Genomic DNA, 123912 nt, shown 5'->3' with positions numbered 1-123912 from the left:
CTACCAGGGACAAGTTGTAGTGCTCAGGTCTCTGGCACAGGGTCTGGCCCTTCAGCTCAGAAGGGAAGTGGTGAGAAGAGCTGTGGTGATTGGGGATTCAATGGTTAGGGGAAGAGAAAGGAGGTTCTGTGATGAGTCTCCTCAATGGCATATTGCCTCCCAGGTGCCAGGAATGTCACAGATCGAGTGCACAGCATTCTCAAGTGGGAGGGTGAGCAGCCAGATGTCCTGGTCCATGTTAGTACTAATGACATAAATATGAAAAGGGAATATAGGGAGTTAGGAAGGAAGCTAAAAAGGACCTCAAGAGTAGTAATCGCAAGATTTCTGCCTATACCGCATGCCAGTGAGGGTAGGAATAGGAAGTTACGGCAGATAAATGAATGGTTGAAGACTTGGTGTAGGTGGTGGAAAGGTTGATACAATGTGTATGAGTTTGCAAGGAAGGACAGGCAGGAGAAACCATAAATGCAGTCAGTTGGAAGAGATTAAATGAGTTTATTACAATGCATTAAGTATTAGGAATATGAACTGAGAACATGGATCAATTCGTGGAATATGATGTTGTGGCCATTATAGACCACAAGGACAGGATTGGCTGATGCATGTTCTGGGGTTTAGATATATAAAAGTGAAAGGATTGGGTGGGACTAACATTGCTAATCAGGGATAGTATCACTGTTCCAGAAGGGGAGGACATTGTGGCAGATCATGTCTAGCAAGTCAGTGTCAATGGAAGTCACAATATAATTGAGATTTACAAGGAGAAACCAAAGTCAGATGTGCCAGTACTTCAAAGGGGTAAAGGGAATTACACTGGCGTGAGAGAAGAACTGGCCAAAGCAGATTGGAAGGGGGCATTATGGGGTGGGAGGGGGCTGTGGGGAAGACAGCAGAGAAGCAATGGATGAAGTTTCTGCAAGAAGTGAGGAAGGTGCAGGATAAATGCAGGCCAAAAAAGGAATATTCAAATAGAAAAATGTCACAACTGTGGCTGACAAGGGAAGACAAAGCCAAAATCAAACTGGCACGGTTGGACTACCTAGTGGTGACTGGGACCAGAGTTCGAATCCCGCACCGTCTGTAAGAAGTTTGTACATTGTCCCAGTGGCAGTGTGGGTTTTCCCTGGGGGCTTTAGTTTCCTCCCACCTTTCTAAACGTACCAGGGGTATGGGGTAATTGGGTGTAAATTGGGCAGCATGGACACGTTGGCCAAAATGTCCTGTTACTGTACTGTATGTCTAATTTTAAAAAAAATTACATTTATAAAAGGAAGAGCATACAAAGAAGCAAAATATAGTGGGAAGATAGAGGATTGGGTTTTTTTAAAAAAAATTTGCAGAAGGTAACTAAAAACTCATTCGGAGGAAGAAGATGAAGTACGAAAGTAGGCTAGCAAATAACAAAGAAGATAGAAAAAAAGTTCCTTCAAGTAAATTAAAAGAGGTGAGAGTAGATATAGGACCACTAGAAAGTGATGCAGAAGAAATAATAATGGGAGACAAGGAGATGGCAGAGGAACTAAATGAGTATTTTGCATCAGTCTTCACTCTGGAAGACATTAGCAATGTGCCAGATGTCAAGGGATAACAGGGAAGGGAAGTCGGTGCAGTTACTATTTCAAGGGAAAAGGTGCTAAGAAAGCTGAATGGTCTAAGGGTGGATAAGTCTCCTGGCCCAGATGGATTACACCCTTGGGTTCTTAAAGAAATCGTGGTAGAGATAGATAATACTTCAAAAAGCAATAGACTCTGGTATGGTCAGGAAGGACTGGAAAATTGCAAATGTCACCCTGCTATTCAAGAAGGGAGGGAGGCAGCAGAAAGGAAATTATAGACCGGTTATCTGCATCAGTGGTTGGAAAAATGTTGGAGTCAATTATCAAGGATGAGGTTACAGACTATTTGGAGGCTTGTGATAAGATGGGCCAAAGCCAGCACGGGTTCGTTAAGGAAAAACCTTGCTTGTCAAACCTATTGGAATTCTTAGAAGTGACAAACACCCTGAATAAGGGTGATGCAGTGGATGTTGTGTATTTGGATTTTCAGAAGGCCTTTTACAATGTGCTGCACATGAGGTTACTTAACAAGAGCCCATGGGACTGAATATTGTTTGTTCAGCCACATCTTGAGTATGTCATGCAGTTCTGGTCAGCACGTTATATGTATGGAAGGACGACTGCACTACAGAGAGTGGAGATAACATTTGTAAAAGATGTTGCCAGGAATGGAAACTTGTATCAATGGGGAAGACTGATGAGGCTAGGGACATAAACAGAGTAAATTTAATGAACTCTCTGTTCATCTTTTGTTCCCTCTCCTCCCAAAGTCAAAGAAGCCATATAGTAAAGGCACTTTGGTCCCACTCTTCCATACTAACCAAATTGGCATTCTGGGCTAGTTCTATTTATTTGCATTTGGCCCATTGCCTTCAAAGCCTTTCCTATAGAGATGCTCCTCTACTTACAATGACTTATGATTTTTTCCAATTACGATGGGTTTAATCGGAATGTAACCCCATCGTATGTAGAGGAGAACCTGTACATAATTTTTTCAAATGTCTTTTGACTGTCATTATTGTACATGCTTCTATAATTTCCTCGGGCAGCTCATTTCCAACATGGACTATGCTCCGAGTGAAAAAAATTGCCCATCAGCTCCCTGTGAACTCTCCCTTTAAACCCATGTGCTCTCTTGTAGTCCACTCTGGGAAAATGATTTAAACAACCTATTCCCTCAGCCTCCTGCACTCCAGGGAACAAAGACCCAGCCGATCCAGCTGTAACTCGAGCCCTCCACTCCCAGCAACATCCTGGTGAATCCCTTCAACTTCTTGACATCTTTCTAACAGCCGAGTCCAATCCAAGGCAGTTCAGCTTTCAGTGGGGCAGAAACCATGTTGCGAATTTCTACACAATACATTTTTCAGCACCAAAACCAATTATTTCAATGAGCTTTATGACCCTTAAAGATGCTTGTTACAAAGTCAGCATTTTGTATATATACAGTGCATTAGTTTATTCAGTAGTGGTTTGGTACAGATTTCTCAATGTGAGTACACCTGTCCTTTTAACGATCCAACACAGAGCAGATGAACCTGCAGCTCCAACTGTAAGGAACTAGGACAATGCCTCTCCAAAAGCAAATCCCCAAAATATACAGTAGTTAGGAATACTCAACAGGCCAGGCAGCATCTGCGAATGAGATCTTTTTCTACAGATGCCACCTGGCCTGCTGAGTGTTTCCAGAATCTTCGGTGTTTATTTCAGATTTCCAGCATCTGTAACTTTTAATTTTTTTTCACACAGCTGGGAAGGGAGTGAGAGTGGGGGAAAGGGAAGGGTAATGAAAGGCAATTTTTGCTCGTGAATTTTGCCCTCCCCAACACCCTCCCACTCACGCAAACCAAACTCCAGAGTTTTGGACTTGGCACCATCCCCGCCTCAACGATGCAGGCTTCCACCAAAGAGCAAATGAAGGCGGTTGTTCAAAAAGGAATCTGTCTGTCAGTAGGACGGATTCTACTCCAGCTCCCCCTATGAGCAGTGTCTGAACAAGTGGGAGCAAGTGTGACCAGGAGGTGGTCCCATGCATGTTGCAGACACTGACCCACCAGCACCCTAATGTTCAGCAACGAGGGATAACAGAGCTAGGACTCTAATGAATATTGTCTAGTGAATCACTAAATTCAGCCCTCCAGCAATCCTTCCAACTGCACCCAATCCCCCCACTGTTTTCTCCCATCAGAGAGCTTTTTTTTCTGCCCTCTGTCCCCTTCCGCCATCACCTCTCAGCTCCTTTCTCTCAACCACCAGCCTATGCTGCTCCCCCACCCTTCTTAGTCAGGCACTCCTGAGGAAGGGATCAGGCCAGAAACATTGACTGCCTATTGCTATCCATGGATGGTGCGTGACCTGCGGAGCTCCTCTGGCACTTTTGCTCATGCTCTCCAGTATCTGCACGCTCCTTGTTTAATTGCAACAAGGCGGTTTCCTCAATCAGTAGAACTCCAGGACCTCCATACCGTCTCATTTCCCAGCAAACACCCCCCCCCCCACACCCCCGCTCCCCTGCTTGTACATTTATATCAGGGTTTAAAATCCAGAGTATACTACTTGCCCCATTTCAGAAGGGCTGCAATAATAATCAATCACGAAACAAACCGTTCAGCGTGAGCCCACACCCAAGATCCCAGTTGCTAAACTACTGCAGTGGTTAGTGAAGAGCAGGAACAAAGTGAAGGCGGCCTCGTCTCTCCCCCGTGGAAAAACCACTGACTTGTTCTTTCATTGCCAGCGTGCGACATGCTCCTCTCCTGGAAACACAAGAGATTCCCTGGTTAGAGCCACTCTTCAATCATTCAGGAAGACAGGCAGACAGCAACCCTCCAGTCTCCAGTGGTGAGGCCGTGCAAGCTCCTGGATGGTGTGGGATATCTTACACTCTGCACAGCTCCAAGAAAAGGTGGTCCCACCTTTACTGCTCCAGTGCTTCCTCATTCAAAGCTGAATATAATCTGCTGGAGGAACTCAGCAGGTCAAACAGCATCAGAGGGAATAAAGAACAGTCCATGTTTTGAGTTGAAACCCTTTATCGAGGAAGTAAAACATGAAAGTCTGCAGACACCGTGGCCGAAGTAAAAACACGATACTGGAGAAACTCCATGCATAGCTCTGCTATATAAAGCACATTGTTTGACCTGCTGAGTTTCTCCAGCATCGTGTTTTTACCCTCTATCGAGACAGGTTTAATACAGTAAACAAGCCAGTGTGTCCACTCTTTTACTTCCTTGGAAACTGGAAGGGCAATTCTGTAAGACTCCAGATTCGCTGAATAGACCCTGATGAGCAGACTGACACTGAGCTTCATGCTGGTTGAGCCCATGTGGAATCTCAAGATCTAACATTATGGAGGGCTCCTTTGGTCATGGCACCTGAACACTCCCCATTACTGAGTTCCATTCTCAAGTGCCAAACTGTTCACCTTTCCCACATCAAGAGTGCACGATTCTGTTAGGAGCGAGTACTCACGGAATTGGCAGATGTATCGGTTACGGGTCTTGCAGCGTTGGTCGTTCCAATTAAAGGCGCTGGAGACTTGCACCTCAACACAATTTCCAAATCTGCCCAAACAAACAAGAGGGTTGATAACTTACACCCTGGTGGCTCACTGAAAACACTGTATACAGGAGCACATCTGAAAAGTGCTCAGTTGTTTTGTCCTATGGCACTAAATACATGGTATGGCACTGTAATCAATGTATACAAGCTCATTACACTGAGCACCACTTCGAGAACGAAGACATCATTACTTCTGTCCTGGAGCACTATTCGGTTGTATTCAAGCATGATAAAATAAAATGTCCATAAGACATAGGAGCAGCAGGTAGGCTATTCAGCCCATTGAGTCTGCCCTGCCATTCAATCATGAGGTGATCCATTCACCCACCCAGCTCCATTCCCTAGCCTTCTCCCCATAACCTTTGATACTCTGGCTAATCAAATTTGGATCTTAAATTTAAACATAAATCATGGCAACAAGCCCTTCTGGCCTATGAGCCCAACCTCCCCAAATACATCCAATTAGCCTACAACCCATGCCCCTCCCTGCATGATTTGAAGGATGGGAGGAAACCGGAGTGTCTGGAGAAAACCCACACAGACATGGAGAGAACGTACAAACTCCTTATAGACAGCTCTAGATTCGAATCCCATCACTGGCATTGTAATAACATTGCATTATCTGCTACACTATCTGTGCTGCCCAAACAAGAACCGATCAATCTCTGCCTTAGGTACACCCAATGACCACAACCGCCTGTGGCAACAAATTCCACAGATTCACCCCCTCTAGCTAAAGATATTTCTACCTATCTCCGTTTTTGTGGATGCCTTTCAATCTTGAAGTTGTGCCGTCCTGTCCTAGACTCTCACACCATGGGAAACACCTTTCCATATCTATTCTGTCCATGCCTTTCAATATTCAAAATATTTCAATGAGATTCCCCGCTCATTCTCCTAAATTCCAACAAGTACAGGCCAATACGGTAGTTATGGGGGACTTCAACATGAAAGTGGACTGGGAAAATCAGATGGGGGCAGGAACACAAGAGAGTGAGTTTATTGAATGTCTACGAGATACTTTCTTGGAGCAGCTAGTGGAGGAAGCTACCAGGGGGAAGTCGATTCTGGACTTGGTGCTGTGCAGTGACGCAGAGTTAATAAGTGACCTCGATGTAGGGGAGCCATTAGGGAATAGTGACCATGGTATAGTTACTTTTGAGCTGCAATTAGAAAGGGAAAAAGAAAGGAAGTCGGAAGCATCTGTACTGCAGTTAAATAAAGGGGATTATGCAGCTATGAGGGAGGAGCTAGCCAAAATAAAATGGAAAGATACACTAGCTGGGAGATCAACTGGGGAAAAATGGCAGGTATTTTTGGACATTTTTCACAGGATTCAGGACAAATTTATTCCAAAGTGGAGGAAAGGCTCTAGGACACACATGTCAAACTCTGGCCCACGGGCCAAATTTGGCCTGCGATATAATTATATTTGGCCCGCAAGATCATTTCAAAAATGTATTAGAGGTGGCCCGCCCTGCAGCGAGAGCCGATGCTGTTTTTTGGTAATGTCACCCCCACCATCCTCCCCCTTCATTGCACATCCTTCCCCATTGTAACACGAGAAATTGTAACACGAGAAGTCTGTCGATGTCATCAGCCGGCAAGCCAGTTGGAAGGCTCCCCGCACAACCAGTCACTTCTCCCACCTGTCGAGCAGTGCAGCAGATGGGCGAGCACCTGTGATTTCCTGTCGGCGCGACAGGCATGGCAGGCTGCGCACGGCCCCTGGGCAGCGCGAGCCCCGCGCGACTGGCACCGGACGGCCCTTCCACAGCGCGAGCGCACTTCTCCCGGTCGCCACGGCCTTCAGCGCTTGCACCCGCGCGGACCCCAGGGACGGCTGGTTCGGCGCTGCACGTGAAGAGAGAGATGGTGGCTGTCCGCAAAGGCTGATTGGCAGCACGCTGGGCCTGAGTGGGTGGGTAAGCAGGGGTGGGCTGAGGGTGTAGGTGAGGAGTAATGGGCAGGGGAAGTTATGGTGGTGCGAGGGGCAGTTAGAGGGAGGGATGAGTAGAAGGAGGGGTGGATAGGGAAGAGGTAAAAGGGGATGGGCAGGGCGAGTAGGGGAGGGGTGATTAGAGGGTGAGAGATGGGTAGAGGGAGGAACAGGTTGAGGGGAGAGGCAGTAGAGGGGCATGTATAGGATGGGGTGGGTAGAGGCAGAGCGAGTGGAGTGAGGGGTGAGTAGAGGTTGGGTAAAGGACTGGTCAGGTAGAGGGATGGTGGGTCGAGGGTGAATAGAGACCTAGAGCCTGAGGAGTGAGCAGGAAATGCTGAGTCCTGATGCAGGCCAAAATGGACACAGCCTGTGAATGCTGACTACATCTCCACAGGGACCAAATAGGTTTCCCTCAGGTCAAGCAAAGGGTGAACTTGAGCTACCTACTCCTGACCTGTAACATTATCCTCCTAAAGTTATATCCTAAAGTTTAACATTACATATGTTGAAAGAAGAGAAAACATGCAGATGTTGTTGAAAATTTTCAATAAGTATTTAGTTCAGCCCTCGACTTAGTCCAAGTTTTTAATTTTGGCCCTCCGTGAATTTGAGTTTGACACCCCTGCTCTAGGAGATGCAAATGGCAGCCGTGGCTAACTAATGAAATCAAGTGCAATATTAAATCCAAAGGGAGTAAGTATAAGATAGCGAAGCGGAGTGGGAAGTTAGAGGATTGGGAAACCTTCAAAGAGCATCAGAGGGTAACTAAGAAAATCATAAGAGAGGGGAAAATGAAGTACGAGAGGAAATTAGCAAATAATATAATGGAGGATAGCAAAAGCTTTTTTAAATATGTGAAGAGGAAGAAATTGGTTCAGTCCAAAATTGGTCCATTAAGAATGGAAAAAGGTGGAATTATTACCGGAAACAAGGAGATGGCTGAGGAATTTAACAAATACTTTGCAACTGTCTTCACCAAGGAGGATATAGGTTATGGTCAGTTAGGGGGTAGTGGTCATGCGGTATCAAGAGACTTGGGGAACTTTCCTGGGGAAGTAGGGGATCTAATGGATATCCGGATCCAGAAGCAAGAGGTTGTGAGTAAATTGTTGGGACTGAGGGCTGACAAATCCCCAGGGCCTGATGGGCTGCATCCCCGGGTGCTTAAAGAAGTTGCTATGGAAATTGTGGAGGCACTGGTCGACATTTTCCAAAGTTCCATAGATTCGGGGGAGGTCCCTGAGGATTGGAGAGTGGCTGATGTGGTGCCGATTTTTAAGAAGGGAGGGAGGGAGAAAACGGGAAATTATAGACCGGTCAGCCTGACGTCAGTGGTGGGGAAGATATTGGAATCTATCATAAAAGGAGTAATAGCAGAACACTTAGGCAGAAATAATAGTATAAGGGCTAGTCAGCATGGATTCCTTAAGGGTAAGTCATGCTTGACTAACCTTCTGGAATTTTTTAAGGATGTGACAAAGAGGGTGGACTTGGGAGAGCCAGTGGATGTGGTGTATTTGGACTTCCAGAAGGCCTTTGATAAGGTACCGCACGGGAGACTAGTGGGCAAGATCAGGGAGCATGGTATTGGAGGTAAGGTGCTGACATGGATAGGAAATTGGTTAAGAAATAGGAAACAAAGGGTTGGAGTAAGCGGGTCTTTTTCAGGATGTCAGGATGTGACGAGTGGAGTGCCGCAGGGATCGGTGTTGGGTCCTCAGTTGTTTGTAATTTATGTTAATGATTATGATGAGGGGATTATTAATAACATGAGCAAATTTGCAGATGACACTAAACTGGGTGGCGGTGTGGGGAATGAGGAGGATGTCAGGAAAATGCAGAGGGACTTGGACAGGTTGGGGGAGTGGGCTGCTGAATGGAAGATGACATTCAATGTGAGCAAATGTGAGGTTATCCATTTTGGGGGCAATAATAGGAAAGCTGAGTATTATTTAAATGGAGACAAGCTAGGGAGTGGGGAGGAGCAAATGGATCTGGGTGTACTTGTTCACCGGTCACTGAAGGCTAACATGCAGGTTCAGAAAGCTGTGAAGAAGGCAAATGGCATGTTGGCCTTCATAAAGAGGGGATTGGAGTATAGGAACAGAGACACCCTTCTGCAGTTGTACAGGGCCCTGGTGAGACCCCACCTGGAGTATTGCATCCAGTTCTGGTCTCCAATTTTGAGGAAGGACATACTAGCTATAGAGGGTGTGCAGCGCAGATTTACAAGGTTAGTTCCAGGGATGGCGGGGTTGACATATGCTGAAAGGCTAGAAAAACTGGACTTGTATCCGATGGAGTTTAGAAGGATGAGGGGGGACATCATTGAGGTATACAAAATTATCAAGGGGATAGACAGGGTGAAGTCGGATTACTTGTTCCCAATGATGGGGGAGACAAGGACTAGAGGGCATAGTTTAAGAATACAGGGTAGGCCCTTTAGGACGGAGATGAGAAAACATTTTTTTACCCAGAGAAGTGTGAATCTTTGGAATGCTCTGCCACAGAGGGTGGTAGGGGCAAATTCGCTGATTATGTTCAAAAGAGAGTTAGATAAGACTCTAGTGGACAAAGGAGTTAAGGGTTATGGGGATAAGGCTGGAAAGGGGTACTGATAGTAGTGATCAGCCATGATCTGTAAAATGGCGGTGCTGGCTCGACAGGCCGAAGGGCCTACTCCAGCTCCTATTGTCTATTGTCTAAGAGCCATCTAACGTTCCTCATATTTATCAATTCCCAGAATCAACCTATGGTAAAGAAAATGTCGCAAGGCCTAATCAACATAATCTGCGGTGTCAACTGTTGGAAAAACTGACCTATCACAATTCTGTATGTGGGCAGCATGAGATTGGAGTATGACGTCTGTGTGCGAATTGAAGGCGATTTATCCCCATCAAGGATCACTTTCTTTGTAGCCGGCAGCATCGGATTTAGATTTCACTGTCCAAGCTCTGATCAGACTTAGAATACGAAACATGGAACAGTACAGCACATTTTGGCCCTCAGTTACACCGACCTATGTCCCTCCCTCACGTCCATAATTGCCCTTTTTTCTTACATCCATGTGCCCATCTGAAAGTCTTCTCAATATCGCTAGTGTATCAGCCTCATCTCCTACCTCCCTCAGTTAATTCCAGGTACAGGCCACTCGTGTTGAAAAGAAATGATCACTGACAACTTCCATCAACTTTCCTCCACTCACCTTAAACAGATGTCCTTTGGTATTTGGTATTCTTGCCTCAATGTCCTGGGACAGGACTGTAAATGCTATGCAAGGAAGCAGAACTTTTGGGACAATAAGGGGAGGTAGCTGTAATTGTGGGGCAGGTATGTTTTGTAAATCCTGTACATGGGTCTCATGGTAAACACCACCAACCAGCCCCACATAAATACTCTAATACAGTGCTCAAGACTCCTGTTACCAATGCTTAGAGATAGTACTGTAAGAAATGTAGCCAAGGTCATTACTGAGAAAGCTTGTGCACAGTTCCATTACTGTAAATATTGTGCATACAAGCACCCACTTGCAGACTAAATACTTCATACAGAGTAGCCTGTTCCATCACTGTGCAGTAGAACAGTTCCATTACAGAAAATACTGGGCACTGAGGCTGTTCCATTACTACAAATACTATGCATGGATGTAGTTTCCTTTACAGTAAATATTGTGCATGAGGGTACAGTTTCTTTACTGCAAAAACTGTGCAGAGGTGATGTTCCATTTCTATAAGTACTGTGCAGGATGGCTGTTTACTGTAAATACTGCAGAAGCACCATCCAATTAATGTAACTAATACATACGGCAGTTTTTTTTCCCCAACTAGTGAATACTGTATTATTCCATCATTGTTAACACTTTGCTCTACTGGAAAGTTCATCCAGGGACACTGCAAATATTATGCATCCCATTACTGCAAATTCACTGCAAAACAGGGTGGCCAGTGATACTGAAAAGCACTTAAGACCTCAGATGTTAGCATCTTGAGCTGCTGGAGGATCTCAGCGAATCAGACAACATCCATGGGTAGAAATGGTCAGTCAATGTTTGGGTCAGAACCCTTTATTGAGACTAAAGGAGATGGAGGTGATACTGAGTTTAGCAAGTGGGGGAGGGGGAAGCTGGAGAGGGGCCAAAACACCTCTTCCTATTTCAGCCCTGATAAAGGGTCTCAACCTGCAACGCTTCTAACCAGGGATACCGCCTGATCCACTGAGTTCTTCCAGCATCTCATTGTTCACTGTTGATGATACTGTTTATACAATACATTGTACGACTGAAAATATAATCTCAATTATTAATTGAAATGTTCCTTTCTTGATAAAATTAGGGTTATTCCTACCCCAATCACTGCAAAATCCTGTCTATTCCACCTGACTGAAAGGTCCATGTCCAGCCAAAACTACTGCAATCTCCACTCTCACTAACACATTTATGCAGCATGCTTTGGCAAAAGCTATTTGTTCACACCATCAACCCAGCTCAGTCAAGAGAACAGAGAGCTATTGTGGGAGGCCATCTGCCTGACTCACCCTTGGTTATCCGGTTGTCCAAATGCAAAGCTATAAAAGGAAGGAGTCTCCCCGGTATCCCAGCGGAACGAGTCTTTTGATGTTTTATACGTTAATCCTGAAAGTAGCAAATAATTAATTATTTCCACAAATCAATCAGCACTTTTATCTTGCGACTCCTCTCCCTCAGCACTGACTGTACCTCTACCCACCTCTCTCAATCTCTCAGTGACTCCTCTCCCAACAGCATGTCACTACCCTCCTCTTCACCTGTGTTAATTCATCTCTCCTTAGCACAGAGACTCCTCACCCCCAACACTGTATCACTGCCTGTACCTTCATCTGTGTTAATTCACTTCCTTCTGGCACTCAGTGACCCCTCTCCCCCAGCACTGTCACTGACTGTACCTTCATCTGGGTTAATGCCACACCCTCCCTCTATCTCTCAGTGACCCCTCTCCCCCAGCACCATCACTGACTGTACCTTCATCTGAGTTAATGCAACACTCTCCCTCTATCACTCAGTGTCCCCTCTCCCCCAGGATGCAGCATAAACTGACTACATCTTTGTTGCTGTCAACCCAGCTGTGTATCATGACTGTAAAACAACAAGAGTTTACACAGCATATCTTGGAGATAAGTGGCCCATAGGTGATGACGTGCTTAACCCAGCAGCTCACCAATCCAGAAGTTTCCTGTTTCAAAGTCAGGGTTGGTAACCTCGTTGGTGTTCTCCAACTGGCCCAGGTAAAATGCAAGGATATCCTGCACTTTCTGGTTTTTAACTTGTGCCAAGATTCCACCTCGCTCCTGGACAGAAAGACGAGAATAGTAATCAGGAAAGATTTGCAAAAAAAATAGCCAGGGCAGGGATAACCTGGGTTTGGATTATAGCAGTGTGCCCTCTCCACTGTCCCATCAAACACTCCTGGGGCATGCATCCAGCTGGGGGGCAATTCTGGCTAGCCAGACCCCTGCTCACTTGTGATGTCTTGCTGGACTTGTGTCCCAAATCCATCCTTGGGAGTCAGTCCTGCACAACACAAGCTGTCTCTCAGAAATTCCACACCGCACAAATGGTGTTCCTTTATGGGCTGTTCCTGCACACTCTCCACTTCCTTTCCCTTGCATGCCACTTGGACAGGGATCTGTTTTTATCATAAGGCTAGGGCTTCATCGCTCTTGATGTTGGGGTCCTGGGTGGAGTGTTGTACATAGCAGTGCTGAGCTTCTGGTTTCATGCATGACCAGGCTACCCACTAATTCTGGAGAAGTGTGTGCTCCATGCTTATACGGAAGGTGGGAGATGGCCGCCACGCTCTGACTAAGAGAGCAAGCATCCATCCTGGACAAGGGTGGTCCGAGTTTTACTTTGAATTTGGTATATCTTCTGATAAAATGATGTACATATTGTAAATATGAAAGTAAACATTTTAATTTAAAAAAAGTTGGATATAATGTAAAGCTCTTTCTAGAGCAACGCACTCCCATGGCTTAGTCAGCACTGCTTACGAACAGAGTAAAGCTCCCATCAAACATTACACCATACTCCTGTTAGAGCCAACTTCCCCTTGAATCTCTCCTCGAGAATCATCACACAGCTAAATACAGAATAATCCTGAAACAAGGTTTTGTTTGATTTGTTTAGCTGTTACCTGACATTTATGCTTGGCTCTGTAATATGTGTCTGCTTCTGGAGACACCATGAAGCAATCGCCGTCGATCTGGATATCACAGGTGTGGAATGGGAATTCCAGCTTTTCTGGGAAAGGCAGACAAGAATATTAATCAGGAAAGATTTTTAAAAAATAGTCAATGGCAGGGACAGCAGGTGGTTTGGATCAGAGCAGGGTCCACACTGTCCCATCAAGCGTTCCTGGGAATCAGTACAGGGAACTGCAGGGAAAGCATAGGGCATGCGGAGGGAAAAGGAATGAATCCAGTCTGATGTTCTTTCAAAATACTGCACAAGCAGAGATCCCTTTTATGTGACCATCCCCTTAACTGGTGAAGTAATGAGTTTAGTGATCAGTGGTTCTCTCAAAGAGCCATCCCTAAACATAGAACTATAGAATGTTGCAGCACAGAAATAGGCCCTTCTGCCCATCTAGTCTGTGCTGAACTATGCTGCTTAGTCTCATTGAACTGCACCTGAACTATGGCCTTCCATAACTCTCCCATCTGTGCATCTGTCCACATTTTTCTTAAAAGTCAAAATTTATCTCACATTCACCACTACTCTCACCAATCTAACCTGGAGAGAGTGGCTGTTTCATTACTGTGTGCACTGAAAAGTCTCTAAGATATTGGCCCTCCAATTGCCGCAATATGTCTGCATCTTCCATCTTCTAGGTTCCAAGTCCTCCTCTCCCTCTCTCTTTCCAGAAAGCTCACTTTGCCCTTTACTGCCCAACTCTCCAGTTTTTTTACCTGGCTTTAGGGCAAACTTTGGCAACACTTTGGTGAAGTACATATGGATGCATGTCATTATTCCAAGGCTTTTATGATGTCAGCTTCATTGCAAAATCTTGATTCAATCACCTGCTGATCTGTTAGAAATTTAAACACTTTGAGCAGCGGATGCCCGCCCAGCACAGATGGCAAACACAGAGCCATTTAATGTTTCGCCACAGTCCTGCTTAATGTTCACAACAAAGCTGTAAGGTGGGTTACCACTGGATGGAGCCGGTGTTCTCTGCAAGCTTCTGGTGGCAGCAGTCCAATACAGCAATAAAACCCGATGATTGGAGAGCTGACAGGAACAGTTGAGACTGCAAGCACTGCATTTACTGGGATACGAATATACCCCGCTTCACAAAACTAGGGCGTTCCTTTGAAACCTTTCGTAAGCTGAAATAGCTTAAAGCAAAGACCCATTCACTACTATTGGAGGCTATTTTCTTAAAATCCAAAATCCTTTCAAAAAAAGCGAACACAGGTTTCTTTGTAAAAGCAAATTTTCGTAAATCAAGTATTCAAAAAACAGACTATACAAATCAGATGCCATAGGCGCTTGGTAGTTAGCGAGGAATTACTTAAAAAGGAAAAGGTTGAGAACTGCTGGCATATACCCACATAGAATACAGGAAAACATTTACTGAACATTTTATATAGTGTGCCTAAATTTACCCAAACAGCGGACACTGGAGCTTCCTTTTTTTGGAAGTGGATAAATTCCTGCTCCCAAAATTCCTTATTCTCAGCTCTCCAAAATGAATGATGGTCCCATCATACAGTATTGTTCTGAGTGCAATTTTTCTAACCATCAGTTCCCATCTGTTTCAGAATGTTTGTCAAGGGCACAATACAGTACTCAGTTCATAGGTCCATTGTCTCACCCACCATTCAACTTCAGCCTTTCAGCATGTCAAGCTCTTTGTATTCACTGAATGTCTTGAACAGATTTAAGGACGGACCACAGTGATGAGACCCACTGACTACCAGTTCAAATGGAGTGAAAGGCATTATCAATGTAGCTAGCGCACTTGCGAGGTTTATGAATAAACAGGTGGTTTTCTGCAGCGTCCCTGTCCTGGCAGCTTCCTGTTGACAAGACACTGAGAGTAAACTGATGTTGAAATCTGCAAAGTAATGGGACCCTTTTGAGAGTTACCCCTAACCTCTAAAGGAAACCACAAGCCGTAATCCCATCCCTTAAACCTCTAAATTTGGTCCATCCACTAACAACCCCTGAACACAAGCAGCTCCACTCCTAAATCTAATCTTAAACTATGACACACTTAATTATTAAGTGTCACCTTACCCTGATGCTCATCTTTAACCTTTAACTGTTAATGTTTGAATGTAAACTAATCCACCCTTTAGACCGGGGTGGCCAAACTTGCTTAATTCAAGAGCCACATATGATAAACTTCAGATGTCTGAGAATTGAAAGACATGAAAAATATGACATACACGTTTTTACTCTTACATGCATATTTTGTTTCAAAAATGTTATCTAAATATTAAATATGTGTACGTAATAATATTTATTCATGTACATAGTTTTTAAACTGCTAATTTCTATTAGCTTCAATGATCTAAAAGTACACAAATATATACAAAAAATTTTCAAAATCCTGACTGATTTTCTGTGGAAATCTCTGCCCAATGAAGCAGCTGAGGCTGCCTCATTAAATATATTTAAGATATGGTAAGATAGACTTTTGCATTGTAGAGGAACTAAAGGTTATGGGGAAAGGAGGAGCTAAATCCATGGCCAGATCAGCTGTGATCAAATTGAATGTGCGAGCCCAGGCTTGATGGGCTGGATGGACAACTCCTGCTCCTGTTTCTGATGTGTTCTCAGTAATGCTCCTGCCACTGGTTTCTGCAGATACCTGCACTTTTGCAGCATCCACTCCCAAGCGCATGATGCGGGAATTGACCCGATGCAAGTCTGCCTCCTGTGACAGGGCGAAACCAGAAGGTCCACAAGTCTGCTCCTCCCTGTCCCACCCTCCACCCTAGTCGCTGGTGGAATGGGGGAGCGGCGGCTGGTAGCACAGATTGGTCTATTCTCTGTGCTGTCTGGTGCTGACTCTCCAACCGGTGGGGCCAGGGCTTACCTGTGGCCACTGACAGGACCTTCCCTGCTGCTGCTATCACCTCCAGCCAACATATTTCTGCGAGCCGCACGTCACGTCAAAGAGCTGCATGCAGCTCGCAAGCCACGGTTTGGCCTCCCCTTCTTTAGACCTTTGTAATGCTCTGATATGCCCTATCAATGACTCTAAAGAGTGAGTGAGGAACGATAGGCTTTAATGCACATTAGATTTCGGCAGGTCCAATTCCAAGTGTTCGAATGAATGGAAGGGGGCAGGGATGTCGACTTTTATGGCCAGGCCACAGAGGGAAGGATTACATAGTGGACGAAGCAACCACTTGTGTACAGAGCAGCAGCAGTATATACACATATACATATCACTACTTGCTCCCAACTCTAAATCCTAAAATACTCCAAATCTAACCTCCATACATACTGCCACCCTGGGGTGGGTATTTGAGATGTGTCAAAGAGCAAGCCATCCATGAACACTTACTGACTGACAGGGGTCCGTCATTGTAAGTCACTCTGTGATAATGCCTCCCCCCTTCAGACAGTAGCTTAACATGAACAAGTCAACACTCACCTCCACAAAGCACACCACCATACCCCACGTCACAGATGCAAGAGCACTCCTCATCTCTGTACTTGCCGTGAATGCACTGCAGGCTGCACCTAACTGGGAGAAAGGACAAGCAACAAGGTAAGGATAAATCCGTACAGTTCGGCCAGCTCCCACTCACTTACGGAGCAGGTCTCTGACTATTGGCCAACTTCCAAAAAGCATTATCCTTCCCGTCCCATTGTATTATTTAGAATTTCAATCAATAGACTAAGCATTCCTGCTCACACACACGTGGTGAATAGTACTCTGAGGTGACTATAGTCATGCCAATATATCAATGTGCTAGAGAAACTCACAGGTCTTGCAACATCCATGGGAAGTCAAGGGTAAGCACCTCTTTTGGGACTGAGCCCTTTGTCAGGCATAAGCAACAACAGGAAGGTGCTTGAATAAAATGGTGGGTCAAGGTGAGGGGGGAGGAGGGAGGAAGCAGGGGAAGGAGCACAGGCTGACTTGAAAGCGGTCACAGGTGGACACAGATGGGAGGGCAGGAGAGGAGAGAAAGCTAGGAAGTGTTTGGGAGAAGGCAGCTCTCCGAATAGAGAGGGCATGCCCAAATCCGAGAGTACAGGCATAATGATTTCGCATTTTTGTCACCTTTTGAAATGCTGGCATCACTGGCAGAGCCATAGATATTGTCCATCCTGATTTGCTCCTAAGGTAATGGCGAACCGCAAAACTTCTGGCAAAGGCACTCACCTGTTAATGTTTTGGGAGGGAGTTTGAGAACCAGTGACAATGAAGGGAGAGCAATCCATGTCCAGGTCTGGATGATGAGCGATCTAGAGGGGAACGTGCAGATGGAGGTGGTCTATGCACCTACTGTCCTTGTTCTACTGATGCTCCACCGCCTAGCTGCAATATTAAACTGAGGCCTCACTGCTCTTTAGTGCTGGATGATGAAAGATCCCAAGGTTTTAATTTGCAGTTATCCCTGGGGTACAGCCATTAATTATACATCAGTCAGCACCATTAAAACAATTATCGGGTCATTCCTGTAAGCTGTTTGGAGGAACTCTTTGGTGTGTTTTCTAATCCTTAACAGCAAAATCAATTGCTCATATAATGTGTGTATTGATATTCTGAGGTCACGGAACAGTGAAACTAATCACATCCCTCTAGATATTACAAGAGGCCATTGAGTTAATCAAGTCCATTCTGGTGTCACACAGGAGACTGCAGATGCTAGAAATTGGAGCAACAAACAATCTGCTAGGGAACTCTTGTGGGTCAAGCAATATCAGTGGGAGATAAAGAATGGTCGATGCTTCGGGCCAGAACCCTTCAAGGCTGAGAGTGCAGAGGGGAGATGGCCATTTTCTGAGGACAGTGTGGGAGGGTCACTGACTGTGACCAACCACAAGCTCGCATTCAATGTCACCGAAATCAAGGAGCTGATTGTTGACTTCAGGAAGGGAAAAAACAGAGGTGTACGATCCAGTGATCGTTGGTGGATCAGAGCAAATTTAAATTCCTGGGAGTCACAACCTTGTAGGATCTTTCATGGATCCAACTCACTAATGGCATCGAGAAGAAAGCAGGTCAGCACCTCTACTTACTCAAGAGTTTTCGGAGGTTTGGCGTGACATCAAAATCCCTGGCAAATTTCTACAGATGTGTGATGGAAAATGTGCTGACTGGCTGCATCACAGTCTGCTATACCTCTAAGTGTAAAGCCCTGCAAAGGGTAGTAGGCACAGCTCTCAAAGGCAAAACCCTCCCCACCATCGAGAACATCCACAGGGAACGCTGCTGACGGAGGGCAGCAACAATCATCAAGGATCCACCCCACCCAGCAAATGTGTTCTCGCTGCTGCCATCAGGAAAGAGGTAGAGGTGCCACAAGACTCGCACCACCAGGTTCAGGAACAGCTGCTCTCCCTCCACCATCAGACTTAACAACAAACTCAATCAGGGACTCATTTAATTACTCTTACTTTCGCACCTTATTGATTTTTTTTATTGTAAAATTTGTTTACATTTCTTTATTTGTTTATATGTGTGTGTTGAGTAGTTTTTTTTGGTCCTCCAATAAGTGGTAATTCTGCCACACCTGCAGGAAAAGAATCTCAGGGTTGTAAGTGTTTAATGTATGTACTCTGAAATCTGTCGCTTCCCATCCCCCTCCCACCCTGTCCTCATCATACTAGTTGTCTCCCCTCTGTACTCTCAGTCCTGATGAAAGGTTCCTGTCCAAAACGTCCACCATTATGTAACTCCCACTGCTGTTGCTCAACCTGCCGAGTTCCTCCATCGGATTGTTTGTTGTTCCAAAACCCTGCTGGCACTCATCAATCACATCAGTCCTATACTCCCACATGTACCCCCACAATTTTCTCCCTCTCACAGGCACATTAATTTCCCTTTGATTCTTTTGTTACTTACCTCTAGTGGGTGTGATGTACATTCACAAATTAACCCATCAGTGCGTCCTTGGGTCATGAGCGGCAGGTGTCAGGAAAAGCACATGGGGAGAAGGTTCCAACAGCACGTAGGCAGCATTGGAGACCAGGGTCGAGCCCGGGTCTCTGGAACTCGGAGTCAGAGGCATCCATTGCTGAGCCACTGTGGTGGCACCTTTCTCTCCAAACCAGGGAGAAAATTAACAAGGTACTCCAGGTTCACAGAGAGTGAAAGGTTTCCTCTTCCTCAATTCCTGTACATACCTTGACAATACCTTCCAGTGTATCCTGGTAAACACTCACATCGACATGAGGTCACATTTAGTTGGCCTCTATTACCACAGCTCATCCTGCATGGGTTCTTTGGCACCTCTAGAAGAGAAGGATGAATTTATATAGCACGTATCTATGACATCCCGAAGTGTGTTCCAGTGTCAACTGAGTTCTTCTTAAGGGAAGTCAGTCTCTTAAGATGGGAACCATGACAGCCAATTCATACCCATTGCAATTCCAAAACCCCCCCCCCCCCAGCAATGTGTTAAAGACCATATCATCTGTTCTACTGTGTGAATTCCCCTACCTCTGAATTCCCTAAATAATGCTGCAGGACTTATTAGTTAGACATACAGCACAGTAACAACCCCTTCTGGTCCACGAGTCCATGCTGCCCAATTGCACCCAAATGACCGACAACCTCTGTATGTTTTGGAGGGTGGGAGAAAACTAGAGCAGCCAGAGAAAACCCACACAGACGCAGGGAGAAGATAAAAACTCTTTACAGACACGCCGGATTCAAATCCCAGCCGCTGGCACTGCAACTTCTAGCTTAGGAAAGGCAATGGGGCTACGATATCGCCTCACATCCCAAATGCTTCACCTCCAGTGGTGGGGTGCATCTCAGTGCCAAACTGCCCCACCAACACTACTTTCCCTTGTTTCTGTAGGTGAATGCTGATGCCAAATTATTACTTAAATTATCTGCATTCCTTCACAGCATTCACATTGTGATTCTTACCAGCTTTCAAAGGGGCCAAATTACTTAACACGCTGCTTTTATGGATATAATTCCTTAAAACAACCTTGATTTGAACACCCTTTGCAAATTCTCCTTCCTTCACTCCTTTTGTACATATTTACTATCTTCCATATCACTGTTTGTACCTCCAATAATAGTACATCAGGGCGACTGCAATTTATGCCTTTCCTTTTAGTTTATTGTTCACTTTTAGCCTTTTCATTGGGGCCATATGCCCTCTCACCCCTTCAATAAGAGATTAAATATTATTTTGAACAAAATCTACGTGTTTACTGTCATTTTGCTCATGAACAGATTTGCTTCATTCACCGTGAATCATGTCGTTCTCACGGCATCGAAGTCATTCTTACCCCAGCCTGGAATCCTGGCACATGTTTCACCTTTCTCCCTTTTAAACATCACATTGAATTCGATTAGATTATAATCAGTGTTATATATGTTCTCGTGCACTGTTGAGATATTAACTAAATCAGATTTATTACTCATTATCGAATTGGGTATGGCAAGCCTATTGCAAATTTTGGGTTATTCAGATACAAGAATAAGCAGCTTATCCTAACCCAAATCAATCCCCCTTTGAAATCACTCTGCCTTTGTTTGTCTAATACAGTATACCATTTTACAACCACTAATACCTGAACTCTCACTAAAGCCTAATTCAATCTCTATTTCTTAATTCCATTCTTACGATCCCCCTTGCCTGCATCCTACATGCTAAATCCCCTTGTTATTCAAGGGATTGAACCATAATTAAGGCCACTCTTATCTTTTACTTAGATCTTAAAAGCTGGTAGATTTATCATCTTGCAGACATGTCTCAAAAGTGGCTACCATGTCCGACCCAGCAAGATCAACACATGCCTATGATTCATTCATCTCCACATTCGATTCTATTTGCAATTCATCAGCAAATGAAGTAGCCCGTGGTTATGTGGTGGAAGACCTGGACTGCATTCAAGCATGAGCTGACAAGTGGCAAGTACCATTTATACCATAAAGTGCCAACAATAAGCATCTACAAATGGGAAGAGCCTAACCACCTATCCTTGACATTCAGTACTGTCATCAATGCCAAGATCCACATCATTAATATCCACTGACTCACTATTCAGTATAAACTCTATCAAACCAGCTCTATTAATACTATACTGACAAGGGCAGGTCAGAGGATGTGCATCTTCTAACTAGTGACTCACCTTCCAACATCTCATCCACTGACTACTAGGCACGTTAGGAAGGATGCTGGAATATTATCCACGACTCTCAAGAAGCTTGACACTATCTTGGATAAAGCAGCCGTGTGACGTGCACCTAGCCCAGAACCCCATGCATTCTATTCCCTCTACCGATGGTGTCGTTGCTGCAGGGTGCAGTGTTCAAAATGTAACCATTAACCCAGACTATCCAACAGCACCTCCCAAACCTAGCCTTAACCTCTGCCAAGCAGGACAAGAGCAGCAGGTGCATGGGAATACCACCATTGACACATTATCCTCCTAATCATACTTCCAAGCCAGGATGGCACTTATCACCAGACCTCAATCGCCACTGGATCTAAATCATGGAACTCTCTCCTCAACAATAATGTGGGAGTAGCTTCACACCAACTTCTCAAGGGCACTTATAATGGGAACTAAAAGCAGGCCTTGCCAACCATGCTGAGATTTATAACTAGTAAATTTGTTCCTTAAACCCTGTACATTTAATCTGTTCACTTCACATTCTGTATGCAATTATGTTAATTTCAACACTACCACAATGTTTTGACTACAAAGTGCATGGACATGGAAAACACGGTACTTCATGAATTGAGGATGGTGGGGTGGGGAGGAAGAAGGCTATAATAGATTGTGGGGGGTGGGCTAGAAAAATTAGATGATTCAACATTATGTTGGCCTTCACCAATACTGCGTTGCAGGTTTTTCAAAAAACCCTTTATGAAATATATTCCAAAGTGCTCCAAATAACAAACACCCTGGGAACATTTGTTGGAATGTTTACACGCTTCACACAGTTAAATTGAAAATAAATATCAGGAGGATAAAACCAGATTTAAAAATCAGAGCAATCCTGTCTGAAGTATTTGAGTAAGAAAAGATGAACACTTAAATCCTGGGGAGTTGCAAAAGACTTTAATTATGATGAAAGATTAAATCTTATTGTTTTGAATATTTTATTTTGATTTTCATAGACTCGCAAAATTCAAACAGAGAGTAAAATCTTTCAACATTCATACAATATACGAAGTCTGTGTTTATCCCTCCCATCTCCCCCCCACCCTTACCAGCGTGAAAAACAGTAAATTAAATTGTACAGATACTAATTCTGGTGGGGTCATAGACCCCTACAGAAACCTAGGGAAGAAAACCCAACCAGGATGGCTAAATAACAAAGGCTAAAAAAAACTAAAGTAAAAAAGCCCACCGCCTGCACCATGCCCCACTTTCTTGGTCACTTTAGTTTCCCTGCCAGGACGGATCGCTATCGTACTTCAAGGTTGCCACACCCCAACGAATGTGTCATGTTTGTTCCTTAGATTGGACGTGATTTTCGCCAGGGGAATGCAACTTTGCATTTCCACATTCCATCGTATGGTATTTAGTTGAGAGTCGGACTTCCATGAAACAACTATACACTTCCTAGCTACTGTCAGGGTGACCTTCATGAACAGAATTTGATCCTTGGTCAATCTAAAACTCACATCCCCAATATCTCCCAGAAGGTACAACTCCAGATCCTGTGGAAAATCCACTTTTGTTATTTGTTTCAGAATGGGCCCCAGAAGGGACTCATCTTTGTACACAGCCAGGTGGAGTGGAATCTCACCTATCTGCAATTCACTGTTACTGGTCAAAAAGGAATAAATATTTAGTTCTGACAGAGGGAATTGGACCTAAATCATTGTCTCTTTCAATGCTGCTTGACCTTAACTGTTTGGATGACTCTCTGTTCAAGGTTTAATCTTTGCCTGCACTGTACAGTTATCTTTCAAGTCTCCTCTAAAGAACAAGGTTTGCTACAAAGACACATTTGGGAGGGATTCACTGCATCAAACACTTTGGCACAATGACATCTGCAGGCTGTAATAACAGAACTCGTTACAGTGAAGTCTATAGATGATCAGACTGTTGACTGCATGATAGATAATAAGTACTCACCGCAGAGACCTCCATGATAATCCCAGGATTTGAAACAGCCTGACATGCGGGAAGTGCACAGGGAGCACGAAGGTCCTTCAATATAGGGAATGATTGTTTTCCCATTGATTTCCCAGTTTCCTCTGAAGCAGGAAGAATGACCATAAGAGCAAGCATGATGGTCTTGTAGACCATTACTCCAATCCCATCAATTTCGATCTAAAATGCAAACTGGGAACCATGTGGGTTACGGATCGTGCACTGAGGAAATAGCCTGCATCTGTTTACCACTGGTCCTATTTATCATTATCTGGCTGTCAAACATGAATTTATCCAAGCAAGCTTTCCCGAATTACTTAAGGCAACGTGAGCTAACATGCACTTGGCTTACTTCTGCGTCATGTCCGGACACACACTTGAATCACCAAGGCACTACATGCCACTGAACAAGTGCTAGGAAATAGAAATTAGTAATAGATGTATTAGAAAGTTAGAATGAACATACATGAGGGGGCAACTAGAAAAGCAGCTTAGGGTGGCCTCTGCAGTAAGGCAATGAGGGCTTTATTCCAATAGTTTGGGTTCAAAATACTGTACCACCCTATTACCAAAGATGAAAGGAGCAAATGCTCTGAAGGGACCCTGGCAGGTTAAGAGAGCAGGCAAGCTCATGTCAGATTAAATTGAATTGTACATTATCATCTGTGCTGAGCTATGATGAAAAACATGGCTTGGCATGGTACCCAGGCAGGTCATCCTCTTCATAGTATTACAGATGGTGCAAGAAAAGTGCAGGGGATCATGTTAAAGGGAAAAAGACAATTAAACAGTGCAAGGCATTAGTTTTTTAACCAATGAGAGGCCCAGTCAAGAGTCTGATAACAGCAGGGAAGAAATTGTCCTTGAATCTGGAGGTGTGTGTTCTCAAGCTTACTTCTCATATGGCCGATGGAGGATAGGGGTGGTGGTGGTAGTGTGGAGAAGAGAGTGAGACCTGGGTGGAATGTGTCTTTTAATATGGAATTCCATGTATTTCCACGAATAGGGATCCTATCCTGGTTGGTCACCGGTGGTGTTCCATACAGGTCAGTGTTGGAGCCACTGCTTTTCACATTGCACTGCGGAATAAATGGCTTTGTGGCTAAGTTTGCAGATGACACAAAGATAGATGGAGGGGCAGGTAGTGAGGAGGAAAGGGCGAGGCTGCAGAGAGACTTGGATAGATTTGGAGAAGGGGCAAAGAGGTGGCAAGTGAAATACAATGGCGGAAAGTGTACGGTCGTGCACTTTGATAAAAGGAATAAATGGACAGACCATTATTTGGATGGGGAGAAATTTAAAATTTAGAGGGAATTGGGAGTCCGCATGCTGGATACCCTAAAGGTTAACCTCCCGAGTGAGTCGAAGTTGAAGAAGCCAAATACAATGTTGGCATTCAGAGGAATAGGATGTAACAGCAGGGAAGTGATGTTGAGGCTTGATAAGGCACTAGTTTGGCCTCATTTTGAATTTGTGGTACCGTTTTAGAACATAGAACAATACAGCACAGTACAAGCCCTTTGGTTCTCGATATTGTGCCAACCCATATATACCTTCCTAAAAAAAAAGTACTAAATCCTCCATACCCTGTAACCCCTTATTTTTCTTTCATCCACGTGTCTAAGGGTCCTTTAAATGGCCCAATGTTTCAACTTCCATCACCATCCCCTGGCAAGGCATTCCAGATACCCACAACTCTGTGTAAAAATAAAATTTACCCCTAAACTTCCCTCCTTTAACTTTTTACACATCCTCTGGTGTTTGTTGATCCTTCTCTGGGAAACAGGTGCTGGCTGGCCACCCTATTTATGCCTCTCATAATCTTGTAGACCTCTTAAGCCTCCTTCAACCTTCTACGTTCCAAAGTGAAAATTCCCAGCTCTGCTAACCTTGCCTCATAAGACTTGTTCACCAATCCAGGCAAAATCCTGGTAGATCTCCTCAGTACCCTCTCCATACCTTCCACATCCTTCCTATAATGTGGTGACCAGAATGGAACACTGTAATGAGCCCAAATGACCCCAAAACCCAGCAGCAATAGACATTCACCAAGACAAGTGTTTTTTAAAACAAAAGTTGTTTTTAATCAACTTTAAACATGAAAATAGAATCTTAGTCTCTTATTTAACATTTACCAGTTCATCTTCCTCTTCTATTCTTTGATCCTCCTCTAAATCGCCATTTTGAAAGAGAGTTCCTCCTCCTTCTTGCTTTTTGTTGGTGAACCTGCACATCGTGCATGTGCACAACAGTGCGCATGCTCAGTCTCCTGCTTCCAAAGCATCTCTTGGCCCCAACGCCGAAGACGCTCCACCGTTCGTCTTAGAAATCAGGTTATCTGCATGAGGCGGGGGGGGTGGCGGGGAGTGTGGGGCAGGATGGGCTACAAACCACAGCTTCTTCTTGCATGTAGGCCTCCTCCATTAAAAAACTCTTCTCGCCGGGAGATCAAAATCGCCGGTGATTGCTGATTTTTCTTCAACATCTTTACCTTAAAGGCAAGTTCTTCCTTTTTCTTCCTATTTAGGTTCTTGTAGACGACTTCATTTTTCCTTTTATTTAATAATTTTCCGGGAGCTCCGGGAAGCCACCTCCTTCCTCCTCTACATCACGTGATGTCCCCAGGATTTATCAATCTTGATGTTTTTAAGAAGATCCAACACTTCTGCTTCCTTAATCTCCACGTTGTCTAGCACACAGGCCTGTTCAATTTCCACCTCACAATGATCAAGGTAGTTTCTCTTGTGAATACTGATGCAAAGTATTCATTTAAGACCTCCCAACCTCCTCCACCTCCAGGCACATGATGCCTTCCTCATCATTTAGCTACCCCACCTTCATCCTCAACGTCCTTCTGTTTTTCTCATATGAATAGAAGGCCTTGGGAGTTCTTCTTAATTCTACATGCCAAGGCCTTCTCATGCCCCCTTCGAGCTCTCCCAAGTCTTTTCTTAAGTTCCTTCCAGGATAGCATATACTTCTCATGAGCCCTTCCTGTTTCCTGGTGCCTATATCTAATGTCTGTTTCCTTCTTCCTTTTGACTTGTGTCTGACCCATTTCATCAACCACAGATCTCTTTTCCCACCATCTTTTCCTTGTCTCAGTGGGACAAACATATCTTGAACCCTGCTCAAGTGGTTCCTAAACTTCCTCCACATTACTTCTGTGCTTTCACCCTTGAACATCTTGTTTCCAATTTATTCTCGCTAGTTCCTGCCTCATCCCTTCATAATTTACCCTTCCCCAGTTAAACACTTTCCCAGTTTGACTGTTTATATCCTTTTCCATAGCTGTTTGAAGCTAAGGGAGTTGTGGTCACTCTCACCAAAATGCTCCTCCACCATGAGGTCCGCCACCTGTCCAGGTTTATTCCCCAGAACCAGATCCACTATAGCCTCTCCTCTCATAGGCTGGTCCGCATACCGTGTCAGGAATCCTTCTTAGACACTCCTGACAAATTCTGCCTTATCTATCCCTCTTGCAGTCAGGAGGTACCAGTGAATATTAGGGAAGTTGAAGTCTCCCATCACACAATCCTGCAATTTCTGCACCATTCCAAAATCTAACTACTTATCTGCTCCTCAGAGGTCCAAGGGCTATTTGGGGCCTATAGACCACTCCCAGCACATTGATGGCATCCTTCCTGTTCTGACCTCTACCCACACCGACTCAGTTGGCACTTCCTCTACAGCATCCTTCCTTTCTATAGCCATGATACTATCCCTAACCAGTAATGCTACCCCGTCCCCTCCCCCCTTTCTATTTCTCATTCTATTCTTTTTTAAAACTCCTAAACCCTGGTACCTGCATCAGCCAACCTTGCCCTTCCTCCAGCCAAGTTTCAGTAACGGCCACAACATCGTAGTTCCACATACTGTTCCATGGTCTAAGTTCATCCCTTTATTCATAATACTCCTAGGACTGAAATAGACACATTTCAAATCCTCTAACTGGCTCCATTTATGTTTTGTCCCCTGCCTGTTCTTCCTCACCAACTCAGAGCACGTAGCATCATGCTTTTGTCCTTCTACCCTAATCTCTGCCCTCACATTCTGATTCCCACCCCCCCGTCAAAGTAGTTTAAACCCTCCCCAGCAAACCTGCCCGCCAGGATGTTGGTCCCCCTCCAGTTCAGGTGCAGCCTGTCCCCAGAAGAGATCTCAATGATCCAGAAATCTGAACCCCTGCCCCCTGCACCAAATCGACTGCCACACATTCATCTGCCACAACTTCCTGTTCCTATCCTCACTGGCATGTGGCACAGTCAGCAATCCAGAGATTACCAGCCTTGAGGTCCTGCTTTTTAAACTTCTGTCCTAGCTCCCTATATTCCCTCTTCAAGACTTCATCCCTACTCCTATCTCTGTCATTGGTACCAACGTAGACCATAAAATCCAGCTGCTCCCCCTCCCCTTCCAGAATGCTATGAACTCAATCAGAGATGTCCCTGACCCTGGCAACTGGGAGACAACATACTATTCAGGAGTCTCAATATAATTCACAGAACCTACTGTCCACTTGTCTAACCAACGAGTCCCCAATCACCATTGCCCTCCTCTTCTCTCCTCCCCCCTTCCCTTCTGAGCCGATGGGGGGAGGGGGGGAAGCCTCTGTGCTGGAGATGTGACCACCTCAACTTTCAACTTCTCCCTGGTAGGTCATTTCCCCCCCGCCCCCCCCCCCCGCAATAGTACCTAAAACAGAATACTTGTTGAGGGAAATGGCCACAGGGGAGCTCTGCACTGTCTGGTTCTTCCCCTTCCCTCTCCTGACAGTCACCCAGTTACCTGTCTCCTGACCTCTAGGGGTGACTGCCTCCCTGAAACTCGTCTGTTACTACCTCTGCCTCCCTTAAGATCCACAGTTCATCCAACTCCAGTTCCAGGTCCCTAAATCAGTTTTTTAGGAGCTGCAGCTGGATGCACTTTTTGCAGGTGTAGTCATCAGGAACAAATGTGCTGCCCCTGACCTCCCACATCCTACAACTGGTCTGCCCTAACTGCTCCCGTTAATTACATTAATTAAAGAAACTTGGGCTCCTTATTTAAGAAAGGATGTGCTGGCATTGGAGAGGGTTCAGAGAAGATTCACAAGAATGATTCCTGGAATGAAGCGATTAACATACGAGAAACGTTTGACATCTCTTGGAATGTATTCCTTGAGGGGGAACCTCGTTGTACCATTTTCGGGAGAAAGGCCTGGACAGAGTAGATGTGGCAAAGTTGCTTCCCATGGTGGGGGAAGTCTAAGACAAGAGGCACAACTTCAGGATTGAAGAGTGGTCATTTAAAACAGATGCAGAGGAATTTCTTTCACCAAAGAGTGGTGAACCTCTAGAATTTGGGTGACTGTGGAGGCCAAGTCATTGGGTGTACTTAAGGCAGATATCTGAATAGTTAGGGTATCAAAGGTTATGGGGAGAAGACAGGGAGTGGGCTGAGTGGGAGAATGGATCAGCTAATGATGGGATGGCAGGGCAGATGATGGGCTGAATGGCCTACTTCCTTTATCTTATTAGAAATTGGGAAAATAATTAGATCATTCATTAACTGGACCTCCAACCTTCTAGAAGTGATCCAGAAATTTACAATGCTTTGCCAGACCCCAGTGCTAGAAAATAAAAATAATCTTGCTTGGTATGCGAAGGCTACTAGAAAAATAAGGCTATAACAAAAAATACGGAATTCTCTGAATAGTTTCATCTGTTGTAAATATATTACAACATATGGGAGAAAGCAGTTTTAATGACAACTGGGAATCAACCAACTAGAGCCTGAAGAATCCATCTATTTCCATGGAGGGACAACGTGAGGATAGGTGTATCATGACCAATGATGGGGAAGTGGAGGTGGGGGTACTGGAGGCAAGATGCCACATTTCAATCCTCCCATGTCCCACATGAATGTGCTGCTCCATGGTAAATATGTGCTTACCCTGGAGAATAGGCACAGACGACAATCACCGTCCGTTCTTCGTTATGAATGCAAGAGTGCTTCCCACATCCCACCTTGCTCGAAGTGGCCCAGACCAGCTGTGAAATAAACACCAGGAGTTAGGAGGGAGGGGTCACTCAACCTCATCACCCTCACCCGCTGAACACCAAGTGTGACGGAGATGGAGGCAGGGGTGCATGGCAAAGAGGCCAGGGGTTGGCATCAGGTAGAGAGGATGACAGGGAAAGATTAAACAGGATCGGACTTTATTCCTTGGAGTGAAGAAGAATGAGGAGAGGTTTATAAGATTATGAGAGGTATAGATAGAGTGGATGCGAGTAGGCTTTCCCACTAAGATTGGGGGAGATAAATATGAAGGGCCATAGTTTTAAGATGAAAAGTGCAGGGGGAACATTAGGGCAAACTTCTTCACTCAGAGTGGTGGGAGTGTGGAATGAGCTGCCATCTGATGTGGTGAATCCGGGTTCAATCTTGAGTTTTAAAAAAAGATTGGATAGATACATGATTGGAGAGGTCAGAAGGGTTATGGACTGGGAGCAGGTCAGTGGGTCTAGCAAAATAGTGGTTTGCAAAGACTAGAAGAGCTGAGTGGCCTGTTTTCTGTGCTGTAGCATTCTATGGTTCTAAGTAGCACGATGCAACAGCTAGCACATGACATCATCCAAGAGCAGAAACGGTTTGACAGTTTCGGTCAATGTAACAAGGAGCAGATTTCCAACATCCACCAACATTACCACAGTGTGTGGTAATGGTCCAACAGGCAAACTACCCAAAAGATTAAACTGCATAATTGAAATGTCACTTGTTTCTTGAGCTAATTGCAGGAGTAAATATTTATTTATCTATCCTTTCATTTATTATCTCTGTGTCTTGGCATGTCGAGGCAAGTTTTTATACGAGTGTAGTTGGCGTATCTGTATGGCTGCAACAAAAAATAATTTTGGCACATCTGTACGTTGGACTTCCGTGTAAGATTTAAAAAGTGTCTCATATCATTTCTTATCGGTCAGGGAAGCAGCACACTGACACATTCCAAGCTGCAGGAATACATTCCAAGGGACACAGTGAAGCTGGGTGCCACTGGACACACCAAAACACTCTCAAATGGGTCATGAATGCATTGTTTAAGGAGAGAATACAAGTGACATTGATGCATTGAAAGCAATTGATGGTAAAGTGTTCATGGAGAAAAATCCCAGCCTGTGTGCTCCTCTGTAAAAAATGTGTTTCTCGGCACCCACCTGTGTATAATGCTGACAAGAAGCATTGTACTTGCAATGCCCTGTGTGGTAGTGGTAATTCTGAGCCTCTCTGAACCACAGGTCGATGACATCCGAGACGGACACTCTCCCATCCACGATGATGTGATAATTCCAGCCGATCTCCTCCTCCTCCTCCTCCATCGCCTGAACCCGTTGGTCCTGCTGACTTCTCGGGCAACTGCTCGCCCTCATCTGTGCTAGTCGGGCGAGCTTCTCACTCCACTCCTGCAGGGGAATCCAGGAAAAGGTTAGAGGGTGGGATTACACAGGCAGAAAATCAGTGACTCCTGCCCCCATGTTATGGCTGATGTCTTTAGGATCAGCTGTGAAATGCAGACTCCCTTTTCCCTTTCACATGATCCCATAACACTATAACGGGAACAGCATGGGGTCTCTCGGATGACCAGGATCCCTCAATAATATCAGGAAAACAAAGTAAGTCATTGTCAAATTGGTTAAGGCTTGTTCATTACAATTACCGTTTATCAAAGTTTAAAGCCAGTCAAGGGAAGAACAGTAACTGTTTGTTGAAGATTAGCCATTACTTTCTATGTAACTCCACAATCATAGTTTATAAGTAGGGTGAGGAATACTCATGGTGTTACTCTGGAGGCAGGTTATGAAGAGTAAGGTTTAGTCCATGTAAATACAGTCAATGTTTCTTGAAGACAAGCACAACTACAGTCATAGAAAGTATCCTGTCAAGATGCATCATAGATTTGTACGGGAGTTTGCTCTGCCCAAACCCACAAGAAACACAGTTCAGGTTATCAGACAAACCACTCTCCCCTCCAGCGACACTGTCTATACTGTCTTTTGTCTCGGTAAAACTGCCAATGCTTTAAAGGACCCATCCCATGCACACATTCTTCTCTCCCCCAATGTTGGGCAGAAGGTCCATGAGATTGAAAACATAAAACCTTTGTATTCAAGGAGTTTCTTTACTTCTGTCATCAGACCCTTGAATCACTCAGCACTGATAAAAGACAATTCCTATGCATTGTTCTACTGTACCATTCTCTGTACACTGCACTTCGTCCTGTCACACTATACCTTGCACTTTTTGGACTAACTGTAATGCTACACCCTGGACCTTCACTTTATTAATGCACTACCTGCTGTATTAAGGAAGGGATGACTTGCCTGTATAGCATGCAAAACAAAGCTTTACACTGAATCAGTGCACTTGACAATAAACAGCTCAATTCAGTGATTACGGAGGGTAAGTCTTAATTCCTATGGAATCACTCTCACTGTTTGTTTTTGATAAGAATTTGTCAAATTAGTCCTGTTCTTAAGAGTGAGGCTTATTGATCACAAACTGCAGGAATGGTTACACTTTAGAACTCTTTTCTGTGAAGCTCTCTGGGATACCCAGACATCAAGTTCAAGTTTATTGTCACATGATGTTAAAAATGCAGTCAGCGATGTTCTTTGGCGAGCGACCAATAGACATCTCATAAAAGTAGAACAATAAACAGTACAAAAGTGGAGTTATGGAGAGACATCAGTTGGCACAGAGTAAAGATAACATAATTTCACCATCTTGATGCCATGATAATGGCATGAAACAGTCCTTGAATTTGGTGGTGCATGATCTCACACTTGTACGGGAGAGCCAGGGGAGGGGTGAAGTGAGTGTGGCCGGGGATGGGTTGCTTTTCCAAAGCGGGAGTTATAGGCGGATGGGTTGGGGGGAGGAGGAGAGAGGGAGATGTGTGGGATGGACAGAGCTCCGTTCACAGCCCTCTGCACATCCTGTGGTCTTGGGTAGAACAGTTCCCGTACCACATAGTTGATGACCCTGAAAGGATGCTTTCAAGTCAATTCATGTTTATTGTCATCTAAATGTACAAGTACAACCCGACGAAACAGTGTTCTCTGGTCTTGGGTGCAAGACATGCAGACGCACAACCAGACATAGCACACAAGCAGACAAATAATGCATATGCAGAACAAGTATTTTATCCATTCATATACATAAATTGATATTGTTTTGTACAAACGGTTAGATTCGGTACGTCACCGAAGACTCTAGTAAACTTCTACAGGAGTACAATGGAGATCATTCTGGATGGTTGCATCACTGCCTGGTATGGAGGCGCCAACTCTTAGGACAAGAATAAACTCCAGAGGGTTGTTAACTCGGCCTGCGACATCACAGGTACCAGACTTCACCCCATCGAGGACATCTACATGAGGTGGTGTCTTAAAAAAGGCAGCCTCTATCCTCAAGGACCCCCACCACCCAGGCCATGCCCTCTTCACTCTGCTACCATCGGAGAAAAAGGTACAGGAGCCTAATGATGAGCACTCAACAGCACAAGGACAGCTTCATCTCTGCTGCCATCAGATTCCTGATTCAATGAACCAAAGACGCTGCCTTACTTTTCATTCACTATAATTGTTATTATTATTTTCTTTTTAATAGTTAAAAAAGTAAGATGGTTTTAATATGAATGTTTGCACTATTGATGCTGCCACCAAACACCGAACTTCATGGCTTGTCCTTGACAATAAATTCTGGTTCCAATTCTGTGAGCAGTTCCTTTGGTTATTCAGCATTCTCAGTGGTGCACCCGTGGAACTTGTTAAGGGAATCAGGTAACATTACACATTTCCTCAGGCTTCTGAGGAACTGGAAACAGTGGAGCTCTTTCTAGGCTTCCGCATAGACGTGGGCGAACCAGGGCAAGTCACAAGATTGTGAAAATCTAATGATAAACAAATGTTCCTTCCATAATTTTCCTCCAAAGTTTCAAGATTCCTTTTATTGTCATATATTAATACACAAAATTTGTCAACTTCTGCCTGCTGTAAAAGCAATGCAAAGAGGTGCCAGTAGCATAGGCCAGTTCCCCAACAATAAGAGCAGAGAAGCAAAAGATAGTGCCTTCAGAGACACCGAGTGTCCATGTATTTGTCTCCTGGGGTCCCACATTCTCGGCAGCTGCACAGTGTATTGTTCAATAAATTACACTACCTAATTCAACATCAAATTATGTGCGGAAAGTGGAATAAGATGTCCATTAAGAACAAAAAATAATACACCTATATTGGGAAGGGTTGTGGCTGTCATGTGACAGCACTGGCCCCTACCTAGTCAGGCACACCAGCTGCCAATCAAGGTTTGGTCCCTCCCAACCCATTAGAGCACACCTTGCCACTGAATCCATGTAAATTACCTGGACTGGACTCTCCAGCTTGCCTGTACTTGGCCTTGGGCCATTAGCTGTTGTAATTGGATTAACCATCCTGGAACTGAGCCACTTTACTCTGCTAATGACCTGAGCTAGACCCTCCAGCACTGTAAAGGTGCTGTGTGTTCTTTGTTCTCTCTCTTTGCCAGCTTGGGACCACCCTGCTTCGCTCCAGGCCTAGAAACGTAGAAGGGCGCTGGAGAAACTATTGGTAAGATGTGCACTGTTAAAAGAGTTGGGAGCATTTAATTAGTGTCCCTTTTTGCATAGAGCCGTTCCTATCAGAGTCAAGGGGTGGAGGGACATTGTAGTGATTTTTTCTTGATCAATGTATGTGCCCAGTTGAGAGAGAGAGAGTGTTTTGTTTCCACGCTATTTTCCCCATGTTTGTTATTAATTGTCCGCTATTTCTTTCCCACAGTTGTACGTGAATGAGTGCTGCATCAGTTACCATTTCCCACACTTGCCTTTTGTAAATAAAATCCTTCCTCATCAAAACTGTGTGCCCAGGGTCCTTGCCTTTGAGACCTACCAAACCTTTTTCCTCACTCAGCACACCAGAGCCTGCAGCCTGATTTATCCTTAACTGCAGTGAATGCTATAAGAATAAATACTATTAGTTTCTTTGCAAAATCTGGACCAATAGATGTACATAACAGTTACAGATCTTTGCTTTATGGAAAAGAATAATGGTTAATCACTGTTACTGCACAATCACAAATTATTCACAGTGAGAGTTACTGTTCAACTTCGCAAAACTTCATATTTAACGAATCATTTACCATATTTGATGGCATATAAGACACCCCCCCCATATTTAGCATGAAATTTTAGGAAAAAATTGTTTTAGTCTATTTACGGGTTCCCAGTAAATTGGCGAACGGGTTCCTCCTGCAAGACCCCTTGTAGATAACGCGTGTGTGTGTCCCTTCACTCACCTTGATGAAAACCCTCTAGCCTTGCATGGACAAGATGCTGAAGCCTCCTCGCACATGAGCAACAGCAGTAACACATCCTCCTGTCCACCACACGCCGAGGCTCAGGCCACTTCCCCTCCCCGCCAAAATACCAATTGATTGACAGACCACCAGATGATCGATCGCTTGCTTCAAGGGGAGAGCTGGGCCTCAGTGATTAGGCTCCATACTGACCCTTTGTACGATGTGCATGGCCCCCCACTGACCCTTTGTTCGATGTGCATGGCCCCCCGAGTAAATTGAATGAGGCACAGGGGGAGGGGGTGGCAGTGAGTGAGTGGCCTGTCGAGCACCTGCCACCACGCTTCATTCAATTTGCCAGGGAGGGCCGTGCTTGTCAAGCCATCATTGTGCACTACAAGCATGGTCATTGGTCTGCTGGCGGGGGCCACTGTGGTCGGCCTTCTCATGGAGGAAGTGAGCAGCGGCAGCTCCAGAAAGCATGGGCCACTCGAGGGAAGGTGTTCCGTGAAGCTGCGGGCTCAATTCCTGGACAGCCGCAGCACCTCCCTGGGTTTCTAGAAGCTGGGTGAGTAGTTTGAACATTTTGTATTTCAGAGCCCAACATGGTGGCACTAAAATGTCACCTTTGCTTATCAGACCCAGGGTGGTTTTTCAGGTGATTTTTATCAGGGGGGGGGATAAAAGGGGCAGTCCTATATGCCATCAAATATGGTAATCAGTTACTGTAGTTTCCATTTATGCAGGACAGTTGTTATTCTCCAAGAAGGTTACAGGCTCTTCACCCACCATGTCTGCGCCACCTATTTACACAACTCCTACTTATATTTTCCCTCCTGTTTCGTCCCTTGCTCCCTCCCTATTCTCCGCCATTCACCTACACCAGGGTAAATGGCATTGGCCAATCAACCTATCTAATATCCAACACTCACAAGCCTATATTACATTTCCCATCCTCTTCTTATCTCACGTCTAGCACACTTGGTCCTTGCAAAAAACATTCACCTTATCTGTTTATAACATACTCCATATAAAACCTGTTCCGTGCCAGGAACAAACAGAGAATAATAAACTCCATCCTACGTGAAACCTGCACATGGCACTGATGGCAAATGTCTTGTTTAACACTGGGCGCCTGAAAAAAATGTTTGATTTGATGACAATGGGCATATTAATCAGCTCCATTAACAAATCGAGTTAGCTGTACTTTGACGAACCGAGCAACTCCTGTTCAAGCTGATAAAAGCACGAAGAAACTTCAGTTGAGATAAGACTGGCATTTTAGGTATGTGAAAGTATTGATGAATGGGTGACAGAAATGACAGGCCACATAGAACCCCAAACTCAACATTAAGTTTGAGTAGGTTTGTGAGGTTGTCCCACACTTTTGACAAAGCGACACTTCAATTCTGTCTTTACTGGGGAAGTGTTTGATACAGAGTTCCTGCATGTCATTGGGGAAGAAGTTAAACGAACATCCCTTGTATGGTGTGGGCATCTTGCTCCGTCATGCATTATTTTGCAATGTTCATGCGATGAACAAATCCTACGTGTTTTACAAAGATTCTATTTTTGGATAATGGGAATATTGCAGGATAAAGGCAACACCGTGGGTGCCACCTGCGTGGAGTTTGCATGTTCTCTCTACGACTATGGGGATTTCCAGTTTTTCCAGCCACAGCCCAAACACAAGCTGGTAGGTTAGATGGGCTCTGTAAATTTCCCCTTGGAGTATATTAGTGGTGCAAGAAGTAGAGGGAAGGTGATGGGCAAGAAAAAAGAGAGCAAGTCAGTAGTTCAAGAGAATAAGGAGGAGAAATGAGATTGGAATGTGCGGTCTTTGATGGGCTGAATGGGCGTACTCTCTGTTCTAATTATTAGAAGTGGAAAACTGGTCCAGGGTGTGCAGTGAATGTTCACCATACTAATTCCTGGGATGGCAGGACTGACATATGAAGCAAGACTGGGTGGACTAGATTTATACTTGTTATAGTTTAGTAGAATGAAAGATCTCATTGAGCCATAAAAAATTCCGGCAGGACCACACATGTTAGATGGAGGAAGAATGTTCTTCATGTTGGGGAAGTTAAAATCAAAGGGTCGCAATCTAAGGACAAGGCGAAAGTCACTTAGGATTGAGAATGATGTGAAACTTCTTCACTCAGAGAGTTGTGCACTTGTGGAACTCGCTAACGCAGAAAGTTGATGAGGCCAGTTCATTAGATATATTCAAAAGGGAGTTGAATGTAGCCTTTGTAGCTAAAGAGACTTTGGGGTATGAAGAAAAATCAAAAATAGGGAATTGGGGTTGATCAGCCATGATCGGATTGATTGGTGGCACAAACGAAGGGATGAATTGCCTTCTCCTCCATGCATTTTCCGTGAATTAAAAACATTTTTTAAAATTAAATTCCACGTGTATTAATCCAACTACAGAATATCAATCATATACCACAACTAAAATATGTCCTATTATGTCCCTCCCACCCAAATATAATCCCAAAAAGAAAAGAAAAACTTAAAAAAGTACAAGAAAAGAAAGTTAAAAGAAATAAAAACGAGAACACACCTGGTTATTAAAATTCCCATAGTTTCATTGAACTTGTACCTTAACATTTTAATCATATATCAATAGATTAACTCCAAGGAGTTGATAAGGTGTTCAAAGGTCTAGGGGATAACTTATAAATTAATACCTACAATTTATAATGAAGAAGGTTTTCAAGGATTGCAGAGGGATTTGGGCTGCTTAGAAAAGTGGGCTGAAAAATGGCAGATGGAATTTAATGCTGATAAGTGTGAGGTGCTTCATTTTGGTAAGAAGAATCAGAATAGGACATACGTGGTAAATGGGAGAGCATTGAGGAATACAGAAGAGCAGAAAGATTTAGGAGTAATGGTACATCGTTCCCTGAAGGTAGAAACTCACGTGAATAGGGTGGTGAAGAAGGCTTTTAGTATGCTGGCCTTTATCAATCATTGCATGGAATATAGGAGTTGGGAGGTGATGTTGAGATTGTATAAGACGTTGGTGCGGCCTAATTTGGAGTTCTGTGTGCAGTTCTGGTCGCCTAATTATAGGAAGGATATAAACAGAGTGGAGAGAGTGCAGAGAAGGTTTACCAGAATGTTGCCTGGGTTTAAGCATCTGGAGTATGGGGAGAGATTGGACAGATTGGGTCTTTATTCTTTGGAGCGTAGAAGGTTGAGAGGGGATTTGATAGAAGTATTTAAGATTATGAAAGGGATAGACAGAATGGATGTGGATAGACTATTTCCGTTAAGAGGAGGAAAGATTAAAACAAGAGGACATGAGTTAAGAATTAAGGGGCAGAGGTTTAGAGGTAACATGAGGGGGAACTTCTTTACTCAGAGAGTGGTAGCCGTGTGGAATGATCTTCCGGGAGAAATAGTGGCAGCGGAGTCAATTGTATTATTTAAGAAAAGGTTGGACAGGTATATGGATGAGAAGAAGATGGAGGGTTATGGGCATTGTGCAGGGAGGTGGGACTAGAAAGGGGTGTTTGGTTCGGTGCGGACTAGAAGGGCCTAATGGCCTGTTTCTGTGCTGTAATTGTTATGTTATAAGTATGGGCACCAAACCTTCAAGAAAAAATCATATTTCTTAAATTATATGTAATCTTTGAGAGGTACACAACTACAAATTTCAGCAAGACATCTATCCAATCCCAAATGTATCCGATTTCCATGTCACTGTATACATTTTCTTGCAACTGCTAACGAATTTTCACATATTCTTTTTGAAACAAGTTTATTTTTTTTGGTCTTATCCCTGATACATTACCTTACAGGAAAAGCATAGAATTTTGAGGAAATTTAACTCTTGTCACCTGTTCTGAAAAATGCCCCTAATTCCATTCAGAATGGTCTTAATTTTGAACATGACCAAGTGGAGTGTAAGAAAATACCTTGCTCTTGATCACACCCAAAACATTTGTCTGATAAATCTGATTTTAGTCTATTTAGTTTCAGTGGGGTAAGATACAGCTGATGTAAAAAATTATATTTTACTTATCTATATCTAACATTTACTGTATTTGTCCTGCTATTATGATGAAGTTCTCCCCAATACTAATACAGTAGAACTCAGATTATCCAAAATGGTCGGGACCGGGCCTATTTCGGATAAACAGTTTTTCAGAGAACTGGTCATTTAAAAAAAAAACAGTCCAGTAGCAACAGCAAATCACTTCTAACAGTGTTCAAACATCAAACAGCAAGGGAAGGCTTTTTAAGCATTAAAATTTAATTCTCACCAAAAATAAAATACTGGGCACTGCCGATCATCGACACTTCCCCACCGAGGTCCTGCTTGTACAAGGAGCCCGAAGGTCCCGCTCCTGCCCGGAAGCCCGAGGTTCCTGCTGCCGCCACTGGGAAAATTTTGGATAAATGAGGATTTCTCAGAATCCAATTTTGGATAATCAGAGTTGCACTGTATTTAAATCCATCTTGTACCTCTGCCGAGATCTATGAATTCTTTGCTTTCGTATTCCATTTTTCCAATAATAGTTGAAATAATTTTTTTTAAAACGGATTTATTACCAATCAAAATTTCTATTTCACTCCTTTCAGGCAGTAACATCATTAGACCTAATTTGTCATGCAAAAGTGCCTTTATTTGATAATAACAAAATATTGTATTATTCTGTATCAATTTTTTAATTGATCAAATGCAATGAGATTTCCCTCTTCAAAACAGTCCATTATTTCCTTAATTCCTTTGGAAAACAAAATATCAAATAACTGATTATTCATTGTAAATGGTGCAAGTCTATTCTGTGTCAATGGCATTTTTTTCCATCAGTTTTTGATTTCTTCCAAAGGCCTTACTTGCGACCTTCTGACCCCAAAGTGACATGTCTCTTCGTATACAGTGACTCTTCTTTATTCTCACCCAGGACCTGCTGCCATCTGCCCAGTCTGTTTGGCTTTTTTCTCATTTGGACATCAATGAATTTGGTCAGATTCAATTTTAACCTTTGGAATCTGTGTCGACATTTTCATAGGCTTCACTCCTATTGTTTTAATGGTGCCATTCTTTTACTTACTGAAACACACTATGGCTGGCTCTGTAAATGCCTCTCCTTATTTTACCCCTTTCTCTGAAAATAGGATCTTCTCTATTTACCGTACCTGGCCAGCATCCACCAACTCCTTCACAACAGCCATACGAACCTCCAGGTTCGCACTGCTCGGTTCTCATTTTGCCTGGTGGATAGCATCACCAGGCTTCCAATTCATTTCTATAAAGCAATCAGTTCAGAATCAGACTTTATTGTCACGAGCAGGTCACAAAATATGTTGTTTTAGTGAAAAAATAAAAGAATATGAGGTAGTGACTGTGGTTAAATGGCCACTCAGAGATCTGATGACAGAGGGGAAGAAGATGTCCTTGTGTTAGTCTTCATGCTTCTGTACCTTCTTGATGGCGACAGTGAGAAGAGGGCATGGCCTGGGTAGTGAGGATCTCCAAGGATAGAGGTTGCTTTCTTAAGACCCTGACTCTTGTAGATGTCCACAATGGTCACTGGGGCAATGGGCAGGGCCCACCATTGTGGGGAGCTGATGATCGATTGCTTGCTTTGAGGGCCTCGGTGGTCAGGCTCCACACTGAGCCTTTGTTCAGCAAGCATGCCCCCCCGAGCAAATTGGTTTTTCCTTGTTCTATACATTGGCACTTCCATACCAGACAGTGTCAGAATGCTCTCCACAGTACACCTGTAGAAATTTGGGAGTCTTTGGTGACATACCAAATCTCCTCAAACTCCTCATGAAGTATGGCTGCTGGCAAGCCTTGTTTGCGATTGTGTCAACATGAACCGATCCTTGGAAGTGATGGCTCCCAGGAACTTGAAGTTCTTCCCTCTTTCCACTGGTGACCCTTCGATAAGGACTGATTCGTCTTCCCCTGATTTCAAGAGGACTTCTTCCACTCTTGCCCATGTTGTTTGTAACTTTGTCAATCATTACTCAAAGGAAGCAATAATTTATTATAACTATATTCTGTTCATCTCATTTGTAGATCTGAGTGCAGCTTTTATGCTCTCTGCTTTCTTTCTGACTGCCTCATTGGACTGTAAAGGGTTCAACCTGAATAGTGACCAATGAACCTACCCCACATCCAATACTCTTGAGCCTCTGTTTCATTATGTGTAAGGTCAGCACAACTGTGTAAAGAGCAAATGTCTAATATACAGAAGTGTTTCATGTGGAAGGTGAAAGCTGACAATATTGATTCAATAAAATAGGATGCTGACCGATTTCTTTCACAATAGATCATTGTAGGTGTGATAAGAGAAGCTTTTCACCACTCGTGTTGGGTTATAATTAACAGAGAATCAATGCAATGACAGAAATATTCTACCATGAATGTATCAGATGGTCACAAGTCAACCATGTGGGTGGTGACTAGTATCTCATAACTATGCAATTATGATAAATCATTAACCTAATTGTTTTATGTTAATGATCTGTTACATAATTAGTCACCAAGGAATGTCCACTATAACCATATATGGTAAAATGCAAGCTCCGTACGGCTATGACTGAACCACCTTGAAATGTGCCTTGGCCACCGCTTGGTCCATGTGCTATGTGAATAAACCACTTGAGTTTTAGATCTCACTCTATCAAGTCATATGTGTCTTGTCTCTGTTCTTTTGACTGTGTACATTAACTAATGAAACTTCAGACTATACTCAGTTTCTCCAGTACACAAAAGGAACTTTTATTCATGTAGTAACAAGACTTAACAATACAATTCCCAAGTCCGATCCACTGATAATGCTATATCATTGTCCCTCCACTCCGTCCTGACCCACATGGAGAACAATGTCACATAGCGCCAGGCCACAGTGCATCGACTTCAGCTTAGCATTCAATACAATCATTCCCCAGAGATTGGTGGAGAAGCTGTCCTCGCTGGGACTCAGCACCAATCCTCTCTGAAACTGGACTTCCCAATGGAAAGACCACAATCTGACTATGTCAGCAGCAGAGCGTCGATCTCTGACTCGCTGAGCACTGGTGCACCTCAGAGCCGTGTGCTCAGCCCACTCCTATTACTGCAACGTCGGATCCAGATCCAATAGCATTATCAATTTGCAGATGACATGGCAGTAGTTGGTCTCATCAGTAGCAACGATAAGTCACACTATACAGAGAAGAGGTGGAAAATCTCATGAAATGGTGTGAGAGGAACAACTTGAGGTGTGAGAGGAGCATCAGAGCCAGAACAGAGTTGAGAAATAGCTTCTTTCCACAAGCAGTGAGAATGCTGAAGAACTGCTCAAACAATCCCTCCGAGACTCTACCATTTATTTAACAATCTTTATTCATTTTTATACCTGTATAAATGTACTAGAGATGTATTGTTTGCATGTCGGGTTGTGTGCTTGTATATTTTTGCACTGAGGACCGGAGATCGTCATTACTTTGGGTTGTACTTGGGTTGTACAATGATCGTCAACTTGAACTTGATCTTGTCTCTCTGCTCTTCTGCAGGTCTTTCTTTGCCTCATGACCATCCTTTTAACTCATCACTCGCTCCAGCAGATCACCACAGGCTTGTGTTGTCCTAAACCCTCTTTAGGCTAATTACTAATCAATTTCAGGTCACACTTACATTGCCTACAGGTGCACCTTATGCTATGTGCTCAATATTCTGCCCTTGTAGGGTTCAACAAATATCCTCTGTGTACTGGGAACAAATGTACCCTTGCAACAGCTCAAGCTCTTTGCTTGAAGACCTGGACTTTCAATTACACTGCACTCATGGTCCTGAGACTCCAGTAAAGTTGCAAGAGCCACTGACTAAACAACGGATCAATGATAAGGACATTGTTTGGCACCTTCCCTAGAGCTGTTTCCTCCCTATTGCTGCATTGACCAAAACTGTCCAACAACAATTCCCAACCCTTAACTTTGATAAATAAAATAAAGCGTGATTAACTTCAGTTCACTTTGCAACTCTGTCTGGGGAAGGGTATGACTCTCCTCCAATGCATCGTTAGCCCACTTTGTATCACAGGAAGCCAAGTATCCCAATGGCCTTTTCACCTTGAATTATATCTCTTTTGTTCATACATCACTGACTGACAGCTTCCCCCACTCTCCTCCTCCCCCTCCCCACTCCCCATCACTAAATAGCCAATGAATGGGGATTGGGTTGTTACTAGGTTACAGCCATGCTTAAAAAAAAACATGCATTTGCTCTCTAGATTGTCTTCCAATTAGACCTTTCTGTGACAAGGGAGGAAGCACTTGGCTCAAAGGGCTCATTCACATTCCTCTGATCTAACGGGTGCAGTGAATCTGGCATTAACACCAAATGAGATGACTGAAAGCCAGTGTTCTCGCTTGGCCTCCGGTTTACTTGCCAGTTACAGTGCAGTACAATGAATGGATTTTCATGGGTTGCTTTCCTTCGTATGTGGACTAGGGAATTCTGATAAACAATAACCAACTTGTAATTGCAACTAGTCCTAACTCTGTTAACCTTAATCATAACCATGTCACTTTTTTTTAAAAACCAATTCCCACTGGACCAAAAAAATGTTGCTGTCTTACATCTGAATTTACCATCACTGATGTCAAAAAAGTAGGTCCACTGCATGAAAAATAACAAATTACCTGGAATTGATGGTATCCCCTCTGAGATCTTGAAGCTTGGCGGCAAAGCCAAGCTTGTCTCCGAGCACACATTACTCAAAACATGCTAGCTTCACCACTGCATCCCCAAAGATCTGCGGGATGCGAATATTGTGACCCTCTACAACAACAAAGGTGACCGCCAAGACTGCAACGACTACCGTGGCATCTCATTGCACAGCCATTTAGGTAAGATACTCTGTCGTTCAATCCTCCCCCGCCTGCAAACCATCACCAACAAAATACTGCCTGAAAGTCAATGTGGCTTTCAACCATCTCGATCAACTATCAATATGGTCTTCACTTTCTGCCAACTGCAAGAGAGATGCATTGAACAACCCAAACCCCTCTATTTGTGCTTCATCAACCTCACAAAGGTATTTGATTATGTTAGTTGCTCAGGCCTATTCCATGTCTTAAAACATCTTGGCTGCCCTGACACACTACTGTCCACCATCGTCCAGTTTCCCAACAACATGCAGGCCACTGTCCAATTCGACAGCTCGAGATCAGAAGAGTTCCCAATCCGCTGCAATGTAAAACAGGGCTGCGTACTCACTCCAGTTCTGTTTGGCATTTTCTTCTCTGCTCTTCTGCACCATGCCTTTCCAGAGGCTTCAGGCATAGCCCTGCACTCAAGGAGCTCCGGAAAACTTTTAAATCTGTCACGACTCTGAGCCAAAACCAAAATCAGAAGAGTTAAAATTCGAGAACTGCCTTTGTGGCTCACTCCCAGCCAGAGCTGCAAGCATTGTGTGACGCATTTGCATCTGCCTGCGCTGAATTTGGTCTGAAAATCAGCCTGGGTAAGACAGTCGTCTTTAGCCGACAAACCCACAACACTCCATCAATTACCATCAATGGGTCAGTGCTCGCCAACGTAGAGAAATTCTGCTACTTGGGCTCCACCATGACAACAATGAACTCACTTGAAGCAGAACTGGACACATGCCTGGGAAAAGCATCCACTACCTTCGGATGCCTCCGTGCCCGCGTGTGGGATAACTGCCACTTCTCCACCAAGTTGAAGATCCGAGTCTACGAGGCCTGCTTGCTGAGTACTCTTCTCTATGGCTGGGAATCCTGGGTCACAAACAGAAAGCAAGAACATTGCCTTAACACATTCCATTTCCGCTGCCTCAGATCCATCCTAGGCTACTCATGGCACGACAGAGTCACAAACATCCAAGTCCTGGAAAAAAAACTGGAGGTACAGACCTCTACTCAATCATCTGCGCTCCCCACCTCCGGTGGGCTGGCTATATTGTCCGTATCGAGGATGGCCGTCTGCCCAAAGGTCCTCTACGATGGGCTACCAGATGCTCCCCACCCTGTTGGCTGCCCACATCTTTGCTACAAAGACGTAATCAAGCGTGATCTCCAGTCATTCCATGTCAACCATACAGACTGGGAGGGCCACACAAAAAATTGCACTGCATGGTGTTTCGTGATTCGTAGTGACACATCACAATGTGCCAACAACTACAAAAATGTCTGAGGGCAGAAGAACTACAAGGCACCGTGTACATCTTCATTCGCAAAGGGATGGGCCGCAATGATGATGTCTTACATCTATAGAACCGACTATCCTACAGGGAGGAAAGCTATAGGGACAAAGGGTTCTACATTCAGCAACAACACCTTTCCTTTGCCTTTTATGCAGAAGAAAACATACCAAGACCTGCCCCATTCTGCACCGTAACACCACCCTACAAACCATCTGTCCCATTCTGCACCGTAACACCACCCTACAAACCTTCTGTCCCACTCTGCAGCGTTACACCACCCCAAAAAACCTCTGCCCCATTCTGCACCGTAACACCACCCTACAAAACCTCTGCCCCACTCTGCATCGTAACACTACACTACAAACCATCTGTCCCATTCTACACCGTTACACCACCCTATAATATCTCTGCCCCACTCTGCACCGTAACACCACCCTACAAACCATCTTTCCCATTCTGCTCTGTAACACCACCCTACAAACCATCTTTCCCATTCTGCTCTGTAACACCACCCTACAAACCATCTGTCCCATTCTGCACCGTAACACCACCCTACAAACCTTCTGTCCCACTCTGCAGCGTTACACCACCCCAAAAAACCTCTGCCCCATTCTGCACCGTAACACCACCCTACAAAACCTCTGCCCCACTCTGCATCGTAACACTACACTACAAACCATCTGTCCCATTCTACACCGTTACACCACCCTATAATATCTCTGCCCCACTCTGCACCATAACAACACCCTACAAACCCTCTGTCCCTTTCTGTACCATTACACCACCCAACAAAACCTCAGCCTCATTCTGCACCGTAACACCACCCGACAAACCATCTGTCTCACTCTGCACCGTAACACCACCCGACAAACCATCTGTCTCACTCTGCACCATAACACCACCCGACAAACCATCTGTCCCACTCTGCACCATAACACCACCCTACAAACCATCTTTCCCACTCTGCACCTTCGATAAGGTCCCGCATAAACGACTGGCTTCCAAAATCAAGGCTCATGGGACTGGGGGCAAAGTATTGATGTGGATTGAGAACTGGCTGGCAGGTAGACAGAGAGTTGGGATAAATGTCTCATTTTCTGAGTGGCAGGCGGTGACCAGTGGGGTGCCACAGGGATCTGTACTGGGACCTCAGCTGTTCACAATTTACATTAATGATCTGGATGAGGGGATTGGATGTAATATTTTAAAATTTGCAGATGACACTAAGCTAGGAGGGCTTGTGTGCACGGAAGAGGGGGTCAGGAAGCTCCAGAGTGATTTGGATAAATTGAGGGACTGGGCAGATACATGGCAAATGCACTACAATGTGGATAAATGTGAGGTTATCCACTTTGGTAATACAAACCGGAGGGCAGATTACTATTTGAATGGCAATAGATTAAGAGATGGGGAAGTGCAAAGAGACCTAGGGGTACTTGTACATCAGTCTCTGAAGGCGAGCATGCAGGTACAGCAGGCGGTTAAAAAGGCAAATGGTATGTTGTTTTGAGTATAGGAACAAGGATACCTTACTGCAGCTGTACAGGGCCTTGGTGAGACCCCACCTGGAGTATTGTGTGCAGTTTTGGTCACCTTATCTAAGGAAGGATGTTCTTGCAATGGAGGGAGTGCAGAGGCGATTCACCAGGCTGATACCTGGAATGGCAGGAATGACTTATGAGGAAAGATTGCGCAAATTGGGATTGTACTCACTGGAGTTTAGAAGATTGAGAGGGGATCTCATAGAGACAGATAAAATTCTGGCAGGACTGGACAGAATGGATGCAGATGGGATGTTTCCAATGATGGGAAAATCCAGAACCCGGGGCCATGGTTTGAGGATAATAGGCAAACCATTTAGGACCGAGATGAGGAGGAATTTCTTTACCCAGAGGGTGGTGAATCTGTGGAATTCATTGCCACAGAGGGCAGTAGAGGCAGGTCCATTAAATATATTTAAGAGGGAATTAGATATATTTCTTCAGTATAAGGGTATTAAAGGTTACGGAGAGAAGGCGGGGACGGGGTACTGAACTTTAAGATCAGCCATGATCTCGTTGAATGGCGGAGCAGGCTCGAAGGGTCGAATGACCTACTCCTGCTCCTATCTTCTATGTTTCTATGTTTCTATGTAACACCACCCTACAAACCATCTGTCCCACTTTGCACTGTAACACCACCCTACAAACCATCTGCCCCATTCTGCACCGTAACACCACCCGACAAACCATCTGTCCCACTCTGCACTGTTACACCACCCTACAAAACCTCTGTTCCACTCTGCACTGTAACACCATCCTACAAATCCTCTGCCCCACTCTGCACCATAACACCACCCTACAAACCATCTGTCCCACTCTGCACTGTTATACCACCCTACAAAACCTCTGTCCCACTCTGCACTGTAACACCATCCTACAAACCCTCTACCCCATTCTGCATCGTTACACCACCCAACAAAACCCCTGCCCCATTCTGCTCCATAGCACCACCCTACAAACCCTCTGCCCCATTCTGCATCGTAACACCACCCTTCCAAACCTCTGCCCCACTCTACACTGTAACACAACCCTACAAAACCTCTGTCCCACTTTGCACGGTAATATTATCCTACAAAACTTCTGCCCCATTCTGCACTGGAACACTATCCTGCAATTCCCGTGACTGCAAGGACTTTCTCCAGGTGCTCTGGTTTCCTCTCACTGTTCAAAACGTATCGGGGGGTGCAGGTTAATGGGGTGTAAATTGGGCAGCATGAATTTGTGGGCCTATACTGTGCTGTATGTCTAAATTTAAAAAAAACCTCTGCCACATTCTGCACTCTCACGCTACCCTTGAGAACTGCTTTCCAATTTATAAATTCTTTACATATATATTCCAAAACTCTGAATGCTAAGGTTTTCATCCCATAATGTCAGGCTTTTCGTCTTCATTGGTGCTATCTCAACCAGTGAACCCCATCATTTTGTACATCCATTTTCAGGCTACTTATACAGTGTGAACAAAAGCTGCTTTACTCCCTTTAGAATTTAATCATTACCACACTGCCTTTGTGTCACCTAATTATAAGTGACCATTTTCAATCCTCCCCACCTTTATTCTCTTCCAATGTATGCCATAGCACCTGGGAAAAATTTGAACCTCTTTCACTTCGCCCTCCTCCCCTTTCAAGAAAGCATCTTTCTTAACTTCAAAGTAAATTCTGATTCTTTTCTCTTATGAACTGTTATGCCAACAAGTTTAAAAAAAACCTGAAACACTATTTATATGATATGCAGTAGGTAGGTTAAGTGAGTGGGCATGGTTCTGACAGATCGAGTAGAATGTCAACAAATATGAGGTCATCCACTTGGAAAGAAAAATAGCAGAACAGACTATTATTTATATGGTGAAAGATTGAGTCCTGGGAGTGCTTGTACATGAATCACAAAATGTTAGTTTGTCGGTGCAACAGGTAATCAAGAAGGCAAATCGGATGTTAGCCTTCGTTGCCTGAGGGATTGAATTTAAGAGCAGACGAATTCTACTCCAACTGTGCAGGGTACTGGTGAGGCCACACCTGGAGTTCTGTGTGCAGTTCTGGTCTCCTTGATGTGGCGATACACCAGTGTATGCTGTTACTATGCCACTGGCACTGTATTCGTATGTAGAGCTGGCCCACCTGCCCTCTGAAACTCCTCCTGGAATCCCCTAATAAGGCAGTTACCCCCAAGTCCCTCCCTCAGTACAAGTCCTGGAATTGGGCCCAGAACAAAGGCATGTGTCCAGTTTTATGGTAATGAAAGCTCGTTGTCCAGCAACTCCAGTATTTTGGAGTAATTGATAGTGTTTCGCCTGAGAAAGGGTATTTGGTTTTGCAGGAGGTTCACCAGGTTGATTCCAGAAATGAAGCAGTTGTCATAAGGAGACCAAGTAGCTTAGGACTATGGTTAAACATAGAAAAAATAGGTGCAGGAGTAGGCCATTTGGCCCTTCAAGCCTACACTGCCATTCAATATGATCATGCCTGATCAGTACCCGGTTCCTGCCTTCTCCCCATACCCCTTGATCTCCTTAGCCACAAGGGCCAAATCTAACCTACTCTTAAATATTGACAAGGAACCAGCTTCAACTACTTCCTGTGGCAAAGAATTCCACAGATCCACCACCCTCAGAGAAGACATTTTTCCTCATCTCAGTCCTAAAAAACTTCCCCCTTATCCTTAAACTGTGACCCCGGTTCTGTTTTTTCCCAGCATTGGAAACAACCTACCTGTGTCTAGTCTGTCTTAAACCCTTAAAAATTTTATATGTTTCTATAAGATTCTAATTCCAGAGAATACAAGCCTAGTCTATCCAACCATATGCAGTCTAGAAGGATGAGTGGGGATTTATAGAGGCATACAAAATAATGAAACAAATAGATAAGGCAGAAGCAGGGAGGTTGCTTCCACTAGCAGATAAGCCAGAAGATTCAGGGGAATAGATTTAATACAGAGATCAGGAGAAATTGCTTCTCCCAGAGACCTGTGAATCTATGGAATTCACTGCAGTAGAGGCTGACTCTTTAAATGTACTCAGGACAGATAGATTTTTGATAAATTGGAGAACAGTCAACTAAATGGCGCAGAATCCATGATCTGATCAGCCATGATCTTACTGAAGGGCAGAGCAGGTGCCATTTCCAGATGGCCATTTCCTGCTTCTATCTCCTACGTCCTAATGCTCTCGGGATAGGGTGCAGGAGAGCTTCACCCAGGACGTGGCCTGGATTAGACAGCATTAGTTACTTCGAGAGGTTGGAGAAACCTGGATGGTTTTCCCAAGAGCATCAGATCCTGTGGGGCAACTGATAAAAGTAGAGAAATTATGAGAGGCAGAGATAGAGAAAATAATCGGAGTCTTTTCCAATAGTGGAAGTGGCAAATATGAGAGGGAACAGATTTACTGCGAGGGGAAAAGTTTAAAGGAGTTTTACCAAGCAAGTTTGTGTGTTTTATTTTAAATACACAGTGGTAGGTGCCCAAAACCTACTTCCAGAGGAGGTGGTGGAATAGCGACATGTCAAAGGATTTAAACAGATGCAAATAAGGCAGGAGATAAAGGGATATGGTCCTTTTTCAGACAGATTGATTGTTTTAATTTGGCATTATGGTCAGCATTGACAATGTGGGTCAAAGGGCCCGTGCTTTTCTATGTTCCACAAAGGGAAGTTGAAAGACATAGTCAGATCACAGGCAGGACCTCCCAACTGCAAGCCCATCATGAGAGCAGGATTGATTCTTTGGAATTACAGTGGAGTGAGTTCCCTGATGGAGACAACTTGCAACATTCCAAAGAGCTGCCCTATGAGAAAAAGGTTGGGGATGGGGGGAGCTTCCACAGACAACAGTTTGAAGATAGATGTTCATTGTTTACCAGGGTAGCAATGCCAGGAGTCCACTGCCTCACAGAGGCACTGACGATTATTCTGACCTCTTCCCTCCGAGGGCCACCACATGGTTCTGGCCTCTTTCCTCCAAGAGCCACCACGCAATTCTGACTTCTTCCCTCCGAGGGCCACCACAATCCAAGTTTCTACAGATCTAAATATTTTAGCAACCCTAATTCTTGATACCTCGTGCTCACATCCTACTGACATGAAGGCAGGCAACAGCTGGAATGAGGGCCGATGGTGAGGCCCTGCTTTCAAGTTATAAATACATGGGTGAAAGCCATGGCTTAAGCTGCATTAAGTAGAACGCATCAGGCCGTGAAAATAACAAACATGCCAGGGAATTGCACGCATTGCTCACGGATTAAACCAGCCAGCCTAAATAAAACCACCTCTAGACCTTCCTGGTAAACATCTATCAATCAACCAGTGGAAACAAGATTCCGAGTAGAGCAGACTCCGGTGGTACCAAAAGTATTTCCGGGGAACATTCTCCATGTTGACTGCCAGAATTATGGATACAATATCGTGGAGAGATATTATAAGCACAAAGTTACAGTGACAGGGACAGCTGATGGGAGCACCCAGGCACTTAGCGACTTGTCTCAAACTTGGGATGCAGGCTGCTATATGATCTGAACTTGTGTGTTCACATACGCCAGGACAGTAACTTCAGAGAGGGAGGCCATTAGAGATAAGATTAACCCCACTCTCCTGCTCCATCAACAGCACACACAAGTGCTCAAACAGACACTATTTAAATCAGAGAGTTTTTTGCCTCCAGCTCCCTTTCAAACACCACATTCCTGAATCTTATAGACAATTTTTATCATCCTATCGAAAATTCCTCACCAATTACTTTAAAAATCAATGCCTTCTGGCTGAAACCAAAACCCGCATAATTATTGCTGACTGAGATTGAACTGTGTGCCCCGCAATGAATGGATTGTGAAGAAACCTTCAATGACCAGGATATTAACGGACCATCAAATTTCAGGGACCCAACTCCATTAACTTGCCACTCTGCCCGAGCCATACGGAAGATCTTCGATCCCTTCGTGAGGGGAAACACATCCTATCCCCAGCTCTCTCACCTTCAATGTGCCTTCAGCTCCCTCTATTCGGAAAAGGTAACCACAGCTCACCCGAGCCCATCTTTCCCCAGAGCAAATCAACTCTCTGCAATATTTTCACCCTGTCTCTCCTCTAGTCTTTGCACAGAACAAATAAAAGGAAACACACAAGTGGTCCTTCAACACTCTGTGGTCCTTCAACCACGCTTGTAATACCTTTCTCCTCAGGATGTCCTTCCAGTGCTTTGGAGATCACACACAATTCTACACCAGCTTTCCAGCGCTTTCATTCTCCTCCCATGAACTAACCATCTGCTTCTTACAACAGGCCCTTGTCAAAATGATGGCCTTTAAATATAGTAAGATGCCTCAAGGAGCACCATGGGAGAGATGGCCAGATGAGAAAAATGACATGAAAGCAAAAGGTGGGGCCAATGGTACAAGGAACCTAAAGAGCTGACTTTGAAAGCTTTCCGGAAGAACTGGATTGTAGTAATGGGGTTGGGGGTGGGGTGGGGGGGTGTGTCCAAACCTTTCAAAGAAACACAGAGTCAGCAGCTCATTACCGCCCACGCAACTATCTCCCGTATTGAACAACTGGAGGTGAGGGAAGCCAAGAACACAAACCTCCCAATCCAAACACAGCATACTGGAAAACCAATTTTGTTAAAGCTGACAATACAGGAAATGGGATCGAGAAACAGAAATAAAATGCAAATTGTGGTCAAAATCAAAATGGACTCGCAGAATCCATCAGGGAAGTGAATCTGTTCATAGCTTATTGACAAAACTATTATCCTAGCGCATAAATGAGTTAAGACCAACTTTGCTACACAAATATTGAAAGGCAACATGTCTTTTGACCACCGAGTCTGTGCTGATCATCAAGCACCTATTCACACCCCCCCCCCCCCCCCCCATGATTCCATTAGCTGCCTATACTCGGGCAGCCATTCACATTAACTTCCGAACCTGCACATCTTTGCATTGTGGGTGAGCTGGATTTGCTCCAGTTTTCTTCCACGTTCCAAACACATATGGGTTGGTTGGATAATTGGTTACATGATTATAATTGGACAGACTTGCACTGCAGCTTTAAGTTAAATATGTTAAAAAAAACCATTAAAACCAGAGTGCCCAGGAGAAGTCAATGAGGTCAAAGGGACTCAACACAGCATCAGAGATCAGCAGTGCACCTGGGTCAGCAGACTTGAGAGACAGTGACTCCACAGGCTGGGCCTCCAGAAATACACCCTCTCTCTATATCTCTGATGATGGGTGCCTGTCACAGGATCTGGAATGAAGGGGAGCAATCTTAATGGTGGAGCAGGTCCAGAGGGGTGAATGGTCTTTTCCTGTCCCTAGTCATCATTATGCCAGCCCTGTCAGTTTGGCCTTTCCCTGGTACAGGTTTTCTGGGACATCCTACAAAAACCCAATGTGGCTGGAGCTTCCAACGTCTCCCAAGTCAGTGCCTGACACGACTGCCCTCCCCTTCCTGCCAGCCTAGCAGTGGTAATGTAAAACAATGCAAGTCTGAAACAAGATTTGAGGTCAGATGCCCTTGCAAACTCGACAGGGTGAGGCACTTCAAACAGTAACATAACAGAACAGGAGCAATGTACAGCAGAAGTCTGAAAATACAGATTGCTCAGGGATTCGGTCGGTCTTGATTTTCCGGATTCTTTGGCAGTACTTTCAAAATTCAAATTTATGGAGGAATAAAGAAGTGATGAACAGGTAGTTTATTCATTAACAATTACAGCAAACTTCATTTATCAAAATGAGTAGTTTTAACGAAAAATAAAGTCAACAAGTATGGCTGCTTGCTTGCCTTTGGAGTTTATGCATGAAAAAGCCCGCTAAATTTAAAAGTTTTAGAATTTTCAAAAAGTCCAGATTCTTAGGTAGTCCGAATTTCTGGACTTCGACTGTACCGAGCAAGAGAGCCATTGGAGACAATACCAAGCTAAATCAACGCACTCAACTGAAGGCATGGTCACACAGCCTCCAGATAAGACAAAAGTTCTTCACACATTAAAGGCAAAACTCATGGTCACTACTGCAAGTGAACACAGGAATGAAATAAGGGGGTTAATAAAAATACTATGACATGATTTTCTTTACATTGCAAATCTCCAGAACAGTAATTGGGCTGGGTAACCAGATAATCCACTTGCCTGATTGTGGTTGAGGGCCAAACACTGACCACTTTGCTGGAACAGCTTGGTGGAACTTCGAGCACCCAGCTGGGAAAACATCAGTTTTCTGCCTCACTTAAGGGGCAGCACTGCTGATGGTGCAGCTCCCAATCTCTGCAGTGGGCCTGGGACCCACTCATCAAAGCAGGATAGCACCCACGGAACCAGAGAATGCTCCAAGGTCACCGATGATTATTGAAGTCTCAGGAAGCCAGGACATTTCAGCAAGAACGGAAACACCCCCCTCCAGGTTGCTGTTAAAGTCTGACCCAGATTGTTGAATAACACAGTTATTTAACACAGGCCAGAAGTAGGCCATTTAGCCCATCAAGGTTAACTCCTAATACCCTATAGCTCCATAACAGTCTATACTTTTTTTTTGCTCTTTAGTCAGTGAGGGGGAACATACAGTGGCCAATAAACCAACCAGCATGTCCTTGGGAGGAAGTTAGACTATCGAGGAAAAACCCACCAGGTCACAGAGAGAACGTAATGTGGTGATACACCACTAGCCTACTGCAGGGGGCGATCTCTGTACCTGCAAGAAGACCACCGGAGGACAGACTACACCTGGCCGGCTGTCAATCAGCCAACCTGAATAGATCCCTAGGGGGCTAACTCCACCTGGCCGGCTGTCAATCACCCGATTGGAATATAGTCCTAAGCCAGCCTCTCCCAAGCCAATTACTTGGGAGCCACCATCACAGTCACTACTGTAGCAGAGACTTTTAGTCAAATAAAGCCTGTTGTACAGTCTTCAAGTTTGTGTCTGCTTACTGCTGCTGCAGTGCATCACTCGTGCAAACTCCAGAAAGACAGCACCTAGGATTAAGATGGAATCAAAATCACTGGAGATGTGTGGTGACTGTCACAGGCCGATGAAAGGAGAAACTGATTTCAGCCCTCCGACATGTGGTGTTGTTAGGCACAGTGGTGATGGGTTCCAGGTGGAGATCCTTGCCCGTCCTTGGAAATGGCTGCAAATTTGGGATAAGGAAGAGCATTTGAGGGAAAATAAACAGTAACAATCTCTGGAGCCAGTTATGACAAAAATACAGGATTCACAGCTGGTCCTGAACAGATGGACGACTTCAATCTACGGCAATTACAGCAATACTGTCTTCAGCTCCAAGGTCCTTAGCTCTGGAATTCCCTCTCACCACCTCGTTCACACTCATCGGATGCTGCTTAAAATCTCCCTTCTTATTAGAGTAGAAGTCCATTCAGCCCAATGGGTCGCTGCTGGCTCTCAGTCATCCCCTTCTCCATGCCCCACAAATCCCCTGCAACCTATTCCTTCTTATATGCTCACCAACCTCCCCGTTTTACCTTTTACACCGAAAAGGTGCAATTTAAAGAGGTTACTAAATCCCTCACCTTTTTTTTTTGAGATGTGGGAGGAAATAGAGAATGGGGGCGGGGGGATGGGGGTTAAAATCCATGCGGTCAGAAGAAGAACATGCAAACTCCACACAGGCAATGGCTGAAGTTAGCATCAAATCCAAGTCGCCAGAGATGTGAGGCAGCTGCTCATGCCACAGTAGTGACCAGAGGTTTAATATTGCCCCAATGAAGTGGCTTGGGGAATATTTTACTCCCTGCAATAACCAGCAGTTCCAGCAATAGGGAGGAGACACATGGTCAAAGATGCCAACCTGTAAATTTCCTGCCTTTAATGTGGTTTATTATTGAGTGAGTTTCACCAAGCCAGCCGCTGAAAATCTATCTTTGTGGGAACTGGGCTGAAATCTCCACACCTCGGTAGAGAGTGACAGATCTGAGGGATTAGTGCTCCAGCACTCCCATCCCACCACCGAACCCCCTCACCCACAGTCGGCAGACATCCTAGACCACACAAAGTCGGTCTTTGATCATTCTTCAGAAAAATAACTTTATTTTGGGAGTTTGTCAGTTTAAAGTCAGTGAATCATTTGCTTGATTGTCGAAACAGTGAGTAAAGGAATCTGATGCAAAATGCATCGAGTTATTTGTGGAATATTCTTAGTGATTATATTGTCAAATAGTAGGCCAATTAATTAACGGGTACTATTCTCATACAGACCTGCTCCAAGACACGGTACAGGCCATAGCCAGAGGTTCACGTCGCTGTTGTCGAGTTGGGTTAGAATGCTGGTAACCATGGCAATTCCCTTTTTTCTCTCTCTAAAACACAGCTCTGGGAAGGCAATCAAGCTCAAAGATATCCTTGAATAATCGAAAGAATGTCGTCTTACATCCTGCTACTCCATCTTCAATCTCTCTCCAACTGTTTCAGGTCAAATCCATTCTTGTATTTTAAATTGTGCTTTCATCGGGGAGCTTTCGCCTACTAAGCTATCGGGGAAACTGAGGGCGATGGTCAAACAGGTCAGAAGAGGAGACGAGGCCAAGGGCAGAGCAGCAGGAGCATAGTGAATGGTGGGACAGGTTTGAGGGACCGATAGGACTCCTGGCTCATTTTTCTTACTTTTTTGGATGGCATCTGGAGGAGAGTGGGCAGGTTTTGAGTTGGAAAGAAGAATTAAACTAAAATTGACCATGAATGAGCTATAGGGTATTTATGTTTTTTAGATATCCCCATGCTTTGAAGTACTTTCTAAAAGTAGTCATATGGTATACACAGAAGACCATTTAGTCCATTGTGTCTATGCTCGCCAAACGACCACCCAACCAAATCCCACCTCCACCCACTGGGTCCTGCGGGCCATGGCTCTTCAAGCAGACATGCAAGTGCCTGTCTACATGTGATGAGTGTTTCTGCCTCTCCTGCCATTCCAGCAATGAGTTCAGACACTTGTCACACACTTTTCTCCCCTCCATCCTTCCACCACTTGCTAGGAATCTATCACTCCTGGTTCCCGATCCTTCTAGAGGAGACCTGGAATACACTGCCAGAGAGAGTGGTGGAAGCGGAGACACTGACAGCATTGTGTCTAGATGAACACCTGAATAGATATGAAGGCTACAGACAAAGATTAATATGGACGCGTGGACATTGGCCAGCATGGAATTGGCAGGCTGAATGGTCTGTCTCCTGTCCGACGACTCTACAAGATCTTCCTGTTTATTTTAACTGGGCCCTCCATGATTATACACACCTCAATCACTGTGGTAATGACAGAAAACACAGCATTTAATCACTTACAAGTGGCAAAGTAAACAACTGGATCATGACCACTTGCTTGCCTTTGGCGAAGCATCAAGACATGGATCAAAATTCTCCTGAAAGGAGTGATTGTCCTCCGCTTCCACCATTCTCTCTGGCAGTGTATTCCAGGTCTCCTCTAGAAGGATCGGGAACCAGGAGTGATAGATTCCTAGCAAATGGTGGAAGGATGGAGGGGAGAAAAGTGTGTGACAAGTGTCTGAACTCATTGCTTGGAATGGCAGGAGAGGTGGAAACACTCATCACATGTAAACAGAGAGGGGTCACAATTCAACCTCTGATCCTTAGAGATCACCACTCCCTCACTGAGCATCTCAGCTTGAACCGTATCCTCAAACTTTGGTACTTAGAAGACAAATAGCACCATGCAACTGTAGCTGACCTGATCAGGTCAGTGGTTAAGTGAACATGGAGAAAACTGTCCATTAGCCATCAGGCTGAAACAAACTTAGGGATACAGTACATGAACCATAACCTGGTCAGAACACTTCTCAGAGAGCCACTGGGAGACCAGATACGAGAGGCCCAAGTAGCCACACTTCCTGGTTGAATAGGGAATACACATCCTCCTGCTGACCTGAAGCAGTAGGGCAATACACCAACGCACTGGAGAAACTCAGCAGGTTACATAACATCCGTAAAAATTAAAAGGCAAACAACGTTTTGTACCTGAGCCCTTCTTCAGGCATTCCTGTTGAAGGGCCCTGACCCAAAACGTGGATTGCCTTTTACTTCCTATGAATGCTGCGTGACCTGCTGAGTTTATCCAGCAACTTCTGTGTATTGCACTGAACCCCAGCATTTGCAGAATTTCTTTTTAACACTGAAGCAGAAATAGTGTGAATTTTAAATAGATTTGAAACAGGTCAACAGATTTTCGGAGTGATTCAGAAACTAGGAAGATGGAGAGTGATGAATACTTGAAATACTTCAAGAATTTAGAACTGGATTAGTCAGATGAGCGAAAAAAAATAACTTAATTACTGAAAAACTCTTAAGAGATGTTTCTTGTTATCATATTTGGAAGAAAATGGCAATCTGTCTAAACTCATCGTAATTCTAAGCAAATCACTACCTGCCCTAAACCCCAGTGATGAAACACATCAAGTCATGCACCAGTAAGTTCTTTTTTGCTTGCACAAAATATTGCAAATCTTCTTCAGAAAATAATGGTCTAAATTTAGCCAGGCCTGACATTGCAAGTCAGGGTCATTGCAGATGAGATTATTACCCAGTAAAACCCCATGTTAGTGATATTCCTGCTCTCTTCTGATAGCATCAGGCAGGACCTGTCCCACTTCCTAACATGCTGAAACTGGGACAGGATCCCATTTCATTTAATTCCAGAAGGCAGAAAAATCACAGGCAATGGTCCAGAATTTATTGTAACCAATAACTGAATGGCATATGTCCAACAGGACCACACCCAGTTAACCTCCAAGAGTCTTTGCAAAGTAGTTTGCCATTGAGAAGAGATACAGTGAGACCCTTTAAGGCCTCTTCCTGAGAAGAGAGCTGAGCTGTGAGACAGGTAGCTTAACCCCTGATCCTGCTTCTCAAGAAACAGACACTTGAGCTGAGCATCTCCAGGCTGAACAGCCAATCATAATGAAGGATTAAGGACATACCAGGACAAGGTTTAAAGCAGTAAGAGTGAGAAAAACAGATTTAATATCCAGGTAGGTAAAGGGAAAAGAATGATTAAATTAACAGAGCTGAGGAAGTAACAAAAAAAAAATCCACAATTAAAAGCAGAAGGAAACAGCTGTTAATTATTCATCTCAAACCATGTTGTGGTAATTTAAGTCTGCCACCTACTAAGTGATCCCACCACCAGACACACATTCCCCTCTTCACTTTCCACACGGACCTCTCCATCCACTCCTCCCTCCTCACAAATCGTCCCTTTGGCACCTACACCATGTGACCGCAAGAGATGCTCCACTAGCGTCCATCCCTCCTCCCTCACCACCATTCGGAGCCTCAAACAGTCCTTCAAGATGAAGCCACACTTCACATGAGAATCTGCCGGGGTCATCTACTGCATAGGGTGCCCCCGCTCTGGTCTGCTCTACACCACAGACTGGGAGATCGCTTCATTGAGCACCACAGCTATGTCCACTACTTAGGTCTCCCAGTGGCCACCCATTTCAAATTCCCCGCCCCAATCCCTTGCCAACATGTCTGTCCACGGTTTCATCCACTGCCAGACTGAGACCACCTGCAAACTGGAGGAACAACCACCTCATTTTCTGCCTGGGCACCCTTTAACCAGATGACATTAACATCAATTTCTCCTGTTTCTGTTAAATCCCCCCTTTCTCCTTTCCCTCAGTGCTCTCTCTCTCTCTCTCTCTCTCTCTCTCTCTCTTCCCTTTGCTTATAGCTTGAAGAAGAGCTCAGGACCAAAACACCAGCAATGTGTCTTTACCTCCTATGGATGGTGCGAGACCGGCTGAGTTCCTCCAGCATCTCTACGTGCTTTTACTTTTAGTTTATACTATTATGGCTGGTATATCTTGCATACCTGTACAGCTGCAGCGAGTAGGAATTTTGGTGCAACTGTACATTGCACTTAAGCGTATGACAATAATCTCTCGTCAGTCCTGGATTGCTTTTTGTAATCGAGATGCTAACAATACAACACCCAGTCTTGTCACGTGCAATTCACAGAGCAATGAAAGCTGTTGCATTTTCATTATTTTGACAGTGAATACCGATGCAGCATCCTCCCGGACTGCCGGGAAATCGGTCATACAGTGACGATAGCCTCCAGCAGTCAATGCAATACAGACCAAACACATCAATGATCTTTCCATTAATGGCACATTATATCAAATTTCACAGTCAGATAAAGAGCTTCAGAAAAGCATTATTCCAGGGATTAATTTAAGTAGGTCTCCTCTGATCAGAGTCTGGACTTCACTAACATCTGGTCCTCCACCACCCACTTGATATACGAGAGTACTCCCTCGCTATCTCTCTCTCTCTCTCTCTCCCTCACCCCAGGTGCATTGATTCAGAAAGGGGAGACATCCACAATGTAGGAAATGATTCCATCTGTAACCAAACCCAGATGTCCCAGAGCGCAGCAGGACCACGTTCTCCCTCATCCAAGCCCCCACTGATCAGTCAGTTCTCAGACAAATATCTTGTGAAGCTACTGCAGCATTTGTCTCTTCTTCAATTCTTCCCCCCTACCCCCCACACTATTACATTATCCAATATTGAACATTTGTCTGCACCAGTTCACAGCTTTCATGGAGTGTCAGTAACTGCTTCCAAATAATATTTGTGAACTCTGTCCTTGCCAATTCTAAAATGATATCCTCCCACACACTCTCTCCAAAACTTTAACATTCCTCCCTTATCATTCTAACGAAGGTTCTAGAGCAGGGGTGTCAAACTCAAATTCACGGAGGGCCAAAATTAAAAACTTGGACTAAGTCGAGGGCCGAACTAAATATTTATTGAAAATTTTCAACAACATCTGCATGTTTTCTCTTCTTTCAACATATGTAATGTTAAACTTTTTCTTATTAAAAGAAATGTTTAATAATAGTTTTGGATAAACTCTTTCATTGTCATTGGCCCATTTCCTTTAGCGTCTGAAACCGTGCACATGACGAGTCAATGAGGGATGATTAAAGCAGTGGTCTTCAAACTTTTTCTTTCAGACCTCCTTAAGCAATCCCTTACTAATCACAGAGCACCAATGGCACAGGGACGTGAGTGGAAAGAAAAAGGTTGAGAACTGTTGTATTGTGGTAACTCCACATCTGATTAGGTTAATTGTTAGGCAAGTGGTCAGAGAAGGACCCCCCCCCACCACCCCAAGAAAGGCTTAAATCACAGGAACAAAATAAGCTTCCGTCTCACTGTTCCCAATCTTACACACAGTCCTGATGTGAAATGTGGGGTCGCAGCTCCACGTTCACCCGAGTTCAGGTGCTGTCTATGTGGAGTTTGTACGTTCTCCCCTTGTCTTGGATCAACAGGTCAGTCGCCTGACGAAGGCACCCGAACCCCCCGTTGAAACGCCGGCGTCCGGGGCGGTGGAGGAATTGGCTGAGAAGAGCGCGTTGCTCCCACACCCCTCCCATGGTTGGAGAGGGATTAAACTGCGATCTCACGGCGCCGGGCTCGTCTCCAACAAAAGGAGCGGGAGGAAAGGTCCGCCGCGCACGGAGCGAGGGGGAAGGCATCGCCAACGAGACGTTTAGTCCGGCGTCACCGCTGAAGCGCAGACCCAGCGAGGATGGTCCCCAACTCCAGCCGCATCTGTGTGTCCGGGAGCCGGGCGGGCTGAGTGCGGCGCTCCGATCCCCGGGATTCGAGACTCTGAGATCCCTCCACACCTCCGGCGTCTTCATTTTCACCTTCAGTGTGCATGCGCTATACTGGCGCGGCGGCCAGCGGGCCAACTCTAATATATATTTAATATGATCTTGCAGGCCAAATATAATTATATCGCGGGCCAAATTTGGCCCACGGGCCAGAGTTTGACATGTGTGCTCTAGAGTCTAGGACATCAACATGAACGCTGCTCCCTTTCCATAAATCCTCCCTGTCCTGCCTTGTATTTCCAGTATTATTTTGGTTTTAATTTCAGTTTTACAGTACTTGCAGCTTCTTTTACTTTTTGCATAATTTAACATGCTTTCAGTGGGATCTTTCAAGGAACCTTACTCTATTGCAGCATTTGGGAGGGCGGGTGGGGGAGAAACAAACCTCCTGCATTTGTAGCATATTCCATTACACCCACCACATCTCCCATCCACTGCCCTATTGCACCCTCCCACTACCCTGATACACCCCCTCACCCACTGTCCACCATGACACCCTACCTCCCACCCTCTACCCTCCGTTACACTGTCCCTACCTCCCACCCATTGCTGTTACACCCTCCTTCCCAATGCCCTGAATTACACCCTCCTGACTGCCTGCCCACTGCCCTGTTACACCTTCATTCCTGCCCACTGCCCTCCATTACACCCTCCCTACCCTCCATTGCACCCTCCCTACCACCCACTGCCCTTCATTACACCCTCCCTACTCCCTCACTGCCCTCCGTTGCACCCTCCCTCCCCCATCACAGTCCTCCATTGCACCCTCCCTACCCCCCCCTCACTGCCCTCCGGTGCACCCTCCCTACCATTCACTGCCCTGTTACACCCTCTCTACCCCCTCACTATCCTCCACACTCTCCCTACCCCCTCACTATCCTGTTTCACCCTCCCTACCCCTCCCTGTCCTCCCAACACCCCACTGCCCTTTGTTACACCCTCTGTGCTGATCCACAGTGTACCCCCAGTCCTCCTCGCTCTACCACTCCGGACCAGTGGGCAGCTTCTGATCAGCGGAGTTCCCACTCAGTTCCAGCTCCCGCCCACGGCTGATCCAAGCAGCAGGTGGACTGCCTGCGATTCGAGCCAGCGCAGAACGGCACCCACTGCTCCAGCCCCACGACTCACCAGTTTCTGCATGTTGGCTGCAGGAGGCTGCACTTTGCTCCTGAGACGATTGTGGTGGGTCAGGACGGCAAAACGCTCCTTGGGGGACAACTCTGAAACGGGAAAGAGTGAAGTGTCTAAACGTGAAAGTATTAGACATGGTTGGAAAGCTCTATGGTGACGGAAGGTCCAACTTTGCCCTGATTAGACGCGCTACTCATTCGCTTTAAATGATTTCTTTCAAGAGCCCAACACGCCTGGTTATATACAGTTTTTGCATAATTTTCAGGAGGGGTGTGAACGCCAGCAGGACACAACTGTCTGCAAACTGGCGAAGTTGGAGGCGGGAGAAATAAACCCTTGTTATTAACCAGAAGGACTCGCTTGAAATGAAACCAGGTGATTAAGAAGTGGTGCAGATCTTTCAACAAGTCCACCTGCAATAGGAGTTTGATCTTACCTTTCAGATCCCAGCCTAAAGTGCCCTTACCCGCCGCCGCCAAAAGGCTGGCGAGAAGGATCCGTAACACCGTCGGCCGTTTCATCTGCGCCTGAGTGGGGATCAGGACAGAAAAATCCGAGCTGGGCGCTCCTGACTGTGTGGAGCCAGCCCGCTGAATGAGTCGTGCCCCGTCACCACAACCCCTGGCCGCGACGCGCACCGCCAACCACACAGTCGGTGCAAGGACTTGCACCCAAGCGGCGACTCGATCAGGCAGTACATTCCAACATGAAATAATTGCCATCCATCTCCAACGGAGAGCACGTAAATTGGGGAGGAAGGTCTTTGCACTAGGAATGAACTGATTAAGAGTAGACGGTGGCAGTAACGAACCGGAGGAGCTACATATTACTTCATGTACTAACCGCCTCCACGGTATAGACAGTGTATCAATTGCAAGCTCGTTCATCACTCATCTTGCTATGATGCGGTTAGACATTGGTTAGTGTTGGAGCCCTTTCACACATGCCAGTGAGCCCAGGAATCGAACGCCAATCCGCCTTTAAAGTGGCAAGTGTGAAAGCAAAATCTCAACGCCGGCGTCAGGTGAAGTCATCTCACGCCGGGGATTACCGGCCTGCACACCCCGCACCCCCCTCCACCACCCCCTCCACCACCCCCTCCACCACCCCCTCCACCCCCCCACTCCCCCCCCCACCCCCTCCACCCCCCCATTCCCCCCCCCACCCCCCCACCCCCCCTACCCCCCCCCACTCCCCCCCCCCACTCCCCCCCCCCACTCCCCCCCCCCACCTTCACCCCCCCCACCTTCACCCCCCCCACCTTCACCCCCCCCACCTTCACCCCCCCCACCCCCCCACCACCCCAGTACAATCCCCGGCGGCGTGGAGATCGGGCAAGTGTTAAACGGGCAGCAACATTGCAGGCACTTCCGATTAAAGGTAGAACAGACCAAACGCCGGGGATAAACCCGAGCAAGTGTTCAGTGACCCAGTTAAGAGTGGTTTAGTGTGAAAGGCCAGACCGCCATTCCTATGACAGGATACTGAACGGCTGATTTATTGGGAAGCAAGTGTGAAAGGCGCTGTGGATAGTACTCTTCAATTCCATGCACCTAGTACTTCAACATTAATAGTTGCAAACCTACTGTACCATGCAATAATTGCATCCAGGGAATATGTGCACATGATCACATGGATTTATCCTATGGCAACAGATCAGATTCAAATTTGGGACCATATTTAAACATGATAAGATGCAGTACTGCATCTTGTGTTAAGGTACACAGTACGCACTTTTAACTTGTCCTGGTTTTAATTTCCCAAAGTGTCCTAGATTTGGGGAAGGTTCCACTGGATTGGAAAAAAGCAAATACCATATATACTTGTGTAATTGTTGATCACGTATCATAGTTGACCTCCCTTTTTGGGCCTAAAATTCAGGTGGGCTTTTTTGTATGACCCATATAAAAGTTGACCCCTCCCCCCATATTTGACCTTGGCTGCACGCCCATCCAAACTCCCAGCCATGGATCCTCGGCCCAGCGCCCACCTATCTGAACTCCCAACTGCAGATCCTCACCCCGACGCCAACCCATCTGAAGTTCTGACCACAGCTCCTCACTCCGGCACCCGCCCATCCGAACTCCCGACTGTAATGATAGAGTGCTTGTGGTACTCCTTTTTCAATTTTGTATTGGTTCTTCAGTGCAAACTCCGGAAGATCCAAAATGAGTGGTGGACTAGCCTCGCCAAAGGAACCCAGCTTAGCGCCGACATTGGTGACTTCAGGGGTTTTTACGAGACTCTAAAGGCTGTGTACGGCCCCTCACCCCAAGTCCAAAGCCCTCTGTGCAGCTCAGACGGCGAAGTCCTCTCCAGCAACAAGATCTCCATCCTCAATCGATAGTCAGAACACTTCCAATCTCTTTTCAGTGCCAACTGCTCAGTCCAAGAGTCCGCCCTGTTCCAGCGCCCTCAACAGCCCTTGAGTTTAGAGCTGGATGAGGTTCTTACCCAGGAAGAGACATATAAGGCAATTGAACAACTGAAATGTGGCAAAGCAGCAGGTATGGATGGAATCCCCCCAGAGGTCTGGAAGGCTGGCGGCAAAACTCTGCATACCAAACTGCATGAGTTTTTCATGCTCTGCCGGGTCCAAGGAAAGCTCCCTCAGGACCTTCATGATGCCATCATCATCACCCTGTACAAAAACAAAGGCGAGAAATCAGACTGCTCAAACTATAGCGGAATCACGCTGCTCTCCATTGCAGGCAAAATCTTTGCTAGGATTCTCCTTAATAGACTAATACCTAGTGTCACCGAAAATGTCCTCCCAAAATCACAGCGTGGCTTTCGCGCAAACAGAGGAACTATTGACGTGGTCTTTGCCCTCAGACAGCTCCAAGAAAAGTGCAGAGAAAAAAACAAAGGACTCTACATCACCTTTGTTGACCTCACCAAAGCCTTTGACACCGTGAGCAGGAAAGGGCTTTGGCAAATACTAGAGCACCTCGGATGCCCCCCCAAGTTTTGTTTTTCCAACTGCACGAAAACCAACAAGGTCGGGTCAGATACAGCAATGAGCTCTCCGAACCCTTCTCCATTGACAACGGCGTGAAGCAAGGCTGCATCCTCGCACCAACCCTCTTTACTATCTTCTTCAGCATGATGCTGAAACAAGCCATAAAAGACCTTAACAATGAAGACGCTGTTTACATCCGGTACTGCACAGATGGCAGTCTCTTCAATCTGAGGCGCCTGCAAGCTCACACCAAGACACAAGAACAACTTGTCTGTGAACTACTCTTTGCAGACGAAGCCGCTTTGGTTGCCCATTGAGAGCCAGCTCTCCAGCGCATGACATCCTGTTTTATGGAAACTGCCGAAATGTTTGGCCTGGAAGTCAGCCTGAAGAAAACTAAGGTCCTCCATCAGCCAGCTCCCCACCATGACTACCAGCCCCCCCACATCTCCATCGGGCACACAGAACTCAAAACGGTCAACCAGTTTACCTACCTCGGCTGCACCATTTCATCTGATGCAAGGATCGACAAAGAGATAGACAACAGACTTGCCAAGGCAAATAGCACCTTTGGAACACTACACAAAAGAGTCTGGAGAAACAACCAACTGAAGAAACACACAAAGATCAGCATGTACAGAGCCATTGTCATACCCACGCTCCTGTTCAGCTCCGAATCATGGGTCCTCTACTGGCATCACCTACGGCTCCTAGAACGCTTCCATCAGCACTGTCTCCACTCCAACCTCAACATTCATTGGAGTGACTTCATCACCAACATCGAAGTACTCGAGCTGGCAGAGTCCGCAAACATCAAATCCACGCTGCTGAAGACCCAACTGCACTGGGTGGGTCACGTCTCCAGAATGGAGGACCATCACCTTCCCAAGATCGTGTTATATGGCAAGCTCTCCACTGGCCACCGAGACAGAGGTGCACCAAAGAAGAGGTACAAGGACTGCTTAAAGAAATCTCTTGGCGCCTGCCACATTGACCACCGCCAGTGGGCTGATATCGCCTCAAACTGTGCATCTTGGTGCCTCACAGTTCGGCGGGCAGCAACCTCCTTTGAAGAAGACCGCAGAGCCCACCTCACTGACAAAAGACAAAGGAGGAAAAACCCAACACCCAACCCCAACCAACCAATTTTCCCTTGCAACCGCTGCAACCGTGTCTGCCTGTCCCGCATCGGACTTGTCAGTCACCAATGAGCCAGCAGCTGACGTGGACATTTACCCCCTCCATAAATCTTCATCCGCGAAGCCAAGCCAAAGAAAGAAGAAAGACAGTACAGTGAAGAAAAGGGAATGAAACTGAAAATACAATATCACATAGGTGTATAGCTAATAAAGTATAGTTGTTTTAAAAGAACCCAACTTTCTTTATTACAATAAAAGAAACATCACATGGTACCAGGAGTGTGCATTAACTGATAGCAGCAGAGAAATGAAAAGTGTGAAGGCTCCTTGGACTGGGAAGTCAACCACGAGTGGTAGTTGTTCAAACTGTGATACATGCTGTATTTGCAAGTCATTAGACTCAATAGCAAACTGGATACGTGGAAGGTTGCACTGCTACTTATTATAGTGGGACCTCAAGCAACCACGGTTTTCAATACATTTGTTTTTGCCAAGGCAGAAGGTCAGGGCAAGTTCAGCAAGGGCATTGAGATGTTTAATGATCATTGTTCACCAACGAAAAATGAAAAGTTTGAGAGGTACGTGTTTCACTTGCACAGGGTGCTGCAGGGAGAAAGCTTTGATACTTTTTTAACGGACTTGAAATTAAAAGCAAGACCATGAAATTTTGGATACAGCAAGATTCAATGATCAATGATCAAATTATGTTCAAGATTACTGATAAGAAAGTGAGAGAGAGGTTGCTATGAGAGACAGAAGTTACCTTAGCTGGAGCTGTGAAGATATGCCATGGCCAGTGAATTAGATCTGCAGCACACGATGAAGTGTGCAAAAGCCAGCAAAAACAAAGGCATAGCCATAGCCACAGTGTGTGTCCACACACACAAACAAAAAAAGAGATACAGGAAACAACAAAAAGGTGGAGAGACATTCAAATACAAACGATGTGGCACTCAACATCCACCAAAACAATGCCCAGCCTATGGAAAATTCTGTATTGAATACAAAGGGCTGAATCACAATGCAATGCAAGGTTTTTACAAGGGAAACAAAACAGAAGTGAAAGCTTGCACACTGTACACACTAGAGAAGAAACTGCTCTTAGTGATACACTCTTCATGGGCATGATAGTGCAGGAAGATTATAAACCAACAGACACTGAACAGCCAAGCGTGGACAGAGTTGAGCAGGACAAGGGGACTGTGTCATTATATACAAATGGAACAAATATTCCTTTCAAGCTGGCCATGGGGAAAAATTAAATTTGATTTGTCAACACATCAGACCATACATCCATGCAAATCCTGTTCAGCTCCAAGCATTAACACAAGAGGTACATGTAAACACGGTGAAAGTTAAAGATAAAGAGCACCACAGTAGTCCCAGGTGGACATGAATCACTGCTTGGTCACAAAGCATGTGAAAATGTAAGCCTAGTCATGAGGGTGTTCCACATTAACAATGTCAAAGCACAGAACAGTGTAAAGGAAACACTGGATCAATTTCCAGACATCTTCAAGAGATTTGGAGTTCTACGATTCACCTATAAAATACAGTTACAGGAGGATGTACAATCAGTAGTACATGCCCCACGGCGGGTTCCAGTGACACTAAAAGTAAAGCTCAAGCAGGAACTTGACTGAATGATGTCACCAGGGGTCATAAGGGGAGGAGCCCACAGAATGGGTGAATTCAATGGTGTGTGTCAAAAAGAACAGTGAACTACACGTGTGCTTGGACCCAAAAGTCGTGAATGCCAATATAAAGAGACAACATTATCAGATTCCAATCAGGGATGAAATTACTAGTGAGATGGCCAGTGCAAAGTTTTTCACCAAATTGGATGCATCCCAGGGCTTTTGGCAAATAAAACTGCATGAAGATAACACAAAATACCGTACATATAATATAACGTTTGGCTGATACACCTGTCTGAAGTTGCCTTTTTGAATTTCCTCAGCTCTGGAAGTGTTCCACAGGTCAATGGAACACATTATAGAAAGCATAAACGGGGTACGTGTGTACATGGATGACATGATCCATATGGGAGTCCACAATGGAAAAGCACATCAAGAGGCTCATCGAAGTACTACTACACATCCAGAGTATGAATTAAAGCTAAACAGAGCAAAATGTCAGTTTGGTGAAAAATAAATCACCTTTCTAGGTGATAAGCTGTCAGAGGCAGGGGTGGAGCCAGACAAGAGCAAGGTGAAAGCAATTTCAGAGATGGCCAGACCCAGTGACAAGAAAGGTGTATTAAGAGTACTGGGAATAATCAATTTCATTGGTAAATTCACACCAAACCTGTCTTCCAAAGCATGTAACTAAGGAAGTTGTTAAATGACAAATGTGATTTCAAGTGGACAGACAACCACAAGGAAGAATGGGGATGAATGAAGACCATTCTAACTACAGAAATGGTGCTTTTGACATTCTTTGACTCATCCAGAAGGACAAAAATATTTACGGATGTTTCAAAAGATGGAATAGGTGCCAGACTACTTCAGGCTGTAGGAGAAGATTGAGGCCAGTTGCATATGCATCAAGGACGATGACCACATCTGAATGTCAATATGAGCAGATGGAGAAAGAGTGTCTAGTTCTGGTCTATGGACTCGAGAAATTCCACAGCTATGTTTATGGTCTACCAACATTCATGGCAAAGACAGCACAAGCCATTAATAGCCATAATCAAGAAAAATCTCTGAGATGTCACCAAGAATCCAAAGACTGATGATGAAGCTACAATGTTATGACTTTGAATTGGTGTACACACCAGGGAAACTTATTGTGTTAGCTGATGCATTATCCAGGGCAATGGCACAGAGTGAAGCACACAATGAGAGTTCCACAGAGACAGATGTGAATCTGATCACTGAATCTCTTCCTGTATCTGACATTAAATCCAAGCAGATCGCAGATGAAACAGAAAAGGACACAGTTCTAGTGAAGGTCATCAAGAATCTGAATGTCAGATGGCCTAGAGGTGAATGTCAGTCATACTACAACAGAGCTGAGCTGAGTGTTGTCAATGGGCTTCCACTCAGACAGAACAGAATTATCATTCCTCAATCACTGTGACAAGAGATACTGAAAAGGGTGCATGAGGGGCACCTTGGAATGGAAAAATGCAAGAGGAGGGCCAGAACTGCTGTTTATTGGCCATGGATAATTGCTGACATTGACAGGATGGTTTCCAGCTGTGAGACCTGTTTGAAACATCACACAAAGCAGACAAAGGAACCCATGATAATAACTGACTTACCAGCAGAACCATGTCAGAAAGTTGGGACTGAACCTGTTCCACATGGATGGAAAGAATTACTTGCTGGCTATCGAACTATCCAGAGATTGTGCTGCTTCTTAACATGTCTGCTTCTTGTGTGATCAAATATGTGAAATCGATTTTTCAAGACATGGAATTCCTCAAATTGTCTACAGTGACAATGCTCCATGCTACAGTTGTAGAGAATTCCAGAACTTTGCAGAAAAGTATGATTTTCATCATGTGACTTCAAATCCTCTGTATCCACACTCAAGCAGTACAGCAGTGTTGACTTAGTTAAACAGTTGTTTAAGAAAGCACTAGGCAGTGGCTCAGATCTGTATCTAGCACTATTGAGTTACAGAGCTTCACCACTTGAACATGGCAGGTCACCTGGTGAGTTTCTGATGGGACATAGACTACGCACCACACTTCCCTACTCTGCAGACCCAAACAAGAACAGAGAGGTCAAAGATGTTGAATGGGAACAAAACCATCTGCAATGGAGACAAAGAGCAAATTATGAAAAATCATCAAGAAGCTTAGGGCTATTGGCACAACAGAACACAGTGAGACTCAGGGATTCCAACACTTGGAACAAAAAATGCTACTCTTCTGGAGGATGTAAATCTAAGATCCTACACTGTCAAACACAGAAGGGCCAAATACTGAGAAGGATTCGAAAGAGCCTGCTGAAAACACAAGAGACACTGCAGGAACAGACAAATACAGGAGATCCATCCTGCATAGCAACAGAGGAAACACCACTAGTGTTAGATAGTAGTGGACCAGCAGAGCTGATACAAGCACCTGTGTTAAGCAGATCCACATGTGTTATCAAAACAACTGACAGACTAAATCTCTAAAAGAAAAAGGTTTGTGCTGCTGATATTGTGTTTATGTTTGTGCTGAACTTTAAATTGAAATGAATACTCTATTAGTGTGTCATGTTATTAGATTAAACATCTCAAGGAAAATGAAATGTAGTGAAAGAGTGCTAGTGATTCTCCTGACAACTAGAGGGAGTCAGAGACTAGTTTGTTGCAGCCTGGTTGGATTCCGCGGTCATGATTTCTACATCTAATGTAGTTGTTTTAAACAAACCCAAGTTTCTTAATTAAAATAAAATTAAATCACACTGACCACAGATCCTTGCTCTTCTGCCCGCCCATCCAAACTCCTAACCACGGATCCTCGCCCCGGTGCTTGCCCATCCGAACTCCTGACCGTGGATCCTCCTCCCAGCCACCCACCCATCAAAACGACCGATCGCAGATCCTCATCCTTGCCTCCCACTGCTGTCCCAACCATGAACTTACCACCCAGTCCTGGCCATCCAAGCTCCTGATGTCTTGAACAGCACAGGTATTCATGAGGTCAAAAGTTTGACCCATGTAAAAGTTGACCCCCTTTTTTTGCCCCAAAAAGGAGTTTATGTAGTTATATTCATTTACTGAATTCAAAAAGACAGGGAGGTAGAAGTAGGTTTGTTTAACTCTGTCATAGGAGAAAATGCAGATAACTGCTATTAGAAACAGCACAGTAAAATAGTAATCAGGGAAATTCAGCATGATCTTGTGAAAAAAAATCAATCTATTAGAGTAACAATTGATTTGGCTGAAGGAGAACCAGTAGACTTGTCATTCTGTCGTCCCCAGAAAGCATCTGGTAACATTCCCCATCAAAGGTTATTGGGGAAAATACAAGTATCTGGTGTAGTAGATGTATTAGTATGGATAGAAAACTGGCTGGTTGAAATGAAACAGAGTGGGCATGAATGGGACAAAATATAATGATTAGTGTGCTACAGAGGTCAGTATTGGGCCTCAATTCTCTAGAAATGGATGTGGGCATCAAATATTCGGTTGCTCGCATTTCCAATGGCACTAGGTAAGTAAGAAAATAAATTTGAACGTGACATAAGGATCTGACAGAGAGGTAAGTTATATGACTGGCTAAAAATCTGTCAATAGGAGTATAATGTGGGATAATGTGCAAGTGACCAAATTGGAGGGAAAAAAAGCCAGCACGTTATCGTTATGGCAAGAAATCACAGCTCTTGGTTCTCTCCATGTATGATTCACAAAAGACAAATATGCAAGTACAGCAAATAATTAACAAAGAAAACAAAATTTTGACATTTAAGAAAGATTTGAACAGGTACATGGATGGGAAGGGTATGGAGGGATATAGTGCGAGTGCAGATCAATGAGTCAAGGCAAAATAATAGTTTAGCACAGACTAGAAGGGCCAAAAGGTCTGTTTCTGTATTCTATGGTTCTAATGTTAATTTTATTACTTTGAAAGCAACACCTTTAAAAGGGAACCTCTGGCTTATTTTCTGTGGGAATCTGGTATTGCTGGCAAGACAAGCATTTATTGTCTATCCCCAAATGCCCATGAGAAGGTGATAGCACACATCTTTCTTGGACCACTGCTGTCTTTCAGAATAAATGCTCAGGGTCCTGTGGGGAAGAGTTCCAGAACTTAGACACAACCATGCAGAAGGACAAGTGATACATTTCCAAGCCAGGATGGTGTGCAAATTGGTAGGTGCTGTCGAAAGGTAACCACAGTGCATTTTGCAGATGGTGCAAAATCCAGTCACTCTTTATTGGAGGTGGAGTGAATGAGTGTTCAGCAGTGATGGAATAATGCTCATGGTGTAGCTAAGAAATTGTTTTCTTAGAATCTACTTGCACTAAAACAATAATTTTAAAAGTCTTTTAAAATATCAATTTTTAACATACGGCTGTCAGATCAAAGCTGCTGGTGTAAAGATTCATACCACTGCTTTCACGCTCTCACGAATGCCATCATTTGGCTTCTCTGATCCAACCTCTAGATCCATTCAGTAGTCAGACATATGCAGAAGCCAAAGAGCACACTTCTGGCCACTGGATTGTGTGGCTGGTTCAAGAATGGATTCCATGTGATAGATGATGTGAATCTCTTGGGGTCAAAGGGGACCTGAGCGGGGATGGTAAAATCAATACACATGAGGCTTGTGGTTTATGTAAGGGGGTCTTAGCGACCTTCAGAAGCAACAGGAAGAGGTTAGAGTCCGAAGAAAACCCAGTCTTAAGTATGAGGAACGAGTCGAGGAAGTAATGAGGCTGCAGAGAGTTGTGGAGTTTTAAGTGTAAACGCAAGGAACTGCAAATCCTGGAATCTTGAGCAAGTAAAGAGAACCTGGAAGGACTCAACAGGTCAGGCAGTATCTATAGAGTGAAATGGACATCAACATTTCAGACAGGAACTCATCTCAAATAAGGGTTCTGACCCAAAACATTGATTATCCATATCTCTTCCTGAATGTATCATTGAGACCCTTCAGTTCTCTTTGTTCATTGGAGCAAAATGATGTTCTGTTAAATTCCCTCACTTCAATGCCAAGGTGATGGTTCTCTGTGTAAACATGAACTGTCATTTTTTTGTATCATGAAATTTGGCGTAATATTTAGAGCAGTTTTATGGTAAAACAATATGCCAGATCAGAATTTCCAGAGATATTGAAAGTCCTGGTGGAAGGTCAGTGATTGAATTTTCCTCTCTTGTTTTGTGTTGCAAAAGTAGGCATTCCAGGATAAGCATTTTTCAATGGCTTACACATTTTTCTCTGCATTGCAAGGAGTTTCTCAGCCAGTCTCTTCTGCCAAGTAGATTGTGCAATCCTTCTAGCAGCTTAACCCAAAGCAGGAACTAAAAAATTAAACTTTTACTTAAATGTAAAATTATATACCAAATGGAAATAAAGGTGCAGAAAGATGGGATTAAAAGAGAGATAAAACAGAAGCAAAGTAAACTAGAATATTTAAAAAAAGTATAAATGACAAATTTGAATTTACAGCAACTTTAGCTCAAAATTCATAAACCCAAATGTACTAGCACTAACTTTTACTGCTCTGTTTGATGACTTTCTAATGGTAAGAGTCACAAATCACGGCCTCATTTATGTAACCGCGGAATATCTCCATACATTACCTGTGCAGTGAAGCTTCTGAAGGGGTGAAGAGGATTTTTATGTTGATCAACACATGTCCAGACGTTAGAATTTGCTACTCTATTTATCCCAGTGAAGTCTGGGGGTCTCACCATTATTCACAATGCAGAATTTAGGGCACTAATTAAATAAAGTATTCCTTTATTATTTTATGTGTGACACAAATTATTTAAAGTCTGGAACAGTAACTCCCAACAAAAAAAAATCAAAGGGCAATGCACCTCCCTGGTACACATTAGATCAGAATAAATGAGTTCTTTGTGCACCTGTGGCACACGTTCAATTACCATTCATTCTGAAATCTAATCCATAGTTTTCTTTATGATTATAAACAGAGTTGATTGGGAGGGGAGGGTGTTACAGAATTAGCTGCAAATTAGTTAACTGGATTAAAAATCAGTTCAGCAAAAATAAAAAAAGGTCTGATGGCATTTCATAAAGATATGTTTTTTGTTTGCTTCATTCGTATTAATCTGACTCATGGTTTAGTGGATAATATTCTCACAACAGATACGGGTTGAATCAAGGCTCGGGACACTTCACAGAGTTAGACTGAAGGAATGCTATACTGGTAGGGATGCAATTCCTCTAAAGAAATCATTTCAACTTTTAAAACTTTTAGAGATACAGCACAGTAACAGACCCTTCCTTCCTACGAGCTGCTACCGCCCAAATACATCAATTAACCAACAAACCCCAACTTTGTCGGAGGGTGGAAAGAAACCGGAGCACCTGCAAGAAACCCACACGGACAAGGGGAGCACATACAGACTCCTTACTGTCAGCGCCGGATTCAAACCCCACTCGCTGGCACATGCACTAACCGTGCCATCCTTTTAATATTAATCCGAGGCTTAATCGGTTCATCCAGATGGACATCAAGAATGCATAATGCTGTTTTGAAGAGTGCAACAGGTAACCTGGTCAATAGTTACCCCTTAATCAACATTACTCTAGTGTGTATTATGAAGCAAAGATTATTTCTGCATTCAGCCTGTGTTCAGACCTGCTTTTCTTTGAACCCACCAAAGTTTTCCCTTCCCACACAACAATTGGCATTGAGAGCAGGGTTCAAGAAGTCTCAGCTGGACACATGCACGGACACAATGTTTGAAGTGTTACTAACCAGCATGTGTGTGGGTCTCCTGCGTCTGATTGTGTTATGGCATACTTCCCCATGCACAGGACCGACAGGAAGGGCCCCAGAGCTAGCAAGGGAGCCTCAAGGCACAAGAGCAGAATTCCCGGGTGGACTGATGATAGGGCAGGGTTTAGTAGGTTAGCATGTTTACTGCCGGACCACAGGAAACCCGTAGATTGGGCTGACAGTTTGAACCCACGGAGGGAGAAGATTGCACCACGTGGTGTCCTTCCCTGAGAAGTCGGGATTTCCTGAAACCGAGGCAAGTCATGAGGGAGCCCTTTGGCTTCTGACATCTATCCTGAGACACCACTGGGGAATTACAGCAGAGTTAGGTTCACAGGGTGCCCAGAATGATAGGGAAATAGAATCCCTCCAGCATCGCCGTTGTGCTCTACAGGAGGCAGCACAGACTGCCCAAGTTAGAGCCACCAACTTAGAAATCAAGAGTGCAGAGACAGCTTGCAAGCTGACTAAACTGCAGCAGTTGCAAGCAGCTCACCGGTCTGGCTGGAAGCTCAACCCAGTTAAGGCCTGAACCATTGTCCGGTGGTGGTGGGGGAGAGGTTGACATATGGTTGGGAGATGGGGAAGGACATTGATGACTATGAGGAAGTTGAGTCCTATTGCCCGAGCCTGACCATTGACCCACCACGAAGGCACCTGGCTGAAAGAAAGGGAGACCATTGTCTGTGGTCCGGGTGAAATACGATGGGTCGAGATACCAGGCACACAAAACTAGGGTCTTCCAACTATGCCAACCCACTTGATGAAGCTACAGGTTTTGGTAATGACGGCGTTCCTCCCTTCCCATAACAACTTAACCACTTCTCTTCCAGTAATCTTTGCTGGGGTGGGTGCTTTAGGAATTGGTTTATTTTTTCCCCTCCATACAATTTGGCACTCAAATGGTCCTGACTCTCCCAGAGAATCCACAAAGGGAGCACACCTTGGGAATGTGGTGTACCTTGTTCAGTCAACACCAGTTCAAGCAATCAGTGGGAATACTAGCAGGAACAGCATCCTGGTACAAGACAGCTATCAGTCCACAGCCCAACAATAGGGTCCGGTATGCCCTGGATGTGCTCCTGCCGGGCCGACTCCTGGCCTCCTACGGAATGGCATGGCGGCAGCCATCTTGGATGCGGGCCTCCAAACAATGGGAAAGCACTCGGTAAGATGGCCACCAGGGTGGAAACACTGGCCAAAGAAAGGCTGTGATACTTCTGATTAAGGGAAAGCTGGATGACCTTGCACTACCTGCTTGCAGACAAAGGAGGTACCGGTGATGTTGGTAAGACACACTGCACACACACATCCCAGGTAAGTCAATGACTGACAAAAATAGACAGCTAAGGGGGTCAGTTCTTGCAGCATGACATTCCATGGGGAACAATGACCCTAATAGTCTGTGGGGCATAGGTTGGTCGTTGACATTTTCTGAATCTGAACCTTCACCATTCTCTTATGCCTATCCATTTATTCACCAGGCACTTGCACTGTAACAATGTATTTACCTTTTGTAACAATTTCTTTTTTTTAAATAATGAACGCGTTGTGTGACTTCTGAATGTTGTGTGGATTGTGACCTCTTCGTCCTGAACCTAGTGGATTGTGGAGGGTCATGTGGCCTCTCTGGAACTTAGTCGGAAGTTACATCACCTGCCAATCAAGGTTGGACCCTGCCCACCCGTTATTGCACACCTGGCCATTGGGCCCTTTAATCACCTAGTAATTACCTGGGTCAGACCTCCAGCTTTCTGTACCATGCGCAGTAGGTTTTTGGCCCTGAGCCCTGCTGTGGAGAATGCTGGGGGAGTCGCTGCTAAGGTGTGCACTACATAGGGACTGGCCCTGTTGTATACTGTTGCAGTTGTAGTTAGCATCTGAGCCATCCCCACGTTAGATAAGGAACAGTGGGTAGCATATTGTACTGCTTGATTGTCATAAGACTGAATAAACAGTTGCTAGTATCAGCAGTATTAAGTCCAATGTGATTGGGTTGTACTGTGCTTGTGAGAGTGTAAGCAGTTACTGGTTTCGGTAGCGTTAAGTCCGATGTGACTGGCTGCGCTGTGTTGTGTGATTGAGAATAAGTACGTGTGTTATCTCTGTTGCGATTCCCCCTTACATGTGTTTCAATAAAGATTATTTCTGCATATAACCTGTGTCCAGATCCACTATTTTTTGAATCCATCGAACTTTTCCCTTCCCACTCACCAATTGCTAACAGATAAGAAACACGGAAACTGCCGATGCTGGATTGTTGAGCCTGGAGGAACTCAGTCATGTGAGTTTATTGTCATATACGTAGGTACAATGTACAGATGCACCAAAATTCTTACTTGCTGCAGCCAAACAGGTATGTAAGTTACACAAACCAAAGCAGTAAAAATTTAAATGATCACAAATTCCAAGACAGAAAAGGGATAATAAATATCAAAGGAGAGATAAATAAATATTCACAATTACAGTTAATGAAAGAAAAAAAGTCATGTTTCTATCGTACAAACAGATGTGTTTGTGATCCTGGGGTGTTCAACTTCAAATTTATTGATATCGCATGCCTGAGATTCTTTTTCCTGCGGGCCAGACAGAATTTCTAATTATCAGCAGTGTTATCTATACTCAAGATAAAGATACAAAAAAGAGAAATATAAATAAAGAAATGTAAACAAACTGTGTGCAAATACAGAAATAAAGTATTCAGTAATAAATAATGTGCAAAGTCTTTAAATGCGTCTCTGATTGAGTCTGTTGTTAAGGAGTCTGATAGTGGAGGGGTAGTAACTGTTCCTGAACCTGGTGGTTTGAGTCCTGGGGCACCTATACCTCTTTCCTGATGGAAATAGTGAGAAAAAAAAGCATGTCCTGGGTGGTGTAGGTCCTTGATGATGGTGGCTGCTCTCTGACATCAGCATTCCATGTGGATTTTTTTGATGCTTGGGAGAGTTCTGCCTGGGCTGCCTCCATTACTTTTCTCGGGGCTTTCTGCTCAGAGCCATCCCCATGATGCAGCCGGTCAGCACACATTCTACTACAAATCTGAGGAAGTTTGCCAAGTCAAACTGAATCTCCAGAAACTCTTGAGGAGAGAAATGGTCAGTCAATGTTTTTGGTCAGCAACCTTTACCGAAACCAACCAACAGATGATCCTGCCTTTATCACATTGCTGTTTGAAATCCAAACGGACGCTGCCTTTCCTTCACACGAGAGGTGCCTCCATTTCACGTGTGTTCCATTGGTTGTACTGTGCAATGTTTTGAGAAGTCCTGAAGTTGTGAAAGGAACCTTATAAATTAATTGCATTGATGAAGGAAGCATTTGTAATACTACAGTCTGCAGATGGCACATCCTTTCTGATTTAGGAATTATTCTAATACAGTCTCTGGGAATTGGGCTGAGTAAAGGTGGAAGGGGGTTGGGAGGGGATGATTGGAGGCTGACTCTAATGGGGAAAAGCCCATTATATTGTGAACATCTGGAGGCTTGCACTGGGAGAGCCATTGTCTGGTCAAGCATGCTTGCAATTATTGCATCATATTCATTCACAGAGTCTTCCATCATCACGCAGAGAAGCAATGCCCCACAGGAGAATAGGAGCAGGAGAAGGGCACTTGGCCTAGCAAGACTGTCCAATCATTGAGTATGACTGTGGCCGTGACCACTGTGATCACCAGAAGAAGGATGCTATTTGGCTTATAGTGGAGTGTTGGTTCTTCCTACAAATATTTTCTTTCTAATTGCCTTCGAAAGTCACAAGTAAAGGGGAGTTTAACTACAAATTTCGGATCATGTCACAGAACAACATGATCACATCAGAGAAGTATAAAATATCTTATATAAGGGAATTTTACATGTATTATTTGTATAATTTTTGTATTCAATATTATTTTTGGACATAATGAGTTATAATTTAATTGTTTAATTATTACAATTATAGAATTTGATGTCCTAAACAAAATAAGTTAATGTAATAATTGTAGTTTGCTTCTAATTTTCAATTGATATGTGATAGGTATATGATATGATTTGATTTCTGTTATTATTAGTACACCTTGTACAAATGGCTTTTGTTAAATTCAATAAAAATATTTTAAAAAGAGAAGGAAAGTCACTGTTACTGCTGCTTCCACTACTTTTTCAGTCAGCACATCCCATAACGACTCTAGATTTTGATTCTCAGATCCTTCATGACCTTGTAAATTATCAACGTGGTAATCTGTGACTACGATTTCAAATTCAACAAGTAAACAGATACACCTGCTGTAGACAAAACAGGAAATAATCAAGTTAAGGGCATACTATTTGCAAACTAATTACATTCAGAGTTCTAGGTTAATTTCTGCCTCTAAGTAGTAGAGAGGATTACTGCAGTGATGCAAATACACCCGTCATCGTCAATCAGGTGCCTTGCCGATCATGTCTCTCCATTCATCACCATCTCTGACCCTTCGAATTAGTTGCTGTTCTCCTTCAGTGAAGGCTCCATCTTTGAGCAGAGACCTTAGTCGATTTGAGTTCATGATTTTACAAGGGAAAAATACTGAAGTGGTTTCCTGTCGCCTTCTTCAGTTGCAGTGTCCATAATGGATGGGTAATCCTTTTCACTGAGCAATTGTGCAGCACCGACACCTAAATACACATGTAAATACTAAATATCCCAAGAGTTCAAACCACTGAGAGAAATAGGTAATTCAATTGCAAGGAGTTATTTTAACCTGTCCTATTAAAATCGAGTGAGAGGCAGAATTACAAAATCCTGATGTTTGAAGCAGGTTTTGAACTGAGATTAATTGCTCTAATCAAAATGCAATTATGTTGTGCAAAAACTAAACTGCTGGAGTAACTCAGCAGGCCAAGTAGCATTGCAGCAATGGGACAGTCAACGTCTTGGATCGAGAACTTGCATCAGGACCTGTTACATTGTTTCTTTCCTGTCCTCAGGATACGTCACAGCTCTCTACAGCTAGATAGCTTCACTGCTGTATTATGGGAGTTGATAATGGACTCCACATTGTCACATTGGCTAGGAGACAAGTCATTCTCAGACCAGGGAAAGACGTGATTTGAAAAGGTAAATGGAATATGGACCATGATGGTTGTTGAGATAATGTAGTCACAGTAATATCAACATCAATAATTTTCATTTATGGTAATACAACACTCCAAGGTGCTTCCCTGGAACATTAACAGCGAAGATTCAATATCAAGCTGCGCATGGATATAGAAAGGTAACTTGAAGCTTATTCAATGATAAAGCTTTTAGGATGTGACTTAAGAGAGGAGACACAGAAAGGGATATCCAAAGAGGCGACTCTTGGTCTAGCATCAAAATACAATATAGAATATGATAAAGTAAAAGAAATTTTAGTAGCCATTTGCTAGCGGAGGGGTGAAAGTTTGTAAATACTGTACGGAATTCTAAGGTTACTCAAGCGAAAATGTAAATATTTTAAAGAAATTTTGTTCAAGAAATTGGATATAGTTGAAAGGATAACGTAATTGATCCTGTGATAAATGAACAGAGCAAGTGTAGAAATTTTATCCCAAGCTTTATACTGTTTTGTTTGAAAGCTTCAGGAAGATGACACTACATTTTTATTGAAATAATTTTAATCAGCCACAAGGTTCTGACATCTGTTGGTGAACATTGTACATTAAAACCTTTTCATGGACCATATAGCTTTGCATGCATAGACGTGTGCATTTATTTGCATGAATTGTGCACAGTTGTGTATGCATGCTAGGAAGTGTATGGGCAGCTAGGTAAATGCAAGAGTGTGTGCGTACATGTCCGATGTTGCACTCTCTGTTTTTTTGATTAGTTCGAGCATAAATGATCCTTTTGTTCCTCTTGCTAGTTCACGCATTCAGGGCTGAATTTAATAAGTAAGAGCTTTTAACACACACTTGAGGATTGGGCAATGAGCCAACCCTTCATGTATTGTAAAAGTTAGAACAAGTTGAAGGTCAAGCCATGTACACAGAAATATCGCTCGTTTATGTAGCACTGTTATTACTTGCAGTACAAATCTCCCAAGGCACTTAACAAGAATGTCATTAGTTAAAATTTGATATCCACTCACGTATTGATATAGATGAACAGAAGCTTGCACAAAGACATATTGAACTCATTTTTCTATAGTCATAGAGTGAAGAGCTTTTCAGATGTGGAGAAAGGAAAGGCCTTATATATTGTGATTATTTCTGGTAGGTGCATTTTCTCTTGGACTCATTAAGGTCCTGCCTATTGATGTGCAAGTGCCTGATGAATAAATGGAGTGATCTACACTGCTATTTGGATGGTACCTCTACAGTCACTGAAGGTGAGGGAGGTGACGAGGACCTTGGCAAAGACAATGCTAATGGGAGTCGATAGGAATTATTTCAGGCAGATATTTCCTTTCTTGAATATGGTCGCAATTGTAGCTAACCTGAGTCACTTCCCATGCTTTCTTCCCTGGTGAGAGAGGTGAAGCTGTGAATTCATTTTCTCTTTGCTAAGTTTGAGATTTGTAGAAATGATACAGGACCATGGTGCAGCTGGTAGAGCTGATGGCTCACAGTTCTGGAGGCCAGGTAGAATACTGACCTCCGGTGGTGTGTGTGCACTTTGCATGTTCTCTCTGTCGGCTTGGGTGTCCCCTGCATGCTTTGGTTTCCTTTCAGATGTGTGGGTTGGTAGGTTAACTGTAAAATATCTATAGTGTATTGGGAAGGGTAGAATCCAGGATTCGTTTATGGGAATGCAGGGAGAATGTCGGGTGGCATGGTTAGCATAAGGGTGGGACATTTAGCATAGTGGTTAGTCCAATGCTATTGCATCGCAAGAGACCGGGGTTTGAATCCAGCGCTGTCTGTCAGGACCTTGTATATCCTGGTGCCCCAGTTTTCTCCCACCTCAGTATAGGTTAATTGGTGTATTTGGGTGGCACATGCTTGTGCACTGGAAAGGCCTGTTGCCCTGCTGTATATCTAATTTTAAAAAAAGATAAAATGAAAAAAAAGTGCGATTTTTGCAAATTGGTGTTTGAAGGTCAGCACAGACAATAGGGTATATCTGTGGTATATGACTCACTGGCTCAAATAAGTTCATGCACTGGTCCCACATGTTAAAGTACCACTGTAATCCCACAGCACCCTGGACTGTGCATTGGCAAGGGCCTGCTTTGAAACCCAATTCCACTTTGCCTCATTCTCTTTCATCTGGAATTTCTGAGGGTCAACTTTCTCCCGGTGAAAGACACTCACTGGAGAGTTGTGACTGCTGTCAGAGAGATTTAAAAGGATCAAGATGTATCTGTCCATCACTGTAACTCTTGGGCTGCAGTTGCTGACAATGTACACACATGCTTAATGCACACACATCGAAGGCAGAAAGAGCTTATTTGGCACATTGGGCTTGTGCTGGCTCTTTGAAAATGCTGTCTGATTTGCTCCATCTCATTCAAGTTACATATTCCTTTACAAACATGTGTCTAATGCCTTTTCCAATGTTTTATTGAACCTGATTCTATCAGCCTTAGCCTATTCCTGCATTGCACTGTTCAATATTCTGCACTCACAGTATAATAATTGAATTGCCTTGTACTTAATGAATGACTTATCGATACTGTTTAAATCAGTGGTCCTCAACCTTTTTCCTTCCACTCATGTCCCACTTTAAGTCATCCCTAGGCCATCGGTGCTCTGTGATTAGTCAAGGCTGGCTTAAATCCCCCCCCACCACCCTTTTATTCGGATGCCTGCCAACGTTCTTCCATACTTTGATGAAGGGCTGAAGCCCGAAACGTCAGTTCTGTATTTTGCTACATAAAGGACACTGTCTGCTAAGCTCCTCCAGCATTTTGTGGCTTCACTTCAACCACGGTGTCCACAGATTTTCATGATTTATTAGCACAATTACAAGTTGTTTTATGCTTTCACAAGCACTGGTCTGTGTGGACTTTGTTTCATTATTTCAATTCCACTCATAGATTGTAGTCATAGAATGTAAGAAACTTCGGCAGTGACCAAGACTTTCCCAAGACTGAGCCAACTTTGAAACACTTCAAGGATTCATTGACATGTTGCTGCAATCGTTTCATTTGGCTGCTTAAGATTTTTATTGTCAGTCCTTGCTTGGAATGACAGCAGTGCGGATACTTCTGTGTGCACACAACCAAAGTGAAAGTGTTTCAGGTTGAAGTCCATTGTCACTGAGGAAGAGTTTCTGAGCAGCCCAGCTAGTTGGCTCACACACTTGTATCTGGAGGAGTGTGAATCTTCTTCCTGATGAAGAGATTGTTCTGGGGTCGGATGAGTCTTTTAATATGTTAGCTGCTTTCCGAGGCAGTGGGAAGTTGTACATGGACAGGAGATTGGCTTGTGTCTGTGAGCTGCATTCAGAACTCTGTAATTTCTTGCAGTTTTTGGTGAAACAGTTCCTGTATCACACAATGTTCAGTGATGTATCAGTTTTATACCATGGGTTTTGTAGGTGCAGGGCACCAAATCACAAAACAAGGCAGATGACACAATATCTATAGACCCTGAGTTTTATTTGCTGATTTTTCAAACATAATCTGAAGAAGGATAGACTTGCTTTGCTAATGCTGGAAGTAATTTTATCGATGATGTGGAATGTACCATTAAGTGAACTGAACATCCCCCAGTTGCGAGGTCTAGAAGTTCGCTCTGATGGTTGGCTGCACAGAAACATTCCTGGTGCCGCCCTTCCGTTTTCCTGTCATTCATTGCCACCATTATCACAAGTCAGAGTGACGTCAAGCTTTGCTTGTATGCTTGAGTCAGGGATCAGCCATTATCAATCAGTCACTTTCTGTCACTTTGTCCTTGCCTGTAGTTTCATTGTATCAAATAGGCTGCATCAGATAGATCATGTCAATGCCAATATTCATCAAGAAAAGCATCTGACCGAGGACATTATTCCAAAGAAGCAACACATAACCCTATTCAATTCTAGCTATTTCACCACCTTCCACACATTAGTCCCCAAGCCAAACAAATGCAGAGTTTCTCAGATTTTGCCATATATTCCAAAGTTCCTCTCAGCTGGCTGTATCATGTGTAACCATCGGTTCAATGACAGTTCTATAAAAGTTGGAAATGGTTCCTGGCGTTTCTCCTGAAGTTGACAAGATGCATATTTCATGTCTAAGTACCATGTCATACTGAAACACAAATGCCACTCAGGCAAGAACTCTTGTTTACACAATGCTTCAGCAGAATTCTGGCAAGGATATCGCCAACATCTGCACTCAAGAAGGTGCCCTGATGACCACCAGCAGATTGGCTTTGCCAATACAAGTGAAAGATGAATGTGCCGTATTCACTCTGCTGATTCTGAAACATCGTGCAAGCCTCAAACCTTGTCAGTTTCTCAGGCTGAAATTTTGCACTGATCCATGACTTATCATTTAATCAAAATGGCCAGTCTCACACCGTCCATAGGAGGTAAAGGTTTATTACTGACATTGGCAAGGGAGCAGGGAGGGTGGGGTGCAAGGGGGGGGGGGGCAGGAGGCCCATCCCATCCCAACCAGGAAAAAGTCAAGAAAAATAAAACAGCCTGAGCACTGGCCACCGTGATGTGATCAACCGATAAACCCCTGATATATGTTTTATATCTTTGTTGTGAACGTCCTAAATGTTGGGTGTAACTGTAGTTAGTTAAGTGTTAAATGTGGAGGGGTAAGGACGGCAGATAGAAAATTGATAATTGTAAGCTGTAATCAATGTTGATGTTGTCAACATTAATATCGATAAGGTTGATAACTGTTTGAGTTTAAGTATTAAATATTAAAAAAAGGTATATTACTGACGTTTTGGGCCCTAACCCTTCCTCAAGGTATGAGTGAAAAATATGCAGGCAGAATTAAAGACTGGGGAAAGAAAGGGGGGAACAATGAGGGGAGGAGTCCAGACCAACAGACGAAAGGTGTTAATTGGATATGATAAGATGAAAGATGAAAATTGATTTTGGCTCTGTGAAAGGAGGAAGAGGGAAAAGGGGGAAGAGAGAGAGAGAAAGAAAGAGAGACAGACAGAGAGAGAGATGGCGGAAAGGATACAGGGGAAGAAGATACTCTGTAAAGATTAAAACCATGTGTTTTTGATTCTTAGTTAATTTTGTGCCTGTCTCGTTAAGAGCACCATTGTTTGTAGTGTTTCCATAGTGATCATGATGTAATATGACATAATATCCAGCCAGGCTAACTCTTTCTCTTTTTCTACAAGATGTGAAGGAAGCGTGAGCATAAGAAATTTTTCTTTGAATTTTTGTATCTCTTTAAGTTTTTGTATCTTTATATTCTTTTTATCTCTAATATACAGTAAATACTTTGTTATTCACCATTATGGAAGCCTTGTGGCGAAGCTATGCAAAATGTTTATCTGTTCTAGCAATGAATTAAAACTACATAAAGTAACAGCCACAGAGATTGATTTGTTGGATTAAAGAGATCGAAATTTGGGATATCATAACTCACGCTTTGGAAGATGATACTTTCAAATCACGATATATTAGAATAAGGAAAGTGTCGTCGATACTCCTGTTGTGGTCTCCTACTTCGGAAAGACTGGATGCAGGCTGAGAGATCACAACATTGAGCACTTCAGCTCTGTCTGCCACAATAGCATGGATCTCACAGTGGCCACCCACTTCAAATCCCCACCACATACCTTTGCTGACATGCCTGTCCATGGTCTCATGCACCGCCAGACTGAGTCTGTCTACCTACACATTGGAAGAACAACACCTCACCTTCCGTCTGGGCACGCTCCAACTGGATGGCATTAACACTTGATGTCTCTGGTTTTATTAAACCCCATACAACTATCTTCCCTATCTCCTTTCCTCTGGCTCTCTCTCTCGCTCTCTCTCTCTCTCTCTCTCTCTCTCTCTCTCTCTCTCTCTCTCTCTCTCTCTCTCTCTCTCTCTCTCTCCTCTCTTTTCCCTCTGTCTCTTTTCAAAGAGCCATAATCAATTCTCCTTACCATTTAATAGCAACCTAGAGACTTTCACAGTTTCAATCAGCATTGGAGCATGAGCTTGAGACTTGCTGAGATCCTTCTGGGGCAGACAATTAATTGAATCTTTACTAATAGATAACTATTGATTGGCAATGATCCTGAACCATTGTCTCTGCCAATGCAATACATTTTCTTTGTACAGCAGTAACATTGTACAAGCAACACTCAGTGTTGGAGATGTGCCTGATAACTATATTCCTTAAAGTGCCCTCAGGGCCTCAATGAAGATATCATCTATGTCTACATTAAATTGAATTTCATCTACTTCGTTAGCCAGCCATGCATTTTGTGCCTCCCTGAGCTTGCACTGGACAGTCCTCTTGATATTGTTACAGAAGGGATGCCAGCAAGCACATTACAAACAAAATGAAGTGAGTATCTCTTACCCATTTTCTGATTCGGATATCGTTGGCAAGGCCATCATTTATTACCCATCCCTAATTGCCCTTGAACTGCTTTCATGAACTACTGCAGATAGTCTGGTGAAGGTGTTCCCACAATACTGTCGTGACCTGGGTTCAATATTCTGCACTCACAGTATAATAATTGAATTGCCTTGTACTTAATGAATGACTTATCGATACTGTTTAAATCAGTGGTCCTCAACCTTTTTCCTTCCACTCATGTCCCACTTTAAGTCATCCCTAGGCCATCGGTGCTCTGTGATTAGTCAAGGCTGGCTTAAATCCCCCCCCACCACCTGCCTCCCAAAAATGCCTCAGATTTAGATTTAAGGGGAGATCATTTCCCTCCACTTGAATTGAGGAGAAGATCTACCAGGACCGACTCATAAAATGTACCCACGTTCTAGTGCCACCTTGCTTACCATTCATCCTTTCATCCAGGCTCTACATCCTGCTACTCACTCCACGAACTTTGAAATTTGCCAGCTCTCATCAGTCTCATTCCTCCATTTATTTCCCTGCCATCTATTCTTTTTCAAAGCCAATTAAGACCCATCACAAACCTACATTTGAGAAAATTACAGCAGCCATTCAACCTATCAACCCATATGTCTTTGGGATGCCAAAGGGAAATGGAGGACTTGGGGGGAGGGGGTAAATGCTGGTAGTGCACAGCAGGCCATGAAGCAGCTGTGGAAAGACAAACAGAGTTAAAATTTCAATTGTGAGACATGATCCAAAGCAGGTAAATGGAGGCAAAATCTAGATCAGCAAAAATCTAATTAAATGATTGTGCAGGTTCAAAGGACTGACTGAAATTCCTCTTCCTATGGTTTGGAGTTTCTGACCTAGATGTTCAACTCCATTCCTCTCGCTACAGCTCCCTGACTCAGTGGTATTGTGCAGAGGCTAGGCACCATTTATTGGTTTGGTTCCACGGTCTATGTCTCTGGGCTCAGCTCTGCCTCCTTGGCAAAACGCGGTTGATAACCCTATGCATGTGGACGTTTGAGGGAGATGAGCAGAGACATTTTAAATGACCTGGGTTCATGATGGAATGGGAAAATCAGTGTCATTTTCACTGGATTTTAACATGTTTTTAAACTGGCCACATCAGCCACTTTTTGGACATGATCTAATTATGTGCCAATCACCCATTCCTCCCTCTTCCCCTTTTTGCAAGATGAACCAAGGTAATCGGCGGTCTCAAGAGTAGAATTGGGAAAGGAGCATTTGATAAAACGTGGTGTGAATGAAAAAGGGAGAACTTGATTTGATTTGCACCTTCCATATCCATGAGATATCCCAAAGCATTTTTGCAGCTAATTAGGTAGTGACGAAAAAGCAATCCCTGTGAAAAAAACACAGCATTCACAGAGTCCTGTGACAAACTGAATTTGAACTCTCACTTCTGGTTAAGAGATAAAAGTGCTATCCCACTGCACCGCAGCTGACATTGCCTGGCTCTTCTGTAATTCAGAATATGTTCCAAGAGAAAAAGAAGCAGAGTACAAGAGTGGGGAAGTGAAAGATCAGTGCTCTTTTGTTTGAACTGCAGAATTGCAAAGGTGCCCAAAGAACTGTACAGCTCTTTTTGTTTTTTCATGTAGTCTTTAAATGTATTCAACACACACACAAATAATCTAGACAGAAGGTTTATCAGCTCAACTATTCATCTCTGCTTCTGCAAGGAGATCGAGTGACCAGCAAGTTCTGAAAATAAACTTTGATCAGTTCACATAACCTATTTCTGGATGATTATTGTGCCATAACTTTCATTTATATGGCCCCGTCAGTGTAGTGCAGAATGCCGAGATTCCCCCAGGAGGATTAACCTTTGATGACGGGTCATCGAATTGAAACGATATCTCAGTTTCTCTCTCTCTCCACAGATGCTGCCTGACCTGCTGAGTATCTGTAACATATTCTATTTTACTTCTGCTCTCCAACATTCACAATACATTTTGTTGGAAAGTTGACAAAGAGAAATTAGGACAAGTGGTTGGAAGCTTGGTTAGGGAGCTGGTTTTAAGGAAAACAATGAATCATCGATAGAAATTCGGGCCAGAAGGTAGACTCACCAATGGTGGATGGGAGGTTGGACCAGGATCCATGGCTGGAGCAGGGAAGAGAGTTGCTACCCAAGAGAAAAGGAGTCCTCTTTGTGGAACTAACATGTTGGTGGATTATCAAATACACCTGTACAAATAAAGTACACAGCAACATTATAATGAGAAAAGAGCTGTTGAACACAGAACAATACAGCAAAGGAACAGGGCATCTGCCCCAAGATTTCTACCTGCTCATGATACATATCCATCAATTTCCTGCATATTCATGTGCTTGTCTAAAAATCTAAAGGCCTTTTAAATGCTACTATTATATCTACTTCCACTGGCAGCCATTTCCAGGCATCTACCACTCTCTGCATGAAAATACACCTCCTTTAACCTTTTCCCTCTCATCCTAAATGTGTGCCCTCTAGTATTCAACATTTTAATCCTGGGAAACATATTCTAACCATTTATCTTATCCATGCCTCTCGTAATTTTGCAAAATTCAATCGAGTCTTCCTTCATCCTCTGACATTCCAGAGAAAACAACCCTGGTTTGTTCAACCTGTCTTAACCAACCTGTTCAAACCTCTAATTCAGACAGCATCCCAGTAAGTCTTGTGTACCCTTTCCAAAGCCTCCACATCCTTTACGAATCGTGCATTTTTTTTAACTTGGTCTTTTTAGCAATTATTATTATAAAACCCAAATACGACTACAACTTACCAATCCAATGTTCAAAACTACAGGGATCTACCAACCAGGGATCTGACTAACCTAAGATGCTCACACAAGTACTTTTGCATTCTTACTGGTCAGGAACATGTAATCTCAGAATCAGAATTTATTGTCATGAACAAGTCATGAAATTTGGTGTTTTGAGGCAGCATCATCGTGTAAACATTCATATTATAAACCTCTTACAACAATAAATATAAAAAAAATATTGCACACAAAGTAAGGCAGTGTCTTTGGTTCATTGATTACTCAGGAATCTGATGGCAGCAGAGAAGAAGCTGTCCTTGTGCCGCTGAAAGCTCGCCTTTAGGCTTTTGTACCTTTTACCTGATGGTAGCAGAGTGAAGAGGGCATGGCATAGGTGGTGGGGTCTTTGAGGATAGAGGCTGCTTTTTTAAGATACCGCCTCGTGTAGATGTACTTGATGGAGTGAAGTCTGCTGCCTGTGATGTCGCAGGCCGAGTTAACTACACTCTGAAGTTTATTCTTGTACTGAGGGTTGGCACCTCCATACCAGGCAGTGATGCAACCAGCCAGAATGCTCTCCACGGTACACCTATAGAAGTTTTCGAGAGTTTACGGTGACATACCAAATCTTCTCAGACAGCTCACAAAGTATAGCCGCTGGCGGGCCTTCTTCGTGATTGCATCGACATGGAGGCTTCAGCACAGGTTCTCGGAGATGTTGACACCTAGAAATTTGAAGTTCTTGACCCTCTCCACTACTGAGCTGTCAATGAATATTGGGCTGTGTTCCCCTGACTTCCCCACTTCCTCCTGAAGTCCACAATCATCTCCTTGGTTTTGCTAAAGGGCAGCACAGCGGTGCAGCCAGAAGTGCTGTTGCTATAATGTTCTGATGCCGCAGGTTCAATCCTGTTCTTGGATACCATTTGAGCAGAGTTTGACCAGGAGGGAGCTCCCCTTCCCCACCCCTCACCAAAAAAAACCCACAGATCCTGGAAATTTGAATAAAAAATGAAAAATCCAAAGGGTCTCACAATTGAAATTTTAACTCTGTTTGTCTTTCCACAGCTGCTTCATGGCCTGCTGTGCACTACCAGCATTTACCCCCTCCCCCCAAGTCCTCCATTTCCCTTTGGCATCCCAAAGACATATGGGTTGATAGGTTGAATGGCTGCTGTAATTTTCTCAAATGTAGGTTTGTGATGGGTCTTAATTGGCTTTGAAAAAGAATAGATGGCAGGGAAATAAATGGAGGAATGAGACTGGTGAGAGCTGGCAAATTTCAAAGTTCAGAGTTATTGTCAGAATGACAATAAACAGGATTCTTTTTCCTGTGGGCCAGGCAGAATTTCTACTTATTGGTAACTGTAAACTGTACTCAAATAAAGCACCAATACAAAAGAGAGAAATGTAAAGAAACTGACTGTGCAATAGACCATGACTACCAGCCCCCCCAACATCTCCATCTCTGTGTGCCACAGAACTCAAAACGGTCAACCAGTTTACCTACCTCGGCTGCACCATTTCATCTGATGCAAGGATCGACAATGAGATAGACAAAAGACTCGCCAAGGCAAATAGCACCTTTGGAAGACTACACAAAAGAGTCTGGAAAAACAACCACCTGAAGAAACACACAAAGAAAAATAAATATTCATTAATAAATAACGTGCAAAGTTATTGTGTTGAGATTATTGTGGGCTTTCGGTGAGTCTCTGATTGAGTTTGTTGTTCGGAGACTGATGGTGGAGGGGTAGCAACTTTTCCTGAACCTGGTCAGATGAGTCTTATGGCACCTGCACCTCTTTCTGGATGGCAGCAGAGAGAACAGAGCATGTCCTTGGGTGATGTGGATCCTTGATGATTGCTGCCCCTCTTCAACAGCAGCGTTCCATATAGATTTTCTTGATGGTGTGGAAAATTTTACCTCTGATGTCCTGGGCTGTGTCCTCTACCTTTTGCACAGCTTTCTGCCCAGAAGTATAGGTCCTCCTATACCGGGCCATGTTGCAGCTGATCAGCACACTTTCCACTACTCCGATAGAAGTTTGCAGAACCTCAACCAACTTCTGAGGAAGTAGAGGTGCTGACGTGCTTTCTTCATAGTAACATTAGTATATTGGGTCCAGCAGTGATTCTCCAAGAGAGTGACTCCCAGGAATTTAAATTTGCTCACCCTCTCCACCTCTAATCCCCCAATGATCACTCAATCGTACACCTCTGGTCTTCCCCTCCTGAAGTGCACAATAAGCTGCTTGGTCTTGGTATTAGAGTGTGAGATTATTGTTAGTGCACCATTCAGCCAAATTTTCAACCTCCCTCCTGTATGCTGGCTCATCGCCTCTTTTTATACAACCCCCTACCAATTTGTGGGTGGTGTTGTTGTTGTTGTACTGAGCCACACAGTCTCTTTGGGCCTAATGGCCTCCTTCTACATTATCAGAAAACGTGAGAGTGTGCAGATCAGGCAAAGACGATCCAGCCCAGTTGTTGTGTAATACCATCAATACTGCACACAGACTGTGTCTTTACTTCAAAAAATCAAGCGGCTGCTAAAAATAAATGGGCCCAAATTTTTTTAAGGAAAATGCTGTTTCCTTTGGCTGCACAGCAGATTGAAAGCTATTCATGAAAGGATCTCAATGTTAGGGCCTGCAACTTTTATTTCCTGAGATTCATTTACACCATGAATATTTTTTTTTAATTGAAATAATTCAATTTATAATCCACAGACTAAAAGAAATATGTCACAAGTTCAAAACAGCAGCAAGATTTTACTCTTAGTGAGGCAACTGAGTATCTGATGTTAACAATCTGACACAGTAGAAAAATGCCAAGGGGTTACTTCCTCCACAGATTCTGTCTGACCCATTTTGTTCAAGTGTGCAAATGTGTTCTTGACTCTGTACATAATATTCTTGCAACTGAGACAGTCACAATTTTAGAACCTTTATTGCAGAGCTCACCCCAATGCTCCTCAGTAATAATTATGGCTCAAGCGACACAGAATGGTAGTGATCTACACCCAATTGAGGTTGATTTTTGAGTTAAACGGAAAGCCTGTGGACGCTGTGATTGCAGTGCAATGCACAAAGGTGCTGGAGAAACTCAGCAGGTCACGCACCATCTTTTTCTTTCCACTCACATACCACCTTAAGTAATCCCTATGCCATCGGTGCTCTGTGATTAGTAAAGGATTACTTAAGGTGGAATGTAAGTGGGGAAATAAAGGTTGAGAACCACTGCTCTTGTCCCAATTGTTACTGAAATATTTTGCTTGAGAAAAATTGTCATTTCCTTTGGAGTTATGAAACCGTGCACATAGCAAGTCAATGAGGTACGATTCAAACAGTGGTTTTCAAACATTTCTTTCCACTCACATACCACCTTAAGCAATCCTTTACTAATCACAGCATACCTATGACTTAGGAAATACTTAAGGTGGTATGTGAGTGGGAAGAAAATGCTTGAAAACCACTGATCTATAGAAAGCAAAGTGCAACCAATGTTTCAGGCCTGACTCCCTGGTCGAGGAATGCTGTTGGTAGCATTAAAGTACTTGAATCAGAGTAGACAATAATGTAAGCAGGAAGGTTGTAGTAAGGCCTCAACAATATCAATCATGATATTTCAAGGTTAAATAATAGTCTTGAAATGGGAGAATATTCTTATTCCTCCTGTAATAAATATAATGGGATCTTCTCAAGGTTTATTTGTCGTGAACACAAAATACACAAAGTTTGTTTTCCTTTCTTTTCTCTGTAAAGGCACATAAAGTGATGCCACTCATCCAATGCTGTTAACAAGATGAGAAATAAGATCATAACTGTTACCAATATTGAGTTACGTTTGAACAATTGAATATATTATTAAAAATGACCTTAACCATTACAATGATAATCAAGTTGGGTGTATCTTAACTGTTTAGTCATTGGATTTCTTATGGAACTTCTTTGTCAGATGACTTGCTAACTTGGAACCTTCTGACAAGATGACAATATGCCAGTAATATTGCACCAATTCTCCAAAACTTGAATCAATTTTGTCCGTCATCCAAAAATAGTGCTGAATGGCGGATTTGTGCAAAGATGAGAGGAGTCACATGTGACAGTTTGTTTGGAGAAAGCCTGAGATATAGAACACAACAGATTTGGTGTCACCTTCAATCACCTCAGAAGGGGTGGGGGGTTCATATCAATAGGAAACAGAAGAGAAAGTTAAACGTGAAAATGGTATTAAAGCAAATGACAAAAGTGCAGGTTCCACGCTGAGAAAAATAAAGCATGGGTAGAAGAATTATTGTTTCAAATAAAACATAAAACACAAAAGTGTATTCTGTGCGTAAAATGAAGTAGTTTCCTTACTCTGCTCTTACAGCTTTCTATTTATTTGGAAGTTTTTAAATATGCCTTTTAAGAAAAGTGTATCCTTGCTCTGTTTGTTGCAAAAACCATTTCATATTCAATGGATTGCAGTTGGTTTTAGATAGATTAGCCATTATAAATGCTGATTTTCTACATATATATGCTGCTTTAAGTAAGTTAATTGCTTTCCTTTACTAGCATTCTTAGACATTTGCACACTTGTCATGCATTTGGTTCTGAGTTGTCAGGGATCACGGTAAATGTAAGTATTTTACTTGAAATTTGATTTGATTTTCAATGCCATTGAAAGTCAGAGACATTTGACAACAGCTAAGCATTATTTTCCCATCCATGAAATCTGGCCAACTGTTAAAAGCTGTCAGAGTGTCTTGGGGGGTGGGGGGGGGGGGGGGGGGAATCTCATTGTGCCTCACTCACAATGCAGAGCTTGCATTGTCTCTCCAGATACTCATCAAATCAGTGGCGCTTTGCATTCACAGAAGATAAATGTGAATGGGCAGGCAGGGTTTCTCAGGCAGAACCTGGGCTTTGGGCATCCTTAGTGGAGAAAGAAAACAGATGTAGATGAGTAAGGTGGGAGATGGTCTGAGGTCTGGTCATTCCTTAAGTAATATCATGTGCAAACTGCTCCTCATCGAGTTGCTCTTGGCCTCATAAGTTTCTATTGTGGATTCAGCTTCAAACATTGAGCAGTCTTAAGTAATTTCAATTGTGACCAAACTGCAGTGATGAGATGGTCAACTAATACACTCTTTAATTAGGAAGTGAATGGGAGGTTGGGAATTATCTATTTAATTGCAACAAATTGAGGCGCCTGCAAGCTCACACCAAGACACAAGAGAAACTTGTCCGTGAACTACTCTTTGCAGATGATGCTGCTTTAGTTGCCCATTCAGAGCCAGCTCTTCAGCGCTTGACGTCCTGCTTTGCGGAAACTGCCAAAATGTTTGGCCTGGAAGTCAGCCTGAAGAAAACTGAGGTCCTCCATCAGCCAGCTCCCCACCATGACTACCAGCCCCCCCACATCTCCATCGGGCACACAAAACTCAAAACGGTCAACCAGTTTACCTATCTCGGCTGCACCATTTCATCAGATGCAAGGATCGACAATGAGATAGACAACAGACTCGCCAAGGCAAATAGCGCCTTTGGAAGACTACACAAAAGAGTCTGGAAAAACAACCAACTGAAAAACCTCACAAAGATAAGCGTATACAGAGCCGTTGTCATACCCACACTCCTGTTCGGCTCCGAATCATGGGTCCTCTACCGGCACCACCTACGGCTCCTAGAACGCTTCCACCAGCGTTGTCTCCGCTCCATCCTCAACATCCATTGGAGCGCTCACACCCCTAACGTCGAGGTACTCGAGATGGCAGAGGTCGACAGCATCGAGTCCACGCTGCTGAAGATCCAGCTGCGCTGGATGGGTCACGTCTCCAGAATGGAGGACCATCGCCTTCCCAAGATCGTATTATATGGCGAGCTCTCCACTGGCCACCGTGACAGAGGTGCACCAAAGAAAAGGTACAAGGACTGCCTAAAGAAATCTCTTGGTGCCTGCCACATTGACCACCGCCAGTGGGCTGATAACGCCTCAAACCGTGCATCTTGGCGCCTCACAGTCTGGCGGGCAGCAGCCTCCTTTGAAGAAGACCGCAGAGCCCACCTCACTGACAAAAGGCAAAGGAGGAAAAACCCAACACCCAACCCCAACCAACCAATTTTCCCTTGCAACCACTGTAATCGTGTCTGCCTGTCCCGCATCGGACTGGTCAGCCACAAACGAGCCTGCAGCTGACGTGGACTTTTTACCCCCTCCATAAATCTTCGTCCGCGAAGCCAAGCCAAAGAAAGAAAGAATCTGTTTATAATCTAATTACTTTCTGTGAAGCTAAGGGGATTGGTATAGTGGAATTCTATTTTATTAAGATGAATCCCACATATTTGTTGTGCAGCTAATCTATATTTGTAGAGTAAATGGTGCTTGAAGTGTTATTCTATTGATATTCTAATTTTCTGGGTAAATGGAAAGGGACCTGGGTAATGTTTCAGATTAGGCTGAACACTGGCAATTATGTTTCAAGATATTTATAACTATTTTCAATACAAGAGAGTCTAATCCCCTCTGTAACATTGACTTCCACTGATCAAGAACTGGTGGTCCACTTGGGAAACATGAGAACTGCAGTAGCTGGAAGAACCCAGAGGGTGAGGCAGGATTCATAGAGATAAATGGTCAATATTTAAGGGTGGTATCCTTTTTTGAGACCAGGATGCGAAGAGGAGATATCAAGCTGAACAATATGATGGGGAAGGAGCCAAGAGGATACTGGATGAATGAAGGCAGGAGAGGTAGTTAGGGGAATAGACCACAGGGCAGCTGTTGTTCAGAATTTTAATTGGACTAACCATAAATATGTCAGTTCATAGGCTGGTTGTCCAAGATCAGTGAATCATCTTCTAACTTGTCAAACCTTTTACACCATCTATGAGGTGCAAATTAACAATGTGTTCCAAAGGCAAAGTGATGCACCGTCATTCACTTGAAAGACAGTTGTAGAGAAACCAATAGGCTTTTATTCACTTGAGAACTTTGCACATCCCTACTGTTTGGTTGTCCTGTACTGAGTAAACAGGGGGCTGTGGAACAGTCACCTTTATACAGGAGCCTGTGGGGCAGGGCCACAGGTACAATTGACCAATTGGTGTGCTTGATCAGATAATTATACTTGACAGTAGTTCGCCACACAAAGCAGCTTTTTGATTGGTACCTTCCTCTATGCCTTAGCCTAAATATTCTCCATTCTCCAAAGAAGAATTGATCTCAGCAGCCACCTTGGGCCCACAAACTGGAGTGGTGGCAACTCGTCATTGACTTTGACAAACTATCCAAGAAGAAGGTGTGGTCAAAATGGAATTAAGTTATAGCAAATGGTCCTTGACCTTCATGAAATAACTATCTAAGAAGAAGGAGTGAACTGGATGGAATTAGATTTTGACATTGTATTCATTGACACGAAAGAAGGTTGGTCTGTTAATATTTTACTTAATCTATTTGAATGGAAAGAGGCTCGGGATGGACAACCTTCTTTTAAAAACTCACATTCCACCTTAAGTAACCCCTATGCCATCAGTGCTCTGTGATTAGTAAGGGATTGCTTATGTGGGTGGAAAGAAAAAGTTTGAAAACCATTGTTTTAATCATACCCAATGGACTCGTTATGTGCACTGTTTCATAACTCCAAAGGAAATGGGCTAATGACAATTTTTCTCAAACAAAATATTTCAGAAACAAAAGGGTCTAGAGCAGTGATTCTCAGCCTTCCCTTCCCTCTCACATACTACTTTAAGCAATCCTGTACTAATCACAGAGCACTGATTATTTAAGATGGTATGTGAGTTATTAAAAAACTCCCCTGGTAGGTGGTGGTCATTCAATTTAATTGAATGCCTGAGAATGTGGTTGGTCATAAATATTCTACATAACAGTGTTGAATGGGGAGATCATTGGTCCAGTGATATTTTTTATTGGGATGAACAGAATATGTATATTCATGTTTCATTTAAGTAGTTTTGGATAAGAAAAGGAGGATGTGTTGATGTATTATTTATTGGATTTGAATGATAAGATATTTTTTTCTCAATTTCAATTTCTTCCCAGGTGAATGGGAAATTATTTAATCTATTTACTGATGAGGTGAATTGCTTGGGGAATCTGCTTAACTGAGGCAAATGAGAAGGAATGTTATGTAATATTATATTTAATTAATTAGAATGGCGATGGAATTAGGTTTGCTGATGTTCTGTTGAATTGCAGTGAATAGGAAGGGGAATGAATTGTTGAAATTTACTTGAGTACAATAAATTGGGTCAATTTGAATTCTATTTAATTATCATCAATTGCTGGAGATTCTTATGGTCTGTTTTAGATGTGATAACCTATGGATTCATCTGTCAAATGAAATAAGCTATTGAAATTCCATTTAATTCAATGAAAAGAGATGGATTTTCCAGAGACAAATCAGGGAGAACTATATTCAATCGAGTGAAATTAATGAGGTAATTTATCTTGTGTAATTCTGTTTGCTTGTTGAAAATGGAAGGGAATTAGTGTGATGATTTTTATTATAGTACAGATAATGTAGAGATAGTATAATAAATTGATCTATGAACATTTTACTTAATATGAGAGAGACTTGCATTTCTTGTTTCTCATGGCCCGTAAATACCTCACTTTGAAATTGCATGAAGTGTTACAATGTAGGAATTGCCACGAATGGGAAAGAATTGTTCTGCCTTCAATTTATTTACAATAGATTGTAAATAATTGATTAGTTATTTTCTCATTCTCTAAATAAATGAAATAAATTGTAGCCTTGTCTGCTTTGTGACGACTGGGCAAGAATGGATTGTATTTAGAGACACAGAAGGGACAGAGATGTTGGAATCTGGAGAAGCACATGGTCTGCTGGAGGAAATCAACAGGTTGAGAGGCATCAGTGGGAGGGGGAAAAAGAATTGTTAACATCGCGGCCCAAAACCCTTCACCCTCTTTTGGTTAGTGTGAACCACAGTGAGTTGAACTACTTTATTCAATTTGCAAGGTGAGGATAAACTGCAAAGGAATTAATCAATTTGCATTCAATTTATTTGGAATGACTGAATGGAGAGATTGCCAATTATTTTATTGAGTGTAGTGACCAACTGCTAATCCATTTAAATGAGTTGAATGAACAAGAGTTTGTTGGTTGGTGTTCTTAATAGTGTTTTAGTTCCTTGAAACACTGATATCTCCATCAATCCCACTGTTGCATGTCATAGATATTGTGAAAGAGCATATAGATATGTTTTTTTGGAGATAAATTGCGAAAGGTTTGCTAGAGTAGGTCACATACAAACACTTTAAAACAGATCTTATTTAAAATAGTGGAGCTCTGCCTCATGCTGGACATATCAGCTCCACAGCTTTTGTAAGAGCTTTGAAGAGTGCTCAAGAGACTTCACTAATGGATTGTTGTTTACAAAAGGCAATAGATGAAAGATCTTGTTGGAGCCGCAGATTGTCAGGAAGAAAACTTGTTTTTCTCAGAGGATCCTGTGGTTTTGCAAGCAGAGAGACCCAAACAGATTTTCTCTCAGAGAGAGAGAGAGAGAGAGAGAGAGAGAGAGAGACACACTTCTTCAGTGTTACAGCCAGCAACAGCACCTGGCTGGGACTGGAACAGGACAAGCTGGCAAGCTTGTGGAAACCCCCATTTTGGAAGACAGCCTGGTCAATGCCCTTGAGTTTCATGCAAGAGGAGAGGGCTGTCTGCCTAATGTTTCACTTGGAACAAGAGAAACAAAAAGAAACTCTGTGGTGACCCGAAAGAAAGAGGTTATCATCTGGAGAACCCTGAAGGGGGAACATTTTGTCAGTAAGACACTGGAGTGGCTGATTAAAAAGGAATTAGTTGTAGATGTCCTAGAACAACAAATCTCTCTCTGAAAACCGACAAGCACCTTCCTGAGCGGTAACCATTTACCTTTCAAGCACAAAAGCTGGTGAACTTTATAAATGTTAAATTCTGTGCCCAGCATAAGAATTGCCGGCAACCAGTGAACTTGAAGGAATGAGAAGTGAGATTGGACTGTGAACCAAAGAACTTTTCTGAACTTACACACACATTATCTACACATGTGCTTAGAATTAGAAGGGGGTTGTTAGATTAAATAAGTCAATAGTGATAAGTTAAAGTTTGATTCTATTTTCATGTTTAAAGATAATTAAAAGCAATTTTGTTTAAGTAACCATTTGTCTTGGTGAATATCTATTGCTGTTGGTTTTTCGGGTCCTCTGGGCTCGTAACAATATATATTTACAAACTTTCACAATTTATGTTCTGACTCTTAAATTTTCCCTGCTTTATAATTGCTGAGTGAGCCTTCAGCCCCCATGTCACATCACAGGTTAACCAGACCCATTCTCACTGACATTTCTTTTTTCACTATTTTATTGTGTTACAGCAATAGTACAAATCATGGAAAATTAGATGCCTTTCATTTATACAGATCCTTAATGATCTTCAAAGGCCTTTTACAGCTGATGGAATTCCTTCCAAAGTGCAGTATGTCGTAAGATAGAAAACGCAACAACCAATTTTTTTTTTAACACAGCAAGATCCTGCAGATGATACTGTTGCCGTGAGAGGATTATCTATTTAATACTGGTCCTAGCTCTTATTGCCAACTGAATAATAGAACATTTACTTTCCCTTGAGAAGACAACCACAGTTTAACATCCCATCAAAAATATGCCTCTGCAATTAGTGTGATATTTCCACAGTACAAAGCTGATTAATCTATCTTCATTTGTTAATAAAAGGTAGCACAGTGGTGTATATAGTAGAACAGCCATTTTGAAAAATCCAGACATTTGGATTCACTCCTGAAAGTGGCAACTGGACAGAGCTTGCATGTTCTCCCTGTGACCACACAAGTTTCTTCTGGGTACTTCTAATTTCCATGTGTTCCTAAGGACGTTCAGGTTGGTAGATTAATTGACCACTTTACATTGCCCCTAGTGTGTAGATGAGAGGTAAAATCTGAGCAGAGCTGAGAAGAATAGCTGGAGTTGGGGAAGATAAAACAGAATGTGCAGAGGGAATATGTCATACAGTGAATATGACCGGGTGAATGCTGATTGGCGTGGTGTCAATGAGCAGAGGACCTGTCTCCAAAATATCTGGCTAATTTATGTTCATGTCTGGAGAGAGGACCTGAAACTATTGAACTCTGAGTCCGACATTCTGATCAGCCATGATCTAAAATGGCGGTGCTGGCCCGACGGGCCAAATGGCCTACTCCAGCTCCTATTGTCTATTGTCTATTGTCTAACAATCAGCAAAGAGGAATATTTAAAAGATCACTCTAAACTGAGGTCTGTTATAAGATCTCATTTTGGCGTTTAGTATAGTTTGCGAGGATGGACAGTTACTTATTTTTCAACATTTTTTTTCATATATGTATTATCCTGTGAAATGTACCATTGGCAAATTGCTATTAACAGAGACTGTGCATTTCAAAGTCATTCTGATTTATTGTCAGAGAACAAGCATGATATCTCATACAAGACTGAGATTCTTTTTCCCGCAAGTGAGGCAGAATTATCACTTATTGGTAGTGTTAAAAAAAACTGTACTCAATTAACACAAATAAAGAAATATAAACAAACTGTGAAATACAGAGAGAGAGAACAAAAAAATCCATAAAGTGCAAAAGTCCCTGATTGAGTTTGTTGTTGAGGATCCTGATGGTGTAGGGGTAGTAGCTGTTCCAGAACCTGGTGGTGCGAGTCTTGTGGTACCTATACGACTTTTCTGATGGAAGCAGTGAGAACAGAGCATGTGTTGAGCGATGTGGATTCTTGATGATTGCTGTTGCTCTCTGATGGCAACGTTCCTTGAAGATGTTTTCAATAGTGGGAGGATTTTGCCAGTGATGTTCTGGACTGTGTCCACTACCTTTTTGCAGGGCTCTCCACTCAGGGGTATTGGTGTCCCTATTACCTGACCATGATGTAGCCAGTCAACACACTTTCCACTACACATCTTGAGAAATTTTTCCAGGGTTTCAGATGTCATACCAAATCTCCACAAACTCCTGAGCAAGTCGAGGTGCTGACGTGCTTTCTTCATGATGCCAACAGTGTGTTGGGTCCAGGAGAGATCATCTGAGATAGTGACTCCAAAGAACTCACCCTCTCCATCTCTGATCTCCCAATGATCACTAGATTATACATCTCTGGTTTTTCTTCCTTTAGTCAACAATCAGCTCCTTAGTTTTGGTGATATTGAGTATGAGGTTATTGATGGTGCACCATTCAGCCAAACTTTCAATCTCCCTCTTGTATGCTAACTCATCACCCCTTTTTATACAACCCACTACCATGGTATTGTTAGTGAATTTGTAAATGGTGTTGTCGTATTGAGCCACTCAGTCATAGGTGAAGAGCGAGTAGAACAGAAGGCTAAGAACACAGCCCTGTGGTGCTCCGGTTCTGGTGGAGTTTGTGAAGAAGTTCTTACCACTCTTCATTGATTGTGGTCTAGAAATGAGGAAGTCATAGATCCAATCACACATTGGGGTGTTGAGTCCCAGGTCTTGGAGTTTGCTGATCAGTTTTGAGGGGACGATGGTGTTGAATGCCGAACTGTAGTCGATGAAGAGCATCCTGATGTATGCATCTTTGCAGTCTGGGTGCACCAGGGCTTTGTGTAGAGCCAGAGAGGTGGCATCCGTTGTAGACCTGTTCCTACGGTAGACAAATCGGAAGGAATCCATGTCATTGCTTCATCGCCAGCCTTTCAAAAACACTTCATCACTATTGATGTGAGTGCCACTGGTCGATAGTTATTAAGGCAGGATACTACACTCTTCTGGGGCACTGGATTGACACGTGTTTTGAAACAGATGGGTACCAAGCCAGAGTGAGACGTTGCATACTTTGGCAAGTTGGTCAGCATTGGTTTTTAATTTTTGGTTACTCTGTCCGGACTGGATGCTTTCCTCAGATTCTTGAAGGCAGCCCACATGTTCAGGCAGGGATATAGAAATTTATAATCTCTTCATTTTAGGTTAGCTACTCTCCATCCTTTCTTTAAAAATCAAAATCTAAATAGATAGGAGTTTCGGGGGCTTTGGCATCATCCTGCTCCGAATAGCTGACAACACACAAATTTCCAATTCTCTTCGCAACCCCTTCCCCTTTGCACCGCCCTCCACCCACCTTCTCCAAAGCTCCTTCGAAATGCCAATCAAACGCACTTTGACATTTTGCAAAACGCACATCCACGGGGCGAGAAAAATATCCCGGGCCAGAAAACTTCGAGCCGGAGTTTGGGAAGAGGGGGAGGGGGGGAAAAAAACTCTGCCAAAAGATCCGCAAAGCACGTCCGAGAGGGGCTTTGGCTTTGAAGCCAACCTTTTCCAGAAGTCAGTCCCATCGAGACGCCGCGGGACTCTCCATTCGGTCAGTCTCAGGATGGTCCTGAGAGCTTCTGCCTGGATGATGCTGTGCCTTTTAGAACTAGTTTCTGGCGCAGATCAGGTAAGGAGGCTTCTACCTGGAGAAGCTGAGCTCAAAATGCTTTAAGGGCGAGGGCGCCTTGTTTCTGTGTTAAGGTTGAGGGCGGCTGTGTCACCTCTTGGGGAGAGAAGGAATAGCACATTCTGTAACGGTGTAATGCTCGGAATATATCAGGGTTGTGGAAGGAGCAAGCAGGCAAACGGGAATCTCAGGGGTGCGGGCTGAGTGGACAGCCCGATCGATTCGGTCATTATGGAGCAAGGTCGATAGACTTCAGCTCTCCGGTGAATACCTGGCGAGCTTTGAGAATTGCAGCACGTTCCCTCACCCCTCCAGGACGGGGAAAAGCACCGAAACTCCCTGCCTGGAGCTCCCTGCACCCCAGGTGCAGCCGTGAATGGACAGGACTCGTCCGTCACTTTGTGAATCTTGACCAGTCAATTAAGAAGGGATGAAACGTGATATCGGTACTTAGATTTGCAAGTCACATAGCTGTTGCTTTAAAAAAAAACTTTCTGTACTCATTATTGGACTCAAAGCCAAGTAGGTGATGGTTGTGGGCGTCTTATTTCCTTGGTTACTGAATGGTGGGAGATGCTCCTCAATAATTTGTGAGCTACATTAACAAGTGCATTGAATGAGAGCTGTTGGTGCTTGAGGCAAAAATGGTGTCACCCTCTCCACCACAGTTGTGGTCAGGCAGAGGTTTGCTATCGGGCCTTACTTCTCCGGTCTTGGCAGAGCTCTGCGCCTCTTTCGAGAAGTAACTTAGTCGGCACTTTCAGGTGGCCAAAATGTAAAGCCGCATATTCTACCCCTATGCGGCTGTCGGGAGGCCACCTGAAAGTGGAGAACCCGGCCAGGAGAGGCACTTACCTAACTCTTGTCCTGTAGGTATAATCTCCGGCTCCATGAATCCCCTGTTGCACCTGAAAGCCGCAGTGGGACTATGGCCACAGTCCACAGGAGCTGGCGTCTTCTCCATGGCCAGCTGAGCATCCCAGTTGCATTCTCCCAGCCACGTCTGCCGGCGCATTATCTACGTTTGAGCACCTGAAAGCAGCTACTGACTATGATCACTAGTGAATGGAATGTTCTTTGCATTATTTGAAAGATTCAGAGCTAAGCGGGTCATTTTGGTTCCCTCAGCCACTGACAGGCAGGTGTTAGACTTGATCCTCTAGTACAAGTGTGGCCTGTGTGCTTAGCTGAGGAGAGTAGGTGGAAGTTCAAGTATGTGCACACAGTACTTGGACTTGTCTGAAAGTGTCAAGGTAGTGCGGGCTTCTGGAACATGGAAGCAGAAGAATGAGGTCATTGTGCTGTGCCTCAGTCATTAAAGAGTGTGTTTATGTTAGAGTTTAAAGCATTTATTTTGGCACAAGAAGGGCAAATGGTTAGAAGCTGCGATAAACAAGCGCAGATAAGCAGTGAAGGGAAAAACAGAACCTGCAAACCCTGGAGTGTTCCAAGTTCTTTGGAAATGTAAGTACTGGAGCTGAGTCCATGGCCAGATCAGCCATGATCTGCCATGATTGCACCAAGCCAGCTTGGGACTTGGTTGCCGACGTCTTCATGCTGGGCCGTGGGGTGCTGGATTCTATGAACCAGGTATCAGGACCAAGATTCGTGAGGATGCCAATGGCAAACAGGACCCTCAAAGGTCCTCGGCACCATCAGCTTCTTAATTGTTTCGAGGATCGTAACCAGAGCCAAGAAGGGTGATGTGAATGTCTTGAGCTAGGGTTCAATCCTGAGGCACACAGAGGTCTATGCAATTAAGGAGATTTTGGGGGCAAAGGAGACAGTGGGATCTATGGACACTTGCTATCTTGGGATGGACTTTCTGATATAGTAATGCCTCTTTATGTGCCTTACATAAAGCATAGCATAGTTAGCCTAGTAGTTAGTGCCACACTGTTACAGTTTCAGTGACCCAGGTTCGAATCCAATGCTGTTTGTAACGAGTTTGCATGTTCTCCCCATGGGTTTCCTCTGAATGCTCTATTTTCCACCCACCCTCAAAATGTTGGTTGGTAAGTTAATTGGGTGTAAGAGAGTGGCATGGATTTCATGGTCTGGAAGGGCTCCACTGGGCTGAATTATTAGAACAAATTTAAAACAAAACATTTACAGGGCGAACAGAGAAAAATAACTTGTATATTTTGTGTAAATTATAATGTGGAATGAAGGCTATTCCAGCTTTTTCCCCCCAAAATAGTCCTTATTCACAATAAATTATTTATAAAGAAAGAAATTCCTGCTTCGACTTGTGTTTGACACGACTGCCAAGAGGCACACAACAATATCCCACTATCGGAGAAAGAGAAATTATGAGAGGGCCCTACTTCAGTAATGCTGGCTGAGGGATTGACCAGCACATTATTGAGCATCTTTAACATAAGCCCATGCGATATTTTAATCAAGAGGCAACCTTTGTTTAGGAAGGATTTTTAAGGGAATCAAGGAATTTGGAGAAAATACAACAAAAAGGCACTGAGGTAGAAGATTAAATATGATCCTGGTGAATGGCAGGTCAAATCCTGGTTTCATATCTATGCTCTTGTGACTTATCTGAGTATAGTACATGCAACTGTGCAGCTCCCATTTACTCTTACAGCGGCAAATTTGCTTGGCTTTCTTTTTAATATTTTATTTAAAATTGAACATCACAAACATAACAATAGTTACTACAATTAGGTACATTTGCTTGGTTTTCGAGAAGGGAACTTAAAATAACCAATACTCTGACTGAAAGATGCGAAGATGACATTTCCTCCTCCACATTTGCTCCTCAAAAGTCAAATCAGTATCTTCTGATTTTTGACTAATACAAATGCTGCTCATATCTCTAACTCAGTGGTTCTCCACCTTTTTCTTTCCACTCTCATACCACTTTAATCCCTAAGCCATCGGTGCTCTGTGATTAGTAAGGGATTGTTTAAGGTGGTATGTGGGTGGAGGGGAAAAGATGGAGAACCACTGGGTTAGAGATATGAGCAGCGCTTGTATTAGTCAAAAACCAGAAGATACTGATTTAACTTTTGAGGAGCAAATGTGGAGGAGGAAATGTCATCTTCGCATCTTTCAGTTAGAGTATTGGTTATTTTAATTTCCCTTCTCGAAAACCAAGCAAATGTACCCAATTGTTACTGAAATATTTTGCTTGAGAAAAATAGTCATTGGCCCATTTTTTTTGGAGTTACGAAACCGTGCGCATAACGAGTCAGTTAGATACGATTAAAACAGTGGTTTTCAATTTTTTTCTTTCCACCCACAATCCTTTACTAATCACAGAGCATCTATGGCATAGAGAATATGTGAGTGGAAAGAAAAAGGTTGAGAACCATTGCATATCTCATGATAGCCTTGTGAATTCAGGAACATCCCAATTTAACACCTTGAATTTTATTATCTGAGTATGCACATGACATCACATGTAACCCTGAGATTCTTTTATTCTGGGGGCCAGGCAGAATTTCTACTTATTGGTAATGCAAAAAAAAAAAACTACTCAAGAGAAATGAAGTATACAAAAATAGAGAAATGTAAACAAGAAGGTAGTGTAAACAAACTGCAGTACAGAAAATAAATGTGTAAAGTAAGAGCCCTTAAATGAGTCTCTGATTGAGTTTATTGCTGAGGAGTCTGATGGTGGAGGGGTAACAGCTGTTCCTGAACATGAAGATGCAAGTCTTGCTCTTTCCAGATTTTATTTTTGACGTTTCCCATTATCTACCTCATCGATAATCCATGTGACAAAATCACCTGCCCACTTACATTCTTATCACCTCCCTTTGCCAGGTTCAGCATTGCTCCCACCGTGCACATCAGCTAAAAAAGCTTCTCCTGAATATCTTTTTAAAAATAAAATTCTTTGCCCTCTGTATCTTTCAACCAAATATGTGCCAGTTGATAACAAAGGAATTGCTATCTCTGTTCATAACTGCCCTTGTGTATTTTGCCGTTGTCAAAAATCCACTTAAATATTTGTATTACTAGTTCCCTCAGAGACTTTATAGGTGCGTTCCGCGGAGGCATTAAACTTCATCCATTTTGGGTGATTGTAAGAAATCTAAAGGGACTATTTAAAGAGAACAGTAAAGCCGTACTGTCATTTTGAGGTAATGATGACCCCTCATTGACCAAAAGTTTATCTGGTAGTTAGTCCTAAAGAGTTGTTTGCATTCGATCTGTCAAAATTGGTTTCAAGATTTCAAATGCAGTATTTCACTCACAAACCTCCATCAAGAGCTTAATTGAATCTAAAACATTTCAGATGACCCGATGTTGCCCAATAAGTTACAAGTATTCCTCCAAGATTTTTAACGGATTCAGAGTTTGCTTCAAATACCCTTAATGGCCAGATCTGATTTCACCTCCAGTATATATACCAATGCAGACTTTATTGGAGTTGGTTCAGTAACTCAACAAATGGGGGGGGGAAACAAATCACAAAGGATTCTTTTGAAATTTTTCCAGTACAAATATTTAAACAGGAAATCGAATGATTCACTCTGTTGTTTGTTCCAGTTGAAGAATAAGGCAAGAACTAAGAGTGTGAGGTTTGCTGTTGGCTCAGCAGACTTTCTCCCCTCTCTATTGCAGAAGAGGAGAAAAGTGTTAAACAATTCTAATTGTCTCGTTTGGTGTCTAATTTACTATTGAAAGCAATGGTTGTCAACAATTTCTTGTTGTGAGCATTCCACGATGCATTTAGCTTATTTGTGCATGGATTGATTTCAGCTGAAATTGAGTCTTTTGGAAGGCACCTTGTACTGAACTCATCATGTATTACATAGCTCTGGAGTATTCATTCTGTGCAGGCTACATTAAAAATATATTAGAAACACCTGTGCTTTACAAACAAGTTGGGGTTTTTGGACTTCCTATATGAAGCTAGCCATGCATGATGAAGGCATAGCATGCAACTTCTTTGATTCATCTGGCTGTCTGCAGAAGTTTCCTTGTGATCTCAATTTTCTTGATCTACAGACCAACCCAATAATTCACTGCCAGTTCTCGCCAGTGAGCCATTGATGCCCAGTGTAATACTGAGTGGGCACAGTCAGAGCTGTTGTCTCTTTAGGTGAGACCTTAATCCAAGTCATCATCTGTGCCATTAGAGATCTCACTGTTTCAAAGAAGAGTAAAGCACCCTTTCCAAAGGTTTTGGTCAATTTTTTTTATCCATTGACCCACATGACAGATTATCTGGCTGTTATCATATATTTATGTAAACCTAATATGTATAGTTTGCCTGTCACATATTTTACATTGCAAATATGGTTTAAAGCAAAAGCACTTCAATGACAGTGAAGTGCTTTGTAAAGTCCTGAGGTCATAAGGGCGCAGAAATACAAATTCTTGGCTTTTTTTAATGGATGAAAGTACTTGCACAATCTCATTTTTGAGTGCAGAACCTTTGTGAAATTTGGTCTTGTCCCGCAAGCAGGGATATCAGTTTATTCAGCCTATTATTTAGAGTCAGGACTTCTGGCAAGGTGCCTGCATCCACAGAATGTGGAATGCATCTCATGGCTAAAATTCCAATGGTTATTTTGAAGCTTGGTACATTATTATCCAGGTTTGTGTGAATAATATTTTAATCGATGAGCTAAATTGTTGGGCTGGTTTCCTTGGAAGTATACTCTTCAAATAATTTGGTGTTTTAGATGTAGCCGCACGCTACTCGAAAGAAGACACACACACACGTAGTGTAGTCAGGTTAAACTCTGAGTTTTATTAGGGCTCAGTCCTGACTTTTATACTTGCACTGTTCCCACCGTGGCCCCCCTTGGCTGGTGTCACAACGTGCATAAAAATAGCGGGTTTCTCGCGGGCGGGTACTTTCCTGCATAACAATGCCCTTCTTCACCATGTGCTGTCCCTATCTGTTGGCTGTGCAGCAAAGCCAGCGCCATTTTGGGGTCTCTGGCCTTTAAGCTGCCCTTGCCATTCACCTGCCAGTTCGTTTGTTGGGGCCACTGCTGCTGCCTGGGCTGCTGGCCTTTGGTTGTGTTCTCTGCCCGGAGCACTGGCTCAATCGCTGCCGCGGCAGGCCGCCACACAGACATCTTTTTTCTCTCCACTTTATTGTAAGAATCTTCCCTCATTTGAACTATGACTCAATACATGGGACATGTACTAGTTTGTAGGAACTAGAACATTGACCATTACAGCTCAGTACTGGCCCTTCAACCCACAATGATATGCTGACCTATAAAAATTTACTCAATAAACGAAACCTTCCCTTCCTTAGACCCATAATCCTCTATTTCTCTTGCATCCATGTGGCTTCCTTTTAAATTACCCTATTGTACCAGCCTCCACCACCACCCCTGACAATGCATACTCTTTGTGTATAGAAAAAAAATCCCTGACATCTCTCCTGAACTTTCCTCCCTTCTCCTTGTACAGATGTCTTCTGGTGCTTGCAACTCTTTCCATAGGAAAAAAGCTGCTGGCTGTCCACCCACTCTTCTCATAAACTCGTAGACCTCTTAAGCCACCAATCATCCTTCTTCACTCCAAAGAGAAAAGCCCTAGCTCTGCAAATCTTGCCTCATAAGACATACTTTCCAATCCTGGTCAGTCTCTGCACCCTCTCCATAGCTTCCACACCCTTCTTGTGATGAGGCAACCAAAACTGAACACAACATTCCAAGTGTGGTCTAACCAGAGTTTTCTAGAGCTGGAACATTACTTCATAACTCTTGAACTCAATCCCCCTACTAATGAAGGCCAGCATACCATAAGCTTTTTAAACTACTCTATCAACCTGCCTGGCCACCTTGAAAGATCTGTGGATTTTGACCCCAATCATTCTCTGTTCTTCCACACTACTAATTATCCTACCATTAACCACGTACTCAACCTTCAGATTGACCTTCCAAAAGGCACCACTTCACATTTATCCAGATTTAACTCCATCAGCCGGTTTTCCACGCAACTCTGCATCCTGTTGTAATGTATGACAGCTCCCCACCTTTTCCACAATACCTTCCACCTTCAAGTAATCTGCAGACATACTGACCCATCTCTCTGCTTCTTTCTCCAGATCATTTTTTAATAAATCGCAAAAAGCAGGAGTCCCAGATCAGATCTCTGTCACTGACCTGCAGGCAGAATGCATTCCATCTACTACTACCTTCTGCTTTCTGGAGGCAAATCAATTCTGAATCGACACAGCCAAGGTTCAATGGATCCCAAGCCTCATGACTTTCTAAATGAGTCTACTATGAGGAACCTTGTCAAATGCCTTATCCATAAACACCACATCTACCGCCCTGGCTTCATCAATGTCTTCTTCCAAAATCTCAATTAGGCTCTGCTGTCTGTAAGGAATTTGTGTGTTCTCCCTGTGTCTGCATGGGTTTTCCCTGGGGACTCCAGTTTCCTCCCACTGTTTGAAATGTACTGGGGTTGAAGGCTAATTGGGTGTGATTGGGCAGTACGGGGTCGTGGGCCAAAATGGCATGTTACTGTGCTGTATGTCTAAATTTAAATAATAAAAATTAAATTTAAAATTTAAATCTTTAAATTTAAATAATTTAAAACTCAATGACAAGAAATTCTCCATCATCAAACCTGCTACCAATCCTTTGAGAGAGGATTACTGCCTGTCTCCTGACCCAGTGCAAGATTGGTGCCACACTCTATGACCTTAGACAATGCCAGTGTCTGCATCTATGACCTAAGACAGTACTGGTATCTGTCTCTGTGACCTGAGACTGGACTGTTTCATGTCCACTGACCCTATGAAGGATTAGTGTCTCTTTCTGTGACCTGGGACAAGATTAGTTCTTGACCCCATGACCTGAATCAGCAGTGGTGTCGTTCTTTGTGATCTGTCTGCTGCCTGTCTCCTTGGAATCTTGTCTAGAATTAATAATGAGTTTGGAATGTTGATTACTGATTAAGAAGTGAGGGTGTTATTGACCAAGCAAAAGATGAAACCTTTCTGTCATTGCGGAAAGAAAAGGATGCTGGAGTACCTGAAGCAGCTTTTCAACTCAAAATATTAACTGTCCTCCCAAATGCTGTCTTAATTCCTGAGCTCTAACAAGGGTTTTTTTAAAAATTTTTCTCAAGGTTCCACCATCTGTTGCTGTAAGATGCAATGAAAATTGTGATTTGACCATTTATCTGAAGCCCCTTTTACATAGCCGTTAAAAGACAGGAATTAACTGCCTTTAACTGCTTCACCTACCTGTGTAAATGCAACAAAGGTGGGATCGGGGGGGTCATTTTCATCCCATGTTTGATACTACAAAGGTGGGTAGTATCAGAGCTGTTGTGTTTTGCAATGGCTTCTGTCTAATAAGGTTTACACAGGATGCCGACACTGTAATGCTACAGTTTCCACCTTTTTTCTCTGGGATGCCAGCTTGCTTATGTAAAAGGTGTCACTGAGCTGGCATTTCTTGATTCAGTGTGAACGACCTGAGCTGCCTTTAGTGGATAATGAAGAAGGTTTTCAAGGATTGCAGAGGGATTTGGGCTGCTTAGAAAAGTGGGCTGAAAAATGGCAGATGGAATTTAATGCTGATAAGTGTGAGGTGCTTCATTTTGGTAAGAAGTATCAGAACAGGACATATGTAGTAAATGGGAGAGCATTGATGAATACAGAAGAGCAGAAGGATTTAGGAGTAACGGTACATCGTTCCCTGAAGGTAGAAACTCATGTGAATAGGGTGGTGAAGAAGGCTTTTAGTATGCTGGCCTTTATCAATCATTGCATGGAATATAGGAGTTGGGAAGTGATGTTGAGATTGTATAAGGCATTGGTGCGGCCTAATTTAGAGTTCTGTGTGCAGTTCTGGTCGCCTAATTATAGGAAGGATATAAACAGAGTGGAGAGAGTGCAGAGAAGATTTACCAGAATATTACCTGGGTTTAAGCATCTAGAGTACAGGGAGAGATTGGGCAGATTAGGTCTTTATTCTTTGGAGCATAGAAGGTTGAGAGGGGATTTGATAGAGGTATTTAAGATTATGAAAGGGATAGACAGAGTGGATGTGGATATACTATTTCCGTTAAGAGTAGGAGAGATTGAAACAAGAGGACATGAGTTAAGAGTTAAGGGGTAGAGGTTTAGAGGTAACATGAGGGGGAACTTCTTTACTCAGAGAGTGGTAGCGGTGTGGAATGAGCTTCTGGAAGAAATAATGGCAGCAGAGTCAATTTTATTGTTTAAGAAAAAGCTGGACAGGTATATGGATGAGAAGAAGGTGGAGGGTTATGGTCATTGCGCAGGTAGGTGGGACTAGAGAGGAGTGTTTGGTTCGGTGCAGACTAGAAGGGCCTAATGGCCTGTTTCCATGCTGTAATTGTTATGTTATGTTAAAGACAGGTCATTCACATGCCAATTAAGTGGGGTTTCTGTGTAAAAAGGCTTTAGTGTTAAATTTGAAGGTGGCTCATATGGGTTGCTTCCAAACCTAATATTAAACATGTGTTTAGTTTCTTACCCTCTGTCTGACAAGATAACACAAAGGACTCCAGTGAGAATGTGGGCCCATGGGATCTAGCTACCTATTAGCTGCAATAGCACAGATAATGGGTGCTGGTGTTTCTGGACCCCAGACATGCTCCAGTTTGGAGCATTTCTGTTGCTTCTATTACAGCAGAACAATATATCTCAATGTTCCAGGACTCTTCACAGAAACATTTTGGGCATAATTTGATAATAATAGTTTTTTTTAAATAAAAAATGGGCTTGTTTGTCATGCTTTCCAAGTTACAGTAAAAAGCTGTCTTTCTCCTGTAATCCAGGCTAGTTAACCCATACTTAAGTACAACAAGTTGTGAAATAATAAACCAAAGAGCAGGTGATAGTGTTATTGTAAGCCAGATTGTAGGGTATGCTGTTGCAAAGTTGAACAGGAAAGTCTTCAGACCCTGTGATTGTAGTGCAGTACACCAAAGTGTCGGAGACCACTTCATGCAGCATCTATAGGAAGTAAAGGATAACGAATGTTTCATGCCTGAGCCTTTTTCAAGGTGTGAGCAAAAGGCCAGCAGGTGCCTGAATGAAAAGGTGGGGAGAGGAAATGAGGAAGGAAGGGGTGGGGGGGGGGTGGTGGAGTATAGGCTAAGGATAAGAAAGAGGTCATAGGTGAATATGGGTGGGAGGATAGAGGAGGAACAAAAGCTGAGAAGTGATGGGTGAGGGGTAGCTCTCTGAACAGAGAGGGAAGAGGATGGGGATCTGGAGGAAAGGAGATGGGGATAGGAAAAGAGAGACTCAGATGAGGAGTTCAATGGAAACTGGATAAGTCTATGTTAATCCCATCTGGTTGGGGAGTGCCCAGATGGAATATTAGCTGTTGTTCCTCCAGTTGGTTTGGCAGTCCATGAGGCCATGACTAGACACGCCAATGCAGGAATAGAATTACAAAGATAATATTCAGGGTACAGGGAAAGTACAATTTAAAGAATGCAAGGACATCATCTTTTGCCAATGAGATGTCACTTTGAGTCTGATAACAACAGGAAAGAAACTGTCCTTGAATCTAGAGGCTTGTGTTTTCAGGTGAAGAGAGTGAATGGAATGCAATGGAAGGGAGGTATGGAATTAACTTATATGCTGGACAATGTATTCAGCAGTTACATCACTGGAAAATTCTCCAATGCAAATACTGGGAGTTCTTCAATTCATGGCTACACTGGTATATGTTTGCAAACATTTAACAAATGTGCATGCAGTGAATATTTTATTCAGCCATTACAGATATCATGTTATTGTATACATTTCTCTTAAAGCAGGAGAGTGTTTCAACCAATTTAAGTTTGAACCTATTAGACTGATGTGCAGCCATTGACACTTTAGCTCAAGTTCAGGCAGCCTTTATCTCTGAAGCTTGCAGCTTGTGCCTGAGCACCTAAATACAGGCTGAAGATGGCTACAGCTGCGGACCTTCAGGTGATGATTGGATCAGTTTGTAGGTAGGCCACATCTCACTTGCTGTAGGACATGGTACCTGAAATATTTATAAGGAGCCGTTGGCACAGGTGGTAGAACTTCACAATTCCAGTGATCCAAATTCAATCTGGATCTCAGATGCTGGCCACGTGACCCTCGTCCATTCTCTTTGTGACCCCGCAGGTTTCCTCCCACATCCCATTGCTTGGCAGGTCAATGGTTTAATTTGCTTCTGTAAATGGTCTCTAGTGTGCAGGAGAGAGGCAGAAATAGCTGATGGGAATGCAGGGAGAATATATGTTTTGTGGTAGTATTTGTCTAAAGTGGGGGGTCAACGTGGACTCTGACCAAAGGCCTGGTTCTCTGTAGTATCCCTCCATCATTCTGTTATCAGAGGCTTCTGGTTTCTGACAGAGGGCTGATTTTATTTTTATTGTTGTTGCATATTTCAGACATTCCCTCTCCTATTGGTCCAGTGTTTTGTTTAGTTTTGCCCAAGATCCCATCCGCTGGAGCGGAATTCCCAAATCGTGATGGATATAAATAGCTATACAGATCAGGCTGAGTCATTGTGGATTTGACAACTTGTGGGGTGTTACATAACGCATGTGTGGGTCGCAAAATTACAAGAGTTCAGAAATCACCACCTAAAATAGGGGTGATTTGGGCTGGCGTGGTTAGTGTAGCAATTAGTGCAATACTATTACAGTCCCAGCGATCGAGACCAGGGTTCGAATCCTGCGCTGTATGTTAGGAGTTGGTACATTTTCCCCGTGTCCACGTGGGATTTCCCTGGGGGGGGGGGGTGTCCGGTTTCTTCCCACTGTTTGAAATGTGCCGGGGGTTGTAGTTTTGTGTAATTGGACCACAATGATGTATGTCTAAATTTTTAAAAAAGTATTGGGATGCAGAAGTTAAAATTACACTCATGGAATTTATGTACAAAAAAAAGTAAATAAATTGACAGGTTTATCTCCATGCATTTCTTGATGAAGGAGCTTTTGAGTGATTTTTTTTTCATTAGTGAAATTCGCAAAGCAGCCCATTTTTAGGAAGCAGCCCCCTGTAACCCCTGCATTCTGGAGGGTATAGCTTTGGCAATGAGAGATAATAGGATTAGTACTGTGCGAGGATAAATTGAAAATCTGTTTTTACAAATGAATCAAGGCATATTTATTGTGTTCATGTCAGAAGTCAACACCCTATAATCAATAAAACATTGCACAAAATGTTGCAAGCTCTCTTTATTTACACTGCAAGTTTTAGCTTAGTCTCAGGTGAAATATCTAGTCAGTTTTAATTGCATGTTCAGAAATATTTCATCCCAGAGCAAACTTGTTTCCCCCACCTGTTCGATTATTAGATCTAATGCCATACTAATTCTGAGTTTGCATGAAAGTGGTTCAAGTCTTGAAGCATAATTTTGAAATCTTTAATGAAAAAAAAATTAGAAGAGTTTGTGTTTGCCTGTGTATATATTGTATACTTCGGGGGATGAGGTGACCTTCAGATAAGATGAGACTCCAATTTTAGTCTGAATTTCATGGTTTTAGCTCCTCAGTGGTATAAGATGACCCCCCAAATATACCGCTACCGTATTGGGATTCAAGGTTTGGCCTGTTGATATTGTGGGCACTGGCGACGAAGCTGAAAGAGACTCACCAGATTCAGACTGAGACCCATACAATGACGTGTAAACAGTGAGACTCCGGATGTGCTCGCCTAGTTCTTTGCCTCAGACGATGAAACTGGAGATTTTCAAGGATTTTAAATGTGTGTGGTGTTTTTTTAAAATTTTACACTTCTTTTATTGGTTCAACACCACATTGGACATGGATTTTTTAATATACCAGTAGCGTAACAATTTGCTATAGGATGGGGTCTGAGTAGAATTTTAAGGTCACTGTTTTTGTATCTGGCCTAGAGAATGACCCCATTTTTTGGGGTGTTTTTTGAGTGCTTCAAGTGTCGAAATATGCAGTACTTGAGTATTTAGATATTTTCATCTTTCTTCATAACACGAGACCATTTTGGTCCATTGGGCCCATGCAGGACTGTCCCACTTACCCATCATTTTTCATGGGATCTAATTAACCTACTAACCTGTACATCTTTGGAGGGTGGGAGGAAGCTGGAGCTCCCAGAGGAAACCCATGCGGTCACAGAAAGAATATTTAAACTCCACACAGACATCAGCAGATTCGAATCTGGGTCATTGACACAGTAATAGTTATTGCACTAACCGCTACCACAAAAAGGACCATTTATGCTAATATAACACTGCTTTTTCCTTTTCGCAATGATAACAGTGAATATATATCTTCAATCTATTGTATTTATTATTTCTTTTTAATTTATAATATTGTTTTTTTTAAGCAAACTACCAGTTCAGCTCCAGTAAATAAGAATTTTGATGCAGATGTACACTATATATAACAATGAGCTCATTACTGATCTCCAACTATTCTCATTAAACTCCAGGGTTTTCACCCAGTGAAACAATTGGAAGCCATGTCCACTAACATTGTGAGCATTGGCTCATATGATTCCTGCCTCAGCCAACATATTTATATGTCAAATGTGGGTCACGTGCCGCGATGTGGCCACTCCTGCTCTATAGCATGCCCCTTCTGCTGCTTAATCTTCAAGCATTCTGATGTCATTGTTTCACCAGGTTGGCACCTCAGCCCCTGTTAGAATTGGCTTGTTCTCCTGCAACTTCCCCTTGTACCTGGCTTGGTCCCCTAGCTTGGTGATAAAGTTATCGCAAGATGCTAGGATTAAAGCAACAAAGCAATCTGCTGGAGGAGCTCAGCAGGTCAAACATCTATGGGAGGAAAAGAATTGTTGTCCATTTGGGTTGAAACCCTTTGATTTCCCCCCCCCCCCCCCCACCACCATCACCCTGGTCTCAGTCTCTTCTCACTGCTCCCTTCAGACAGAAGGTACAGAAGCCTGAATTTGAGCCGCTAACTTTAGTTATCATTCATTCCATGCTCGCATGGAAGAACGAGATGGCGTTTATCCAGGACCATGGAGCATATTTATATAGTTATGTTAGGAAAGCAGTTAATGCATTACAAATATTAAGGTATTACGATCCTAATTGGTAATGAGAGTTCAGGAGCCTGATGGCTTGGGTGGAAAAAGCTGTTTCCCTCTCTGGATGTAAGGGCTTGAGTGCTACAGTATCTCCTGCCAGATGGCAGAAGGGAGAACAATTTACATGCGGGATGCTGGAGTCTTTCTCAGTGTTTATTGCTTTCTGCCTGCATCGAGTGCAGTCGATGTCCTTCATGCGAGGAAGAGGTTCTTTCCCACTGACTTCACTATCCTCTGCAGGGTCACCGAGGTGGGTACAGCACAGGATGCTCTCGATACATCGTCTGTAGAATGTGGTGAGGATGGAGGGTGAGAGATGGACTTTCCTCAGCCTTCTACTCCCACCTTAAAGAAGGCAAACATAAAAGAGGTGGACAACAGAAGAGATTCAAAGAAGTCTTAAAATCCAACATGGAGAAATGTAACATCGACATCAATAATTGGGAAACCAATGCCAAGGACAGGAAACTCGGGCCGAGAAGGAACAGCAACTTTCGAAGCTAACAGATGTATAGAACAAGAAGAAAAGAGAAGTAAATGGAAAGAGAAGCAGCAACAACCAAAGCCTGATCTACCTGTCCTGAATGTGGAAGGTCTTTCAAAGCCAATATTGGACTCATTAGCCACTTGAGAGCCCATAATAGATCAGCGGAATGAAGTCCATCATCCTCGACCTCGAGGGATGGCCACGACAAAGATGACAGGTTGTTTGCTCTGCACTAGTTCGATAGTGTCTGCACTTCATCTTCATCTCTGTATGCTGCCTCCTTGTCCTTACTGATAAGGCCCACCACAGTCCAGCACTTCTAGGCTCAAGAACAGTTTGAGGCTCTTGAACCTCTCCTACTACTCTGACCCTCACCATAAACTACCCCAGGACCACCAAAAGATCACTTTTTTTTCTTGCACTAACTGCAACTGAATATTTATCTCCTTTAATATTTATTTATTTTGTCTTTTGTGGTAATTTACACAGTTAGCATAGAGGTTTAGTGAAATTCTATTACAGCGCCAGTGACCTGGGATCAAATCCAGCGCTGTATGTAAGGAGTTTATTCTCGTGTTGGCGTGGGATTCCTCCAGTTTCCTTCCACCTTCCAAAAAAGAACGGGGATTGTAGGTTATTAGGGGTATTTGGGTGGTGTGGGCTGGAAGGGCCTGTAACTGTGCTGTATGTTTAAATTTATTAATTTACACTATCTATGACAATAAACTAACATCTCAAGACGTGACAGGTCTTGATGAAGGGTTCTGACTTTTCCATTCTTTTTCTCCTTGATCTTTTCTCCTTTTCTCTTGCTGCTGAGTTCCTCCAGCAGATTTGTTTTTAATTGCTCCAGATTCCAGCGGCTGCAGTCTCCCATACCCCCACTGAATGGAATACAACTTTTCTCCTTTTCTCAGCGCCTTACTGGCATCCAGCTTGAGGCAGCTGGTTTTGTCCATTGAATGCTCGGGGCAGAACAATAATGCAGCGAGTCGAGCTGCTGCCACACAGCTCCAGCAATCCTCATTCAATCCTGATCTCCACTACTGTCCGTGTGGAGTTTGCATGTTCTCTCTGTGACCCTCAGGTGCTAGAGCAGTGGCTCTTAACTCTTTTCTTTCCACTCACATACTACTTTAAGTATTCTCTATGCCATAGGTGCTCTGTGATTAGTAAGGTATTGCTTAAGGAGGTATGTGAGTGGAAAGAAAATGTTTGAAACCCTCAGGTGCTAGAGCAGTGGCTCTCAACTTTTTTCTTTCCTCTCACATACTACTTTAAGTATTCTCTATGCCATAGGTGCTCTGTGATTAGTAAGGGATTGCTTAAGGAGGTATGTGAGTGGAAAGAAAATGTTTGAAAACCACTGGTTTAATAAACATATAACAATTACAGTACGGAAAGAGGCCATATCAGCCCTTCTAGTCCGCACCAATTTAAGTGAATTCCACTAGTACCACGAACCTGCTCCCTGCCCATAACCCTCCAACCCCCTCACATCCATGTACTCATCCAACTTTAAATGACAAAATTGATCCTGCTGCAACCACCTCTTCCGAAAGGTCACTCCACTCAGCCACCACTCTCTGAGTGAAGAAGCTTTCTCTTGCGTTACTTCTAAAGTTTTGCCCCCAACCCTTAACTTATGACCCCTCATTCCAATCTCTCCTACCCTCAAGGAGAAAAGCCTATTCACATTTACTCTATCTATTCCTCTCATAATTTTAAATACCTCTATCAGATCCTCCCTCAACCTTCTATGCTCCAATGAATAAAGACCCAGTCTTCTCAATCTTTCTCCATATTCTAGATACTGCAATCCAGGCAACATATTAGTAAACCTTCTCTGCACCCTCTATACCTTATTGATATCCTTCCTATAATTTGGAGATCAGAACTACACACAATATTCCAAACATGGCCTCACCAATGCCTTGAACAGTCTCAACATCACCTCCCAGCGCTCCTATATTATATGCTATGATTTATAAAGGCCAGCATACGAAAAGCATTCTTCATAACCCAATCCTCATAAGAATCCACTTTCAAAGAATGATGAACCATTATTCCAAAACCTCTCTGTTCCTCTGCATTCCTCAATGCCCCCCCCTTCACTGTACGTCCTGTTTTGATTATTCTTCCCAAAATGAAGCACTTCGCACTTATCTACATTAAACTCCATCTGCCACCTTTCAGCCCACTCTTCTAAACAGTTCAAATCCTTCTGCAGTCCCCGAAATCCATCCTCACTATCCACAACTCCCCCTATTTTTGTATCGTCCGCACATTTACTCACCCAGTTTACCACTCCATCATCCAAATCATTAATGTAAATGACAAACAAGAAGGGACCCAACATCGATCCCTGGTAATCATACCTAATTGACTCTTTATGTGCACGGTTTCATAACTCCAAAGGAAATGGGCCAATGACAATTTTTCTCAAGCAAAATATTTCAGTAACAATTGGGTCTAGAGCAGTGATTCTCAACTTTCCCTTCCCACTCACATTCCACCTTAAGCAATCCCTTACTAATCACCGAGCACCGATGGCATAGAGATTACTTAAAGTGGTATGTGAGTGGAAAGAAAATGGTTGAGAACAACTGTGCTAGAGTTTTCTCTCATGTCCCAAAGACTTGCAGGTTGGTTGGTTGGTTAAATGACCGCTGAAAATGCCACTCAGGTGAATGTTAAAGTTGATGAGACTGTGAGTAGAATAAAATGAGATAAGTATAGATTTGGTCTTTGTGGGTGGTTGATGTAGGCTTGGAGGGCAAAAGGGACTGTTTCCCTGCTATGTGATTCTGTGACTCTGAGTCAAATTTAGCATATTGGTAGTGACACACATGATTGATCTTGGTTGGAACTTTGTCTCCTCTTCAGTAAGGCTATGATCACTCTTGCCAGCATCATCAAGCACAAGTGAACTGCTAAGAATAAGATCAAATATACCTTTTCCACTCACATACTACTTTAAGTATTCCCTATGCCATTGGTGGTCTGTGGTTAGTAAGGGATTGCTTAAGACAGTATGTGAGTGAGAAGGGAAGGTTGAGAACCACTGCTCTAGACCCAATTGTTACTGAAATATTTGGCTTGAGAAAAATTGTCACTGGCCCATTTCCTTTGGAGTTATGAAACCATGCACATAACGAGTCAATGAGGTACGATTCAAACAGTGGTTTTCAAACTTTTTCTTTCCACCGAAATTCCAACTTAAGCAACCCCTTACTAATCACAGAGTACCGATGGCATAGAGAATACATAAAGTGAGTGGAAAGAAAAAGGTTGAGAACCACTGGTTTATTGTCATGTGGTCCAAGGTACAGTGAAATATTTTGTTTTGAGTGCTATCCAGGCAAGTCAACCATACTTAACAATAGAAGGTAGTGCAATATTAACACAAATGTACAAGTGCAAAGTTACTGCAAGTCAAAGAATGCAGGCTATAGGGTTACAAAGACAAAGTGCAGGGTGTAGAGAAAAGTACTGTTAAAACAAGGCTTCATCTTTTATCAGCGAGAGGTTGATTCAAGAGACTGATAAAAGCAGGAGAGAAATTGCCCTTGAATCAGCAGGTTTGTGTTTTCAAGCTTGTAAATCTTCTGCCCAATTGGGGTGGGGGGGGGGTGGTGAGGGGGGAGGGAAGAAAGGAATCTGACCGTGGTGGGATGGGTCTTTTAATTTGTTGGCATCTTCCCCTTGACAATGGGTGATGCACCATCAATAACTCCAAAAGGCTGAAGTTATGCAGAACTGATAGGCTTTTATTTGCTACAGATTGGAGCCACATCCATGCTAGTTAACTGCCCTGAACTGAGGAGGGGACTGTGGAGCAGTCACCTTTATTCAGGAGCCTGAGGGAGGAGCCATAGATACAGTCGGCCAATGGGCGTGCCCAGACAGGTTAAACATACAAAGAGTGGTTTACCACATTGGGAGATATAGATGGAGATGGTGGAGGGAAGGTTGGTTGAAATGAAGGCCTGAGTCGTGTACAAATGGTCTTGAGCACAGCAGTTCCAGTACTAAACTGTGAGGCATCCCTCATGAGCAGGCCCATCCTTATATATCAGTAGCAGTTGTGAGACTGGTTGTTGCATTTACAGAGACTGTTGTATGGAAAATATTTCAAATACTCAGGCTTGGATGGGTGTTGCTTGGAGCTTTAGATGACTTTTAATTTCGTACTTAATATCCAGATGGATTGGTGGGAAGGGGGGTGTGGGGGTGGGGTGGAGGGTGTATACACACATATGTGCTTGCACACAAAGTAATTAGCAAGGGTAACCTGTGTCCTTATTCTCTTTGAAGGCCTGTTCCAGCAAGCAGCAGGTGCTGGGTGCCATTCGGCAGATGCAGAAGCTGTTGTCCACACAGGAATCCCAGTACGCACAGGGGATCCGCATGATGAAGAGGAAGCTTAGCCTCCTGCAGAACGCAGTGAACAAACAGGCTTCGAAACACAATGGTAAGTTAGATGAGGTGTGGACCAGTTCCTCATCAAGTTACCCAGCTTCGTTTTTTGATACTTAATGCCCAATAATTTCTTCATTTCCAAACTTCCGAGATGCATGTTTTGGGGACTTAACACCACCCTTTATATTAAGACGTGTTTTGTAACATTGCTGTTTGCACTTTATGAAAATTCAGCTCCCTAATTGTGGACACGCCCACCAGAGAAAATTATCTAACGCTAACTTCGATATCAATTTTTAATTATTTTGAACATTTTAAACCGATCCTCACATTACCTTCAATTGTCAGACAAACCTTGTCTGTGCAATGTGTCTTTATAAGTTAAAGTTTGTTTCAATAGACCCTTCTTAAACAGCAGTTTTTTCTACCTGATTACACTTATTTAAAGCATCTTGATACATTTTACTGTTCAAACACCCTACATGAGTACAAATTGTTTATCAAACACCTGTACCCCTACTGATCAGCTGTCTTATCCATTCTTCCCCTCTGCAGATCTAGTGACTCCCAACTACCAATCCGCTGTTGGTTCCTTGTCTTCTGATCCAAATCCCACCCATCCAGACTACAAATCGCAAACCACTGACTCATTTCCTCACCACCCCCTCCTCCATCTCTGGCCCATCTTCATCCCACCCAACCTCTCAACCCACCCAATCCCCAGAGCATGTGAATGCAAGTCCTTCATGGGCATTCTATAATCCACGGAGTTACACAAGAAAGTGCGCAGGTGCTGTGATTGTAGTTTACACAAACTTTCTGGAGAAACGCAACACATCGCACGGCCTTCTTTATGTAGCAAACATGAAGGTACATAACCAATGTTTCGGGCCTTAGCCCTTTGTCAAGGGCAATGGAAGGGATTTCTCAGTAGCCAACCATTTCAATTCTGTGCCCCACTCCCACTGACGTGCCTGTCCATGGACTCGTGCACTGTCAAACATCCCACTCACCTGTAAATTGGAGGAGAAAAACCTAATATTTCAGTTGGACACTCTCCAACCAGATGGCATTACCCTTGACTTCTTCAGTTTATGTTAGGCCACTCCCCTTTCTCCCTCTCTTCCCCCTCTGTCTCCTTTCCTCCCAACTCTACACTCCCCTCACCTCAGCTTTTTTTTCTCTTCTGCCTTCCCACCCATACCCACCTCTTGTCTGTGGGCCTATGCTCCTTCTCTTGCCCCTCCACCCACTTTATTCAGGCATCTGCCTAAATTTTGCTCATTCCTTGATATAAGGGGCGCAGGCCCCAAATGTTGCTTTATGATGATGATAACTTCTTACCGATCAAACTGGTCCAACCGTACTTCTGTCTCATTGGACTCGCCACTCAACTTGATCCTGTTCCTCCACTACCAGACACCTCTTTGGCTTGGCTTCGCGGACGAAGATTTATGGAGGGGGTAAAAAAAAGTCCACGTCAGCTGCAGGCTCGTTTGTGGCTGACAAGTCCGATGCGGGACAGGCAGACACGATTGCAGCGGTTGCAGGGGAAAATTGGTTGGTTGGGGTTGGGTGTTGGGTTTTTCCTCCTTTGCCTTTTGTCAGTGAGGTGGGCTCTGCGGTCTTCTTCAAAGGAGGTTGCTGCCCGCCAAACTGTGAGGCGCCAAGATGCACGGTTTGAGGCGTTATCAGCCCACTGGCGGTGGTCAATGTGGCAGGCACCAAGAGATTTCTTTAGGCAGTCCTTGTACCTTTTCTTTGGTGCACCTCTGTCACGGTGGCCAGTGGAGAGCTCGCCATATAACACGATCTTGGGAAGGCGATGGTCCTCCATTCTGGAGACGTGACCCATCCAGCGCAGCTGGATCTTCAGCAGCGTGGACTCGATGCTGTCGACCTCTGCCATCTCGAGTACTTCGACGTTAGGGATGTAAGCGCTCCAATGGATGTTGAGGATGGAGCGGAGACAACGCTGGTGGAAGCGTTCTAGGAGCCGTAGGTTGTGCCGGTAGAGGACCCATGATTCGGAGCCGAACAGGAGTGTGGGTATGACAACGGCTCTGTATACGCTAATCGTTGTGAGGTTTTTCAGTTGGTTGTTTTTCCAGACTCTTTTGTGTAGTCTTCCAAAGGCGCTATTTGCCTTGGCGAGTCTGTTGTCTATCTCATTGTCGATCCTTGCATCTGATGAAATGGTGCAGCCGAGATAGGTAAACTGGTTGACCGTTTTGAGTTTTGTGTGCCCGATGGAGATGTGGGGGGGCTGGTAATCATGGTGGGGAGCTGGCTGATGGAGGACCTCAGTTTTCTTCAGGCTGACTTCCAGGCCAAACATTTTGGCAGTTTCCGCAAAGCAGGACGTCAAGCGCTGAAGAGCTGGCTCTGAATGGGCAACTAAAGCGGCATCGTCTGCAAAGAGTAGTTCACGGACAAGTTTCTCTTGTGTCTTGGTGTGAGCTTGCAGGCGCCTCAGATTGAAGAGACTGCCATCCGTGCGGTACCGGATGTAAACAGCGTCTTCATTGTTGGGGTCTTTCATGGCTTGGTTCAGCATCATGCTGAAGAAGATTGAAAAGAG

The 123912-nt window shown here is 43.6% G+C and overlaps 2 protein-coding genes across 4 annotated transcripts in view; one reads left to right on the top strand and one right to left on the bottom strand.

Annotated features, from left to right (window-relative positions):
* Positions 1 to 2941: 2941 nt before the first annotated feature.
* LOC138753744 (C-type lectin domain family 18 member A-like) lies at positions 2942 to 63098 on the bottom strand. The gene is made up of 12 exons (XM_069917104.1): positions 62662 to 63098; positions 62223 to 62314; positions 30556 to 30801; positions 29294 to 29391; positions 23342 to 23463; positions 19412 to 19519; positions 16707 to 16799; positions 13230 to 13336; positions 12255 to 12384; positions 11596 to 11692; positions 5031 to 5122; positions 2942 to 4315 (listed from the first exon to the last, which is right to left on the bottom strand). The coding sequence occupies exons 1-12, from the start codon at positions 62945 to 62947 to the stop codon at positions 4287 to 4289; spliced, it is 1500 nt and encodes a 499-aa protein (XP_069773205.1). The 5' UTR covers positions 62948 to 63098; the 3' UTR covers positions 2942 to 4286.
* A 16659-nt stretch (positions 63099 to 79757) lies between these two features.
* Positions 79758 to 123912, top strand: part of LOC138752381 (fibulin-7-like) — a 78650-nt gene continuing 34495 nt past the window's right edge. For all 3 annotated transcript variants that reach the window (XM_069915265.1, XM_069915264.1, XM_069915266.1), the window contains exons 1-2: positions 79758 to 79972; positions 121227 to 121383. In XM_069915265.1, the coding sequence (XP_069771366.1) occupies positions 121269 to 121383 (115 nt within the window). In that variant the 5' untranslated portion in view covers positions 79758 to 79972; positions 121227 to 121268. The remainder of the gene's footprint in view (positions 79973 to 121226; positions 121384 to 123912) is intronic.

Source organism: Narcine bancroftii, chromosome 2, assembly GCF_036971445.1.
Source record: "Narcine bancroftii isolate sNarBan1 chromosome 2, sNarBan1.hap1, whole genome shotgun sequence".
Taxonomy (NCBI): Eukaryota; Metazoa; Chordata; class Chondrichthyes; order Torpediniformes; family Narcinidae; genus Narcine; species Narcine bancroftii.
Note: the sequence above shows the minus strand (reverse complement) of the source record. Positions and strands in the feature narration are given on the sequence as shown.

What these genes read in the sequence shown, in the direction of transcription:
- LOC138753744 (XM_069917104.1), bottom strand. Translation starts at nt 62,947, where the DNA reads ATGGCAATTATTTCATGTTGGAATGTACTGCCTGATCGAGTCGCCGCT. An exon ending in CACTGGAAGGTATTGTCAAG is followed by an intron (nt 16,800 to 19,411) that starts GTATGTACAGGA and finishes CCTTTCTCCCAG; the next exon opens with TTAGGTGCAGCCTGCAGTGC. An exon ending in GAGCCAAGCATAAATGTCAG is followed by an intron (nt 12,385 to 13,229) that starts GTAACAGCTAAA and finishes CTTTCTGTCCAG; the next exon opens with GAGCGAGGTGGAATCTTGGC.